General features: G+C 40.5%; 11 protein-coding genes and 1 non-coding gene across 21 annotated transcripts in view; 6 read left to right on the top strand and 6 right to left on the bottom strand.

The window, feature by feature from the left end:
- The first annotated feature begins 1,330 nt into the window (after positions 1–1,330).
- LOC115036173 (uncharacterized) lies at positions 1,331–4,619 on the top strand. Its single transcript, XM_029494311.1, has 10 exons — positions 1,331–1,421; positions 1,511–1,929; positions 2,046–2,188; positions 2,389–2,494; positions 2,696–2,895; positions 3,267–3,355; positions 3,457–3,525; positions 3,748–3,852; positions 3,935–4,009; positions 4,280–4,619. The coding sequence occupies exons 2-10, from the start codon at positions 1,544–1,546 to the stop codon at positions 4,448–4,450; spliced, it is 1,344 nt and encodes a 447-aa protein (XP_029350171.1). The 5' UTR covers positions 1,331–1,421; positions 1,511–1,543; the 3' UTR covers positions 4,451–4,619.
- A 752-nt stretch (positions 4,620–5,371) lies between these two features.
- LOC115036202 (uncharacterized) lies at positions 5,372–13,688 on the top strand. The gene is made up of 16 exons (XM_029494335.1): positions 5,372–5,728; positions 7,219–7,410; positions 7,513–7,596; positions 7,686–7,790; positions 7,876–8,031; positions 8,162–8,305; positions 8,632–8,775; positions 8,885–9,004; positions 9,145–9,264; positions 9,365–9,409; positions 9,516–9,563; positions 9,671–9,697; positions 10,757–10,873; positions 10,975–11,456; positions 12,792–13,182; positions 13,684–13,688. Exons 1-16 carry the CDS (start codon positions 5,719–5,721, stop codon positions 13,686–13,688), a joined length of 2,190 nt encoding a protein of 729 aa, XP_029350195.1. The 5' UTR covers positions 5,372–5,718.
- A 4,025-nt stretch (positions 13,689–17,713) lies between these two features.
- LOC115036330 (proteoglycan 4-like) lies at positions 17,714–36,810 on the top strand. Of its 7 annotated transcripts, XM_029494485.1 has the most exons (22): positions 17,714–17,771; positions 18,025–18,120; positions 18,226–18,321; positions 18,615–18,665; positions 18,979–19,020; positions 19,270–19,338; positions 19,536–19,568; positions 19,660–19,701; positions 19,785–19,853; positions 19,984–20,031; positions 20,232–20,279; positions 20,370–20,408; positions 20,781–20,831; positions 20,962–21,024; positions 21,172–21,216; positions 21,641–21,688; positions 22,586–22,630; positions 22,759–22,800; positions 22,880–22,924; positions 23,006–23,041; positions 23,156–23,266; positions 34,499–36,810. In XM_029494485.1, the coding sequence occupies exons 1-21, from the start codon at positions 17,717–17,719 to the stop codon at positions 23,239–23,241; spliced, it is 1,149 nt and encodes a 382-aa protein (XP_029350345.1). In that variant the 5' UTR covers positions 17,714–17,716; the 3' UTR covers positions 23,242–23,266; positions 34,499–36,810. The 7 variants fall into 7 exon arrangements, with proteins under 7 accessions (XP_029350345.1, XP_029350344.1, XP_029350346.1 ...); XM_029494484.1 differs by lacking the exon at positions 34,499–36,810 and having other exon boundaries at positions 23,156–28,176; XM_029494486.1 differs by lacking the exon at positions 34,499–36,810 and having other exon boundaries at positions 20,974–21,024; positions 23,156–28,176.
- Positions 27,016–28,183, bottom strand: fabp7a (fatty acid binding protein 7, brain, a). The gene is made up of 4 exons (XM_029494492.1): positions 27,997–28,183; positions 27,611–27,783; positions 27,436–27,537; positions 27,016–27,203 (listed from the first exon to the last, which is right to left on the bottom strand). The coding sequence occupies exons 1-4, from the start codon at positions 28,067–28,069 to the stop codon at positions 27,153–27,155; spliced, it is 399 nt and encodes a 132-aa protein (XP_029350352.1). The 5' UTR covers positions 28,070–28,183; the 3' UTR covers positions 27,016–27,152.
- Positions 28,819–40,385, bottom strand: usp40 (ubiquitin specific peptidase 40). Its single transcript, XM_029494483.1, has 31 exons — positions 39,687–40,385; positions 39,519–39,586; positions 39,327–39,440; positions 38,347–38,511; positions 37,973–38,119; positions 37,683–37,826; positions 37,365–37,493; positions 37,085–37,201; positions 36,705–36,812; positions 36,399–36,599; positions 36,135–36,270; positions 35,835–35,916; positions 35,495–35,666; positions 35,317–35,401; positions 35,157–35,227; positions 34,660–35,069; positions 34,440–34,587; positions 34,264–34,324; positions 33,539–33,592; positions 33,212–33,300; positions 32,943–33,029; positions 32,811–32,847; positions 32,618–32,682; positions 32,446–32,520; positions 32,133–32,360; positions 31,729–31,847; positions 31,557–31,622; positions 31,230–31,440; positions 30,990–31,085; positions 30,812–30,906; positions 28,819–30,598 (listed from the first exon to the last, which is right to left on the bottom strand). The coding sequence occupies exons 1-31, from the start codon at positions 39,880–39,882 to the stop codon at positions 30,490–30,492; spliced, it is 3,885 nt and encodes a 1,294-aa protein (XP_029350343.1). The 5' UTR covers positions 39,883–40,385; the 3' UTR covers positions 28,819–30,489.
- Positions 40,386–40,806: 421 nt separating this feature from the next.
- Positions 40,807–48,307, bottom strand: LOC115035848 (thrombospondin-type laminin G domain and EAR repeat-containing protein-like). Its single transcript, XM_029493877.1, has 14 exons — positions 47,946–48,307; positions 46,636–46,859; positions 46,137–46,495; positions 45,615–45,705; positions 45,330–45,486; positions 45,097–45,228; positions 44,946–45,016; positions 44,220–44,381; positions 43,910–44,117; positions 43,581–43,813; positions 42,230–42,408; positions 42,017–42,118; positions 41,599–41,752; positions 40,807–41,398 (listed from the first exon to the last, which is right to left on the bottom strand). The coding sequence occupies exons 1-13, from the start codon at positions 48,028–48,030 to the stop codon at positions 41,599–41,601; spliced, it is 2,157 nt and encodes a 718-aa protein (XP_029349737.1). The 5' UTR covers positions 48,031–48,307; the 3' UTR covers positions 40,807–41,398.
- Positions 48,308–50,025: 1,718 nt separating this feature from the next.
- Positions 50,026–54,201, bottom strand: sumo3a (small ubiquitin like modifier 3a). 2 transcript variants are annotated; one of them, XM_029493443.1, is made up of 4 exons: positions 54,067–54,201; positions 53,187–53,315; positions 52,929–53,000; positions 50,026–52,667 (listed from the first exon to the last, which is right to left on the bottom strand). In XM_029493443.1, the coding sequence occupies exons 1-4, from the start codon at positions 54,085–54,087 to the stop codon at positions 52,605–52,607; spliced, it is 285 nt and encodes a 94-aa protein (XP_029349303.1). In that variant the 5' UTR covers positions 54,088–54,201; the 3' UTR covers positions 50,026–52,604. The 2 variants fall into 2 exon arrangements, with proteins under 2 accessions (XP_029349303.1, XP_029349304.1); XM_029493444.1 differs by lacking the exon at positions 52,929–53,000.
- A 642-nt stretch (positions 54,202–54,843) lies between these two features.
- pttg1ipa (PTTG1 interacting protein a) lies at positions 54,844–59,212 on the bottom strand. The gene is made up of 7 exons (XM_029493934.1): positions 58,947–59,212; positions 58,067–58,119; positions 57,636–57,744; positions 57,262–57,364; positions 56,794–56,859; positions 55,943–55,989; positions 54,844–55,690 (listed from the first exon to the last, which is right to left on the bottom strand). Exons 1-7 carry the CDS (start codon positions 59,032–59,034, stop codon positions 55,653–55,655), a joined length of 504 nt encoding a protein of 167 aa, XP_029349794.1. The 5' UTR covers positions 59,035–59,212; the 3' UTR covers positions 54,844–55,652.
- Positions 59,213–63,031: 3,819 nt separating this feature from the next.
- Positions 63,032–87,817, bottom strand: myo10l1 (myosin X, like 1). Its single transcript, XM_029494336.1, has 44 exons — positions 87,746–87,817; positions 86,771–86,869; positions 79,132–79,290; positions 77,256–77,443; positions 76,067–76,201; positions 75,354–75,478; positions 75,175–75,188; positions 74,970–75,054; positions 74,556–74,662; positions 74,075–74,204; positions 73,872–73,990; positions 73,613–73,759; positions 73,403–73,503; positions 72,792–72,858; positions 72,353–72,445; positions 72,187–72,255; positions 71,975–72,057; positions 71,424–71,526; positions 71,220–71,300; positions 71,012–71,136; positions 70,744–70,861; positions 70,556–70,662; positions 70,155–70,428; positions 69,863–70,066; positions 69,206–69,829; positions 68,894–69,017; positions 68,647–68,785; positions 67,917–68,021; positions 67,727–67,822; positions 67,524–67,617; positions 67,312–67,367; positions 66,929–67,071; positions 66,588–66,782; positions 66,206–66,363; positions 65,997–66,117; positions 65,705–65,853; positions 65,328–65,476; positions 65,039–65,246; positions 64,683–64,819; positions 64,418–64,541; positions 63,850–64,203; positions 63,564–63,740; positions 63,282–63,473; positions 63,032–63,167 (listed from the first exon to the last, which is right to left on the bottom strand). The coding sequence occupies exons 1-44, from the start codon at positions 87,815–87,817 to the stop codon at positions 63,063–63,065; spliced, it is 6,255 nt and encodes a 2,084-aa protein (XP_029350196.1). The 3' UTR covers positions 63,032–63,062.
- Positions 87,818–105,261: 17,444 nt separating this feature from the next.
- Positions 105,262–113,829, top strand: atg9a (ATG9 autophagy related 9 homolog A (S. cerevisiae)). Its single transcript, XM_029494564.1, has 20 exons — positions 105,262–105,426; positions 105,724–105,779; positions 106,610–106,752; positions 106,848–106,891; positions 107,004–107,068; positions 107,195–107,344; positions 107,515–107,656; positions 107,786–107,926; positions 108,048–108,168; positions 108,271–108,446; positions 108,531–108,653; positions 108,927–109,114; positions 109,835–109,988; positions 110,090–110,269; positions 110,372–110,584; positions 110,722–110,954; positions 111,136–111,253; positions 111,342–111,612; positions 111,978–112,123; positions 112,219–113,829. The coding sequence occupies exons 3-20, from the start codon at positions 106,650–106,652 to the stop codon at positions 112,225–112,227; spliced, it is 2,577 nt and encodes an 858-aa protein (XP_029350424.1). The 5' UTR covers positions 105,262–105,426; positions 105,724–105,779; positions 106,610–106,649; the 3' UTR covers positions 112,228–113,829.
- Positions 113,830–114,447: 618 nt separating this feature from the next.
- On the top strand, positions 114,448–114,520 carry trnak-uuu (transfer RNA lysine (anticodon UUU)). Its single transcript has one exon. It is a non-coding gene; the product is annotated as a tRNA-Lys (tRNA).
- Positions 114,521–115,395: 875 nt separating this feature from the next.
- pcnt (pericentrin) overlaps positions 115,396–138,465 on the top strand; it is a 31,779-nt gene continuing 8,709 nt past the window's right edge. Inside the window, exons 1-45 of one of the 3 annotated variants that reach the window (XM_029494552.1) lie at positions 115,396–115,570; positions 116,494–116,523; positions 118,784–118,960; positions 119,427–119,570; positions 120,147–120,296; positions 120,413–121,344; positions 121,490–121,837; positions 122,341–122,725; positions 122,841–123,245; positions 123,357–123,575; positions 123,983–124,078; positions 124,228–124,371; positions 124,797–124,926; positions 125,138–125,217; positions 125,326–125,602; positions 125,752–125,852; positions 126,058–126,169; positions 126,416–126,542; positions 126,739–126,858; positions 126,954–127,029; positions 127,137–127,241; positions 127,380–127,491; positions 127,588–127,628; positions 127,711–127,845; positions 128,010–128,256; positions 128,366–128,516; positions 128,868–129,321; positions 129,843–130,040; positions 130,214–130,285; positions 130,396–130,500; positions 130,827–130,979; positions 131,660–131,806; positions 133,119–133,279; positions 133,890–134,062; positions 134,257–134,438; positions 134,553–134,715; positions 134,914–135,156; positions 135,625–135,857; positions 136,088–136,195; positions 136,710–136,730; positions 137,102–137,338; positions 137,432–137,605; positions 137,747–137,899; positions 138,105–138,275; positions 138,371–138,465. The exon at positions 138,371–138,465 is cut by the window's right edge and continues 931 nt beyond it. In XM_029494552.1, the coding sequence (XP_029350412.1) occupies positions 115,523–115,570; positions 116,494–116,523; positions 118,784–118,960; positions 119,427–119,570; positions 120,147–120,296; positions 120,413–121,344; positions 121,490–121,837; positions 122,341–122,725; positions 122,841–123,245; positions 123,357–123,575; positions 123,983–124,078; positions 124,228–124,371; positions 124,797–124,926; positions 125,138–125,217; positions 125,326–125,602; positions 125,752–125,852; positions 126,058–126,169; positions 126,416–126,542; positions 126,739–126,858; positions 126,954–127,029; positions 127,137–127,241; positions 127,380–127,491; positions 127,588–127,628; positions 127,711–127,845; positions 128,010–128,256; positions 128,366–128,516; positions 128,868–129,321; positions 129,843–130,040; positions 130,214–130,285; positions 130,396–130,500; positions 130,827–130,979; positions 131,660–131,806; positions 133,119–133,279; positions 133,890–134,062; positions 134,257–134,438; positions 134,553–134,715; positions 134,914–135,156; positions 135,625–135,857; positions 136,088–136,195; positions 136,710–136,730; positions 137,102–137,338; positions 137,432–137,605; positions 137,747–137,899; positions 138,105–138,275; positions 138,371–138,465 (8,135 nt within the window). In that variant the 5' untranslated portion in view covers positions 115,396–115,522. The remainder of the gene's footprint in view (positions 115,571–116,493; positions 116,524–118,783; positions 118,961–119,426; positions 119,571–120,146; positions 120,297–120,412; positions 121,345–121,489; positions 121,838–122,340; positions 122,726–122,840; positions 123,246–123,356; positions 123,576–123,982; positions 124,079–124,227; positions 124,372–124,796; positions 124,927–125,137; positions 125,218–125,325; positions 125,603–125,751; positions 125,853–126,057; positions 126,170–126,415; positions 126,543–126,738; positions 126,859–126,953; positions 127,030–127,136; positions 127,242–127,379; positions 127,492–127,587; positions 127,629–127,710; positions 127,846–128,009; positions 128,257–128,365; positions 128,517–128,867; positions 129,322–129,842; positions 130,041–130,213; positions 130,286–130,395; positions 130,501–130,826; positions 130,980–131,659; positions 131,807–133,118; positions 133,280–133,889; positions 134,063–134,256; positions 134,439–134,552; positions 134,716–134,913; positions 135,157–135,624; positions 135,858–136,087; positions 136,196–136,709; positions 136,731–137,101; positions 137,339–137,431; positions 137,606–137,746; positions 137,900–138,104; positions 138,276–138,370) is intronic. The other 2 variants (XM_029494553.1, XM_029494554.1) reach the window with 2 other exon arrangements.

Genomic DNA, 138,465 nt, shown 5'->3' on the forward strand with positions numbered 1-138,465 from the left:
CATGCTTTCTACGCACTAACTTATTGCATCATGGACTCTTCCACCCAAACTTGTATGGCATCTGCACCGATGTTAAGTGCATTCATCGCATTTCAGCTTCTGCCAATGATTTATAGACTGACTTAAAGTAATCTTTTGTTCAGATAATGTATGGGGGGGGCAGACTTCCCCTCCAACTGCGACCATTGTTCGGCTGACTGCTTATTATACTGACAATACTTTAAAATGTATGTTGCATTATTGTATGGCAGCAGGCTGTGTAAGAATTCTGCATTGTCTTTTCGCTTCAGCAGTCAAACAAACAAACAAACTGCCACTTAGACACCACCGGAGTGAAGGATGTGTATCTGTGTTTGTCCCTCCATAATGTGTTCTTGGGAATAACATGTTGTTTATGAGACCAAACATGTTTATTTCATTGTGCCATTTTGCTCAGCATTACGGCCAGACCTTCATGTCTTATGATTACAAGATTTTTGTGATAATGTTTTTGTTTTTGCCAGAGAAATCTGCAGCATCAAATTTCTCTTCCTGGTTGAAAAAGAACCTTCCAGGATGATACGCCATTTCTGTGTGTACTGTTGCTTTTGAAGTCCGCGATAACTAGATTTTGTATCACTTTATTTACTCCAGTTCAGTAGGTATACAGAAATGTTTTTGGTCTCTGCATTATTTATTGTCTCTGTCTGTTACTTGTACACAACTGGTTTTGAAATAAACAATCTTGTCATCATCATCATCCCCTGACTTAGAAACAGTCGACTCTTCCCAGGAACTGGTTTTAATAGCACGGCAGGGTTCAAAATGAGTCTTTCTGGCTTCTCTTCATGCTGAGCTTTAAACGGCAGCATGACTGAACTCAGTAAAAGATATGCAAATAATTGTCAAGGTGTCCACGCAGCAGTTCGAGCCCACTCAGCTTTGTACTACAGACAATTCAACACATGCTGATTTAGTTCTTGTTTTCATTTTGAGTTTTGTTTTTTTACTCCCCCCCCCCCCCCACACACACACTAAAACTGATTTGCAGTTGTCAATATTTTTATGTTCATGTGGCCTTCTTTGGCTTTTTGCTTGAGATTTTACTGCAGCTTTAAAATATTTGGGCTCTTTTTCTTACTACTCCAATAATAATCGCGTAGCTCCGAGTATTAACTTTTAAATCTTATACATTCCAATATACCTAAGGACTGAGCTCAACTTTCCTGACTGGTCTGGCTGAGTGACACATGCGTTGCATTCTTGGCTGGGATTAGCTGTATCTCAAGCGTGGAAAGATTTGCATATAACAGGCTGTAACACACACAAGCCTCTACACCCACAGGAGTGAAAAGAATCCAGCAGAGAAAAAGGAGGTCATTGTTACGCTCTCCATTCACACCAAGTCGTTGTTGCCTGGATGAACGAAAAAGGATCTTTTTGTAAGAATGCATTTCACGAGAATACATGAAAAATGTCTTATTTTAATAATTCTTCCTTTAATGTTTCTTCCTCTTTCTGTCTCTTGTAGGATTAAAGGAGATACTGAAGATGCCTGGCTAAGATGAGGAGATCTGAGGAAGCACCAGAATTAAAAGTCTTTTCCGTTGCGGATAAGTCCAGAAGTCCCCCTCACCTTTTGAACCTTCTTCATGAAAACGACAGACCAAGCTGTTGCATTGACGCACATTATATCTGCCGAAGCAGGCGCAGAGGTGGTCGAGTGAATCATTCTGCTCGTATGGTGGATCGTGCGGAGTGGACGGATCACAGGCAGCCAGAGGACAGAGTAGCCAGTTTTTCCCACGTGAATTTCCCTCATCACTTTCCTGGAGTCCATCACCCACATCCTGCTGAAACCAGGCAGACGGGCGTGAGAGGACAGTGCAGCTACTGGGACTATGGGCCAAACCGGTGTGGGACAGAGCCTGCAATCACAGATACAACTGGGTCAGAAGATTTTTTTTTTCTTCTCCCATTCAAAGAATGGAGTGTAATCTACATGTGTTGAGTTGATAAATAATGATGATATAGCCTATTTGTTTATTAACTTATTTCACAATTAGGGGGGTGTATGGATACCATTCCCAGCTTCAGAGTGATGACGAGGATGAAGAGGAGCTTGAGTTGCCATTGCCGCTGAGATCTGATGATGAGTGGCAGCACAACAGTCCCTTTGTGCCACCTCACCACCATAGTCACAACTGTGGTAAGAGAAAATAAGCTGTTTTGCTTATTTTTCTAATTGTTTCTATGAATAAAACATTAGCAGCTTGTAGGAGAATATTCAATTTTCTATTGTTTTTATATATAGACCACCGACTTAGCTCATTAGCTGTCTGACAGACATGTTTGAAGTGGATCTACAGATCTTCCTCTGGATGTCAGCTATTATTTATCATTCTGCAGAACAAGGGTGGGACGACCTCAGCCCAGTCAACAGGGACCTGCTATGGCCGTGTCACCAATTTTCTCCCTGCCAGCATAGGTGTTCCTGTGATGAGCCTAAAAACGGGTAAAAACCATATACATTAACACTCCCTGACTTTGTAACCTTATCCGGTTGTACGCACATATTGCCTCAGAGGTCATGAGGGGATCTGTTTGGTCTCTATATGTAAAGTGTTGTGATTTGGCGCTGCACCAGTTGAATCAGGAATTGTCAGCATGATTCCACTGAAGAGCCTTTGTTTCTTTGTCTTTCTTGCCGCTTCAGGCTCCAACATCGTGGTGTCAGCGGTTTGACTGACAGCGTGGCCCAGGGAGGCGTGTCAGTTAACATGCCTCAGTTCGCCATCCCCCCGGCGTGTGGCGTGTCTCAGGTCAGTGTGATGAACCTGAGCTCAGTGGGAGCAGAGGCACCAGTCTCAGATCCACATGAGAGAAGAAGAACCATCAGTCTGCCTGACGAGCATCGTGAGTTGTTCTGTTTCCTTATTTCAATCATCTCTGTTGTTTTTGGAGTGTGGCCAGTCTGGCCTGCTCACTTTATTTGTTTAAAAAAAAAAAAAAAAAAAGTAATAGAACAGAAAAGTCCAGCATAACAATACAACACAAAACATCATAGCAACAGAATGCCTGATACTATCCAGACCAGCTCTTTTTATTTTGAGCATATATTTCTTTCAATTGCAAAATACAGCCATTACAGCATTAAATGGTTATATTTATAGCAATTTGGTGTAATTTACTACTTTAAAATGGCACCATCTGTAAAAAAAAAAAACAAAAACAAAAAAAAAAACAAATCAAATGTGAGATTGGTTTTTGATTCCATGACTTTCCAGGAAACATCTTTATAACGTATTCTTCAGACGTGCACTCTGAGATGGCCCCCTTTGTGGACTTCCTTACAAACCAAGGTTTTCAACCAGCTGTAAGCTGCAATCCTCGTCAATCCAGAGTCTGATTTCAAAAATACTAAAAGCATTTTAAGCATTTAATTGTTTACTTAAAGCCCTGACTTAAATTTCACAGATTGACATATTTGACAACACTATTAGACGCATGGACATCATCAAGTGGAAAGACAGTTACCTGAAAGATGTAAGTGACCCACCACCACATTTTTTATTGCTATCATTGACATTGTTTGGTATAAACTGCTTAAGCTAATCTTCATAAAACAAAGTCAAAGGCCATGTGACTTTATAGTTGCTTAATCAATATTTCATATTTCTTGTTTTGTTTTTTTCAAACTTTCGTAATAAACTTGTCTTTTCAGGCAGTGCATGCATCTGAAATGTGTCTGTGTGCGTCTTTCAACAGCCATCGACCCTGATTATAATCGCCATCAGTCCAAAGTACATGGATGACATAGGAGGCTGTGCGGAAGACAGTCACGGCCTACACACTAAATACATTCACTCCATGGTAAGACAGTATTTCTTCTTTATTTGAATGAGACATAATTCACAAATTCAACTACTTAAAAATCTCAGCAAATTTTTCCCAGCTGCAGCATGAATTCATCCAGCAAGGCAGCTTGAATTTCAGATTCATCCCAGTTCTCTTTCTCAATGCACTGCAGGTCAGTGAGCAAAACACCTCAGCTCAGTCACCAAAAATATTTGTCAGATACAAGTTTCACTGAAACTTTAAACTTTCCAGAATCTGCCTTTCTGAAATAAACTTTATTGAGAAAGCGCCTTTTCCAAAAAAAAAAACAAAAAACATGTTGACCAAGTGCTTCACAAATGTAGAAGCACATCTACACAATGCACTTGCAATAAAATCAAAAAATACTGAATAAATTAAAATGAAAACGTGTAGCACTTGAACGTACATGCGCTCCTTGCAGAAGCACGTCCCTAGTTGGCTTCAGAACACGCATGTTTACCGCTGGCCTCAGGACACCGAGGATTTGTTACTGCGGCTGCTGAGGGAGGAGCGGTACGTTCCTCCTCCTGTGCCCGTGGAGCTCACCATCGTCATCAGGCCCGTGGTCCCGAATGGTGCAGCTACAATGTAGAGAACACACAAGTGTGTGTGTCTAACACCAACACAGTGTCTGATGTTTCTGCTTTAGGCTGACTTAATGTGAAGCATCCATATTTTAATAATCCATCAGAACTGTGCCAGCATGAGATCACAACCGTTCCTCTTTTCAGTTACGTTGTATATAATGTACAAATATTTTTTTGTCAGTAGAAATAAAGTGTTTTTCTTTGTGTACTCGTTTATATATATTGACATTTATAATACAGGGAGTGGCAATAATCACATCTCCATTCATGACTAGACTGAAAGAGAACTCAGCCTTTGTACAGATTGTTATTGTTTGTTGTTTTAACTAACATGTTGAAAACAGCTACATGAAACTCGGGAGAGGCAGATTTGTTTTTTCAGACAGGGTGAATTGTAATAACCAGCATTCAGCATGTTACTTCACTGGTAATTTTAAAGGCTTTTTTTTTTTTTTTTTTTTTGACGTTGCCAAGAAAGAAACCAAATAGAAGTTGTGAGCATAAAAAAATCATTTGCAAACATCCCTGAGCACCAGAAGCAGAGGCATGAATCATCGTATGTAAACAGTTCTCATCCCTGCTGTCCATTCCACACCTTGGACTCTTGCTCTGTTCCGGTTCAGAGGGCAGATCATAGTGCCCCACCGGTAGGTTTGCCCAATGCTGCCAACTGATCTTATACTCCCACCCCTCCGACAGCCAAAAAAGGCCTGCCAGAGCGGCTGGCGCACAGAGCTCAGGCTAAGAATAACCCGGCCTGTCCATCTGGAGGATAAAGTTACCTTGAAGCCTCACTGTGCTCTGCAATGACCTATACCCATGTGAGGCACCAATAACACGGGGTGGGATATTTCCTCTGCCCCCCCCCCCCCCCCCCCCCCCCCCCTTCCAGGTCTGTGCTTAGCTTGGCTCTTTCCTCCCCTGCGTTGCTTTCCTTTGCTCCACCATCCCCATATCCCCCTCTGCAATGCTGCCATACTGGCAGCTCCAAATTTTCCAACAACCGTCAACTTAATATTTGGTTTTCCATTTCCATTTTTTCCTTTTTTTTATTTAATTTAAAACAAATTCAGCCTGTGGATTACACGCATCAGGAAACAAGCCAGTGACCACCAAATGAAAATGGAATAATTTATTCGTTTTTATTTTTTTTTCCTCTCTTGACAAGTGGATACTGATTGGATTGGATTGCTGAAACAGTGATTTTTTTCCAATCAGTTCTGCATGAGGAAGCTTTGCTCCCCACTCAAGGATTATACCTGAAATAGTCTCCATGGCTGACGGTAGGACTGATGCACCTGCATTATATCTGAAATGAAGATGGGAAATTAGAGGGAAATCCTTAATAATATGTGGTCTGTAATAAATATATTGAATTGTTTTGATAGGCTGGGTCCTTTCGGGAAAATGTGTTGAGACTTAGTTGCTATAAATACAGGATATCATGTATCCAGTGTATTAGCGCTGGTCTCTTGTGACAGACATGACTGCCGCCGTGGCTGACCTCTGGGCTCTCAGCAAAGTGGAAGAAGGATTTAGTCTTCTAAAGCCACCAACACGACACTGTAAAAATACTTAAATATAAGTTACAGCCAAAATCCTATTTGGGACGTTTTAGAGAAATCATGCTAAAAGTACAGATCCTGGTTCTGCAGATGTCTCATGTGACTGTGTAGCACTATGATAGTATTATTTACGGCATTGTCTTGTTAATTTATAGCTAAGACTTGACTGTTGCCAGTCAAGGCGGTGCCAAACTCATAAACACTCGTCTGGTCTGTTTTTCTTGAGAGGTGTCGTGAGAAAAATGTCAGGAACAATAAGCAATAATTCCCTCTTTAATGTGGTGCAGTAGAAGCGTTATGTATGAAACACTGACACCACCTGTCAATCCTGAATAAGTCAGGCAGTTTTTTTTTATTATTATTCTGTTTTTTTTTTTTTGTGTGTCATTTATTGTGAGGAGGTGAATCAGTTCATTCACGGGTGTCTGGTTTGAGTTGGAAAGTGCAGCTCCTCTGTAACTTAATGAGATGTTAAAATATCAGATGAATTTATATGCAATACTATCAGTTTAGTCTAACTGACCTAATTTGAAAATGAGGCTGTATTTGGTACCTACAGGAATGTTTCCATAAATCATTTTAGAGTACAGAGTTATTGACTTACTGACACTGAAGCTCATAAAGAATATACTAACTTCAAACTGCTTATTTTCAGAATGGTTTTTTTAAAAATGTCCTTTATTTGATTAGTATTAAATTGTGACTAAAATATGCACTTGGGCAGGGGGGTCGTTTTACAAGTGAAAAATAAACTTGTAAATCCACAGTTGATTAATTTTGACGCATATGTTTGACATTTCGATGACACCGGAAACACTGGTCCGGATGTTTTTTTTGTTTTTTTTTTTATTAGCCCAGCCGACTGATTTGATGGTTGGCACTCCAATATTTTCAAAATGTAAAATACATACACATCCTTAAATGCTTTGAAGGATTATAATTCAAAATAATTGAGAAACGAGCTAAAAAATCAGACGGATGCTTCACATTTTGTCATAATTTTCAAAGAGGATCAGCATCCTGCACTTTTTGCACTTTGTTGTTTTATATTTTACTGTACCAGTAAAGAAAAGGCTGAGAACTGGGCTGAATATACTGTAATGTCAAACTTCTCAAACCTGTTAAAGTTAACTGTCTCTGCATTAACATATAAACAAAAGTAAACTAATCTCACAGTGACTTTTTCTTTTCTTTTTTTAAACGCACAGCAAGCAAAGCTGCGGCCTCAGCAGGGGGGCCCGATGGAGCGGCAGCCCCTCAGACTCTCCGGTCTAAAGGTCTGGGGCTGCTCAGGAAGGTGAAAGTGTCTGTGGAGCTGTTGTTGGCACTGGCTGCTCTGCTGTCCTGGGTGGTTGTGGGCGTGGTGATGTTTGACTTCGTGGAGTACAAGGCAGTCCCAGGTAAGGAACAAGTACCTACAAAAGGTTCAGTTTTTCAATGTCAGTGTCAACGTCCAAAGAGCTAGTGGGACTACATGTGCATGTGTTTTTCTGCTCTCACAGACATTCACCAAATCATTACGGACCCTGTGCAAGCAGTAAACGACGCTGTAGATGAAGTGTCCAGTCTGCTTCATAAATTTCAAGGTGCAGGAAAGAAAAAGCACGCATGGCACACCTTTTCAATGTTTAAAGACAATCATTTTAACACGTAATTCTCCTTTCTGACCCCCCAGAGTGTGCACCTGATTTAAGTGACCCCATGTCTGCGGCAACTTACACAGCTGAGGAAATATCAGCCGCAAAAGATGTATTTGTTCGACGTTTTTCAGATGAAGACGGTATGACAACTCGCTCATGCTCGAAAGAAATCACGCCAACATTTCAGTGCAGCCGTGTTTCTCATAAACTCCCTCTAAACCGCAGGAAACTTCTACCTCAGCTACATAGACCCTGTGGTCATAGGTAGACAAGCTTTCCACTCAACTAACGACTTTGTGTGCGCCGTGGTGGGCTCCTTCAGGGACACACTGTGTGCTATTGTGGATACTATATTGGATACTATATCAGATATAAACAAAGGTATGTTTTCCATAATTGAATACTTTAAAACTGAAGACTTTGTTTCGCGCAACCAATAAATAAATTGTGTAATTAAATTAAAGCATGAGTAGATTTACTGTAAATGTATTGTGTCTTTTTGTTTTTTCAGGACTGATTGACCTTAGTTACATTGACCCTGTGGTCATAGGCAGAGGCATCTTCAATTTTACAAATGACAATGTCGGTGGAATAATGAGCTACATCCGGGACGTCTTTTGTGCCATCGTAGACAGTATACTGGATATAATAAAAGGTACCTGCTCCATATTTTAACATTTGTATTGTTAAAATATCTAATTTTCATGTCTCCATTGTTTAGTCAGTATTTGTTGCCTACATGTATTGAAAACTCATTACCAACATAATAACCAAGTAGCTCTTTGCTTGTTTTTAACTGATGTATGAAAGTGTAAATTTGTTGCTTAAATAGACATCTAGAGGGCAACTGCCAGCTAACTGGAATGCTAAATGTTGCTTTGCACTTGAAAAAATGACTGACCAAAAGCATTTCCTTTTTGTTAATCGTCTTTTCTAATGTGGCCCATCAGAGTGCTGGCTAACGTGTGTTATTCTTCCCAGGAACCACTGACATTAGCTTCATTGACCCCGTGGTCATTGGCAGAAATGTCTTCAGTGTTACTAATGACTTTATGAGTGGAGTAGCGGGATATGTCCAGGATGTGCTTTGTGCAATCTTAGATGTAATACTGGACGCATTCAAAGGTACAGTGTTCGTGTTATTTCTCTAATCTGCGTGTGATATTAGAATGTAAACTCTGCCAAAGGCTGCCAACTCCACATGGCTAATTATTTTGACTTTGTCGCAAATCAGCTATCCAGGATGTTGTGGGTTTCAGTCCCATGTCGGTTCTCAAGAGAACAGCAGAAATCACCACAGAACAAATCAACATGCTTGTGAGCTACGTCTCCACAACACTGACTGGTGAACAAGGTCTGTTCAAATATATGATCATGTATTTTTATGTCCATCTCAAAGTGACCAAATTATCCAGAATGAAAAGCCGCAAAGTCATAAATAAGCATGATAACAGATGCAGCTTTTACTGACTGTGTGCTGTGATGAATTTTCAGGCATCATGCCGGACGTGTCCATCGACCCCATGAAACTCATCGAGGATGCCGTGTTGGAGTTCTCAGACAAGAAGGATTTGTTTGTGGCGTACATGTCAAGCATGATCGTTGGTGATCAAGGTATGCTGAGAGGATTCAAATATTCTAAGCATCAGTAAAAGTGATCATTAAAAAAAAAAAAAAATGTACTAACACCTGCATATTTCTTCTTATGTTCAAGGTGAACCTGTTGCCACACCAGTCGTAAATGTAGTAACTGAAAAAGGTATCACTTTTTATTCTGCATGCAAACACATCATCTGCATATAACTGCCATCTCTTATTCGTAATACTAACAATTCTTTGCATCTTTATTTTCTCTCTCTGTCCAGATGAAACTGTGGCTTCTCCAGCCGATATAAATCTGGTGAGAGGAAAAGGTAAGCCCAGTTACAGATTGTGGTACTTTTCCTTCCTATCACATTCAAAATCGTGCCTTCAAGATGAAGCTTACTGTCTTTTATTCCCACATCTCTCTGAATTTCAGATAAATTTCTTCCACCTTTGGAAAAAGGTAAGGAAATGTCTTCATATGTTGCTGCTATAAACTCAAATACAGTTTTGTGAAATAAATGTTGCTTGCATAGTGTGCATAGACTTACTGAGTGCCTCGTATTGTACTGTGGCCTTTTGTGCATGTTCGGGCCAATTTGGTATTTTCATACTACCGTTTCTGACCTGGTTTAAGTGTGCTTTACAGTGTGTATGGTGTAATACAACAATCCTTAAGTATTATGAAACTGTTTGTTTGTTTGAATAAACCTTATTTGCACCTATGTTATGCCTGGAGCCAACGTGTGTCATAATCACAGTTGATTTTATTGTAATAAAAAAAAAACAAAAAACAACAAAGTTCTAATTGTATTTGGAGACTGCACAGTTTGACCATTTGTTGGATGTTTTGCCATGAGGTTGTTTTTGTTCCATTCATCATGTTTTCTGTCCTTCGTTTCAAAAATCTGCAATGTTCCGCGTGACTACTTGTCTTGGGAGTTGCGCTCTTCTGTTGCCCCCTCACCGTCCGAGCATCTTCTCTACAATGTGTATTTCAACCATTTACACCTCTGTGATATACTGTCTGTATGACCCTGTGTGTTCTGGATGATGGGTGATTTTGTGTGGAATCTTCCTTTTTTTTTTTTTTTTTTCTTTTGTCTTTGCACGTAATCACAAAGTTTATACCACATCTCAAAAGTTGGCAATGGCGGTTATAGATGGCGTTAAGGCAATTACGAGACAGAGGAATGTAATAGGCCCTCTGAGCAGCACTAGCAGCACCCTTCCTTACGGACAGACTTGATACTGTTCACTTCAACTTCAGCAGAAGCGAAAAAACTCCTTCAAAACTGCTAACGAAAGAGCTGCTGAAAACAAATTCTTACATGTTTTTATAATCAAATAGGCAAAATCAATGCCAAATGTGGTGTAGACTATATGATGCTATGAATGGTCAGTGTCATTTTCACCATTTCATCACATCAGCTTCCCTCTGTACCTTTGATAAGATTGGATCAAGATTTCTATGTGACATGCCCGCGTCAGATAAGCGAAATGACAGGGATTGATGATGCAGTTGCAGAGATTGCGCAGGCTGTTCCTGCTGCGGTGCTAAGTGAAGACTCAAAGACTGATGAGAAGGAGGCTGAAGCTGCCACTGAAACAGATGTGCCAGAGGCAGAGGAGGATGATGGTATTCACACGGTGTTTCTTCAACAGTCATATTCATTATTCAGATACAAGCTCGGTAACATACCTACACAGGCACTAAATTTGTTGCTATCACATCACTAGCGAGACTTGTCGACCATGAAGAAACTGAACACGAACCACCTCATGATGATGATGACAGCAACAAGGAGGATGACGTAGAGGAAGAGAAAGCAGAAGAGGCAGAGGAGGAAGAGGTGGATATTGAAATAGGTGAGGAGAAGGAGAAGACAGAGGTAAAGGAAGATATTGTTGCTAAGGAGGAGGAGGAATTAAAAACGGAGGAAGAGGAATATGAACAGGGAGAAAGGGACTTTAGGCCAGAGATGGTTGATGAAGACGAGGAGGAGGCCAAGACTGACAATTTGGTGGTAGAGGAGGCCAAAACTGCAGATTTGGAAGAAGATGAGGAGGAGGAGGCCAAAACTGAAGATTTGGAAGATGATGAGGAGGAGGAGGCCAAAACTGCAGATTTGGAAGAAGATGATGATGATGAGGAGGAGGATGAGGAGGCCAAAACTGAGGTTTTGGAGGAAGATGATGATGATGAGGAGGCCAAAACTGAGGTTTTGGAGGAAGATGATGATGATGAGGAGGAGGAAGAGGAAGCCAAAACTGAAGATTTTGAAGAAGATGATGAGGAGGAGGCCAAAACTGAAGATTTGGAAGATGATGATGAGGGGGAGGAGGCCAAAACTGAAGATTTGGAGGAAAATGAGGAGGAGGAGTTAGAGGCCAAAACTGAGGTTTTGGAAGAAGATGATGATGATGATGAGGAGGAGGAGGCCAAAACTGAGGTTTTGGAGGAAGATGATGATGATGAGGAGGAGGAAGAGGAAGCCAAAACTGAAAATTTTGAAGAAGATGATGATGAGGAGGAGGCCAAAACTGAGGTTTTGGAGGAAGATGATGATGAGGAGGAGGAGGAGGAGGAAGCCAAAACTGAAGATTTGGAGGAAGATGAGGAGGAGGAGGAGGAGGAGTTGGAGGTCAAAACTACAGATTTGGAAGAAGATGAGGAGAAGGAGGAGATGGAGGCCAAAACTGAAGTTTTGCAGGAAGATGATGATGATGAGGAGGAGTTGGAGGCCAAAACTACAGATTTGGAAGATGATGATGAGGAGGAGGAGGCCAAAACTGAAGATTTGGAAGATGATGATGAGGAGGAGGAGGAGTTGGAGGCCAAAACTACAGATTTGGAGGAAGATGATGAGGAGGAGGAGGCCAAAACTGAAGATTTGGAAGATGATGAGGAGGAGGAGGCCAAAACTGAAGATTTGGAGGAAAATGAGGAGGAGGAGTTGGAGGCCAAAACTGAGGTTTTGGAGGAAGATGATGATGATGAGGAGGAGGAGGAGGCCAAAACTGAGGTTTTGGAGGAAGATGATGATGATGATGAGGAGGAGGAGGAGGAAGCCAAAACTGAAGATTTGGAGGAAGATGAGGAGGAGGAGGAGATGGAGGCCAAAACTACAGATTTGGAGGAAGATGAGGCGAAGGAGGAGATGGAGGCCAAAACTGAAGATTTGGAGGAAGATGATGATGATGAGGAGGAGGAGGAGGAGGAGGAGGCCAAAACTGAGGTTTTGGAGGAAGAAGAGGAGGAGGAGGAGGAGGAGGAGGAGTTGGAGGTCAAAACTACAGATTTGGAAGAAGATGACGATGAGGAGATGGAGGCCAAAACTGAAGTTTTGGAGGAAGATGATAATGATGATGATGAGGAGGAGGAGGCCAAAACTGAAGATTTGGAAGAAGATGATGATGATGATGAGGAGGAGGAAGAGATGGAGGCCAAAACTGAAGATTTGGTAGATGAAGTGGATGAAAATTTGGAGGAAATGAAAACAGAAGAAGAGACTGAAGATCTCAATGAAGTTTTTAACAGTGATGTCACAGATCAGTTTGACAAAACTGATGAGCATGACCAAGACCAACATGAGGACACTTTACATGACAAACTAGAACCTGAGATTGAGGACGACGAAGCTGGACATGAAGAGCTGTCAGTCCAACATCTTGATCTTGAAATTCTGCCAGCCAAAAAGCTCAACAACGTCAGCGTTGTTCCCAAATCTGACGATGAAGAAGAAACCATACTGCTTCCAGCTGGATCTGACGAAGACGAATACTCAGACACCTTTGAGCTTCGTGATGAAAACAACAACAACAGCGAGCGCGGGAAAACTGAACCCAAACAAAAGAAGAAACTTCACTTTCCGTTTGAGAGGATCAGAAGAGTCGGATCCAGAGCTTCTCACAAAGAGGAAGTACATCACAAGAAAGTGGATAAAGGTACAAAGTTTTTCCATTATCATCACATATTTTTCTCATTTCCTTCATTATCAGGTATGGAAGTTTTCTGAACGCTGTGTTGTGGGATGGCATTGGATGCGTTTTGGTCAATTATGACATGACCAAAATCATAACCGTTACAGATGTGTTTATTCATTGCCATGTCATATTTTCATTCCAGTGCTGTTTTATGTTAACTTTGCGTTTGAATTTGTTTTGTCACTCTATTAATCCTTCAGCGCAGTGTCAATGGTTTAAACCAACAGAATCATTTTCTGGTTATTGTTCGACGTGTTTCATTTATCAACATCGATCTAACCAGAGTCCAGCACCAACAGTCTCAGGATGTGTTAGCTTAGCAGCTAGCCAACGCTAACTGAACACATGGGCTAATTTCAGAGCAATAATGACTCAACCTCGAAAGACCTCAAACTAAGGAGGCAAAACCTGGGTCTTTCCATCTCTGATTGTCGTTTTATAGAAATGTTTGTGTCCTCGTAGAGTAATGGATTGTTGTGCAGTTTGAGTTCAGGCTAGCTGTAACATAAGCAGGGTGTGTAACTATAATAAATCTAAAGCTATACTATAGACAGCCTGAGAGTAATCTTTTTTTATTTCTCACAATGTTAGCAATTTCCTCTCCCTTATTATGCTGCCAGAACAGACATGTTGATTATTGTTGCCAAACGTTGTTATTATCCCAAAAAACAACTATGGCCACAAGCTTCTCTCCTATAAAAGGAAGAATAAAATACAGATACTAACTACAGGCTGTTGACATAACACATTTTATTTAGATCAGAAACTCATTTTGGAAGAGATATGAATAGCTGTAAGGGAAGAAGTATCCATTAATACAAACTCCATCAGCAATTACTGTCTGATGAATCACTACACAGAAATGCATTTCCCAAGGTGATAATTGTGTGCTAAAGTGCTCTTTAAATAACTCACTGGTTTAGGCAGTTGGCTATTAATAGGACATTATGCCACTAGATGGTGCTAAAAGGTTGTTTAAAAAAAAGAAAGATGGATAAGTTTGTCTATGATCTTGCCTGGATCATTTTATACTGATGTTCTGTCCTGTCTGCAGTGAATTATGTATCAATGAATATAATTAGTGAATTAAAGCAAAACTAAACATGACTGTAATTGTTGAAACAATTGTTGGAACAATTACAGTAGCTTGGGGTGTGATTTTGACCATAATGTTTTAGTGCTGTAGTGCTTCTAGTGCTTTTGCAAGCATGATGATGATATTACAGGTTTGATTACTGGTCAGATGGCCACTGCAATATTCGCTGTTGTTTACATGTTGTTCTATGATATACGTATTTCTCCGAGCAGCAAAGGAAAGATATGCATTAAAAGAAGTTAAAGAGGCCATTGTGAAAGGTAATCTGCTTTTAAACATGGTACCCAACACTTCTACTCAATTTTACTTATGAACATGTATTAATGCTTATAGAGCTTAAAGCTGCAGAAGCTAAGAAGGAGAAAGAAGAGAAGGAAGCCAAACATGAGAAAACCATACAAATAAAACTAAAAGAAGAAAAGCCAAAGAAAGAGACCAAACCTGAGGCAAAACCTCGTGAAAAAGAGCCTGAGAGGCCCAAAGGTAAAACACTGAGACTACAACTTACTGTTCAAATATGTTTGTACAAATAATGAAATGTGCAATCAAATTTCTCAATGTACTTCATATGCAGTCCATATTGAAACGCAACACACAACACGTGCTCTACTTTATGTTTGTCAAAGGCAGTCTGTTTACAGTACATGAAAACTTACACTTCTGTGATTGCTTTCAGAAGAAGTGAAAAAGTCTGTGAAAGAGGAGAAAGAAATCAAGAAACCTACCAAAGAAGACATTAAAAAACCACATAAAGAAGAGAAAGAAGTCAAGAAACCATCTAAGAAGGAAAAAGAGGTAACAAAGTCTCCTAAAGAAGAAAAACAAGTCAAGAAAGTACCCAAAGAAGAGAAAGAAATCAAGAAACCATTCAAAAAAGAGAAGGAAGTCAAGAAACCATCCAAAGAAGAGAAAGAAGTCAAGAAACCATCCAAAGAAGAGAAAGAGGTCAAGGAACCATCCAAAAAAGAGAAAGAAGTCAAGAAGCCATCCAAAGAAGTCAAGAAACCACCCAAAGAAGAGAAAGAAGTCAAGAAACCATCCAAAGAAGAGAAAGAAGTCAAGAAACCACGCAAAGAAGAAAAAGAGGTCATGAAACCATCCAAAGAAGAGAAAGAAGTCAAGAAACCATCCAAAGAAGAGAAAGAAATCAAGAAACCATCCAAAGAAGAGAAAGAGGTCAAGAAATCACTTAAAGAAGAGAAAGAAGTCAAGAAACCATCCAAAGAAGAGAAAGAAGTCAAGAAACCATCCAAAGAAGAGAAAGAGGTCAAGAAACCATCCAAAGAAGAGAAAGAAGTCAAGAAACCACTTAAAGAAGAGAAAGAAGTCAAGAAACCACTTAAAGAAGAGAAAGAAGTCAAGAAACCATCCAAAGAAGAGAAAGAAGTGGTGAAACCATCCAAAGAAGAGAAAGAAATCAAGAAACCATCCAAAGAAGAGAAAGAAGCGGTGAAACCATCCAAAGAAGAGAAAGAAGCGGTGAAACCATCCAAAGAAGAGAAAGAAATCAAGAAACCATCCAAAGAAGAGAAAGAAATCAAGAAACCATCCAAAGAAGAGAAAGAAATCAAGAAACCATCCAAAGAAGAGAAAGAAGTCATGAAACCATCCAAAGAAGAGAAAGAAATCAAGAAACCATCCAAAGAAGAGAAAGAAGTCAAGAAACCATCCAAAGAAGAGAAAGAAATCAAGAAACCATCCAAAGAAGAGAAAGAAGTGGTGAAACCATCCAAAGAAGAGAAAGAAGTCATGAAACCATCCAAAGAAGAGAAAGAAGTGGTGAAACCATCCAAAGAAGAGAAAGAAATCAAGAAACCATCCAAAGAAGAGAAAGAGGTCAAGAAACCATCCAAAGAAGAGAAAGAAATCAAGAAACCATCCAAAGAAGAGAAAGAAGTCATGAAACCATCCAAAGAAGAGAAAGGGGTCAAGAAACCATCCAAAGAAGAGAAAGAAATCAAGAAACCACTTAAAGAAGAGAAAGAAGTCAAGAAACCATCCAAAGAAGAGAAAGAAATCAAGAAACCATCCAAAGAAGAGAAAGAGGCCAAGAAACCATCCAAAGAAGAGAAAGAAATCAAGAAACCATCCAAAGAAGAGAAAGAAATCAAGAAACCATCCAAAGAAGAGAAAGAAGTCAAGAAACCACTTAAAGAAGAGAAAGAAGTCAAGAAACCATCCAAAGAAGAGAAAGAAATCAAGAAACCATCCAAAGAAGAGAAAGAGGTCAAGAAACCATCCAAAGAAGAGAAAGAAATCAAGAAACCACTTAAAGAAGAGAAAGAAGTCAAGAAACCATCCAAAGAAGAGAAAGAAATCAAGAAACCATCCAAAGAAGAGAAAGAAATCAAGAAACCATCCAAAGAAGAGAAAGAGGTCAAGAAACCACTTAAAGAAGAGAAAGAGGTCAAGAAACCATCCAAAGAAGAGAAAGAAGTCAAGAAACCATCCAAAGAAGAGAAAGAAATCAAGAAACCATCCAAAGAAGAGAAAGAAATCAAGAAACCATCCAAAGAAGAGAAAGAGGTCAAGAAACCATCCAAAGAAGAGAAAGAAGTCAAGAAACCATCCAAAGAAGAGAAAGAAATCAAGAAACCACTTAAAGAAGAGAAAGAAGTCAAGAAACCATCCAAAGAAGAGAAAGAAATCAAGAAACCATCCAAAGAAGAGAAAGAAGTCATGAAACCATCCAAAGAAGAGAAAGAGGTCAAGAAACCATCCAAAGAAGAGAAAGAAATCAAGAAACCATCCAAAGAAGAGAAAGAAGTGGTTAAACCATCCAAAGAAGAGAAAGAAGTCAAGAAACCATCCAAAGAAGAGAAAGAAATCAAGAAACCATCCAAAGAAGAGAAAGAAATCAATAAACCATCCAAAGAAGAGAAAGAGGTCAAGAAACCACTTAAAGAAGAGAAAGAAGTCAAGAAACCATCCAAAGAAGAGAAAGAAGTCAAGAAACCATCCAAAGAAGAGAAAGAGGTCAAGAAACCATCCAAAGAAGAGAAAGAAGTCAAGAAACCATCCAAAGAAGAGAAAGAAATCAAGAAACCATCCAAAGAAGAGAAAGAGGTCAAGAAACCACTTAAAGAAGAGAAAGAAGTCAAGAAACCATCCAAAGAAGAGAAAGAGGTCAAGAAACCATCCAAAGAAGAGAAAGAAGTCAAGAAACCACCCAAAGAAGAGAAAGAAGTCAAGAAACCACCCAAAGAAGAGAAAGAAGTCAAGAAACCATCCAAAGAAGAGAAAGAAGTCATGAAACCATCCAAAGAAGAGAAAGAAATCAAGAAACCATCCAAAGAAGAGAAAGAAGTCAAGAAACCATCCAAAGAAGAGAAAGAAGTCAAGAAACCATCCAAAGAAGAGAAAGAAGTCAAGAAACCATCCAAAGAAGAGAAAGAAGTCATGAAACCATCCAAAGAAGAGAAAGAAGTTGCCAAGAAGAGAGACACGGAGACAGGTAAATACTGTGTAGGCCAGTTATTTAATGTATTTAGGATTTATGCAAACTGAGATACTGAACAAACTTATTTTGTGACCTGCTAATGAAAAAAATTTGCATTAAAAGCATTTTGGATTTAGCTACTTAAAGAGAAGGCCAACTGTAACCTAAAGTCTTCATTGTTAATCTCTAAATCCAAGAAGTACGTATTTCTTTTTATTTTAAAATTTAAAAATGAAAGTATGAAATTAGATTTGCCTTTTTGTTTCAGAAGCTAGACCCAGAAGGGCAACAAGGAGAATCAGAGTAGTCAAGAAAGAGGTTGCATCTGTCGTGAAGAAGGAGCATCTTAATGTCACAAAAGAAGGTGAGATTTGAAAATCAAATAAAAAAAAAAGTTCTCTTCAGACTAAATGGACGGTGTTTTTCAGTCAGAATACAAATCTCAGAATAAAAATGCTCTTCATTTCAGCCGAAGAACCACAGAAGCCTCCAAAGTTGCTGAAAGCTGCTAAAAAGCAGATAGTTCCAATCCTGAAAAAGGAACATATGAATGTTACAAAAACAAGTACGTGAAAGCTAACTTGTTCTAACAATCAGCTCCAGCTTCAAAGACACCTCAGAATACATTTAGCACGATACAAATACAGGTTCGCTCAAGGTCCTGGCTTGTGTTTTTGAACTGAGAATTAACAAGAAAACACAAATTTAATAGCTTTTTATCATGCTGGAAAAACCTAGAGTGCATTTTCTGTCATTGCACGTTGATAATGCCCTTTTTGATGCAGTGTTGCAATTACAGCAGATGCATTTGGCAAAAATGTTGTCATAGATAGCATTTTTAATTTCCCCTAATAACAGAGGCTGCTGAAGCTCCCACAGTGAAGGCCAAACCAGAACCCACAAAGAAAGGTAAGGTAAAAATAAAAAAACCTCAAATTCTGTCACTTCCGTTTAGATGCTCCACAAGCTCATATTTCCATTTTGTCATCTGACTTGAGATGTTTGTTATATTTAACCATATTCTAGTCAAATATAATACACAATTTCTAATTTGCCGGTTTGGGGGATCACGAAAGGTGATATACTTTTGGTGTCACATGTTTTTGTGTTGCACCTGAATGATTAAAAAGCAGTGTGACCAGCTTACAGGTTTGTAGTAAAGAACTAATGAAGGCAACCGATCGAAATGCAAATGGCTTTAGCTTTGTGTTTTCTGACACAGAAGTTCCAAAGGAAAAGGCCAAAGCAGCTCCTCTCAAGAAAGGTAATAATTCACAATACGTGCTTGCAAACTACAACTTCTTGGTGACATTCTTGTTATGAAAAACCTCGCTTACTAAATATCATCGAAGGAATAAAAAAAAGCTCATTGTAGAAAAGGCCAAACCAGTCACCTTGAAAAAGGGTAAGACCGGTGAACGTCTGATATACGTCAAACACCAAACTACATTCACCTTGTACTGCAATTATCCAAATTCTGTGTGTTTTATTCTCATTGTTTCCCCCCCGACAGAACAGGAAGGCAGCCCCAGAAACGCCTCTCTGTTAAAAGAGAGAGTCAAAGCGGTGCCCATTAAGAAAGGTGACTTTTCTTTCATTTCATGTGTTTTGGATTCTTCTCTGTAATGGGTGACTCAAAGATCCTAAACACTGGCCTGCTGTTTGTTCTGGTTTTAATTTTCAAATATCACACATACACCGATGAGGTTGGGTTTGGTTTTGCGCACACTGCATTGTAAAAAAATATATACGTTGTTTTTTCTGGGGCTTTTTTTGCAGCTGAGAAGGTCAAAGAGGCTTTAACGAAGAGAGGTAAGACTGAGTCGTCCTCGTATTTAACGGTATGGTCTCAAAATCAAGTCAGTTTTGTCCTTGAGTGACAATCCTACAATCTCTTGAACAGAACCTGCTCCTGTCAAGACGAAGCCAGCCCCACCTGTCCAAAGTAAGTTGACACTTATCTGCTTTTACATTCGTAAATAAATATTCAAGAAAGGATTTTTCATTGTCATCTTTTATTTCTTACAGAGACGGAAGCATCAGCCAAAAATGTGTCTCTTACAAAAGAGAGGGTGAAGGTGGTGCCACTGAAGAAACGTACGTCTTTTTGTTCATACAGCAATCATTAATATATGCATTATGCCAAATGTGTTTACGGATCAGTATGAATATATTCATGTCTCTGTAGTTTTCTTTCAGCTGTGTCTTTTTCTTCACAATTTTTTAGTGTCTGTAACTCCTAAAGAGAGAGCCAAACCAGCACCGACGAAAAAAGGTAATTACAATGATTGAATTATCTCGGAGGATGCCTTAGACTTTAAGTGTGTTTACTGTATATTAAATTTCACACATCTACTGTCTTCTCTGCACAGCAGGCCGGTTTGCACACAGTTAACTTAGCAGTGCGTCTATGCGTATGAAGTAACTACATCAATAACGTGTCCTGATATTTTAACAATTGTTTCTTTGCTTTAGCTGAAGTTCTCAAGGAGAAGAAGGCTGAGCCAGTGACTCCCAGAAAAGGTTCAGTTCCTTTCACATTTTCTTTCTTTCACGTTTAACCACACCATGCAAAGGGTTCTTACCAACATGTCTTTTTTTTTTTTTTTGTAGCACCCGTTACCAAAGAGAAACCTGCTGAAAAGAAGAAAGGTATACAGCAGAACTTTTTACATTTCATGAATGTGCATGACATGGATGTTCAAATTAATTTTATAATTAACAGATTTATTTGAACAAGTGAAAGTGAATTAGGTTTTTTTTGTGTGTTTTTGTGACTTCTTTAAAGTAATTTTCTTTAAAGAAAAAAAAGAAACATTTTCACACAACAGAGAAGAAAACCTTATCTAAGATGACGGCTGCATTTAATTACAGATAGTATAATTCTGAATGATTTTTTCCTTCACTAAAATGAGGTTAAGCCAGTTCTTCATAAAAAAAAAGGGTGATGCAGACATAATCACTTATTTGATAAAAACGTAATCTAAATATGTTTTAAAAAAATAATTTTCTTGTCATATACAGAAGTTACAAAAGAGAAGCCTCAAGCAGTTAAAGAAAAGGAGAAAAAGAAAAGTATGTGCAGATCTTTCATGAAAAAAGTAATGGAAAGCTTTTGTGCTAACCTCAGGATTGATTGCTGCTGTTGTTGTTGTTGTTGTTGTTGTTGTTGTTGTTGTTGTTGTTGTTGTTGGATTTGAATCAGCTCCTTCTAAAGCAGAGACTGAGGCAAGACAGGAAAAGGTCAAATCGCTCCTAAAGAAGAAAGGTAGTTGATGACTGCCATGTGGTTTCACTTTACAAACATTACGCTCATCATTTTCTTTTGTATAATTAGATGATGAGTATGCACAACATAACCAAAGATAACAAAGCTTCTTCCTGAGATATTTAAATCACAATCTTATTTACTCAGAGCCCAAAGCAGCAGAAGAGAAGGTCACACCAGCTGCTAAAAAAGGTACAAAAACGTTGTCGTGTTTGTGTAGTTTTGTGTGTCAGCGGGACTTGGCCTTTAATGTGCTGTCATAAAACACCAATATCGATACAGTGATCTGTACAAACAGGATTTTTCTTCCTGGCGGTTCAGCCATGTTAAAGGAAACAATCGAACCGGTCCGTGCTATAAAAGGTACATTCAAATTCACGATCCAATTTTTTTGCAGAAACAAAGGCACAAATCGAAGTGTTGCTCTGATCAACAGCTGTTTTGAGCAGAGGACCAGCTAAAAAGATAACATCTCATGAGTCGTATCTGTTTCATTCTCTGCAAGCCCTTTTAGACTTCTCTTTCTTTTTTGTCGGGGTTGCTGTGTGGTTTTACGTCACAGTGTGCGTCTTTGTCCCAAATGCCCATATATGACCTTTGTCTTCCTCTTTTACAGAAGTGGAGACTCGTAAAGAAAAGCAGAAACCTGTTACAGAGAAGAAAGGTACAGTGGCAATTACTAACCCTTCAACATTTATCCTGTGGAGCATGTTCATTTCTGTGAATTAGCAGGACACTTGTTAAGGTTACTGTGGTTTATCTTCTCGTCTGCTGAATATGAGCCAAATTTTTCCACCAGGAAATTGCCCAAATTAAATGAGCTCTTTTCTCCCTGATTGCGCAGCAGTGTTGAAGGAAAAGGTCAAACCAGGTCGTGTGAAGAAAGGTACATTGGGTTGTGCTTCAGTAGAGACAGCACTTCATATAGCCAGCCGTGGTAATCTGATTACAATATGAAGGCCACTGCTAAAGTAGCATGTGGATAGTAAAGAGTGTCTCATTACATTTCTTGGTTGTGATGCAGATTTTTAGGACCTTGTAATTTTGAGGTGATGTTAAATTTGCTAATTTGTCATTATATCCTGAAACAAAAACACAAATAAATTAGGGACTGCACTGTTTTATCTCAGCAAGTCAACTCTCAAGAATGAAATGAGAAAATAAATGTGGAATGTGAGCTCTTTTCTCCCTGACAATGAACGACAGTAATCCATTTCTGAGAAACTTGCATTTGTTTAATTTCTGCACACAGAGAAAAACCTTTCAATGGCTCGAATCCATTGCAACAAAGAATGTTTCTGTATGCAGTGAGCTTCAGTAAAAGTCTAGTTTTATCAGCAAAATGTACCTAAAGTATCAAAACATAGAGACAAATCTTGGCAATGTCATGCAATGTCATGGAATTGTTTTACTGCTGATACGTACTGAATTACTGAACTGCAGTTTTTTTATTTAGTAAAAAGTAGCTTGAAGTTGAAAATCATAAAAGTTACCGTACATGAAGTATCCATGGGCAAAAAAAAAAAGAAATGTTTCACTTTTATCGTTCTCTTTTTGTTAGAAAAACCAACTGAGAAGAAGGCAGTCAAAGAGGAAAAGGCTAAAGGTAAAACGTGCCATCAGCTATGAACATTAAGATGATCTAAATTTATGAAAACACACACACACACACACACACTGCCAGGAAACTGCTTCAGTGTTGAACAGCTTTTAATCTTGTGTTGCTCTTTTCAGAGGACAGAGTTCTTAAAGAGATACAGCCGCCTGCAAAGAAAGGTAAAATGTTGACATGGTTGAGTTTGAAAATGAAAAGCATCGATGAAGCTTGATTTACTAATTCGAGGGTTTGTTGTAGGAAAATCTGTAGAGAAGAAAGCTGCCACAGAGGAGAAAATTAAAGGTACTGCCTGCATGTGCTGTCGTTTAAAACCGTCTATCAGTGTATTGTTCTGTGGTTAACGTCATACGTTGGTTTTAACAGCAGAGCCGACTGTGTCCGATAGCTTTCTTACGGACGGTAAGTAAAAGTTCCCTTCTCATAACCAACACATCACACAAGTGTCAAATTGCACGCTCAGTTGTGTCTCTGAGGAACACACTGTGCTGACCTGCGCTGTGACTCCCTCCTCAGACGAGCTGCCCTACTTCCAATGTTTCTTTGTGGACGAGGACGAGGCCCAGTTTCCTTTCTACGCCTTCTCGCCTCTGCAGATTTGAAGCTTCAGTCTGACTCCAGTCTGAGGTTTGCAGTTTAGTCAATTTCCTGATAAAGACCTGGTCACATCACACCCCGCGCTGCTGTCTGACGTCTGTCTGCAGGAGAAAGGCCCGGACAGCAGAGGCTAAAGGGTGATGGACCATTATTTTATTTCCAGATTTGGTTGAGCTCTCGTACCAAATACATGCAACCAACGTCATTCCTTTACATTTCTTCTTTTTATCTTTTAATTTTTTGCCTTGTATTTATTTTATTTTATTTTATTTTTGAAGTATAGTTTTTACATGGAACAATATAGCATATTAATTTCTGAGGAACACTCAATTAGATCCTCAAAGCAAGATAGACAAATGCTGTCCATGTCATATTCTGCTCACTTCATCTTTTCTCGTAATGAGTCCTTGAAAAAAAGAACATCTGTACTGCTACACTATGGTGCAGTTTTTAAAGTAGTGACAGTGTTCAAATGTGCTGTAAACAGGGCACAAAAGCCCACATTTACTTGAAAAGTGGTTCATTTTTCTGCTTGTTCATGTGGGTATTTTTTTCTTCACACAGCAGATGGCAAAATCTTTATTTATTACCGTCCTTTGGAGGCTCTTTGCCAGTTGGGCTTTTATGATATCACTGCATAATTCCATAATACATTTCCTGTTTTCTTTCCCTACTGGGATCATAAAGGGAATCAAAAGAACATTAAAAAGAAATTGATCTTCTTTGCATCTTTAAAGAAACAGCACCAGTTTTTTTTCTTTTGTTTTGTACTTGTTAATTGTGAAAAGGAATGACTATGCACTGTATAAGAGAGCTCCCAATCTTACTGAACACTACCTGACATGTTGACATTCAAAGTCTTATTAAACATTGTCATCTAGACATATGTACCAGTTCCTCATTTTGACATGCAGTGTTGCATTGCCTGAAAACTCAGAATGAGGCTTGGGGTTATTTTTACATTTTAATTGTTTGTACCATCCGATTGTTTCTATCATTCTGTAATTACATTGATAGACCAAAAACACACTGTGACTGACTTTGGTGATTGTCCGTGGTCACAGCGTAGAAACCTGACACGGAAACAATTTGAACGGGTTCAAGAAGGTGGCAGACAAGTCGAAGAAAATGTGTCCAGTTTATGCCGAAATTAATATTTCATAACATAATGAATGTTTCGCTTATTACAACATGAAATGTGTTAAACGTGTCATAATATAAACAGGATTTATATTATATGGATATCCTGTACTTTAGATGTACAGGCAGGACAACAAGATGTCAGCTTGATTTCAAAAACTGACTACTGAAAAGACAAGTCTTTGAAAAAGAAGCTATATCGACAGCATTAATGTTGGCGTTAAAGTGGTTATGTTTAACGTTGTAACATCTTTGATTATGGCTGCCGATCATGTGATCATGCCACATGTTTGGGCAGATGATCTCAGATGTACACGGCACATGAAGTCTCAGTCAGCTTGTACCAGCTGTTGTTTACATATGGCTCTATGCATTGTGCTCCAAACGCTTCATAGACGACAGTTTTAACAGCTTGAGGCACTAATCTGAGTCCACATGAATCTAAATCCACTTATCTTGAGAACTGAAATGAGGGGAACACACACTTCATAGGTCTGGAGATGGCTTCTGAAGTTGTGGGTAAATACACCTTCCTGTTTTTGAATAATTATTGACGTTATTGGCTTTTAGTAAAGAAGGGTGAGGAACTTTTGAATTCATGGTGAAAACTGATCAATATTTATCAGTCGTGCTGACTGAACTGTCTCACTTTTACCAATGAAAATGTGCAATACATAAATATTTGATTGCCTCGGTGATGGAAGCGCTATCTTTTTGTCTGATAGTGCTGTAATCAAATGTGCATGATGTGTGTGTGCGTTTATTTATGCTCTCAAATGTTTATATATATATATATATAAATTTTTTTTTTTTTTTTCCCCAACTGAAAATGGCGACACTATATACTTGAACTCATGAATCCAATAAAAGATATTTGGTTCTGTGTAGTGATGCTAAGAAAATGTTACCACAATTACATAAGTGTAATTAAAGAAACCTTGTTGTATATAGATTATTAATAATATAATTAACAGAAAATTACACCAGAGATTTCCTGAAAATGTTGTTTTGAACCATCACTACTGAAACTGTCTGCCTTCAAATCACATTATGTATCATTTGTCAGTTACTCCCTCATTATGCCTGTGAATAGTTGCAGTTTAACATTAAAACATAGCATTGCAATGCAAAATCATAACCCTCATCTTTGCTTTAACATGACTGGCCGTGTTATTTCTAACAGAAAGTGCGTTTGGTGACTCTTTCTTCTCTACAGGCAAATTAGCTTCGGTCTCCGTTCATTCCACTTTTTCTTTTTATCGTTGTAATTTTATGTGAGGTCAAGGACACACAGGATTATAGTAATGCTGAGATTCCTCCAAAGAAACACAGAAGAGTGTTTGTATGTTAATTTTTCACTTTAATCATTTACATCTGGATTACAGCTCCCTCTCTGCAGTGGAAGTTAGCTTTGAACAACAGTAAATAGTTTAAACTTGAATTGTCAGAAAATGTTTGTATTATGAGCCTTAGAAATTATCGGTTTTAGAATGAGTGGTAGCCACAGCACTAATGAATAATGTGTATAAATGGGAACTATTCATGGATCCATGGTCAGACCTTCACACTGTATTTCCCTAACGAGGCCAGAGAGGGGTTACTACAGGTCGGCTTACGCCACTGACACAGATTCCTCACAAAGAGGAAACTCCTGCTGCTCTGCTGGGAGGCCGCTCTGAATCACTGTCTCTCACTGTTTCATGGAATGTGATAAGCTCCTATGATTTCTTTCTGTTATTGTTGCCTCTGTGAAAATCATGACATTAACTCGCCTGAACCTGCCCTCCAACTGCTTTCAACCTAAATACTTATGCAAATAATTCGAGCGGAGGCCTTCTTGGTCCATTATAAGTGGCGCATTAAGACAGCTTTTGATTTAAATCAATTCAGCGAGCAACGGCTAAATGAGTTCCACTCCAGTTACCACAGTTTCTTTGTGTCTCGGGCTATTCAGAGGTGTTCAGAAACCTGGCAGCCTGTGTCAAGATGAGAAGAAAGGCCACTTGTGGGAGACTTTTAACTTTCTCCTTAAAATGTAGGATAGATGGCGGGCCGATGAGGAAACTTTAACTTGGACATGATCTTTTAAGTCTTCTTGTTCATATCAAAGCAGTAAAGGCAACCAGTTGCACAGAGGTTTATTGAGCTACTAGCTGCTGAATATCAGATCGGGTCAAACTGTCCTCAGCCTGCAAGGCGTCCTCTCCTTGCCTGTCCTGCCAGCAGTAACGTTCATTCACTGTTGGCCCACATCATCGAATGATGCTTCTACGTAATGACACCACAACTTTAACCGGATTACCCCGAGGCGAGTGACATCATTAGCCACGCCCCCCTCCCCCCTCCTAGCCTGCCGTCTCTGACCATCTGGGGGTTACTACAGGACACTCAGACTCGCGGGTTCAATGGTCAGACTCTGGCCTGCAGCTGTCACCTGGGACGGACCCGTCACAGGGACCGCACTGTTCCCACTATTTAGCATTCAAAGCTGCATCAAAGAAAGGCATCCTACGTCAACTCAAATGAGACACTAAAATGATTTAGCCAAGTTTATTTGTTCCCTTTTTCACGTGTGACACACCCGTCAGTGTAATTTGGTTCTTAAAAAAAAAAAAAATCTTCTAAAAATGATCCCAAAATAGTTATCTCAATGAACAAATTAAGCTGAGATCTCAGCATGCAATAAAAACATCATTTGTTTTGTCTTTATATATATAAAAACAGAAGAAGACCTTGTTAATTGTTCGCAGTACTGGGATGATTTGCTCTTTCAAGTTTAGGCTTTCTCATACGTGCGGACTGCCTGAACTCCTTCGTAGATTAAAGTCTGTGAAGCAGAGATAAGAGAAAAAAAAAACAAAACAAAACAAGAAAGCTCATAAGATATGATGTGAAATAACAGTAATAATAAATAAATAACAATCATTGCAAAGCAGAGGGGAGGCTGAGAATTCATCTCTAAGCACTGAAACTTTATTTGTGGTGGAAATGGCTCCATAAACTAAGAAATATAACCACAATGGCAGCTCGGAAAAGATCTCTGTTTAGTCAAAGCTCACCATCACCATCTTTCCATCCTTGATTTCTCTGACGAATTTGGTCTCTTTCCCATCCCATTTCTGCACTTGCACCAGTTTGTCTCCCTGCATGGTGAAGGTGGACTGCAAACACAAACAGTGAATTGAAAGACCATCACGCCTCACAGGGTGCCCGTGCGCTGCAGGCTCCACTCACTTTGACGTGTCGGTCGTCAGGTGTGGTCTCATCAAACTCCTCTCCCAGTTTAGACGAGATCTCTGTGTTTCTGAAGGTGCTCAGAGTTTTCACCACTATTTTCTCACCGTCTTGGCTGATCACTACTGTTGGTTTGGTGACATTTCCCACTTGTCTTGTTGCAAAACCAACACCTGTCCCCCAAAAATAATAATTAGAATTATCATTCAATAAAAGAAAAATAAATGCCAGCTCTTACACTAATGCATCAGAAATTATATTTTATCTACTTTAAATTAGGATATTTAGGTAAGAGTAAGCAGCTACCATCTCACTGAGTGACAAAAATGTAAATGTAGAAATAAGCAGCAGCAGCTCACAATACAAATCAGCTCAAACTTGCTCACCAAGAGCCTTCATGTAGTCATCGAAGTTGTGGCTGTCGACCAGTTTCCACGTAGCGCAGAAAGCATCCACCATGTTTGCAGCTGAAGTTGGTCCAGCAGGATCCGGATCAGGGTCAGACCGTCACACAGCGCCACATTAATACTGCCACACCGGGACAGCTGATTGGTCGATGCTGAGTGGGCTGTCGTCACAGTTTTTTTTTTTTTTTTTTTTTTTAATACTGCGGTCCATGCGACTTAACTTTAGGTGAGTATTAGCATGTTAACGTTAATAGGATAACATGAACAGTGAGTAAAGGATTACATTAACATGTGGCTGTCTTCATCTGCGCTCACAAACTCAAATATCAGCTTTCACCTTTCTAAGAATACGCATACGATATAAACTGGTAATGTCTCGTTTTTTGTTTTTTGTTTTTTTTTTTTAAGTCATTAAGATTTGACAATATTTGAGTGCTTAATTTAAGCTGTAAAGAGTTCTGTTTAAACCCTTATATTTATTACTGTAGGTGGTTTGGCTGAATAATTATTAAAATTTCATATTTTTTGTTTAAAAAAAATCTCCATATTTAATTGAATTTCGAGACAACAGTTGATGGGAAATGAATGAATGAATGAATAATTAAATAAATAAATAAATAAATCAACATAGAGCACTGGAGGTGGTCCTCCACCATCCATGGTTGTTGAGATCTTTCATTGTTGGTAGGTGTTACAACAACTGATTAACATCCACGAAGCCATGCAGCTACCAGGGTAAAAATTATTCAACCCACAAATTCTGAGCTAATACTAACATGACACGAGAGGAAGTTTCTACCGTTTGCCTTTATTGTCGATAAAATACTTTCTCCCCAGGTACACCAGTACAATCTGTACTGGTGTCAGTACAATCTGACACCAGTACAAACAGATCTCCACTGTCGTAATTCAGCAGATCAGTTCTTCACAACAGATGGAATCAATAATGCTAGTAAATGATACATGATACAAAATTTTTGTTCACTATTGCTGAGTATATTGTATGCATCTGTATGCATTTGTGTCAAGCAAATGCATAAAAAAAAAAGAAAAAGAAAAAAATAATAATTTTTACCTGCAAAGTCTTGGCACTGATCTTGGCAGTGATCGAGGCTAGATTAATACATGAAGCAGCACAGAAAATATATTTTAACAAAATTAATTAATTCCTCCAAAAAAAAAAAAAAATAACAAAAACACACAAATCACAATTTATACAGCAACACAACTATTTTCTCAGTTTATTCAAATACATTTTTAAAGAATTAACCTTCCCTGAAATTCACGTATTGTGCATGCAAATGAAATATAAAATGTTTCTCAAATACAACTGATGTGGTGAATCAGGGAGCTTTAATATAAATGAGGAAAGAAGTTAATTGAGTATCATGAATTATTTCTAAGAATGTTTTTGCTCCACACAGTAATACTTATGAGGGTAAAGAGATGAAATGAGATGAAAGTGAGACTTTGCCAACGAAGGACAATGAAGTCATTTTCTCATTTACAGAATGTGAATAAAGGCAGATTCCACATTCAAATAGTAAAATGCACTGAGCTAAAAAAAATTAAGCCATGTCTGTTTGTCTAAATATTTTAACTGTAGTTTACTGTAAACGAGTGAGCAGGGCAACAACTGAGGGTTACACCAAAAACAAAGACAGGGCTGCCGAGGTAGCGTGAGAGAGTCAGAGAGTGAGGTAGGGAGGACAGAGCAGCACTAAGGCTTCTCCATGTTAAGGCCCGTCTCTCCTCTCCCTTGTCAACCTAAAATAAGCCCATCGATAGAGCCTATGATCCAGAGAAAAAGTATTTTATTCACGGCGCACAGTGACAGATTTGTTGTAAAAATGATAGTCACTTGTTCGACCAATTACCTTACAAAGAACATCGGGACTTAGCCACAGTGGATTTCCTACTGCAGTGACCCGTTCCACTGGAAAATTGGTTAAAAGGAAGGCAAAACTTAAAAGCCCCTGTTTGGTGGCAACCACTATAAATGTGTCACCCTGATGGTTACAGTTTTATCCACAGCAGTGTTTGAGCAAAGAATCATTATTTCACTGTTTACAGTATAAAGGTTACAAATTAGCTATTGATAGATGCAGCAACAATTTGTTGTCCTGGAGGTCACACTGTCTTTAAATCCGTCTCAGAAAAGATAAAATTACATAACCAATAATTAAATAAAAGGTTTCATTTAGAGCCTCTGGAGGCAGGATGACCCATGTATGAGTTAGCCCATAAAAAAAAACCAAACAAAAAAAAAAAACCCAGTAATGCTGCATGATATAATGCAAATTACAGTCAGTTATTACAAAACAGCAAATCAGTCAAATTGCGTCGATTTAAAAGATTTGTGAGCAAAAAATATGACACATTGACTTACGTCAAGTAGATTGTCCTAATTGCAGCATGGCATCAGTGCGAATCTGGGAGTGTGTGTGTAGCTTTATATGTAGTCCTATAGTGCTACCTGAATTCCCCAACACTGATTGATAATCCCACCTCTGGCTTCCTGGGTTTGGTTGACCCAGGCTTCTTCTGCAGTCCAGGACCTTCACTGCCTGCAGCCTCCTCGCTAAAAACAAGAGGTTACATAAAAATAAGATTAACATAGTTTTTTGTGTTTTCACAGTTGCAGCAATGAGGCGATAAAGAAGAAATAAATCCCATGGATGAGCTTGAGTTAATTTTTGCAGCAGTCACAGATGTAACTACATCAATAACACAAATATTTGACCAGTTAAAAAATGTCCCCACTGCAGCATATGACAAAATTTATGTGCCGCACCTTTTCCTGTCTTTTTCTGCTTGCTCTCTCAGTCTCTGTTGGCCCTGCTCATCCTCCAAGGTGAAGAAGTCCCTGTTGTTGTCAATCAAAAGATTCTGAAAAGAAAAATCTGAATTAGATTGATAATATCTCACAGCAAAACAAAAATCTTTAAAGACAAGACAGGATTTAACAATACCTTGATGCCAATTGTGTCACCATCTTTGAGGTGGAATGGTGCTCCCAGTAGTGATTCTGTTCTCCTCTTCTTTTTCTTTTTGGAAACGTGCTGGCTCTGACAGAACAAGACAAAAGGGCATATTTTTCACTGATAATGTGAGCAGAAATGAGCAAAACATGCAAGAATACAATTTATTTTCTTCTGTAAATAAATAAATAAATAAATAAATAAATCCACAGTTGGATATTTCCAACTTACCCAGTTGGATATTTCTTCCCACATGTGTTTGTCTGGCTGGTGCTTGGCTAAAAGCAGAGAGTCAGGAGAGAGGCCATAATATGCAGCCAGACAAGTACGTAGAGAGCGAGGGGAAGAATCTCGGGTTGCATCCCAAACCATCTCCTCTGGAGGGTAGTAGCATCTCTCCCCCGGTATTCCCATCTTAACATTCAGCAACACCTCCTTCGGCCTTGGGAAGAGAAAAGACAAACACAAGTCAAAGAAACAATTTCAGTTCAATTGTGAAGTAGTCCTCTCAGGATACTACTTAAGGTTTTATTCTATAAGTTACATTGTAAGTGTTACCCAAGATCTTCATCTTTAAACAGTTGTTGCACACAAAGCTCTGTACCGCTGGTAAGCTTCAATTTCCTGATCACAAGAAAACAGAGGAGAATTTTCTGTGCTCATGCCGATGAAAATAATCTTTTGGGCATTCAATTATAAAATAAAAAAAGTAAATGACAAGTGGTCATACCTGAGTGTTTGTTGCTGTCCTCTGAGGATTCGTGCCAGCTTCTTTCCCTCCATCTGCCAAACACGCATGAAGGCTGTGGTGGGGATGCATACATTCTGAAGAGCGGGCAGTGTCAATACCTGATACAGAGGCAGATAATAAAGCAAAAAGAACATCTTCAAACATTTGGTAGAGAAACAGCAAAAATCACATTCATCTTTGTTGCACCTGTTCTCAAGCAAAAGAGCAATATTACCGAAACTACTGATGCACGGGAGCAGAAAAATCTGAATAAGAAATCTTCTTGGGCTGCAGCACATAATAGATGTGGTGAGCTAACAATTACATTTAGGAAGAAACACAGATATTACAAGTTATTGAAGAAATCTATTGGTTTGGCCTCCAAATATCTAATCAAAATCTACCTGAGTCTTGAGATCCTCCAACGTAGCCTCATCTGAGATCTCCACCGGTCCAATACTTCTCAGGTCCACCATGCTTCTGTCACAAAGAGGAGGAGAGTAACTATGTTTTTTAACTGCAGTCAAAACCTCTGGCATCTGCTCCTCAGTGTGTCCATTGTTAGTGTGGTTAAAATCTGTTTCCGTGTGTTTGGGATCCAGATGTAGCCACATGGATAACTTAAGAAAACCCTGAAGGAAAGAGAGACAACAGAGGCTAAAGTGAGAGATGAGTTATACCAAGTTGTGAATCTCTGGCCACAAAACATTGAAATACCTTTGGAGGGACTTGTCCTTCTGTGACTACTAATGTCTCTCCACTGCTTATCTTCAGCTCTGACAGAGAAGCATCCTGAGAATAAAAGGTTATCATTAACATGTAAAAAAAACAAGGAAGGAATTTGTCCCATTTGTGTTGCCTATTATTCACACAACAGTAAGCCACTCACTTCATCCATTAATGGCTCTCCAACATCTTCACACCAATCCAGCCTCCTCAAGTGCCAACAGGAACCTGTAAACATACATTTAAATGGCATCAATGGCCAGATCTTTGAGTAAAGCGCCGCAGTAATAAATCTGTTTGACTACATTCTCTCAAGAGCAGTGATGAGGGGGAGAAAAAAAAAAAATTACTTTTACCCTCAAGTCCAGCAGCATCCAGCATTGCCTTTAAACACTGCAAAAACCGGTTCAGTAACATTTTAATGAAATGAAAAACACACAGTATTGAAAGACATTCTGAATATAGAAAAAAATCCATTTTTTCCTGACCTCTTTGACAGTGCAAGTTTCCTCCACAATTATGTCAGTCTCCAAGCCAGCAGAAGGTGCTGTGCCCACAGAGAAATGCAAGAAAAGCTGCGACACAGAAGAGAAAAAAAAAATTGCCAAACTTCAGTGAAGCATTTAAACTCATTAACTGGATTCATTTTCAAAATGTGGTCCAGGATACTTCACTCACACTTAAAGCTTCTGTAAGTTTCACCTGTGCAGCTGCAAAAACGAAGCTTTGATTGAAGACTTCAAATAAAAAGACGCACCTGTGATGCCTTGGGGGCATTTCCCAGACAGAGTGAGAGTGTGGTCATGAGTCGCACCCCTGCATCCCGAAGACTCAACTCCTCACACACTGTGGGGTAAACCAGAGTAACACGGCACAAATGCACCTCAGAGAATGCTTGTTGGCAACTTCAAAGACAGACGATAAGAAGCAAAATTACAGGCAGGGGTAGTACCTTTTAAAATTTAACGAGGGGACAGTGTAAAGGAATGTGCATGTTAATATTTTGTTAAAATGAGGGGGATTTCCAGCTTTTAAACTTTTGCACCATTTAAATTAGCCCTGTAGTAAAAAAATGACTGAGTACCTGGAGGAAGGAGTTTCCCTGTGCAGTCCACCTGCCTCAGACAGTACTGTGCACCTGGTCAGTGAGAAAGAAATGGTGTAAACATGAAAATATTAAATTGCAAGCACAGCGCAGCTCCATTTATTCATTCTTTCAAATGCACTTTTCATACAACTGTTAGTTCAACATTCATGCCTCTAATTATAATTATTTTTTTGGTGAAAATAGTAAAAAGGTCATGTTTAATGGTGGTGTTGCAGATTTTCTAATATTTTGGGGAGCAAAATATAAATAGAGGGAAAAAACACGTTTTTATATAATTTAGATCAATGCAGGACTACCTTTAATTATATTCTCAGTTAGAAACACTTCAGGTAATGGGCAAGGTCAATAAAAAATTAGCAGTGATTTTCAAGACAGCTTTGAAGCTGAGCTCTTGTGCAGAGTACCCAATTAAGTGGCCACTAAAGGACAGCTCATCAGGGTTGTTATTTTACATTACTTCATTATTCATATTCATTCATGTGTTAATTGCAACAGCATACACAAATTTAGAAACAACCATGTCCATGAAGAATAACCGAGAAGTTCTTTTTAAGACTTTGACATATTTGTGTATGAGTGTTTATTGTTTCTGCTACATTATGTAAACAAATACCACAAGAGACTGGGATATAATTAACAACTAGCCCTGACTAATAATGGAGAGGTGGTGACATAGTTGTATGTTACGCAGAGCCTCTTGCCTGGGGGGCACTTCTGTAGCTGCAGCTCCTCAATGGCCCTCTGTTTCACTTCACACAGCAGCTGTAGCAGAGACACAACAAACAGGACTAAATCACTTTTACAAAGAACACAGTGGAGGGGAGAAAAAAAAAAGGGAAGAGACAACAGAGGCAAAAATAAGCAAAAAATTACTGACCATACTTCCTGTGGCTGGAACCTTAATTTTCCTCCTCCCTTCTTCTTCCTCCCCATCAGGTCGTTGATCCGGTCGAAACTCCACCTGGAGCCAGCGGCAGTCAGATGGAGTAGTCACAGTGACAACGTCCCCATTCAACGTGAACACACTAAACAAAAAGAGAGCCGTAAAACACACATATGAAGAAAGACACACAGACACACACTGCCAAGGATTTTACCTGCTGTCGAACGACTGAGGCTCCAACACCAACAGTGCGTCTCCATCTTTCAGCGACAGCTCCTTTAGTGTGCGCTGCATGTCATCGGGTGGGAATACCCTCCATCCACTTGCACCTCCTCCCTCTCCGGCCCCCTGACCCCCTCTCTTTACTCCCTTGTGCTCCTGGCACAGCAGACTCTCTTGAGGTTCCCCCAGTGCCTCCTTCACCTCCCCAAGTGTCACGCCGCCCGCAAACCCTCTCGCCTCCTTTTTAAGTCCTAGCCCCCCATCGTGAAAATCACCGCTGCCCTGCTCACAGTCCACCCCATCCCCCATGCCCTTCTCCACATCTTCACCCAAAAAGGGACGGACTACAGTAAGGAGCACAGGCTCCCACTCAGCTCCAGTCAGGATAGCAGAACCACACACCTGAGGGAATAAAAACTGGCATTATAAATGGGTCAATCTGGATCCTAACATTCAAAGAGGCTTGTGATGGATTATGCTTTTCTCTACCTCTCTGCCATTCCACACAAATAAGCCTGAGTTTGTGCAAATCCCTGCACTGTACAGGGAGACACTGTCATCTGAAAAGAGAAACAAAACCAGAACATTACACAGATGTACAAAATATTAGCTTTTACTGCACTGTGTAGTATTTAGTTATATGTCTCACCTGTAAGAGTATTATAAAGGTGAAGGCCTGCCGGAAGACTCCTGGCTACAGTCAAAGCCATATCCCCTTCCCAAAATTCCTGCATCTGAATATACAAATCCACAGATGAAAACACAAACACATGGCTTATTTTCAGAATTTGAACAAGAACACGGGGCGATACTGGGAATGGAGCTACCTGGTAAATAGCTAACCGCAGGTCTCCTACAGTCTTTCTGCGATCAAAAGTGAGGGTGGTGCTCTCGCTGTGCTCTTTGTTCGATGATTGCAGGGCTCCATTTTCCAGCTTGTAACAGGGTGCCAGATGAAGATGCAGCTCCACTGTGTTACTGGTGGCTTCAAACTTCTCACTTTCCCAGAAAAATAGATTCATATCAATGGTCTTTTCACTATACTTTTCTATTACAAATTAAACGTACCACTAATCTGTCGACAGATTGTTAGTAAGATCTCAGTTAGAACCAATTAAGCTAAAGTACAATTCGATAATAGTATAATACGGAAATGTGATTCTGTACCGAATCTGTTGCAGTTTAATGTTCTCCTCCAGAGCCATCTGGATAAGGTGAGAAGGAACTTTATATTGTGCATTGTTCAGGGCTAAAAAAATGGCAAAAAGAAAACAACACACATTGTGAATATACACATACAAGTTATCCTAATGCTTGATCTTGTATTTTCTCAATAGAAGCCAATCTCTCTCATGAGCTATTAGGCTGAAAGCAACAATAATAGACCCTTTTTTCAACATAAACCCAGTCAACTCAACTGGGCAGATAGAAAGTTTCCATTACAAATGAAAACATGGTGTTGATTACCCTCATTGGGCCTGTGCAGCTGTGTTTTTCTGTAGAACAGCATGTATGCACTCTCTTTGCCCTGGAACTGCTTCTCTATGTCAGACTCCTGGATGGATGTCACTGTGGAGTCATTAAGGTCAAACCAATGGTTGCCCTGCTGACAGACAGGAAGACACACCGTGAGAAACTGCCATCGGAGCAAACACAGAATGCCAGAGACAAAACTAGATGAAGAATATATGCATTTTAAAAAAACTCAATTGCTGATGAAGTTTGACTTGCCTCTGTTTCAGGCTCTGTTCTCTGGGCTGGTCTTTGCTTTTGTTCGGCAGCTCCTTGGTCTGAAGCAGTTGGTGGATCTGAGTATGTGATCTGCTCTGCTGGGCCAGGGGGCTCGGTCACTGGACTTGGCAGGTTTGTCTTGAGTCCAACCCTGGTACCATTGGACACCAACATGAACACATCATTGTGGGACTGCAGGAACTTCGTTGGAAGAGAAAAAAGCAACAGAAGTTTATTTGCTGAAGAATAAAGATAGTTGTGAAACAAAAGCCGATTTAAGAAAATTAAATCACTGAGCAGCAATACCTTTCCTATGGGTCCATAATGTTTTCTAAATTTTTTGTTCCAGGATGAACCAATCTTATCCATGAGTTTCTGGCCAAGCTGGTCCATCAGGACACTTTTTGATGGATCCTAGTAGATGAGAAAAAAAAAGTACACCATTAATTAAATTTTCCTCCATCACTGATTTAATAAAAAAGAATCTGTTTACTACCTCATGAAGTTTCTAAAGTTGCTCTGCCATTAAATTGTGTCCAAACTAGCCCACTTTATGTTTTAATTTACCCCTTGCAGACAGATGAACAACCGAAAAACATAATGCTTCCACCCCCAGAGGCATAAAGGCATAAAGGCATGTATGAGTGAAGAGATCAAATTTGGCTAAATAATTGCTTTTGCAGTACCTGGGAAATTATAGCGGTTAGGACAGACAATGGGTCGTCTTCTTGCAGTTTTGGCTCACACACTTCCTTGACCTCCTCCTTGACCTTCCTCTGAGTTTTAGGTTTGCAATCCTCCTCCTGACAATAAAAAAAAAAAAAAAAAAAAAAAAAAAAACACACAAGACAGATGTTCCTATTGTTGCTGATGCACGCATTCGTAAGCTTCTACATATGGTAACATGCCCTACTAATGACTGCTCATTTGTGTTTTGAGCCTCTCGTTTTTTCTCAATTTACTCACCGGTGGCTCCCACTGGCCAAGGTGGTCAATGTCCCTGATATAAACATGGTAATGGCCACCATAGCAGCCGCCCTTGTGGATAATCACAGAAAACAGGTCGTAAGTGTATTCACAGTCGTCTCCATCAGCCTGTAAGGGAGGGACACATAATAGTTAACTTCTCAAGACATCTAATCGTGCCAAAGTCTTCCAACACAAGGTTACACCTTAGATTGAAAACCAAACGATCGAACAGAAGTTGAGAAAATCATTCAGTTAAATGAACAGAATGAGGCTCTCACCAAAAATTAGGTTGGAATGTTAAAATCTGTCAGGTACCTGTTCACAAAATGGCCGTAGGTTGATGGTAAGTGGAAAAGTGTAGCGTCCTGTTTCCTTGTATCGCTCAAATTTGGCGTAGTCAAAGCTGAATCTCAGCAGAGACATGGTCATGAATGGAGGAAGCTTCTTCAACTTAGCAGACTAAATGAGAGCAAAATGAGGAAGAAAAAGCAAAAACTATGGATATTTTTCACATTCATAAAAAATGTTTAATACAAGTTGTTTAGAACAAACACATAAAAACTTTATTATTATTATATTAATACAATCTGATAGCTGGCACTGACCTTGGCAGCTGTGACGAGCCTGTCACATTGTGCACAGCGGTACAAGTTGTTGCCCTCAAACAACTCCTCCTCCACAAACATAGTCCACAGAGCCTCCTCCAGGCTAGACATGCCACAAACGCACACAGTCAGGTCCAGGAAGTCCTCCTAAGGAAGGCACAAACAAACATTGATACCAGATCTGAGTTCACAATTTTTGTACCAAAATTTGTTGTTGAGGTTTTTCTAAAGGAATATGTGCAGTAATGTTAAGAATAAATTTCACTAACTATATATGGCCAAACACATACAAACACTGTTTTTAATTGACTAAATATAGCTTCATTAAAAAAAAAAAAAAAGGCCAGACAGATAGGCAGAGAGGACTGACCCACCTGTCTCTGGCTGACATTTCCACACTCCTTGCAGTCGATGCTGTTGACTATGGTACCATGGTACAGCCGGTGAATAAATGTACTACCAGTCGTTCCCACAAGAGAGTGCTCCAACGCACTGAACAAAATTCTGTTCAGCTCCTGTACATCATGCTGATTTGTGCCCTGGAAGAGGAGAACAAGGGAAAGGCGGACAGAAAAACATGAGCTGCTTTCTTCTTTAGGAGAATGTACAAACACTAGACATTGTGTACTGTACACCACTTTACATGTTAGAATTTTTCTTTTTACATTATACATAGAATAAATCAAGGCACTTTATAAGTAACAGGAAATCATGCAAGACTGAAGATAATTACTTAAATTTACTGAGTTTTTGTTTAATTTTAAAAACAGGCTGTTTTTTGTTTTTATTTTTTTACAGAAAAGCAGCCATCTTTATTTCTTTTGAGCAATCCCATGTGGAACACCAGTGCCCATCAGTGGACCATTTCAAATATGTGTGGATTTGGATTGCAAATTGACTTCATTGTATAGACATTAATTCAGGGACGCCAGACACAGCATGTTAATCTTTAATCTGAAGCCATTGTTAACACACAGCAGCTTTAAAATGGATTATGTGCGCAGTCACCCTCACCTCCCTCAGATACAGTTTGAGTTACACGTTCCATTTCAATCGTTTTAGAGCTCAGGTTCAAGTTTGCAAAGTAATTCTTGTCCATTTCTTTCCTCCTCTTCATCCCCTCCTTTTTCATGTACTGTAATCTCTCCACATATTTTGCATGAACGCCTCCAGACAAAACTGAGTTCCAACCAGGTTGCTGGCCTGACCTCTAATTAGTAAGTCTGAAATACAATTCTGTGAATCTCAAAATGCATTTCCTGAGAGCGCTGAAGGGAAAACGAATCAAGGAAAAGAGAGGTGTAATGTGAGTCCTAAATCCTGCTTCTCACTGACGAAGATACCGGGAACGCACCTCGCTGCTGTTCCAGCCAAAGCTGTCAGTGAGGTCAGCAGTGGAGGCACTCTGCTGGTCCACCAACAACAGACGGGCAAACAGCCTCTGGAGCTCCAGTGGGATCACTCTGACCTGGGGACAAGAAGGCAACACTTCTGTTTAAGACACACAGATACCTTACGTCTGTTGTGGGCCCATTGTAGCTCTTACTTTGGCCCCTGGTTTGTCTTTGTCTTCCAACCATCCCAACTCCTCCGGCCCCAAACTGAACAGCTCCTCTGCAGAGACATGATAAATAAATCAAATGAATGAACCGTAACGCCTTCAGCTGCTGGGGACCGGTGTCTTCCTCCCAAAGACCCAGTAATCCGTCCAAACCTCTGAACTCCGGTGTGAAGAGCAGAGTCTGGAGCAGCGAGTTCAGGTAGCACGTCCCTCCCTGGTTCTTGATGCCGCACAGATTGCTTCTCCCTCGGACTGGGGGTGGCTCTTCACCCCCCTTTGACAGTCTCCCCTCGGAGGGGGTGGAAGAGAAGCCTTCCTCCCCGTCCTCTTCGAAAAGATTCCCAAACATGCCGTGTGAGTGTTATTTGCGTGTTTTAACTGCGTTTCCTCTCCGTTATGCCGCCGTAAGCCGCGTGTTAGCACAAAGATGTGCCCTCTTGCTATCTCATCTTGGTCTTGCCGAGCTCTCTGTTGACAATGGCCGGGCTCACCCTGAAATAAGAGGACTTCACGGGGCTGAACATATCGGCTGCTACCGGATATATATGCGTCGACCTCGCAATCGTGCCGTCCACTTCGCCTTCGACGCTAACAAATCGATAACACCGGAATCGGACGAGCGACTTGACAGCTCAGCGAATATGTTAAAAAAAAAAAAAATCAAGTCTGTCGGCAACGCTTGATCGCTAACGGACCAACCGCCGGAAAAATGGCGTCCACGGGAAGGACTAATTTAAATGAACTCTTACTCCAAATTGCCTCCGACACGGACTCTCTCTTCCTCCGTCGGCCTTGAAAGTGATAATAAACGAAACGTAAATACAGACACCGTCGGTGAACAGTAGGCAGCCATGTTTCTTCCCAGCGGAGAATGCGGTGGTGCATTGTGGTACTTGTAGTGTTACACTTGGTCACCGCACTTCGACAAAGTGAATGTAAATGAAGACATTTTCCGAAAAATGAATACGAAAATATTCATTTTTTTAGATTTCGCAATTTACTGTCAAATCATTGCACAGCGATGTTGGCAAAAACTTAATGGTAGCTCATTTAGGTGTAGCTATAAAACTATATTTCCCATTACTCTATTCGTTGCCATTACAAAAGGCTCATGGGACTTGTAGTCTTACAGAACCAAAACACGCCTCACAAAGATCATATCAGGTACCTGATTGATCATTAAAATGTGTGTGTGCCGCTCGAATATATAATAGCTGACAGTTAATGCAAAAAAAAAAAAAAAAAAAAAAAAAACAACAACAACGACAACAACTCCTGTTTGGCACATAAATCTGCTTTATTGTTCATTCAATAATTTACTTTCACTTTTACATATGTATGTTAGTCAGAGGCAGGATATAGAACACATAGAACACAATATAGAACACAATTCAGTCGATAAACAAAATGTTAAATATAATTCCAATATAAAATGCATTTATGGAAAGATATGAATCTTACAGAGGGCATCCATTCATTTCTGTAAAGAAAAATGCAAACCATTTGACATATGATCATGGAAACCTTGTGAAGATTATTTTCTTTTTAAAATTTGGGAACATTAGTTGTCAATATTACTGCAAACAGTTAATATTGCAAAGTAACCACATGAAGGATTGTTTTACCAGATTATCTCAGAAAAATACCTAAATTATATTTTCTTGAAATTTTCATGGTGGTCTAAATGAAATCTCTGCTGACATGCAAATTAAAGCTTTTATTATATTTCAATTTCACTTAATGTTTCTTTCCTAAAACAGCAAAGGAAGGGTTAGGGTTAGGGTCTTCAAACTCTGTGGGTAATTTTTCGTGTAGATGTTGAATGCAGTCTCCTCCTCAGGTTGTTAAAGCCTACAAGTTAACCCCTGAAAAGGACAGAACTAAATGATTGCTCCTAGACTGATAGAAAGTGTAGCATAGATTCATAAAGACACACACACATTTAAAACATAATTGTACTGCAGACTCAAAAGGACAATGTACACTTCACATTAACACACACACACACACACACAAAACAGTAGAGAGACAGTTCACAAAGCCATGTGCAAACTCCCTTTTATACCTAATAGGTTTTCAGCTTGAACACTTTAGAGAGAGGTGCTTTGGCACTAGAGTAGATCAGGTATGAGTCTCCATTAAAGCTGAAAAACTCCCAGTCACTGCACCCGATGGTTGGGAGCCAATGAACAGGAACAAAGCCTTCATATCCCTGCCATCTAAAAACAAACAAAGAGGAATCAAATCAAAGGTTTATTTGCATCTGTTTAAAAATAGCTCTAGAGAAAAATCTAGCCACAGATAATTTCCTAGTTACTAGTGAATCTTCACACTGGTCAAAACTACTGATATGTTTACACTTGCCAGGCTCACAGGAGGAAAATAAATCTACATTATACTAGCATTGATGTGTGTCTCTTAGATTATGTCAGCACTAAGTTAAGACGGCACACTGGGAGGGGTGTCATTGACAAGTTGACTACCTGTAGAGAATGCTGTTGAGAGAGTAGGATTCTCCGTTAAAGGAGTTAGCGACAACCAGAAAATGTTCCTCCCCGAGGCTAAAGAACTCCCAGTCCACGGCGCTGTAGAGACAGAAAGGTATGCAGTGATTACAGGAGAGCGAAATTCCAGCGAATGCGTGGAAGTGTTCCTGATGTCCATTTGTGTCCATTTTTTATATAATGCTTTAATACCTGTAGGTGACAATGTCCTGGAAGCGGACAAATAGCTGTCCACCCATGTCCAGTTCATAGATAGTGGAATTGATGGCATATCGACTTGGTCCATTACCATGGAGCCTGTGGCCGTTGGCAACAACCAAGAAAACTCTTCTGCCAATCTGAAACATTTCCCAGTCTGTGGCGCAAAATGTCTACAATGACCAAGGAAAACATAATGATAGAAATACACCGTCACTGAGGTGGAATTCGAAGCAGTGTTGAGATGTAAAAGGAGACATGAGAGCAACAAAAACAGTTGATATCTTTACTATCTTCACCGTCTTTCACCATTTCTGCTTGGCACTGGAAATAAACGTGGGAATTTCATGTGTGTGTTAGACAGAATTTCCACCTGAATGGCATCAAGTCAGAAGATCACCAAAGTTGTCAAAATTCATCTTGATGAGAATTTTAATCCGTATCAAATCAATATCATGAGACATTTGACTCAAAAAGTGCAAATGGTCAAATTCTGCTGGCAATAGAGGAAAAGCAAGAAACGCACCAACTATCGATGCGTACGTGTACTTTTCTGACAATCTATAGAGTAGAGGGAGAAATTTCACCAGATAAGTGAAAATTTTGTCCTGGTGGCGGCACAAGAGGATAAGCGGGAGGATCATAGAGATTATTACAACGCAAACTGTGCGGCTGGACCAATGTCCCAGACTAACCAACTGACAGACTAACATCTCATCAATGCAGATTCACTGTTAACACGGGCTAAACGGTGTCAAAATGATGTTGTCTTTCTCAGTTAATTATTTTGGATGATTCATTTCCCCTTGCTTCAGGGTGTTTTTGTGAGCCTTTCTATCCCACTGTGGAGTTTCCCCTAAATCACACGTACGGTTTTTCATCTATCTAACTATCAATGTGTCAACGTTCACCTCTCAAATGTGGCTAGATTAAAATATACGATTCACTATCAGTTACATGTCACAGCTTTGCTATTGCTCAAGCAAATCATGGCAAACCACAATATCTATTTTGGGCTCTGTCTAAAATGCTTAGACACGCCCGTCTCATCTCTCTTTTCATTACCCATTTATCTCTCCCCGTTCATATTCCCTTCCCCCTGTGTGTACTGACAAGATAGATGGTTTTTCATACTCATCTCGGAGATACTGATCTCAACAGAGGAAATCAAAGCCATTGCTGGGTTAGAAAATGAATGGTATGGAAATAATACAGCAAAATGATACATTAAAGTGCAAATGTACACCCATATTCAAACACTGTACAAATTTAGCCTGTATTTTCATTCGGTGCCACACTGTTAGCAAATTAAAGTCTCCGGCCTTACTTACTGCTCATCACATACCTTAATTGTCTGGAACACCTGGAAGCTTCCATTGACCCAAACATAAATGACGGAGTCCACAGATGTGGTCACTCCATCGAAAGCATTTGCAACCACCAAGAAATGGTAAGGTCCCACGGTGAAGAACTCCCAGTCATAGGCCCCTGAGGTCCGCAGCATTTGGTGAACCTCGAAAGATTTTGTCAGCTCGTTCCACTTGTATATCACACTGTCTATAGTGTGATTATTATTACCTGAAAGACAAATCAGAAAAAAAATATTTTATGCAGATTTAATACAGCAAATCTGGAGGCCAACGCATTGTTATTTGATGGATATTTGGTTCCTACCTTTTCTATGATTGGCCACAGCAAGATAGGTTTGGTGGTCGATACTAAAGGCCTCCCAGTCTCTGGCACAGAAGGTCTGCAGTGACTGGAACCGCACAAACTTTTTTATTTTCTTGCTCCACTTGTAGATCACCGATGAGTCAGTCTCTGAGTCTTTGTTAAAGCGAGTGTCTGGCCCTCTACCAGAGTTCGACACCACCAGAAATATCTTGATCAAAAACAAGGAAAACAGAAGGAATATGGGCTGAAACTATGTGTTGTGACAAAAATGTGATATCTCCCATGCTTCTTAACTTCCTTATCGTCATACTTTCTTTCCCATTTTGAAGTGTCTCCAAACCAGGGCTTCATGGGTGGTGATATTCTGGTAGGGTTTGAATCCTGACTGGGTCCACAGATACACAGCAGAGCCAGAAGCTTTGGAGCGGTGAGCCATAGCAGCCATCAGACCCAGACCAGGTACCTGGAAAACCTGAGGATTGGATTTAATTTAAAAATAAATAAAACAACAACTGAATATGAAATATTCAACTTCACATACACAGCCACCTGTCACAGAAGAACAAAACATGCAGTGGTGAAAATTGCCATAATATTTTAAGTAAAAATGATATCAACCAACAGTGGGGCTGTGACAGGGACCAGCAGCAGTCGCAGCCAACCAAGGCTGCCTGGTGAATGTCATGAATGTGCACATTCAGTTGTCTGGCAGTTTTGCCTGTGCCAGTACTGTGTGCTGAGATGCTAATATTGCATTGAAACAAACGAGAAAGATGCATGTGATCTAAGGGAGACGAAGTCTGAAAAGTGACCATAACTTCATGTGCATAAATTAGCTCATTTTTAATTTGTATTTTTCATTGTGGTGGTGATCTCTTGGACCATTAGGGCCATGTCACGACCTTTTTAGGGTCCCTATTTTTGACAACATTGGTCTTGGAAATGTAGACACCTCAAAAAAAGGGTATGTATATTCTAGGGATAGTATCAACAGAATAGAGAAATAAAAATCTTCCTTTTTTTCAGTGACACATACCTCCACATCATGCGTCTCTGAGCTGGTGGTTAGGATCTGATGTTCCATTAGGTAGTCCAGCCTTTTATGATCTAAGCAGATGAAGAGCTGAATTAAATCAATGCTCTACCGAGGCAGAAATTTCTCATGAGGGTTGATGAACAATTCTCACCTTCAAGCACAGTGACCCACATGTTACCGTCGCAGAGGTAGAGGCCTTTCCTGAGTGGATTGAACCACAGCTTGCCTTTTTGCAGCTTTGAGCAAGAACGCGCCAACCCCACGGACACCGGTTCCTCCGTTCCTGACGGTGTGTGATCAAAGCACAAAGGCAAGCAGATAATTAAAGAGGCAGATGAGAAGAGAGATCATGTAGTATCAAGTGCCTTTTAAAATGCAGGTTACCATAAGAAGTCAGATGGCTGTTGCTCTCCCTCCCCACGGCAGGAAGGTCTAGGAGAAGAGGCGGTACCGACAGAGCTGCCAGTTGGGGGTTAGAAGAGGGGCAGATCTGATCGGTGGCATCCGAACCGGGCACCAAGACCAGCTGTCGTAGCAGGCCCTGCACATGGGCAGAAGGAAAGGCTCTGACTGGTTGAGCATAAACGGGCTAACTGAGTTATTTTACAATGTTTTAGTAGCACATTATTCGTGTCATTATAGGTTGTTATGATAAGATATATGTCTTACTGAAAACAAGCCTTTCCACCCTCCCCGACTGCCAATGTGGAATCTGGATCCCCGTATACTGAGGTCTGGAGGGAAAGGCTTGGGGGGAATGCTGTTTGCCACACAAAAAAAACAAAAACAAAAAAACAATAATTTCCAATAGCTGAAGTAAATAGTTTCTCTTCTGTAAATGAAACGAAGGTTATAATTAAAGTAGTTTCTCACATTCTTCTGTCGTTGTCTGAGACAGAACAGTATGAGACATGAATTGTATCGTATAGGTACTGTATGGTGCTGATATTCCTCCCTTCCCTGAGCCAGAGGGAGTTTCCACTGGAAACCATCTATCACATACTGTCAGGCCACTGTGATATGGCTTGAGGGGTTTGAGCAGATTTGGAGCACTGCCATTGTATTGTGGTGAAGGATCTACTACTCCTCAGGGGGATTCAGAGGAAGAGAAGGTGGTGGAAGGCAGACAGTCAACAGAAAACAGACAGAAGCGCCCAGGAGGAATAAAAAGGGGAGAAACAGTGAACTTACATTTCCACTGGTGAGTTGCAGTCCACTGTTAGTTTTACGTGATTACCGACGGTTAGAACCAGAGTGTGCCACTGGTTATCAGCCAGTTGGGTACCTCGAAAGAGACAGTGCTCTACGACCTCTCCGTGACCTTTAAAAAGGAAGTGCAAACATTTTCTCGAAAACTTCAGTCCCAGAATGATCCGTCCACGTTCCTCATCAAGTTTTACTTTCTTCTGCTCTCCTTTTTGTTCTTCTCCACTGATACCCATCTTTTCGTTGCTTTCCAAATTGTCTCCATTATAATTCCGGTCGCTCTTTTCCTCTGCTCTTTTCTCCACTGATTTTGGCACCATCAAAGAAAAGATGTACTCATTTCTCTGCGAGGCAAATGGGACAAACATTCAGGCACATCGAATTGGATGGGACTGCCAACATATTCACTAAATACCATTTAAAGAATTTTAACTTGGCGGTGCAATGGCGGGTCAACTGATTGATCGCTCCACCAGATGCTCACCATGGTTGCAGAGTGAGTGACTTTCAGAGTCACAATAATGGAGAATTCTTTTGGGAAGACGTCACAATTTGGCAGCAGCTGGGAGGAGGGAAAGCTCATGGAGGTATGAGGGCGAGAAAAATGCACACCCTTCACCCTTCCAGCTACCCTCATGTGCACCCCAGGCACAAGTTTGGAGGTGTCCCTCTCGAGGACAAAAGAGAGGAGATCCAGAGGGAGCAAATCTGCAGACAAGAGGAAAATAAAAAGGTCAAAAAGTCAGTTTGCAATTAATTATGTGGAAATGTATGTACTTTAAAACGGTAGCTCCTGACCTGAGGGTGGGGGTCACAAAATGACCATGAAGATGATTAATAGTACCTTTTATACCACTACACTTATTTGATGGGTTCAATTATTCATTAGATGAATGACTAAATTAAATGCAAAAATACCAAACAATTAAAAGTTCCTTCTTTTCTAAAGTGACAGTTTGCTGCTTTTCCTTAAAAATCCTTTTCTTTTTTAGTAATTGTGAGATTTGGTTTATAGGTTGGATGCAGCAAGAATTGCTACTGCTTCAGTTTCCCCCCCTCCTCCTCCTTTTTTTAAACTGTTTACAATTTTCTGCATCTTCCTGACAACGCATACATGCCACTAACTGGGTACCACTTCATCGCTACTGGATTAACATTCACGAGCTGCTTTATTTTACGGTGTCGTTAAGAGTAAAGAAGTAAAGTAACTCTTCTTCCAACACAACTACACAACAACATACCAAACTAATGGGTCTCAAATAAACACAAAGAAGCTTTGTCTTAAGGGGACAAGAGTTTAAAAGGTTGAGAAGTGCTATAAACTAATAAATCAATTAATGACACATCATACTGGAGTCCCCGAGGCTTCCTGATGTGTGAGAAACAGCCCTGGGTGCTGGTGGATCTATAGGGGTTGTTATTAAGTCATTGACAAATACAATTGTTGAGGCGTCATATAAACATGCACAGTGTTAGTATTAATGTTTGATGTGTATAAAATAGTTGTGGAATCCCAAGCACATCCACTGTCTGTGCATGTTTTTGGTAGTTAAATTAAGTTAATATTGCTCTCAGAGCTGCACACAAAAGCGCTCCCACAGTAAAGCAGATGCAGACAGTTGGAATTATCCAGAAGAATTTTAGCCGGAGGGGTTTCCCAGGTTTTAAGATGAAACCATAAATCCATCTTTGGAATTACCATTAGCTGAACATCATACATGTTGAACTGAGCTGGCGTGATACAAAGTAAAGCTGAGGTTAGAGCGGATAAAATAGGATAAAATGGTACAATACCTGTACAGTGTCTCCATGAGTCTGTGGTGGTGTTGATGAACTTTAACCCCAGGAGAAGGAGCTGCACAAATATCAGCGATGACATTACAAAAACCCTGTCTGCTTCAGTTGCTGATTGATACGAAAGTCTCCATTCTGAAGGTATCTCTCCCTGTTTTGCTCCCTTTGTCTCTATCTTAAGTGACAATACACATCAGATGATGGTGTATTCTTCGTGTTGACCAAAATGGACATTTTCAGATCTTTCAACCCTCAAAGAAAGTTTTCTGGTCACGAAATTCAGTTGAAAATAGTCAAAGCTAGTCTGGATACCTGTCTTCACGTGTACTTCAATAGTGAGAGAAGAGGATCTGTGCTTGGAAAGAAATCCATTCATCTGTATGGAGAATCCTGCACCTGCAGCTCCTTTTAAACACAGGAGCCATGCAAATCACCAAGCAGCCCGTCACTCATCCTCCCACACTCGCCTCTGATGACACAGACCTGCCAGAGGGGCGAGCTGTTCCTGTGTGTGTGTTGGTGTGTATGTGAGCTAACTTATGACAGACAAGCAGTCGGACAAAATACTTTAATGGAATAATGCTGAAAACATCAGTCTAAAGACAAATATATCCAGACATGCAGCTCACAAAAGGGGCCTTTGCATTATTATTATTTTTTTATTATTAAAAAGGCAATCTAAAACAATAACAGAACATCTGTTTGGTCCACTAATGCATAGATGAATATGAGCTCAGCTATTGTCATATTAGCTGTTATCCTGTCGTTTATTACCTGACAAACCGAGGTATGTGCATGAACTCAGCTGAAATATGAAAGTCTCCAACTGTGCTGTTTTCCTAACAAACATCAGTTATTGGAAATATAATGAAGTGCCTTGAAAGTTAACTCAAATTGTACATGGACTCAGTTACATATTTGAAATTAGGAAAGCAACTTAAATTATATAAACACTATATAAACAAGGTACTAAAAAAAGACCTTGTCCAAACAGTGTTTTTTTATGTATTTAATTTCACTTGATCCACCTTGTTATAGTTTCTGTAGAGTTATTGTCCATGGTCACCCAACAATTTAATCATCCTGACAACTCCAATCTTTTGGCGTTCGTTTGTTGGTTACTAGGCAATTGTTAAATAATCAGTGTTTACAGAGACAGCGGCATCTCATTCTGTAACTGATCTCTCAGAATCTTCTCATCCACCGACCGGCACATTTACTAGGCAAATGCACTCATCCTTCTCTCACCCATATTAATATAGACTTCACGTGCACCAGGATAGGAGATAGCAGCTGTGCCCTGACCATCTTTCCCTCTATCCTGCCATTAATCTTTCTTCCTTCCAGGCACCACAGGTAGTGGGTGCTAAACTCTGCTGTGCGGTTTGAGATGGGGCTGTTTAGATAAAGAGAAGTTGATGTAGATTGGCACACGACTTTCCTTCCTGGTTTGACTTATCAGCCGCTGTTAATATCTTATCGTTGCTGTACTGAATGTAACTATTCAGTCACTTTGTCTGATCAGATGGAAGGTTAACACAGGACACCTTGCATGTTTATTTGATGTAAAAATCAAAAATAGTTTTTGTGTTTTTCTACCAGTCAGTTTCCTGTTGGACTGAACCTGTTTATTTTTGAAGCAGTGTATTTTTATTCAAGTGTGTATGTATTTTTCATGATGGAACAAAAGTCAATACGATATCATCAAATCAATATTAAATTATGACTTAATGGCGCCACCTTGCAGACTTGATATTATTCAGGGTGTGATGTTTCCATCCAAAGCAAACTGGAACCCCATCAATGATGGCCATGACACAATGTCTACTGTATTTATCACACATGAATAAAACAAGCATTAACCTGACTCACAAATAAATTCATAAGAAAGAACACTGTTAATTATATGGCAGGAGATTCTGTTGCATTGTCCGATGTAAAAATGAATGAAACAAAACTGCTAAGCACTTGCATTACTTTTTACTCTATGCACATCCTAAAACATCCAGCGATAATTGTAAAACATTAAACATACAAATGTGACACATTTTCAACATAAAAATAAAACAAAGACAGCAAATCTGAGTACCAAACTATATTTATTGTATACAGTAGTAAAAGACCACAAATAATGTACAGATCAGTAGAGAAACAAATAACATGACAAGACTTGGGCCCCATTCTACGAACATTACAAACTTTAGCTCACGTTAGCCAGCTCAAAAGATGGTTGTTTGTCTTGATAACTGTGCTTTTATTTTCTGAGAGGGAAGCTGAATCCATGGTCATTACTTCTGAGTGGCTTGTGGAGAAGCTTCTCTACAAGAGCAATCACACAGTTTGAGCAGGTTTGACAAATGAAGAGACTGCAGTAAATACAACAATCAGCAGTAAAGAGGCATCTATTTCCCACTTTCAGATATTCATTAAAAATGTCTGGGTACTGGCATTGACTAATGTTTTAACTATACAGAAAGAAATACAAAAATACAGATGTAAAACATAATTGCACTACACTTTGATTACTTCTCTAAAAATTACAGCACCCATTTAGCGAGGATTAACTACAAACTACATTAGTTAGGATATGGGAACATATCTGAACGATTAAAATGTGAAATTCACAAGGCCAGTTCTAATTTCTCAAATACTGCTGCCTCAAGAAGAATTTTAAGTGTATTGCAAATATTTGCATAAGAACAAATCACAATATATTAAACATATAACGGTCCTTCTTTATCCTAAATTGCACTGCTTTTACATTGTTGTTCTTTTAGTATGTGACTGTTTAACTTAAACTCTTCAGCTGTAGCAACATTGAACGACAGGTGGCTCTGAAGAATGATGCAACCGTATGTTAAAGTAAAATTGGTGAATTTAAAAGGATCATCAACGAATTAGGAGCTCGCACTTTTGCAGGTTTTGAGCTCAAGGACTAACTCCTTTTAATCCTGACTGAACTGAAAAAAAAAAAAAAAAAAAAAAAACCGAGCTCATGTCAGACCATCGACAATCAAACCAAGCTAACTTAGTTATCTGTGTACGAAGAATGGGGCCCTGTGGGTAAAGAACACTTATCTCCCAAACGCCATCAGTTGACCTCCCTGCCCTCTCAGTATGCAAACAGTATGCATCCTAACAGCTTAATATCTGAGACATTCATCTCGACTTGATAGCTGCAGTTTTCAAAATTGCAGTTAAAGGTGTTAAAATCAAATGGCCTGGAAATTCTGCAGTGTGCACATCGGAAAACATCTCAACAGCTGACAAAGCAGAGAAAAGTGTCTTCACAATGCATGACCAACGCATACTGACTTTGCAATATCCTCATTCAAAGTGGAGGCTGCTCCTCTTCAAAGCACGAGCCATCAGTTGTACCATCAGCCTCCATTCACTAGGACAATACAGAAGTGTGATGGCGGATCCCAAAACAGCACAGAGGAACAAACTCAAGGTCACTCCCCCCCCCACAGGCCACCCAGAAAACCCACAAGCAGAGCAGTTTGTAAGAATACCATAAAGGCCGATCACTGGCCCACTTCTTCAGGAAATGGGGAGAGAAAACAAAAGTTAGATGCCCCACGTCAACAGATTATCCTTACACAGCGGGAACCCACCCAAGTCTGAATAAGGATGGACCTCAGTGGTTTCAATAGAATTTCCCATCCCCTTAACAGGCAATGACTGAGTGTTGGTCTGAATGGCAGAAATCTCCAAAGAATACTTCTCAATTAGTAGCAGTCAAAGAAGAAGCAAATAACATCTATGAAATACAAACTCCCTTAAAATTGGACATTTGACCTTATAGTTTGTGTTTGGAGAAGAGTAGAGCAAATATGAAACAGAAGCTCAGTCTTTGGAAATTTGGTCCAAGCCCCAGAACACTTATCTAACATCCACCCTGATACTTCTGTACAGAAACAGAAAAATAAAAGAAACCAACAAACCCAAGCCTCTTGGGTGTTAATTCTTAAAAGAAAAAAAAAAAAAAATTACAAAAACATTGCGGAACTCTTTAGCAAAAGCACCTAAAAAGGCAAAGAGAATTAAAATCAATTTCTGACACAAGACCAGGAGTCACTAATCAGCAAAAAGAAAAAAAATAATAAACAAAAACAAAAGAATACACACACACAAACGAGAGAGCAAATTGAAATGGAAGGCAGGTGTGTATTAAGTTCAGCTAGTACTCCCACTTCCAAAATATTTTCATGCCCACTGACTAGTGACCCCTGGGTCACATTTGACCCCGCTGGATGAAAACCATGACAAACTACTGGATACTAAGCTTTCACTGGAGAGTGAGCGAGAAGCACTGACAAACCAGGAGCAGCTGTGGCGTGATGTTGGTCCAATCACAGCTCGCGGTGCCAGAAGGAAATAGTTATCCTGATTGGCCAGCAAAGAGACTGTTGACACGCACAAAAGTTCAGCCCCGGTTGAGACAGTACATAAACAGCTGAGGAACCCCCTCCCCCCCTCCCCACACACCTGACGAAAATCCATGACAGACATCTTTAAACTGAAGGAATAATAATAATAATAATAATAATAATAACAATAACAACAATAGGCTGAGAGGGGCAATGATGAAAGGAGGGACAGTGAAGGTGGCTGAGGACATGGTCTGAGGGTGGCTGTCAAGGAGATGGGCTGGAATTAGCAGTGCCCGCCCGTCTGCTGCTGGAAAACATCTATGGTGTCTTCATCTTCCATCTCCAGCTGAAGAGAGTCAGAAGTTCCAGTTAACAGAAATAAACAACTGAACACATACATTGATCACAGAGCTAAAATATTAAATCCAACAATTCAAGGCTATTCAATCCCGCTAAATGCATGATGTGTGCTATCGATGTTAAATAAACTGGGTATCTCATCGGTAACTTCTCTCCATTAACACATTTAAATGTTACAATTGTATTATCTGATCATTTTGATGATGTTCAAAGAGAAAATAACAGTGAATAGATCAGCGTCCTGTACCTGTGCAGGTGTATCCGTCTCATTGATAGGCTGGCCATCAAACCTGAACCTGATCTGCCTTATTGAGAGACCCTGAAGGGATGAGACAGACATGAAAAGAATGAGCGATGGGGGGGTTTCTGCAGAGGGACAGCAGAGTGAATGAAGTGCACAGCTCACAGGCAGGCCAAACGGGGCATTACAGCAACTCCACAATCCTCACAGGCTGCAGGAGAGGAGGGAGCTTAACAGCAGCCACCTTCACGTCTCTCAGCTCACCTGTCGTTCACAGTACGCCTTCATTAGTTTGCTGAGTGGCGTGTGTCTTTTGATTTTGAACTGGACCACCGACCCATCTTGCCCCGCAACCTTGAGGTTGATGTGATCATTCTCAGTCTTTACTCCCTCCTGCACAGAAAAAAAACATCAGGTAAATACAACAAGGCACTACAGCCACTTTGCACTCAAGTCAGCCTGCTACTTTTCAACTAGTTTTACGAGCAAGGCAAACGAGGCCTCAATGTGTTGGGGAAAGAATTAATGCAGGAGACTTTCTGGAGCCATAATGAAGCAGGCTGGTCTCAGTGCTAATGCTAGCATGGTTAGCTCCGGGCTCAGCGTTGAGCGCAGCAGCCCTCCAATTGCGCCGCTAACTGTAGCTAGCGGCTAACGCTGCTAGCAGTTTTGTTGTGTTGTGGTCAAACAAACACCGACAGCACAAAAAAAACCCCGACAAATTAACACAAAGACTCCGGTTTCAGGTCAGTGCGTCAGCTCGGTTAGCGCCGTTTGGTTGCTGCTGCAGTTGCGGCATTTGCTGCGTTGCGGACATAACGTGGTCCCGTTTCGACAAAGAAAAAAAAAAAACCCGCAAACAACAATCACACAGTTGTTGTCATTTGAGCACACAATCCTTCGGGCTGCTGTTGGCGGGACAGTGTGTGTGTCCTTCCCGCCCCCGGCCCGATCTGCGGGGCTTTCTTTGGGGGAATATCGAGGTGCGGGTTCTCATTCATTTGCGAAACAAACACTGCGCCGATTCGGAGAAACGTGCAAACCAGGGCCATTTTAGACAGCACATATGAGAAGCGGTGCGGCAGGAGGCGGCCTGACGCTCGGCTGTAAGCTGCCGGAGCCTCCCGGAGCCTCCCGGGCTCACCTTTGGCTTCTCCTCTGACATGTCGGCCGGGTTTCGGTTCGGGTTTTAGCGATAATCGGTTAATTGCGGGCTCGTCGGGTCTTCCTGCAGCCTTCCGTCCTCTCGTCTCCTCCACTCGCGGGCGCGCGCTTTGGACAGCCGTTGCTCGTAAGGGATTGGACGTGACAGGGCCACGTGACTTCTGAACCCGCGGGAGCGCGGATACGGGGGCGCGCGCCGATGTGAAATCCTCGATCACGCGAACGATAATCTGCCAAACCTCCATTAATTTGTAGGCTTAAATCCATTAAATTAATTCAATGTGTCATACATACATTTAATATCTGCGGTTATTTGAGAAGGTTGTTTAAACCAAATACTCCAACGATCTGAGTTGTAATGAAGCAGTGTCCTACAAAACATAAAACTTCCATTAGAAATTAACTGCATTGGAAGTTGTCCAGTTTACTATGATCTACTTAATTGTTGGCATAAAAAATGTACATATGATTAGTTTTCTCGTTTTATGTTTTATTAATAGTTTTAGAATTATAAATTATCCGCAGCTGTAAAACATGCTCTTGCTAAATATTTTATGAATGTGTTATTGATCGGTAACTTTTTTGCACCTACATTGGGGAAAATGAAAATGACCTTTAATTCACACAGGTGAATTAAAGGTCACCTCAGCCTTTGGTTGGTAGCAAAGGCAGTTTCCCTTTTTACAGAGCCATCGACGACATTTTTTTATGTGTAAATTTTTAAAACTCAGGGGAAAAAAAGGCAAAAGACAAAATATGAATATGGAACCTTTCATTTTTATGAGAGCATGAGTAGGAAATACACAAATACAACAAATGTATTGTTGTATTCATTGTTATAATTCATTATAATTTGAAAGTCTTTTATTGAGCTTTTTTGTCATTCAACAACAGGATAAAAGGTAACATTAGATTAGATTTAAGAATCAACATTTCACTTAAATTTATTTATTACATTTTTGTTAATTCAGAGTGCAAGAAGGGAGATTTCAATTAGATGTCATAGAATTGACCTATTTCCTTAATCTAAAATGTTCCAAAAATAACTAAATAAAAAAAACAAAACAAAACACTATAACTGAAACGTATAGTAATACTACAATGATTTTGGCCTTCAACATGTGTATTTTACAACAGGACTGGGTCACACCGAAAAGAAAATTATACCAAGTACAAAAATAGTTTTTTCTTTTCTTAGCTTAACTCTAGGGTGACTTCTGAAGAGCAACACATGCAAAGTACTTTTTTTAAGCAAAAGAAAATACCGATAATGATTTTTGTCTATACTGTACAATCACACTCACCCTAATAAATAACACAATTAGTCTTTGTGGGTCTATTTTATCCGACGGTTACAGCCTCATGGGTCATTATATAGAACATGATATCCCCGTTGTATGACAATAGAAGCTATCCATATTAAGTTCTTGTCACTTATTAAACATTTTCTCTAAAGTTTGTATTCATGTTTAGTTAATCCACGCGGTCTGCTGCTGCTGTTCTATAAATCACACTTCCAGAAAAATCTGAAGATTTATGGTGCAAAATGTCAGCTCACTGGTGATCTCATGCAAACCTGGAGTACTGGTTTTGTCCACTAAGACCTAGAGCAGCATAAAACAACGAGTGATGATAATGATAACAGCAATAATAACAACAACAACAAAATAATAATAATAATAATAATAATAACAACACCAATAATAAGAAGAATTCCATGTCATGTTGTTTAATGAATTCTTCCAGAAAAATCGGTAGAAAATTTTCTTTTTTTTTTTTTAAGAAACCAATACCTCGTTATGCACATGTGAAAAAGAGAAATTAAGAAAAAAGTTTAAGCAAATGTCAGCACTCACCATATTTCTTCCTGATTTCATCGTGTCTCTGTTTCATTTCTGCCCTCCTGTGAAACAGAAACATTTGCTTATGAGACTTGTGAGTCAAAGAATATTTGCACAATCCTAAAAGTCACAACGTCACCACCATATCTGGGCTGATAACAGCGTGACGCGTGCATTTTTCACCTAATTGGTCTTGGCTTTTGTTATGAAGGAAACTGACATGGATAAGGACCAACAATGCAACAGAAGCAGCTGGTACATTTGTGCACTGTGGACCATAATCCATTAAACAAACAAATATTGAGACTATTTAGAAGCAACTAGAAAGCCGTAACAGCGGAGCGTTAAATGCACTCTGAGACGGCGTTAAACCAATTTATTTATTTATTTATTTTTTTTTACAAACTCATTTACGAAAAAGGGAAGTCAGTGATTACAGTTTAGAGCTGGAACAAGTAGCAGTTTACAGTGCAATGGGGAAACGTTTCAAGCAGGCAGAAATGCTTGAAACTGAAATATAGCTTCAGGGAAAAACAGCTTGGGTTGGGAAGTCTGTTTTTTGAGGCTGTCCCTGTGATGTGATGTCCCATTGTAGAAAAACCTGTAGTGCCTTTGACATGGGTTAGATCAGACAAGGTGGTGATAAGGGTAAAAGGTCAAAACGCTCTGTTTTGCTCAAAATCCAGAGATCTACAACAAGGCAAGTTCAGATTGAGACACAATGCAAATCCAAGTCCATCTTGGGCATTTTGTTTACAATTGATGTATGTATATGACATCTACTGTAGATGTGTCGAACACACTAACCAGAAACACAGCCAACAGTGTTGCACAGTCGAAAACACATGACTGGTTGTGAAACTCACCTTTCTTCCTGCTTGGTTTTCAGTTTATCGGTCTGTCTTTGCATCTTGGCTTCAAACCGTTTGGATCTGACACACAGACATGAGATTAAAGTCCGGTTATGGTGCGTTAGATCATGGGAAAGCACACGCCGTCTATGTTTGTGTGTGTGCGCAAGTTCAAACACTCAAAGCCGACAGAAATGTTCAGCTATGACCCAAAAAGCCCTGATCATAATCATATTGCTTTACCAAGGTCAAATAGGGGGGAAGAAAGGTCACGTGAACTTGAGTCAAATCCTCACTTCATACTAAAACCTTCTGCAGGTGTAACATGAAGTCTAAAAGCAGGTTTGAGAGTTGAATCTATCACTGATCAGGATGGCTCTATAGATCTGGTCAATTACACCTTTCATCATCGTCACCATTTTGTAAATATTCAATAAATAGAGATGGCATAAAGGTGAAGCTCAGAGCTCAACACACACTTACCCAAAGTTCTCACACTTGCAGCAGCAGAACAAACAGACCAGGAAGGCGATGATGATGACTCCACCGAGCACTGCCAAAGTGATTATCAGTGTCTGGAAGTTCACTACAGAAGGAGGCAGAGATGCTAAGTTATGAAGTGAGCCCGCCATCACAACACAATATTTTTCAAAGGGACCTATTTGTCTTGTATAGCCAAGATTAGTTTTAACTGCTGACATAACTGTATTTACGGTACAAGTTGTTATAAAGTGCCCTCTGTTAAAAAGGATTACTGAGAACTCATCTGAATGCCTTATGTGAACAGCAATATCTATCGTGCAGATAAAAAAAAAAATTCAAATAGCCTGTGTGTGTGTGTGTGTTCACTCTCTTACTCCAGCAAAGCCCCCAGCGTGCATCATTCAGTGGGCAGAGTGCGTGGGGTGGAAGGATGGTCCTCACTGGATAAGTCAGGCACATCTTGGTTTTGATACACCACAGGCACTGCGAGGAAAAAAACCAAAATAAACAAGAAAAAAAACAAACACAACAATGGTTTACTCAAACAAATGAAGACCCCGAGGTATTCAGGAAAACACTGTGGGGCATGAATTCACACAAAGAGGCTGAAAATAAAGAGGAGGGTGAGAATGGACGGCAGATCAGTTACTCCTCAAACCAGTTCAACAGGCGGGGAGGAGGAGGAGGAGGAACCCTTCAGGGTACTTCCTCCACCTGGGACACTTTTCCATTACACACAAACAAACAATCCAAAGCCACAATTACATCAACTCAGCAGGAACAAAAGGCCTCTCACAGAACTTACCGTCACATTTTTCAGACATTCCTCACAGTTTGTCCCGTTCTTTGCTTCACAGGCTGTTGGATAAAAAAAAAAAAAGAAGAAGAATGTTAGTTCATTGAAGACACCCAAATGAAACCACAAAGAGGCGAACACACAGGGCATTCAGTACAAGTGACTTCATCACAAGTGAGACTGGCAGAAAGGTCTCCGCCGAGCAGATTAAATGAGGCCTGCAGGTTTGTGCTCATTGTGGTTTTCGTAACGACTGCTAATCCCTCTGGCACATTTTCCACGGAGACAGAGCCGAGTAAACACACGGGCTTCGGACAAGTCATATTACTGTCAGCAGACTGCACGGGACAAGAGCTGGGACTGTCTCCATATATCCATGTACCAGTAACATGGAGGTGAAAACAAGCTAGGTCTCATTCTTCTGGGGTCGGTTTGTTTACTGATGCTGGAGTGAGTTCCTGGGGGAGGTCGAAAGAGAACTGAAAAGAGGCCTTCAGTTCCCGCTGAGAGTTCAACAAAACACAGTGATGTGAAACTGAGATCACTTTCATTACAGCTGAGCTTCATTTCAAGTTTAGCTGTTAAAACTAAACCAGGATTTATTCATTTGTCTACATTCTCCTGTGATACTTGATCTGAGGCCAGAGAATACACACAGTGGAAGTCAACAACTAAAAATAAGTTTTTTTTGGTCCTTTCAAATTCATGTTCTGACCCAATTAAATAAGAAGAAGTTTAAACTAGAAGAGAGTTAACGCAATGTTCTTAATACTGAGGAGAAATTATTTAGCATGGACTCGGAAAAAAAAAGCCCTGAGTAATTCTTAACATACCAAGTAATACTTTTAATGCCACTAATTCTTTCGCTGTCACCCATTTCCACTCCTACCTTCTCCAGGTGCGGAAGTCTGAGCGAAAACTGTCGCCAAACCGACGATAAGCAGCAGAGAGGGCAGTAAAATCCGCAAATCCATCATCCGACCGATTTGGACGAAGATTACTCCACAAATTCTTTATCAAATCTTAAATCCGGAGGACTTGGAGAAAATCCTGGGTCTTAAAACAAAGAGAAAAGGGAGGGAATTGGTCGGCCGGAGTGGTTGACGCTGACAGCGGAGGAGTGAACCTGCCGAGAAGGAGCAGAGCAGGACGCAGCAGCCTGACGCACGCGTTACGCACCAAAGAGGGGAAGGAGCGCGAGAGAGGTGGAGAAAACAACCAGGCCTTTTATTCACTCTGACTCCAAAACATCTCAGACCGAGAGGCCTACATGGTGCTAGTTTTACCTACCTGACTTTATTTTACACAGAAAACGCTCGGATTCATTTCTAGTCTGCATGATGAAACACTATAGAGACATTAAAGGCGTCAGTTCTGACTCATCAGACTTTATTTTTATTATATTGATCCTTAACATGCAATCAGTGCGAAGGAAAGAAGCTGGGACCCTCAAATCAACAGCCCAATTCCCTATAAAGTACAAAAATGCTTATCATAAATACAGTTTTGTTTGTTTGTTTGTTTGATTTATTTATTTAGCTGTGTGTGATTCTTAGTTCTGTTACATACCATTTTACTTTTGGGGACTTTTCTCTAAAGTAAAGCTGCTGCTTGATACTGTATGTGTGCCATAACAACTCCACACAAAAATCATTAAATAGAGGACAATTTCCAATAATTTATTAAAGCATAATTTTGTAAAGCCAGTTACAAAAAAAAAAAAAAAAAAGAACAACACACATATCTCTCTCTTTCTCTTTTTTTAAACAAGCACAATGTTTTACTATGTAATAATATGTAGCTGAACATAAGAAGGGGCCCCACTCTGGCCGCCTGCGGCTGATAACAGGACCCTTTGTGATGAAGTTGCCCTTGAGGGCAGATTTGTGATCAGATACCTCAAAATGTAACTTCAGTTTTTTGTTCTCTTTGTCAAACACACTGATCACGCTCCACCAATCTTCGGGCAACTTCTCCCTACTCCTAGTGTAATATCAGTGACAGACAGAACCATAGACGTAGAATAACTAGAACAGGCAGCTCCAGGTTCCCATTAATTATGGCTTATAAACTTGACTTGCTCTGAGTTTTGGACTCAAATTAACCAAAACTACAATAACTAAAAGTTGAAAATGGAACCTCGGAGTGCGTTCTTCTCATTCTAACTCCATGGGCAGGATCCCAGTGGATTGTGTGGATGAAGTCAGGGCCATAGCCACATTTAAAATACCTGAGGTCATGTCTTCAACAAAAAAGGAAGTTAACATTATAGAATTGAAAAACTTACACCTGGTGGATACTTTCTTTTCTAACTTTCAGGTTAAAGAAGTAGATCATTTCAGCATTTGTGCACCTTTATTGGAACCATTGGACATTAGTGACCTATGGATTTACAAAGCTGACCATGAACCAGCTCTTATGGCCAACAACCTACAAATCTGTGAAAGAAAAGCATTTATTCAGATGGGAAAATGCTTCACATCAGCTGTTGAATGGAGAGCAAATAAAAATCTATCGACAGTGAAACTGAACATTAAATGAATAGTGAAATATCCAAACACAGCATCCAGTCTGGAGAGACTGGAGAATCATGATGTCAGTATTTGTTTTTTAAATCTGGCTAGGACCCTGAATGTAGCACTCCAGATAGACAACAGACAATTTCAACAGAAAGAGTTTAACTTGACTTAATTATCAGGCATGAGAAGCAGCAAAAGCTCTTTGGAGAAAGAACTGAAGTTCTTATTGATAAAGAAATTTTAAAAGCATTAGCTTGACCAAACTGGGTTATTAATTGGCCAGTGTTATAACATTTACACTCTGCCATGTTACTGAAGTATTTCCCCTGGACCTTTGTTGTGGGGAAACACTGTTTCTGCCCTCTGAGGGTGTTATTAATGAGGGATTCTGTGATCTACCTGCAGTGCTGTATAGTTCAGTGATGTTGACAGAGGAGTGACTTCATTTTCAGTCTGAAAACACACACATACACACAAAGCAGTGATTAGTGTTGGCATCCCTAGTGCACAATTAAACCATTCAGTGCCTATTTCATCACAGTATCATATCCTTTCCCTTTTCACCAAGACTGAAACAATCTGTTATATTTCTAATATGTCAACCTCCCGGACACAACTTGCAATACATACAGTACGGTAAGTAATAAATAAACCCTTTACCCTCCCTTGACATCCCACTCTTTTCCCTTTAAAGCACAATCACAACACCATTCTTAGTCATGTAAGTACATCTTATTTCCAAGGAATACACTCTGTAAAATTATTTCTCTTTTCTCAGTTCCCCTTTCTTTTCCAACCATTTGGATTACATATATAATGCATACACATATTGCACACACACACATACATACACGCATACACACAGCAGCATTCCCAACACAGCACTTCAGGGCGGTTAAGATAGCAGGGGCATACAGTAATATGAGTATTATCAGTAATAAAAGTCACACTATCATAAGAAGGGTGGAAACACAGACAAACTGGAGTCGTTTTTTTGGGTTATTATTTAAATCGCTGATCTCCTGGATAAAGAAAAGGTGAGGTTAGCATGAGCAGACACAATATTTTATATGAGCAATACAATATTTTATGGCTCCGGTTGATGCTCTTCAGTGTGAGTCCCACATACGACAACAATGATAAAATTCATGAAAACACCGTTTCTGCTAATTTGTACTTCTGTGTCTGTGAGTCACATTAATGGCACAGCCAGTGAATGACGTACAGTATTGGCATCGCATTCAGACATAAAGTGGTCCTTATCAACACCGTTCACTGTCATGTATTTTACACAAGAGGTGTCACATTTCATTTAGTATGGCATCTATATACTGTACAGTGCAGTGGCCACCGAAAAATTCAATAATAACTCTTATATTGTGTGATATACAGTACAAAACGATACAAGTCCGTTGAGTTTGTGTTAACATGTATGTGAATATACAGTAGATTTATGCAGTGTGTGTTATATGTAGATAGACATAGATATGGAAATGTCTTGTCTAATACTATTCTGGTTGATATTGTTCTCTTTACAGAGCCACACATGGCTGCTGATCATGAAAGGACTCTCTGTATCAAGCTAAACATGACCAGAGAGCCTCAGAAGCAAAAGCCCTATTCTTCCTTCTCAGGAGTATCTATTTGATATTGTTCAGAAATAGTTAAAGCCACTTCCTTTGGCTGCGTTATCTTCTTGTGGCCACATAGTGGCACTGACGAGCAAGTAAGTGAACACTGTCGGGCGCTGAGCTTATTTTGCCTTAAGTAGCCCTGAAGAAGAGTCATCATCACCATCGAGTCCTTTTTCTCAGTCACAAACAAATGTAAATCTAGCTGATGTTTCAGGTAAAAGACAGAGAAACAGAGAGAAAGCAAGCAAGTACAAGGATTCAGCAATGAACTGTAATACCAACAGCAAATAAAGATGCAACAGGAGTGAGGACAAATGAAGAGAAAGAGAGAGACTCTGAACTCGGAGGAGTGAGGAAGAAACTGAACTGAGAAAGTGTGGCTTTTTTTTGTCTGGCAGTGCACGGGGAGTGGGGGAGGGGGAGGGGGAGGGAGCCACCTGGGACAGACTGGGCGGCTGAGTTGTGCTTGTAAAATACTGAGCTTTTGTTTGTCCGGAAAAGAAAGCAGAAAATATTTGTGTAGTTGTGCTTGAACATCTACATGCAGGACTAAAACTGGGGGGGTATGCATCTGAAAGGACCGTCCCAAAATACAGGTTGTTTTCTTTGTCATGCTCATTTCTAAATAGATCCCTTATCCCAAGTGAAACCCAGGCCAGAAGAGTGTGCGTTTGGCCTCTATGTCCACTCTTCCCCATTTTGCTTTTGATGCTCATCAGCCACCCTTTATTCAGCCTTGAAGATTAGCTGGTTGGTGCGACTGCCTCCAACAAAACCAACCAACCGATGTAGTGGGGCCGAGGCACCTGCTTGCCACTGGATGAATCGAGGGCTCTGATTGGTTGGTGGCAATCACCTCACCAAGGAACTGGCGACACTGGTCACTGACATGATGCTGCAACGTTTCTTCACCATCATGTTAATGTAGGCCCTCATGATCTTGGTGATCTCTCCAACCTAAAGAAAAGAAAGAAAAACACTTTTCAGTTTTCACATCTGCATTCATGAGTGACTAAGACCCAAAATACGGAAGTTGGGAAGCCAACTTCATGATTATTCATGAGCTCTCACCAATGGAGTCTCGAAGAACATCTCCCGCTCATCCACAATGATCTTATAGGTGCAAGGCTGCGAAGCTCCAAAGAAGGTGATGTGTTCGTACTGGAAGGTCTCCAGAGGTTTGGGTTCCCCTCGTTTATACACAGATACGTTGTCAGCACTCACACTGAGCCACAGGTCATGAGGGAAACCACCCTCTTTACACTGCAGAGAGAGCAGAGTGGGGAAAGAGAAAGGTTAAAAGAAAACTTTTGACATTTGCATGCAGCATTGTTCCTTTAATTCTTCCCTCACCTCCACATCAAACAGAGTCGATCCATATCCGGGCCACTCCTTAATGATGCTCATATATTTAAGCATGGCCTGGTGTTGGGGCATCCCCTGCAGCCGGGTCCACTTCTCCAGCACGCTGGTCCGTGTTGCTGACGTCTCCTCTTTCACCCACATCTCCAGCATCTGCTCCTCCTCCACCTGAAAGGACACAAGTCAGCTAGTAAATAAAGAATATTGTGTCAAACTGTCAATCAGACTTATTCCTCAGCACTTGTCATAAATTTAATTGTAGAAAATGGGCTCAAACCTTCTGTTTTTTCAGTGAGCCAGTCTTGAAGCTCCGCCTCAGGGTACCATCCAGGAAGCTTGGGGTCTTTCGTTTCTCTGTCCCGGGGCCTAAACCTCCTTGCCCTCCAATCAAGCCCTTACCATCTCCCACTCCTCCTCCCCCACCTACTCCAGCACCACCTGCAGCCCCAACGCCCGGCTTGGTGGAGTGGAGGATGCGATTGCGGAGACGTCCAATTGGATAAACGCTTCCTAGGCTCCACCCAGCCCGACCTGCCCCGTCACCATGGAGATATTGCAGACGTAAAGCAGCCAGGTGCTGCAGAGTCTCCTCCGAGGCCGGGAAGTGACCACTTATCAAAGACTCATGAGCCTGAGAGAGAAAGAGAGGACAAAACACATGACACGTGATTAAATCACATTACCTTTCCCAAGAAAAAAGAGACTTATTGCTGTATAGTTTGGTTTGACTTTCAGACAGTAGTAGTACAAGTACTGGTGCAGAGGGAAATAAGGGATCTAATTATTAGTTGGCAGGAATGATTTCCTGCTGTGAATATTTGTCTTGGCTGTGGAGGAAATCCCACCTGTTCAAACATGAAAGCAAACTCCACTCCCTCTTTGGGCATGCTCTCCACATCCAAGAAACAGTAGAGTTTGAAGTAGAGCTTCCATTCTCCTTCCTCCTCCTCTTCTTCACTACCTGCCAATCTAGGAAGCAAACGCATGCAACCAAAACAACCATTAACAGCAAAACTAGCCAGTTTTCATCTCTAAATCAGCATGATACTTCCAAACATTCTCTGTCAGGAAACTTCATATAGTTCAAAAGCTTATTGGAAAATTAGATACCGTTCAAATTTGGCCAGAACATCTGCCACAATAACTCTGCTTTCCAAAGCTCTGTCTGTAAAAGTGTTGTGTTCAAACAGAGAAAACAGGTTCTTGCTGTCTTCCATGGCCAGGCCTCTGATCAGCTTCTCCACAACCTGCGGCAGCAACATACCGATTAGTTCTCACTCTTTCGTGTATTAAATTGACATTTAAAAAATACTATGTCTTCTCACGTTATGCATAAAAAAAGGAGACATCCTAAAATGAGGACAAAATACCATGGAGGGATGAGTAGAACAAATGCCAACTATCTACTATCTTGTGTCCTTAAAATTGTTGGTGTGATATCCATACGTGTGTTTTTTGGTGCCCACCTCTCCAGCTGTGGTGTGTGAATTGATGGAGATCTTGCAGGAGCCTCCTCCATGGCAGTAAACGGTGGTGCTCATCTCCTGTCTCACCAACAGGGCAGCGATCTCCTCCTGAGACGGAACAAACTCACGAGTCTTGGTCTTCTTCAGGGATTCTCCAATGAAAGCAGCATAACGCTCAATCTCTGTGCCGGGATAGCGCTCACGCACCCTAAAGCAGATCCACATACACATTTATCACACTGCTGAGTCACATATCGAATAGGTACAATCCACACTGACACACGCTGACCTCTTGAGGTGGAAGCGGAGGTATCGGAGGATGGCCCGACTGGGCAGGAATGTGCAGCTCATGCAGGTGAGCAGGTGCCAGTGTGCCCGATTGGCTGGGCTGTTAGGCTGAGGCACATGATTGGTCTGCTTAATCACCTGACAATAAACCTGAAAAACAGAAAATGGCTCAAGAAAACTGAAAAATAACAATGCCATATCACTCCAGAAACACTACAAAATATCCTCTAACGATTTCTTGTAGCACTCAAAATATCATTAGTACATTGTCAGTTTGAATTTATTTACTAATTTCATCTGGTTTAACTCTATTTGTAACACTTTAAAGAACCTTTTCTGCTGAAACTAGAGAAAAGTTTTACTTGACAAGTGAAGTACCTCATCCCTGAGAGGGCGCAGGTCCTGGCAGGTCTGCAGGATGCCCTGAATGATGGGCACCGTGTCTGCCAGAGTCTCCATTTCCTGCAGAGAGTTGAACACTCGCACCGCCTCATCCTGCAGGCTGGCGTAACCCTGCTGCCTTTGTACTGCATGGAGGTAAAAAGAAGAAAGGGTGGACAAAGAAAGACAAACGTTCAGTGGAATGCAGGAATGCGATAATGGTGCCAATCTGAAGCAGAAGAAAACAAAGAAGTTGTTCTGAGGGTGTGCGTTGAAAAAGTTTACTCACAGCTGGTGACCTCTCCGTAAGGGAGCGGCAGTAGAGGGGAGTGCAGGGGATGCTGAGTGTATCTGAGGATGGGGTTCCTCCTGTACATCTGCTCCACTATGTCAGGGTTGACACTGTTCTCCTGAGGCAACACCAAAATCAACGTCAAAAGGCATTTTGTGTTGAGGAATTGTAAATGTTGTGTTTGTGTGTGCAGTTGTGTGTTTTACTTTGATATCTCTGATGAGCTGCAGAGTTGGAGTTTCTATGGGGGTCTTGCTGTCTATGACTCCCTGTATAGCTGCTGTCCATCTCATGGCCTCGTTCAGCATCTTGGTGTAGAGGCGGTATGAATGTTTCCTCCCGTACACTATGATGTTCCAGTAACCTGTAAAAGTTGAGCTCAATCAGCCTTTGTTACTTCATTATGAAATAAAAATACTTAAACGAAATGGAGCTTTTATATCAGGATTATATTCTCTGTAATTTAGTCAAATGAAACTGAGGAAATCTTAATGCGGATAATTACGCATGTAGTCCCCTCTTCTCCTATGTCTAATCCCAGATTAACGTGACCGTTCTGTCTCTTTCGTCTTTTCTCTCCATCCTCACCTGTCTCCCTGTGCACTCGTTCATCTGGCTGAATGACAGAGCAGAGGGAATTAAGGACCAGAGTTCCCATTTTGGAAGAGTTTCGCTCTGAGCTCTTGTAGTAATCCAGGGAGTTGTGGGTCAAAACAAACCAACGCTTCTTCAGCTTCAGGGAGGTGCTCTTAGCATTTGTCTTCATCTCCTTTTGGAGCCAACCTGAACGATGGTGAGAGAAGAGAAAGAGAAGTGGTTTTTGTAGTTTCCTCAGTTTTGTAGTGACAAAATTCCCATTATGGGTATCTAAAACTAAGGAAAGTGTACACAAAAGCTTATTAATAACCAAAAATGTAGTCGGTCCTCACCTCTGACAAGGAACTCCTGCCCATCGATCCTGGCATCTCCTTTGGGTTTCTGCAGCAGACTGATCCAGTGATGCATCTCCTCTGGGGTGTCACTGTTGCAGTGGATCACACGGTTGGCAGTAATGATGACAAAGGAGTTGGGCCTGCAACGACCAAGCAACAGAAAAAAAATGCACCGTCAGATTTTCAAGGGTCTCCAGCAGTGTCGTTAGTTAATTCATTGACTAATTAGAGAAGGGTCACAGTTAATCAAGATTTTTAAATGTGTCATTTTGCAATAATATAGAATGTCATTTTCATGATCAATTTCAGTAAATGTGAAAAAGTTGCACATAGTTAATCAATCGATCCCTTTTTTTTTTTTTTGACAATCATTAATTTACCGATCAGGGTTGTCGGATGCACAGACAGAGTCAATCAGTCCAACGTCAAGCGTTCCCTGAAGGCAGAGTGGAGAATGATTTGACAACAGTGATTAAATATAACTCATCATCTCTTCTCTAGTCACATTTTAGAAATTAAAAAATAACCTGACCAATAGCTGGTTATAGAGATGACAAAAGGGTAAAAAGAAAAACATAAAATTAGGACTCACCACAGCGTTCTTTGGATTGGCCTGTTCGTGGGACATCTCCAGCAGCTGCTCCGGAGTGCACACGCGCACCTTACTGAGGACATTAAACCAGCCACTGGACAGAGACACAGGGGTGTTGTCATGATTTATAATACACCAGTCCACTCAAATATAAACAGCAGCATGCTGCGGTTTATTACATAAAAAGTTCATCTTGACCACACCTCGCATCCTCTGGTGACTCAGCAAACACCTGATAAGTCCTTTCATCTGTCACAATGTTCAGAGCGTTCTCCTTTTCATGATTATCCATGATCTCCCTACACACACACACACACACACACAGTACATACATAGTAATGCATATGACAATATGCGTGTGTGTTCTGGGGCCACAATCATTTTCAGTCTTACTTGGCCGCTCGGATGTCAATGGTTCCTTTGAGTTTCTCCTCGCTGTCGTTCTCATAATACATCAGTTTGCTGTCCCTCAGAACAAACCAACGCATCTTCCAGTTTCTGTGGATACACAATGATACACAATGAAAATAACTGCCAAGATAACACACTGTGGAGTTAGGAAGGTTGACTTGGGCTCAATTTCTGTTTGCAATACAAAGTGAATCTGACACACTAAGGCTGTATCCCGGGGATATGGACATACCTATTCACTGATGGAAAATATGTCATTTTTTAATAATAATTGTAATAATGAAGCAACCACGCAGAGTGCTGAATCCTTAATAAGTAACTCACCAAACCTTTATTTATGCATTTTAAATGAACTAACTTTAATTAACTATCATGAAGTGGAGCATCAGTAAAGTCACAGTACATCAGTGTGAACTTGACACTGTAGTTTTCCAGTTCTGCAGAGGGTTTAAAACTTAAAGTTAGACACTGGGATACATTTCACAACTCAGCTGGTCATTGAGGTACACTAACACTGAGAAAGTCAAATAATCAAACTAACATGAAACATTTGTTTCTTATTTCATTTCATGCAGCGCTGACTGCAACAATCACTAAGAGCTATACATTTTTGAAGGTTTTCACAACATCATTGCAGTGGAGTGCACTTTCAGCAGAGATGTTGTTTCATATAGTTAGCATGCAGGCTTCACTCAGTAACAACTACAACAACCTCCGGGAGAGAGTTGACAGGCCTCCTCCCTTCTTGTAGAGCCAGCCGGACTTCAGAGACTCTTGTTTGGAGCGGAACCACATGAAGGTTTCATCTTTCAAGACACACCAGCGCCTTCTCCACGGGATCATCAGCCCGGCTGAGGGAACAGAGCAGAATGTTTAAGGAAAACAAAAAAATAAAATAAAATAAAATAAAAATAAAAAAGTAGTAAAGGAAGTGGCAAGATAGGGTAAAATCTATTCACCCTTCATGTAGAGGTAGCCATGGAAATATGGCGGCCCATTTCCATTGAGCAAAGTTACTCTGCCGTTTGTCACTTCTTCATCAGTGTCCATCATCCCATCATGCTCATCATCACTGTCTGCATACTGGAGCAGCAAAAAAAAAAACCCAACCCATTTATTAATTTGTGTTGTGTATCCTCAAACATGAAACAGTGCATTAGATTTTCAGTTTATACAAAGCAAAGTTTAAAAGGAATTAATTGTAGCTGCAGAGCTGCTCATACATATCTGCGTGCACGCGTGTGAGGATGCGTGTAAGTGTGTGTCCTCACAGAGTCAGAGCTGCCTCTGTAGGACTCGATGCTGGCATTAGTGCAGGTCGACTTCCTTGGATGCTCTTCATCAGTCACGGCGGTGCTGCCACGGTTGCTCCCAGACACGGAGCTGTCATCTCCCGCATTGACGGAGCCTTCTTCCTCCTCCTGGTCGTAATCCGACTCTGTATCCGCCGGCATGCTGTAGATGGGTTCCTCCCCATCCACCAGGCTCTCCACCATGCTCACTTTCCTCTCCGGCTCCACCTTGGCTCCCTCTTCTGGGGGAGGTAGTAGTGGTGGAGGAGGAGGTGGGGATAGTGGTGGAGGGGCAATAGGTACATCTCCAGGTGGAGGAAGAGGTGGAGGGGGAGGAATTCCAGCTGCAGGTACACCATCTGTGGGCAAAGGGGGTGGAGGAGGTGGTGCAGGAGGCACTGTCCCCTCTGCAAAGGCAGGTGGGGGAGGAGGGAGTTGAGCAAACATGTCCTGATCCATGGGAGCATCTGTCTCAGCAGGAGGCGGGAAGTCAGGGAGAGGGATGCACTCCTCCTCAGCATGGAAACCTTCATCCACCTCCTCCTCTTTGGATGCCACTCTGTTGGCACTTTGTCTTTTCGGAGCTTTCACCTCGGCAGCTGGCTTCACTCCCATCGCTCCCAGTGAGGGATCAACGCCGCCGAAGTTCAGGAGGTCGATGAGCTCTGTGGCCTTGCGAGACGCCTCCTTCTTCATCCGTTTGAGCTCAGCATCCCGACGCAGCTGCAGCTCCTGTTTGGAGGACTCGCACAGCTGCGACACCTCGTCCTCTCTCTTCTTCTGCAAACGCTCAATCTCTCGTTCCAACTGCAGGATCTCCTCCATTTGCCGGGCCTCATCCTGAAGAGGAAATAACATTTACATTCACGTAAAAACCAAGGAAAGCAGAATGAGCCCCAAAATCCCTGTTGGAAATGAAAACGCGTGCCTCTGATGATTTAGTTTTCTTAACTGCTCCTTCTTCCTGCTCCCCTTCAGCAGATGTTTTCTTCTCAGTTTCGTCTGTTTTCCTCTGCTCATCCTCCCTCTTCTTCTTCTCCTCTCTGAGCTTTCGAACACGAGCTCGTGCCACCTGACCTCTCATGTGCTTCTGCAGCACCAGAGCTGCCTTGCGTCGCTTCACATATCGCCTGCATTGGATATATTTTCTGAAGTGCTTCTGGAGCGTGACAACACTGGCGCGGACACATTTGAAATACTTCCTGTGGACGACAGACATTTATTAGAACAAATGTCTTTTTATTAAAATAGTTCTACCAAGCTAAGTGTTTCTCTAAATTGTCAAATGGCTCAAATTGGGTCAAATTTCACTTTCAATTCAGGCCTTACTTGGCAGAGAAAGTGAGAAGATGAGCCCGAATTATCATCGCAGCCTGGCGTCGGACTTCATCCCTGTCTTTTTCTAAACGCTGCTCTAGAGACTCTTTCAAGAACACCTACAGAACAGAAGGTAAGTAGTTAAGGAGAATAGACAGGAGTGAACCATTTGGGTAATGGTATCTGTTGTTAAATGTCACCTTGGTCTTGCCTAACTGCCACTCCTTCTTCGTTTTGTCGTATTTCACAAGAAGATCCGTACTTCTCTTCTTATCGTCTCCAGCTGTCGTCATTTTTTCTTTCAGAATGATTTTATACCTGATATGCAGAAAAGTGAGAGTGTGAGAGAGTAAAAATAACAAAACAAAAAAATTAAAACAGATCACGGAAAAATCCTCAAAAGGATTTTATTCAAAGATGCTTACCCCAAAAACTAATCAGAAAAAAAAGATAAATTCAGACGTTTACCGGGAAAAAAAATCTTTGAAAGTCCTTCGGACGGGGAACCCAGCGCGGCGGATCTTCACAGTCTCCAACATCCCAGAATACCTCAGCTGGTTCAAGACGACCTCTGGGTCAAACACATTTGGATTCTACAAGTAAAATTAAAAAAGAAGATTAAATTGACACCATCTGAGATGTCATCTGTCATCCTGTGAGACAGAGACAGGCTGACCTTTTCCATGTTGGGTTTAATGCAGCGAATGAAAAACGGGTTGGACACACTCAGAGTGGCCATGAGAGCATGAAGGGAGTCCTAAGGGGTCAGAGAAAGACAAGAACTGTTACTGTAGCTCTTCACGTCGTTGTGCATTTGTAAATCCTTGTACATCAGGTAGCATCAATGTGTGTCACGATGATGTGCGTATTGATCACTCACCCTGAACTGGGAGCTCACAGTTGGTTTGCGCCTGGCTGTTCCCATCTTCTCTTCATTGTTCCTGCTGCCAACCTTCTCAAACAAATCATAAATGAAGTCCAGTCTGTGGAGCCACAGAAACACACACCTCAGTACAAATGACACACATAGGAAGATTTTTTTCAATGGAAATGACAACGATCAGAACAATCTTTTCTAAAAGAGTTTCAGAATGAAGAGGGACCACAGTCCTATTGTCAGCTTTAAGACAAATACAAACTGTACTGCATAAAGAACAATGTATTGCTAGCAGTTGATAATGTGACGTCTCGTTTTTACAATTTCATAAAATAGATAGTGCTCAGATATTTAATAGTTCTGGATGTGGGTGAATCTATGGTTTGAAAAGTGTAGAATAAATCTAGATCAGAGAATCATATAAAAAAAGAACTCACGGTGCATTTACCAATGTATTTCCTCTTTCAATGACTTTATGGACCTAAAACTTAATAGCATCTCTGTCTTACCACGGTCCCAATTTACAATTTGTTTTATGTGTCTGATTTTCTCACCTGCTGTCCTTGAGCATGTTTAGGATGTCATCTCTAAAGGTGTCTCTATTTTTCTCCAGGATTCCTCTAACATCATACAAGACCTGCCGGAAACACAAGTTCATCAGAAATATCCATCCATCCATTCTCTCCATCTCTACACTGGGGTCACTGGGGGGCTGGAGACAATCTTCATAAGCCAAAGTCATGAATTTACAGTAAGGATTACTCACCTCCCCCGCATAGTGTTTGATACCAAACTGATGATCAGCAAGTCTGGGCTTGACATAGTAAGGATTTGTCTGCAGAAAAAGAGGGGAAAAAATGTTGAACACACACAGCAGCTCAGCATTTTTGTGAAATATGCATGAAACTTGAACAAATGGGTAAATATCGCACAGAGTGTCTGCTGTGCAACTTCTCCAGCAGAGTGAAGTCTGTTCCTTTGGGGAATCGACTCTCTTCATTCACTAGTGCCAACAAGCCCAGTTTCTGAGAGGGAGAAGGGAAAAACATCATGTTATTATATCTGCTTTATCAAATCAGGACCACTCTCTAAGCATCAGTCTAATATCATTAAATCAGTTTCCAGAAAGTGACTGAGGCAGACGTGTAACATAGCTCTTATCTGGCAGGGAAGAAGCTTATATTTTAACCCTTTTCAGTCTGAATCTGATTAGGCAAAGACTGAAGTTTGGCACTGTAACATCACTATGCTAAAGTGGGCCAATATTTTAACTTCCCTGGCCACATGCCCAGACAGTTTTGAGAAAAGATTGTGCACTAAGTCTCATTATTTAAACTGTAAACACTGTTTATGTCACAAGTATTTTATTACCTTCTCTATGAGGTCGAGACACTCTGCGTTGTCCATCCAGTCTATGGCCTCCCACTGAACACCCTCCCTGTGGAGAGTAAACAATCGTGTGGTGTGCAGTTTTTATTTCACTGCACATCACTGCACAATCCATGCATGCTCAAAAAAATATTGGGCAAACTTCAGCTATGCTAGGCTGGGTACACGAGGCAGACGCTGCCCACAAAGCTGAAAACAATGTTCACACTAATGCATAACCTGGGTCGCTCTTAGAAAGACTTTATGGCTGCACCGATAGCTGAGGATCCACCTCCTGAGCCCATTTGAAACTTTATATGAGATTTATCAATATATTCTCAAATTCAGACTAAAATGCTAATATTTGACCCTAATTGAAACTGCATTTGTTATGTAAGTGTCAATTTACAGTTTCATTGGGTCTTCCTGAATAGATAAAGAATATCTAATCAACTCCATTATCTTAATTGTCATCTTTTTATGCATAGACACGATTGTTATGAAAATTACCTTGCTTGATCCACATTATATTCATGTGGTGACAAGACTTCATTGTGTAAGGCATATTCCTTGAACCATTCTTTCCTTGGAGTCGCTTTGTACTTATACTGCACCTGTTGTACTCCAGCTGCTCCAAGGAGAAGATGTGCTTATTGAAATACTCCTGAAGTTTCTCATTGGCGTAGTTGATGTTAAACTGTTCAAACCGATTCACCTGGATTGAGAGATGAAGCACATCTTATATCCAAATCTGCATCTGGAGTCACATTTATAGTTAAGTGTTATGTTGGAAGAGTCTTAAATTAAATCGGTATAATTCTGACCTTGAAGTTCTCAAAGCCAAAGATGTCGAGGATGCCAATAGATTTAAAGTTTTCCTTCCCTTTGATTTTCTGATTGATCTTGAGGATGATCCAGGAAAAACACTGGGAATATAAAGCCATGGCAACCGAGTCCCGAGAATCCACAGCCTGCAATGCAGAGAAAGACACCCAAGTGATGGCCATGATGGGTGTGGGTGGTTAGAGACACAGATCAGTCTGCACGGGGGGGTTAAATGTGTGCACACATGTGAACATATACCTGCTCTATAGTGAGGGGGGAGCAGATTTCCTCTCCTCTCAGTATTATGGATCGCTGAGTCAGGACCTCAGATAGCTGGAAGACATCCAGGCCCAGCAGTTCACTGGCATTTGTGACCACTGAAAACACGGACAAAGATGTATTACATTTCTCACTTCATGAGTTTTATTTTCCTCTTCTCTTTATGTGACATGCTCGCTGACCTTGTTTCGTGGTGATCTGGGCTCCTCCTGCAGTCATGAACTCAATGTTTCCCAGCTGTAAGACTCCTGACAGCAGCTTAAACATGTCTCTGATCTCCTCTTCTGTGAACTCTAACACCTTCAGTGCCTCCTGCACACAGGAAAGAACAAGAAAGGAGATTAGGTTCTACCAGAGGACGATGTGACTGTATTGTAAAGACTTTTTACAGTCTTTATTTTAATCTTTCTATGTGAAAGGGAGGTTTGAGACAATCTATCCACAGATTTAAAATCACTCCACTTAGGTGCAGACTTTTGATAAATGCAGATAGAAGAGTCAGCTTTAAACACGTCATAATTTAGAATAAAGGTCAATACTGCAAATATGTTGCTATCATATTAGCATCTAACTTACACAGAAAAATGTGGCAGAATGGTGACAAATGTTTTTTCAATACTGGAATACTGGATGGAGTGACTTAATGAATGTACATAAACTGACCATAACGCTATTAAACACTTCTTTGTCATTTAGGCTCCTGTCCTTCAGACATCCTGACTGGCTGAGGTAGTGGAAAGATTCAGCAGGGTCCTCCAGGAAGTAGAGGCCTGAGAGACGAGATTTATCATTTATAATTATGCTGTCAGTGTGACAGTGGGAGAGAAGCACATTAAGATAAATAACTGGCCTTTATATTAAGGTTGAGTAAAATCATACAAGATCAGCCTCTTATCAACCAGAGATCAAGTGTGTTTTATGAAAATTCATTTCAATTAAAATTAATTGTAAATCAGGTGTAAATCATAGCTCTAGTGTAACAATGTGATGCCAAAGGTATAAGGATTTCAATGGGGAAAGAATTGCATATATAAAGGTCAACGTTGTTATTTGGCGATGTTGAAGAGCATTTCTTACTTTTATGCTCTTTGTTAGCTCCTGCCAGCAGAGCATAGAAGATGTGGTAGTTTCGTTCTCCAGGGTTTTGTCGTACTACGCGGTTCTACAGCGAAAACATTGCAGCAAAACCACTATTAACAATTCATGATGATTCATTATACAAGATAGATAATTCTGAAGTATAAACTTGACATGAGCAGCCTGCAGCCGCACACATTGTTACCTTTTCCAGTAAATCTAAAAGGTAGAGAATCAAGGAAACAGCAATCACACCTTATCACTGGTTTTCACACATTGTGCCTTAAAACCTCTTTTTTTAATTTAATTTAAATATTACACAGTGCATAAACACAAGAAAATACTGATAGAAATCTGTTTATTTTCTGTAAATAATAAGGATACAGTCGATGATGCAGCCTCCCTGGATATTGCCGCCCTCAGAGAAGTGAAGCTGGATGAACTTCCCAAAGCGACTAGAGTTGTTGTTGTAAACGGTCTTTGCATTCCCAAATGCTTCCATGATTGGACTGCGTGGAAAACATAAACCTAAGCTCAGTGTGCTTTGTATCACCCGTGTTTATCTCTGCATGAAATTCAGACTATCCTGCACCAACCATGCACTGCAGAACACGTTCACTCAACAATTCTGTTAAACTGTTGCACGCATTCCTAAGTGACCGGTGCCAACCTGACTCTAACCATCTGGGCTTGCTCAGGGGCACTTCCGCAGTAATCTGCACTGCAAACTTTCTCAGGTTGATAATTATTACACAAGATATCGAATGGGCATAAAAATTTTAATATTAACCGCTCAAATTGCATGTCATTATACGGGTGCATTAGAACTGCAGCGAATACTCCATTAGTCTGATGGACGATTCAAACAATGAATTAATTATTTTGTTTGTACATCATCAGCTTATGGACCAAATGATAAAGCATTTACTGAAAATTAATAGCAGAAAACTAAATAGAAAAGAAATGTCCTTCTAGCCACATGAATTTTTCCAAGACATCTGCTTAATGAAGCTAAGATTGGATCTGGTCTTGTGCCAGGATGCAGTAAAAATCAGAGGAAAGAGGAGGTGTGTCTGCTTCACTTCATCAGTATGTACCTGCTCTGTACGATGGCCTGCTCCACTCGTGTAGTTTTCTCTGATTGAGGAGTCCCAGATGATTTCTGGCTCATCACCGACAGGAACTGCAAAAGTAGTTTAGTGCTCTCTGTCTTCCCTGCACCTGATTCACCGCTACACAACCCAAACACACACACACACACACAATCCATTTAATTTAATACAGTGACCTTCTCTGACATTCCCATATCTCAGACTGGTGTGGTAGTTTGATTGATATTGAGGTCTGATATCTTCTGCAATATTGCATTAGCTTCTAGTCTCTCTCAACGAGAACACCAAAAGAGACAAAGACAGGGCGTTATTGAAATCATGATGCGATATCTGACTCTACAGTCTCTACAGACTCTACAGCCAGCAGCGATTCACCAATCTAACCTGGTTGGCTTTCTTGGAAGGGTGCTGTTCATTGATATTGTCTAACAAGCCAGACACATTCATGATCAGTAGACCATATCTTCTTTAACTGAAGAACTAAAGTTCATTATTTAGAATTACTTCAATAAACCATTGAAATCAGTGTCTGAAACTCAGCTTATTATGTGTGTTAGCTGTAACTGCCTGTCTTCCTCTGCATGAACTCCAAAGTTGAAAAAGACATTTAGAAGACATTTGACAATTGTGTTGTGACACAACACATTAGTGGTATAATCAAATCTATGTAAACCTTAAAAATAAAGTACTGTAGTGCTGTATCTCATACATATTGATCTTTTAGCAAATGTAAACAGGAAATGGATCCAAGACTGGAATTTTTATTAGCTGGATGCATATTTGGTATCAGATTGAACTATTAGTTGCAAATAGGGTGATAGATGGCTGCCTGTGCAGTAAATGAATTGACAAACATAAACAGTATCTTACTTATCATCGCATCTCTGTAAGAAAATGAAAAAACATATGTCCCATAATGTCAAATCCTTTTCTTAAATATACAATCAGACCTTATGCAACGACTCTGAGTATGCTGCACAGAACGAATAGTTGGAAAGGTCCAAATATGGAACTACCCTCTCCGCAGGGCTGCAATCCCATGTGAGGCCTAACAGTACAACCATTTACTGCATACTTTTCTTAACCACTGACTGACCTTTCTTCCATTAGGCCATGAAGTACTGCAGTTAAAATAGCTATCGCTCACACAGTGTGTGTGGATGCTTAAACCCACCTGATGAGAACACACTGGCTGTCGTGGCGTTTCCAGATGCAGCGATAGCATTCATTGGCCACGGCAAAAATGTGCGGAGGCAGCTCCCCTAGCTGGTGCTTGGAGTAACGGTCCACCCTCTCTGGGTCATACAGACCTGAGATCTGCTTGTAGGGGTTGACAGCTGCCAGGATGCTGCCGATATTTGTCTAAAAAGAGTCCAGATATTTCATCTTTGCATTATTTTTGAACCTTTAGTATCTTTTCCTTTTGTATATTGGTTTCTTTCCTTTTTGATTGTTTTCTTTGTTGTCATTTCAAATATTATAGACATGAACAGACACGAATTCAGTTAAAAGCAGTAGCATACCCCCCCCCCAAAAAAAAAAATAATAAAATAAACCCCACAGGGATGCATACAGTAAATACAGTATATGTCAAATATTAAAGTAGACTTGTGTTGATATTAATCTGTATTGGAGGATAAAGGAAACCAGCTGTGAGGAAATATGTATGGCAGAGTGATTGTTATTAGAAAGCTGAGGTCAAACGGGTAAGATGGTGGAGGAGGGAAGTCAGATTTTCATTTTCAACTATTTCTCGTGTCACAGTCACCTTGTTTTCCATCCTTCTAGTTTAGAAAAAAAAAAAGAAAACAGTGGAGGTCAGCATCCCCTCCATTGTGTCATATTACCCTGTCTGTGCATTTTCTGTGCTACCCATATATCAAACTGTGCTAAAGGACAAACACACACAAATGAATGAACAGACAATGGCACAGAAAGATGACCCACAAAGGGTAAATGCTTATGATCAGCTTAAGGAAAATCCATGTATGGACAATATTTCATCATCTAGATTAGGTCACATCCAGGCTAACTGTTATTGTCTGTTTCTGGTAATCCGCAAGTTTCCAAGCATTCAAAATGCCTGACTTTCAATTTATCACAACCAGGATCAAAATATCCATCAAAAGTTTTATGTATTTGTTCTAAGCTTTGATCATAATTCATTGATCACAATATCAACTGGAAATTTGCAAAGATAGATTGCCTTTTTAAATCATCCATGGATATAGCTGAGGAGAATTATGTTCATCAGCTAATGCATTCATTCATTACAGACAGCAGTAATGAAATATCTATTGAGCTAAGCTAGGGAGCATTGGTGACATAGCCTGATCTTGTACTTCACCTGCGTTTGTCTGGATTCATCTCTTTTGATCTAGCAGCAGCAGAACCACCGTGCTGTCTTTATAATTTCTGTTGGCTTGTCTAAAGGATCTTCTAAGGGATTTGATGGGATGTTTTGGACAAACACAAACAGTTGATGGTGGCCCTTGTGAGCCTGGCAATGCTCATTCAAAAAGGCAATACAACACTATGTGAGTATTTGATTATCTATTGTTCAGAAAATTATCAACTGTAATTTCATTAAAAATTCTGCCAATAGGTAAAATGAATCCAGCTGTGACCATTGCAGGAGGTGGAATACTTTTCTGCACAAATTTAATGTAATTTAGTGTAAACAATTAAACTAAAGCAACTGCATTCATACATTTAGTTTTAGTGAGTTAACTGCAAATTGGCTCTCATGACAAATGGTAGCAATAAATTTCAAAGGAGTGCAGTACAGTTTTTATAGTTTAACAATAAATTGCTGCTCAACTGTGATAGTCTGGCTTCATAAGACCCTCCTCCCTATTTTTTCTCTCTTGCTCTCATCACCTGCCACACTGAGTAGTAGATGGGTTTGAGCAGATGATTTGTGTTTCCCTCTAAAAGCTTCATGCATGCAAAGCTTATAGGAAAAGGAAAGTGTGGGGGGGTGGGGGGCACACAATAAGGCATACACATAATGTACACACACCATGTGGCTCGACATTGATTTCACTCACATAGATGCTATCCTTCTGGTAGCGCTGGTAGAGGTTGTGCATGATGGCAGCCTCATGCAGCTCAGCCAGCGCTGACATGTCTTCCACTCCATCAATGCTTGACTGGTGCATAGCATACACCCGCTCCCTGGTAACCTCGGCCTGCTGCAAGTACAACACCTGGGACACAACAAGGAAAAGAGACTTATCATCTGTCATGGCTTCATGATGTTTCATTCCTTAAACTACCTCATGAGAGAAAACACTCCACAATGTGGATCTCACAACAACATAACACAAGCAGGAAATGTGCTTCTGATGGTTGGCAATCAATATCCAAGAGAAAAGGAATGATGTCTAACAAAGTTAGGTAATGTGGTCTGTTAAAGTACAAAATTAAACAGTTTTTAAACATTATTAGCAGCCACTGAATATGAGCGCTCCGTGGTGTTGGTGTGTTGGTGTTTTTTGAGGGAAAGTACTGGTAAAGACGATTTTCCCTTTAATAAATCACACAAGGTATGTCAGAGTAACCAGTGTGTTGCAATATCATGAAAACCCACATGATGAGAATAAAGAGCTATCTGGCTTCTTCTCCCCCAGACCTCCTCTCATCTATGTCATATTGCCATGGCAACCAGAGAGTCTGGGACAAGACAAGGCGGAGAGCCTGGCTGTGTGATGGTAAGGAGAAAAAGAAGAAGAGGAAAGAAAGAAAAAAGAGAAGAAGAGAGTAGGGACAACAGGAGAAAAGAGTGTAGCAGATCTGACATGGCCGGACCTGACATGTGAAGGCAGCTCAGTGTGCACTCAGGTCAGGCACACACACGCTCCTGCAATGATATCGTCTTTTTCTACCTGTATTCAGTCTGAACCAGAGCCAGAGCAGCAGATAACTGTGATTGTAGTTCAGCATAAAGGTCATTAATTCACTCCAGCAACATCTAGTTGTCCAAGAATAGAAAAAACGGCCTTTACAATGCTGGGCTGTTGATATGTCAGTCCATCTTCGCTGCCGGCTTCAACCCCATGTGCGTGTTCGCTGTTGTAACAGATGCGCTGGAAGTCTGCTGAGAGTGGCAAAGGGGATACGCTGCAGGCACTCAGCCATCCTGTTCTTAAATAAATCTATTTCAGTCCAGTAACACGTCTTCCACTGCACAGAGCTGCTGCGTGCAGATATCTCCCAGGGTGATCAAACTTAAGCGCTATCATTGTCATCACCAACTGTCTGCAAGGAAAAAGTTGTGTGTGTGGAGTGCAAATAAAAAACCTGTGAGCTAGATACTACAATACTACAATGCAAACACAATGTTTCCAGCTGGAGCTGCAACATGCTGCAGGTTCTTTCCTTTTCTTTTCTCTCAACAAGTACAGACATCTTGTTCATACTATGTGGGTAAGCTCATCATGTCTGTAACCTTTCCTCACTCACTCAGCTGTGATGAAATGACCCAGTCGCCCCTCGGCATCCATGAGAGAGAACATAACATTTAAAGGGTTCACTGACTAATGGCTCAACATCTTCACCAAGCCCCCATCCTATTTTTCTCAAATATAAATAGGTGTTTCAACTAAAAATAGCCATAATTAACCTTCTCTTTCTCCTGGGGGTTGGTTCTCTCTAAAGACAGAATTATTAACTAAGAGTATATTCCAATGAATCCGCAAGAATCAATTTCTTCATAGTAAAAATGGATGAAAGGGCTGACAGATATTTATCACTGCCAACTCTGAGATCATGATTTTGCATCTTTCAGCCCATGTTTCATTTTTGTGGCATAGCCAACTTTTCAGGATCTACTTCTTCATCTTCACTAATCTCATCGTTTCATTTTTGGCCTCAGGCAGCTGTTCTTGGTGAATGATCTCTAAAAGCCCACTGTACACCACCTGTACACAACCAAACCACAGAGAGGCCAACTTTACAAATAGCTGCTGCATTTAGTGGCGCATTTAGCAGAAAAACAGCCATAGACCAAAAGACCTTTCCCTCCAAGAGGGAATGTTGAACTTCCACCACCTCTAATGAAACACAGTCTTCATCACAATCTTTCTGGCTTCCACATATACCTAAGTGTGTTCACACGTGTATTACTGTATTAAATGCTGTCAGTGTCTGATGTGCATGGATGGCATGCTTATTTCAGTGATGATGTTTGTTAGTCGTAGCTTGGACAGCTGAATGCTCACAGAGACACTTTCATAGAAACTGTACAACAACTGGGTTTTTTCCTGTCTCTGGCAGAGAAAGATAGAAAGTCTCTCAAATTATATCTATATCCATTGCCCCCATCTCTTCATATTCTCACCCTATTAAATCCCCTTCTTACCCAATTAGATACCTCTCCTACTTCCATTCAGTCTGAATTTCTCTCATCTCTCTTTCCCTTTGTATAGCACTCCTCTTTCATCCCTTCCCCCTTGGCTGCTCTTCTAACCATCTTCCATCCTACTGTTCATTAATGTCCCCCTCCCCTCTTCCTGCCCTACGCTGTAGTCTCACATTGCAACCTCATTCCACTTTCTTTGTCCTTGTCAACCTTTCTTATTTTTATTCTGTATTACTGGTTACTCCATACTGTATTTTTGATATATCCCATTAGCCTATATTATATTTTTTCCCTATGTAACTCCATGTGCTCATGGCTCACTCAATGAATAAATCACTTAATCTGAGCTGTAATTGAAGGCTTACTCTGAGCAATTTCAGAAAACCAAGCATGTCTTTGCAATCCTGGCAAAATCATAGTGGAACAGAAGATAAGACTTGACACACACATGCATCAGCACATGTAATTAGAAGAAGAGGACACTGTTGTAACTAAAATGGACGCCCAAGTCTCAGCTGTTAAAATGAATTCCCTTTGTTTACAATATACTGTATTTAATGTAATGCCTGGTATATTGATGTGTAAATCTCTGGAGTGACCTATTAAATAATGGTCTGAGCTCTGGTGATGTTCTGCTGTGAAGGAGGTCTGAACATTTTCACTGTGAGATTAAACGCACATAAACGTTTCAGCTACTGTTCAGGCATTTACAATTGCTTCCAATACCAAATCTGCTTTCACATATAAAGGCCTTAGACAGCAGATAAAGCCCAGAAAAGAAAAACCATTCACAAAGCATTCAGAGATGAGAGAAGATGCTGTGAACAGCGAAAGTATGTCAGTGGCTGGGGAGAAAAACCAGAGGAAGTAAAAGAGAAGAAAACTGAAAACATCTCAGTCTTTCCCTCCATCAGGCTCTGGTGGATTTTAACACACATTTTGTTCAGTGTTTCTTAGTCTACATCAACATACATGCACAAAAAGACAGAAAGAAAAAAATTAGTGTACTGCACACACACACACACACACACACACACACACACACACACACACACACACACACACACAGGTTTCTCTGTGAAGAGAGTCTAAAATGGGATAGTTCATGTTTAATAATTCATCATAGAAAGCGGGAAAGAGGAAAGATCCAGAATTAGAGAGAGAAAACAGAGGGAGACAAATATGCAGTGGACTGACAGAGAGGGTGAGACAGAATGAGAGTAATGTAGAATTAGAGCATGGTTAGCAGACTCTGATTTGTCCTCAGTAGTATAATCGTTCAAGGACCTGAAGTGCGAGAGAGAACTGTTCTTAAGAGAAAAAGTCAGTGGGACCTTTAGACACACTTCATCTCTTCCATTTAATCATTTTTGGGTGCTTTCCTGGCTCCACCAGCATAAATGCATTCTTAAATTGCTTGGCTTATTCACATGCACATACAATGGCAAGCCTCTTCATGTGGCTTCTCATATTAGCTGCAGTCCAAGTGAAGAGAGTCAGGAAGGAATAAGATGAAGGGGAGAGTGAGAGAGATGTGGGCAAAGTGACCTATATATTCTGCAGACCTCCACTCCTCAGTGCAACATACAGATACCGTACACACCTGCAGCTCTCCTCCCTGACCTTGGATCAAATCCAGAAGACCTACTTGAGTCAGATTAGGATTGGGTATCTCTGAGGGGGGATTTATTTATTTATTTTCAGAGTATATTAGAGGCAAAACGAGCAGCTGCTGCTGCCAGCGGCACTGGGATAAAACATCCACTGCTTCAATGCATGTAGGGAAAATAAACTCTGTTGGAACAGTTACAGGACCCAAGTTATTCATTTTCTTAGGTGCAATTATCCAGAAGGAGCCGGGATAACATACAAATCTGAAATAAATCCTTGAAATTGTGACTTTAGTTTGAGGAGTTTATTGTGCCAAGTTTAATATTATTAAATGGCCTGAGGGCCATCTGAGATAGCCTCTTTTTGAAAAAAAAATATCAGTTGTACTCTTTTTCTTGGAAATTAGAATTAATGTTGAATGCCTTACTCAACTACTGCCTTTGTTTTGCTGTTTCTGGGGTTAACAACAAGCTTTAGCTCCATTTAAACTGTCTCTGCCCCACAGCATCCATCCAGCACTGAAGGGAATAATACATTTTATATTCCATCACCCTGTCAGATTTGGCAGCCCACACTCGTCCCACCCCAAAGGCAATCACTGCCTCCGTTCTCCACTGATAAGGGACACAGCAAAGAGACACATAGGGAGCTGTTTAGGCGTGTCTGTGTGTGTTTTAAATTAACTTAATGAGTTAAATTAATCTCATTATATGATACTAAGCGAGGAAGTAGCTACAGTGTCCTCAGAGGGTTAGAAAATATGAAACTGTAAAGAGTTATGTGGGTCAGGAGATCACAAAGCAGCATTGGCTTGTTTCTTTGCCAAATCAGACAAAACAAGTCATTCCTGCACTTTTCATGTTAGACAGAGCTGACAGAGTGTGTTGGTTCTTCTGTATATGTGTGTGTGTGTGTACGTCAGAGTACGTAGTCACTTTGTGTGTGCAAAAGGGGTAAAGGCTTCCCTGCAGCATGTTCTGTTCTCGCGTGAGCTCTCACTGCAGCTTTTACGCTTGCCACTGAAATCCAGGTCACATAACACACATTGTCCACAAGTCATCCCTAACGTAACGTGCGTGTGTGTGTATGTTTGTGTGTCTACTTCTTTAAGGGTAGTCCTCAGTCTGCGTCTGTATGCTGTTTTGTCCCATGTGCAGTTCATCCTTTTGAGGGTATAAATGTGACCAGTTCAGGTATACATTAGGACAGTTATGTCGCTATGCAGAACAAAGCCCGATTGTACCTTTGTGACCGTATCCATGGAGACAAGTCCATGAAGATATGTGCAAAAAGGGCCTTTATCAAAATAGTCTAGTCTTTAACTGAATGGGCTGAGATGGAAGGAGGAACAGATGGATGATGGATGGAGGGGCAGATAGATGGAATGATGGGATGAAGGATAGTGGAATGAGTGGATAGTGTGAAAACAATGTACAAGTTCGGTTCGGTTCGGTTCGATCTACAGCCAGTTCTTTGTTGACCCAGTTCCACCACAGGTTCATTAAAGTGCCATCTAATCTGATCTAATCTAATCCTGTTTTCTACACAGTAAATTCCACAGATTCAGAGAGATATTTGTGCATGGTCTAGGGTTTTACAGAGCCAAAGCAATTGGTTTAGCTCTCAATTTACCAGACAACTTGTATTACAACACTTATGATCACATTTATGGTCATGAGCTTTAGGTAACTGAAAAAAAAGTGATGCCATAAGTACAATAAAGATTAAATGAGGTTTTTCCTGTGTTCCTCTGGGATCCTGGCTTCTGGACAGATACATATGAATGGAAGAAAAGGAATGACTAGACGACTCTAAACCAGAGGGACCATAATATTTGACCTGTCCTGCCATCCCACTGAATAAGCAACACCTGTGACTTTACTCAAATGACTATGGTTGTACAAAACCATACAAATAATGAAACTGCTGTGGATTGAAAAGCCGTCTATAACATGATGGAGTCGGCATGAAGACAGAAATTACTTCCAAGAGAGAACAGGAATAAATCTCACACTCAAGCCGCCACTGGCGTCTGTAAAACCTTTGTGAATAGTTCTGTATCGGTATGATGTGACTCAAGTGAGCACCAAGCTTGAAGTTTGGTGACCGCTCAGTGGAGGAAAGCAGGCGAAGATGGAGTATGAATGATGAAGGGTTTTTTATACCCCTGTTAGTTGTGTACTGTGCTGATTTAACATAATGTGTAGTAGTTCGGCAGCCTCATCCTTTGTAACCCCAGAGCTAGTCATGTGTGGAACTGGTCTATACAAGCAGAGTGACGAATGAGAAAAATGTGGGTGGTGGGAAAAAAGGACTAGCACGAAGAAAAACTTTAAAATTTTGCTTTTTCCAGTGCCTCTGGCTTCCACACTGAGGTCATCTTTAGTTTTTATGTTTTTCAGTATTTAAAGTGCTTCTGGTATTCACCATCCTTGGGGGTTACTGAAACAAAAATGCATTTATGACCGAGACCAGGGAGGGATGGAGTTCCCAGGACTGTTTGCTGGGTCAGATCCTGTTGTAACAGGGTAAAAGCAGGGTAAACCCTCCTTCCAGCTGATTCTCTATCAAATATTCACCAACCTCCTGCAGAGCTAACATTTAAACACCAACAGCTAGCAGGGAGGGGAGGGCGAAGGGAGGTAGGGAGATCTGGATGGGGGCTGGGGAGGTTGAAGACATTCATAATCCAGAGCAAAGAGAATGCCTGTTCCCATAACCAGTCATCTATTTTGGGAAGCTCCTGTCGGTCGTTCCTGTGTCCTTGAACAGGCTACTGCTACATCAAAAGATGACGCTTTTAGAGTAGCACTTGGCAATTTTGTGTCTTCAGGGCAGTAAAACATGACTTCATTGTATATCTGAGCAAGAGAGGGCAGATGTGGATGCTGTTTGGGGTTAAATGTCGTATAGAAACTCCTGAATTCAGGCCAAAAAGCCAAGTCTATTATTAGCTCCATCCAAATGCTGCCAACTGGAGCGCATACATGTGTGTGCGAAACACATCAGCCATCAAAAAAACATCAAATCTAAAGACCAATGTGGGCCCTAGCTCTCATACAGATTAGATGAGCACAGATAATAATCATAATGAGATTTAAACATCCAATTCCATTATTTTGGCTGGGGCAGTGTTAGAGCATTGGGGTTGGGGCAGGCGACGTCAGGCAACTACACGATGACATCCTAAAACAAGTGTGTGCATTTGTTCGTCCATAAGACTCTCCATCTTCTGGCTCTTCTCCTGCAGCTGAATGTGTGTCACGAATAAATTTTGAATATGTATGAGGAGGAAGAGGAGGAGGGGGAGGAGGAAGGACTAGAAGGGCAGGAAAGTGGAACATGACCAAGAGTTTCTATTGATCCACACAGGAGAGGATGAACCTGCACAACTGCTTCAGCTTCACTGTGACCTTTACATGCATACTAATGAACAAGCAGATGACCTGTGCTGATGACAACATCTCCAGTTAATTCTCTCCCTGTTATTTCTCTAATGTCAACTCTTCAATAAAAGTATTTCCCTCAACACAACCAAAAACATTTAGATAGAAAGTGAAATTTCCAAGCCAACAGAAAAATGCTTGCCTTAAAGTAAAATCACAGTGTTTGTATAAAATATGAAAATGATGATATCTCTGTGTACAGGTTACAGCGCAGTAACTGGGTGGTCCAAAAAAACAGCGTTAGTGTGTATGTATGTGTACATTCCTTACCTCGCCATAGTCGGTTGTGAGCACAAGGGTTCCATCTCCACAGGAGTTCACAGTGGCAGGAACGAGCTGCTCCTTCTCCCTGACCCAGACACGGGCCCCCTGGATCACACAAACAAACACACAGTCAGGCAGTAATGAAGTAGTGATGTAAAGTTATGAAACCTCAAGAGGTCTTCAGCACTTTGCCAACACCATCTAAAGCTGGCAGCTGGGTTTAGACCTTTTATCACGAAAAAAATAACGTGTAAATATGAGTCTGTGGTGATTAACAGTGCACCACAGGGTGTTCAGTTAGTGTAGAGCAGACCTGCTAAGAAGAAGACAAAGAAAAATACCATGTGGTTTATTGCGCTGCAATAATTAGACTAATAAAATAGTGGATGTGGATCAACAGAAGAGTCATCTGTAACTATTTTACTAACTAAAGTGAATTGCTTGATTGTAACGCTGGTGTTCATGTTAATATGTTACAGTAATTTCTCAGTGAACTATGGTATAGTCCCTGTAGTGCTTGTCTGTGCAAGGAGTATGGATGAGTGCACAGACAGATGTTACAGATGTGTTTAATGGAAGAAAAAGACTTTAACATCTGGATTTTCTATGAAGATGAAGCAACAGTGTTTGAAAATCTGTGTGTGTGTGTACATGTATATGTTGTCCCAGGATCAGAGGAAGTGTGCGCTTCCTGGACCTTTCCACTCAGACAAAACTCTCTTTCACACAGTCGCTGACCTCTGACCTCTGACCCCTTAAAAGGGAGCGAGGAAGAGACAGAGTAGGAAACACAAGTGAATGGGACTACTGTAAAGCTAATTTTATGTGTTGCACTATTATTAGACAGTTTGTAAATACATTTTTTCAACTTCTATCTTTACCCACATCTGGATCGCGGAGGGTGCTGGAGCAAATCCCAGCTCACAGGTCACCAGTCAATCACACAGAGACAGACAGAGACGAACAACCAGTCACACCTACCGGCAATTTAGAGTCGTCAATCCATTTTAACGTGTATGTCTTTGGACGGTGGGAGGAAACCCACACAGGCATGGGGAGCACATGTAAACCCTGCACAGTAAGGCAACAGGCCAGGGAACCAAACCTGCGACCTTCTTGTTGTGGGACGACAGTGCTATAAACTATGCCGCCATGCTGCCTTAGTTTGTAAATTTAACAAGAAAATATAATAGGACAACAGACGGTCCCACACAGCCTGAAGCATCCTCCCAACAACCTTTAACTCTCTAATTTTCCAATCCCTCACCCTCCTTTCACCCTTTTTCTGTCTTTCTCTCGTGAACTCAGTCTGACACAAACACACATGCACTGATAATAATAGAAAACCAGTGCTGCCCTGGGCTATGGAGTTAACCAGGCAGAAATCAGTCACACACACAGTACACCATATATACACACTGCATGGTAGCTTCAGGTGAAGCTTTGGGGAGAGAACATTTGAAAGCTTTTGGTTACAGACTTTACTGCTTCTGGCTGTTTCGAAACTAAACTTGTGTCATTTGCATCAGTGGTGCAGACTTCCTCAAGAGGACCTTTCATTGATGGAATCCCTCCCATCCCACATGCCCAAACGTGACCGAATCTTTGCACTGAACCTAAATCACACAGCAAGGCCACACGTGGTATTTAGAGGATAATAGTGTGCATACTAGCTTAAGTCAGTTCCTTTCAACACTTCCTCACTTTCATTAATGTCATCACCAGATAAATTGGTATATGCAAATGATTCTTAATAATATATTTTTACAGAATATTTTGATTGTGTTATTTTAATTTTTATTTTTGATGTTGCTTTTTGATGCCTAAAATAATTTCAACAAAGACATAAAAGCGTATTTGAGTCTGATTCACTGCAATTCACTGCATGTTACATTTAGTGCTAATTCACTCTAATCTTGGCGTGAACAAGCCTCGTACATCTAGAATCACTCTGGCAACTGAAAAATTCAAGAGCCTTCTCTTTCTTTCTGTTGTTCTCTCCTCAGCAACCCTCTATATTTAGTCCTCTCTTTTTCACTCCGTCTCATTCATAACATCAGCTCGTCTGCCTGTCAGATTCCAGCACACACACTGGTTATCATGGTCGTGATGCCATAACTTGACCTGACGACCTCCCTGGCCTAAGGCTCACCAGTACTTCACAACATCCTGTTTAAACTGGCAAAAAGACCCCTGAGCCCACTTAAACCTCTCACACTGCTCCTTTATCGTGGATCCTGAATAGACACACATATGTACTTTCCTTTCTCTCTCCTGTTCTTTCCTGTTTTCCCTCTGTATATGTCTCCTCTTTAAGTAAATGGGTATCTAGTCACAGATCAATGTACTTTGTCTGAGCCATGTGCAATCTCTGGGGTAAATACGGCAAAGGGGAGACAGAAGGTTATTAATGACCAGCCAACATTACAACCTACACCTACCAACTCCCTCCTTCTCTTTGTGTCCTCCTCCCCTCCCCCCTCATCTATTGCTGGCCATAATGGACAGTAATGGCCAAGCATGACAACCAACCCGGGGTCTTTCTCTGGGTAACACATTTATGTATTTCATGGTTTTCCTGGTCTGTGAAATCCAAACCAGACCACAGTCAAAAACCCCAGCCACCAGTTTCATGTATCATTTTTTTGTTAAGCTCCATTAAACCTAAATTGTTGCTTAACCCTCAAACATGACCTCTGACCTCCCATCTCAGACCTTGCTCTCTGAACTATATGGCTTCGTAGAAAAACAAAACACACATCTCAAGAGATACTATTTACTGAATTTCTGTTGTTTGTATATGTATTTCAATTAAGATTCAAGGGATGTTGAATGGAAGTTTTCTGATTTTCTTGTTTTTCTTTTATTTCTTCTTCCTCCTCCATTTAACTGGTTAAATGAATTATATTCTGGATGAAATATGAGGCAGAAAAAATTTATTGCCATTCTTCATATGATGAAGACTTTTTTTAAATGGCTGTTTCTGATCATTTATGTGCAGCTGTGTCTTGATGTCTCACCATCAAACTTGGGAAAGATGTTTCCATGCTACAGCACACACATACGTGCAAAGTAATGCTGACCGCATCTTATACACTCTCAACTACAATAAGAGATTATAATGTGAGCGTTCAACGGAGACATGATGCCATGGTTACTTGGCATCGGAAAGTGCACTAAATGTAAACCTATTAACTGTTATTCAATTTATTACAAACCACAACAATTGTACAAGCCAATGGGATTCATCCTCTAGCGATGATAAATGTCTGTACAAAATTTCATGACAGTCCAACAGCTAGTTTATTTGAATTTGAATATTTGAATATTCAACAGCGGAAATGAGTGAATGAAAGAAGTGACGCATAGGAACAGTGGCATATTTGACAACTTGGCTGTCATCGACCTAGCTAACCCAAATCCACAGTAGAGCAGACAGACAGGACAGAGAAAAGGCTGGTGGGGATAATATACATGATTATAGGAAATGCTGAAAAAAAAAAACTGAAAATGTACTAATGAGGAGGCTGAAGAAGACACGTGAGACACAGATGAATAAATGATGACAAACAGCTGAACAGTCACCCACTAATGGAAGATAACTAATGGCCAGTATGGAGTCACAGTGGGATCTTTGGAGACCAAAGGTCAGAGGTGCATTAGAGGTTGACTGTGAATGTGTTTGTCTGGATCTGGCTGTGAGCTTCAGAAAACACATCTATAACAGTTACTTCAACAACACAGTTAAAGCTGAACTTGATACACAATCAAGATGAACACAGGTCCAGATGCCGGTCTCACTCAACATTGATGTTTTCGCAACTAAAGACTGAGGAAAAATCAGTTTGTGCTGAACCACACGGGCCAAATCAAATCCAGCCTGTCCCTGTGATGGATGTTGAATGGTGTAGGGGTTGTGGTTGTGGTTTGAAGTGTTTATTTGAATTAATTGGGTGCGAAGAGCAGAGAAAATATGGTCCTGGTCCATCTTTGGTGAAGGGCCTGTTCTGTAATTGATGTCATATGGTGCCTTCAAGTGGAGTAATGTTCTATTGTGGAAATATTTTAAATATCTTCCATATGTTGCATTAAACTATAATTAACATTAATATTTTCAGAAATGTTGGCTCATCCATACATATTAAATCGTCATCAACATCAGCACCAGCTGAATGTTAGCCATTCTGGGTTCTTAACTTCAGATAAACAATTGAACCTTGATTTAAAGGTATCTTTTTTCACTCTTCATGTGAATTGTATCAGTGTGCAATGCAGCTTAGGAGAAACTGTGTGAACCATTAACCCATATCTAACCATTATCACATCTCACCAATTTAAATGATGCCAGACTCTTCACTAAACTTTCAGTTTCGTTTTCAAGTCACATAACTTCCCACAGAAAAGGGTTCCCTTCCCTTGTATATCTTCGCCTTTAATGTAGTTTCAGCCGAACCTGATTTTGTATGAGTTCATGACTGTGACACAACTATCAGACCTCTCTCATACACTGTAGTCCAGCCTGTGCCAGGGACCAAAACTGTGTCAGTAACATTTCATTAAAGGTGATAATACAATCACCTTTAATGGAATATCAAAAGCTTTCAGCAGATTGTCCACCACAAAGAGAAAAACAATATGCTTCGTGTGTGTGTGTGTGTGTGTGTGTGTGTGTGTGTGTGTGTGTGTGTGTGTGTGTGTGTGTGTGTGTTGGGGGTCCCCTATTTTACATGAGTCACATTTGTTTGAGATTATCGTTCAAATTCAACACTAAGGAAGAAACACGAGGAAACGTGCCAAAAGTCAGACGTAAATAAAAACTGTGGACTTGAGCCACAAACATACAGTATCATTAAATATTTTTCACTTTAAGGAGCCTCACTATTACTTTCCCTGGAACGCCTTTTGATATCAGATAATTTACTTGATTTTAATTTACTTGAAACACCTTCTCATTCAAATGAATAGGAAAGTGTGTCCAAACTTTTGGCCTGTACTGTAGGTGAAGATAGTAGTAGCATAAATACTGTGCTACTTTAGCAAAATATTCCCTCGCTCTCTTTTCAGTGGACTCCTAACTAAAAACATTTCAGACAGGCAAAAACTTGAACAACCTGAGACCTGAACACTTAAGCCTGACAGTTGAAATTTACAATAACAGACAACCATGTAAGATACATTTTTGTATGTATAGCAGCAACATTTGTTATTTGAAATCTGACTATTTGTAGGAAAATAAAATGGTACCACCAATAATAACTGAATAATCGTTTTAGAAGGTTTATAAGTAACAATCATTTTCCTGGGTTCAATTCTATGGAGGAGAATTTGATGCTTTTCTATTTCATTCATGATGATAAACTGAACATCTTTGGGTTTTCACATTTTGGTAGGACTAATCTGGAAAATGAATCTGGAATTTTAAACCTTATGATTCCATTACATAAAATAACAATCACCACCAAAAAGGTTTTGTTTCGCAGCCTTTCCAGACCAACAAAATATGTCTTCTTTCTATTCACAAAAGTCATCAGGTCAAAGGTCACAGTTAGTCTTAGGTGAAAAGGCACAAACACGTTCCCTGTTTGGCTGCATTACTGTTATTCTGGAATATCTAAAGCTTTTGATGGATAACCTTTTAACCTGTCCTGAATCCCAAAAACAAACACATGAATGATTTATCCAAAGTAAACCAGATCAGGGTCTGCTGCAAAATTACAAGCAGGGATAAAGACAGCAGATAGAAGCAGCTGTTAATCTTATTTTGTGTGTGTGTGTGTGCATGCGTGTTTGCAAATCCTCTTTGAAAGGCAAGTTTTGAACAGTCTGCTAATTATCACATTCTCTCTGATCTTGGATCAAAACTACAGTCACAAACCCCCATCCCCACCCTTGGCACCCTGGCAACAAGATTCCACGGCAACAGTGTAGAAACAGGGCACCATGGAAACAGCCTCTACCCTCTTAAGTATTGGTGGATGCTGGGAGATGGTGTTCAGGTACAGCGGATTATGGGATGTGCTGTCATATATTTTACTAGATTTATGTATTGCAGTTCTTTGGTATGTATACTGATGTCTTTTGTGTTGTTTTTCGCTTTTTGTTTATTGTTCAGACTTTTTTGGAAATTCAAAATAATATACTTACTTAACTATACTAAAATAATATATTATAAAATTGCAAGATATTAAATAGCATGTAATAGTCTTAACTTACTGTTACAGAAATATTTATGATATTTGGATCATATTTTCTCGCCTCATCTTAACCAATTCAAAAGAAATATAAGGATTCTAGGAGATGACGTTTCCTTCAGTGTTGGCTTCAATCCAGTTTGACTGAGGCAGAGCTGTAGTCTCACACCTACACATTCTAAACAAGCAAGAGAGTGGAACAAGAGGAAAAGGATGAGCTGGGAAGGAGTGGAGAGACAAGAGTTGGAAAAATGCCAACGAGGAGGAGGAGAGAGGCAGCGCTGAAAGGGATCGGTTGAACGAAATGAAGAAGAGAAGCACCAAGAGAGTGGCTGCAGGGAGAGAGGGAGCATCAGAGGGAATGGAGAAGAGAGGAAGAGAGAGAGAGAAGCAAAGCTGATGCAGCTCCTGAGCAGAACAAATGTGTTTGGTGCTGAATATAGGTCACACATCTCCAGTGACTGCTACCTTCCCTCTACTGAACCAGCTTCCTGCAGTAAGCATCTCACATGAAATCCTGCATACTTTGGACCACAATACATGGACACTCTGCTACGATTGCCCCTTAACTTTGTATGTTAAATGTATTTCATAGAAGAAATAACAGAATGTTTTCGTTCCAATTAGAAGACACCTAATGTTGCTCAAACTGGAAAAAATATAAATCAATAAATAAAATAAATCACAAACATGGACGCTAATTCAATATTGCCATGTTTTGCATGCATGTTTTACTTCTTATATGCAGGCACCCATACAGAATGAATCTAGATGATTAATATTTTACTGAAGAACAAGTCCACTTTGCATGAGAAATCAACTTCAGTGTGAGAGAGCTTTCACTGCTCAATAACTATTCTCAGCATATATGGTGGCCACGAAAAAAAATTGTGAATGTGTAAATCATATTTTACAGCCTGAAGAGGAGCAACAGAGTGAAGAAGAGAGGCAGCGATGGAGAGAAGGGTTCTGGCTGGGAGTAAAGACAGGACCAAATGTTGTACAGCAGACATGGGGGTGTGATCTACAGCAGTAACAGTAGGTCTGACAAAAAGTGTCACTGCACCCTCACCCTCGCCAAAGCTGTTGTCCCCACAGTCACGCCTGTCTCTCTCCTAGTTATCAGTTCATGGTGGCTGTGCACCTGCAGTCCAGATCAAATCTTTACACACACCAACACAAACACAAAATGTCAGAGCCCAGAGCCCAGTGTCATCTACCTCCCTGTCTTACACAAACACAGAGATTCTGGTGTTTCGCGTGCAAGGAATCTCAATGCAAAGATATTACACTAGTAGAGTGATGACGCTACTGTCATCCAAACACAGCGTTCAAGAGAGTGTTTAGTTTCCAGCAGCTTCTCTTATCAGGATGCATCCCAGATTTAGGTTCTCCTATATTTCATCTACCTATACCTACTCTATACTGCACATGTAAACTGCACTCCATATAGAAATAATAATAACCTAATATATTAAAAGAGCAAGAAATAGGAATGGAAGTGAAAAGAAATCTCTGCGTTGTTGCTAATATTTGTCTTACATTCCTCCCTAATATTTTCCTATTTTAGGCATTTTCAAACAATATTCAAAGTTTTGGGCTCAGTTCTCCTACAAACTGTAGAAAACCCTTTGACTGCAAGGTCTAATAAGTGGCTGTTGTAGTTTTAGTCATACAGTCATATCACACAATCTAGACCAGTGGACAGTTTTCACATTTGTCATAGTAGATGTTCCGTCATTGATCAACATTAGCTGGTTGCTAACGTCTGTTAGCAATGTAACTTCTTCTACTGCTTTTTCATAAGACATGCTTCAATCCCTGATGGTTTAACTTAGTCAATGTAATGTATATTTTTGCACACCAAGTTCTTGTGTAACTTGCAACAAGTTTGTTGCACACTACACAGTGGGTTTGACAGTTCAGGCAATGCTAAATAAACTGATTCACCACATTCAGGATAAGTGGTCCCAGGGTCAAAAATAGCATTAGATTAGGCTGAAATATAATTATTTATATTTTAGGATTGAAGGATAAAAATGACCTGACACAAGCTAACTGAAGCAGATGACAAGATAATGTTGCAAATGGATATTATTTAGAGCAAATTCTGTCACTACAACTACCGGCCAACTGGGTTTGAAAATGAGGGGATTATACAATATTCTAAAACCACCTGACATTTCATGCTTGACTAGCTGGCCAGCTATCATGTTTTCTGCTTGGGCTGAGAGAGAGGTCAGCTGTTTACTCTTTCTGGTTGAAAAAGATAGATTGACAAAGGGAGGAATGCAGCAGGGATATAAGAATGAGTGATGGAGCAGTGAGAAGAGCAGAGGAACGAAAAGAAGTGGATGTTGGACAGACACCTCCCAGGAGGACTGATTACTCAGAAACCCACTGCATGAAGTCATATTTATGGATATCAGAACTGTGACCCTGAAGATATAACTCATTTAGTAACTATTTTGAGGACTCTCATACACTTTCAGAGTCTGTGCTGTATTGGGGGTGCAGGGCAGGTTGTATGTTGGTGGTCTCTGAATCAATGGTACGATCAATAAATTACCGCCATGCTGGTGGGATATGGAGCAGGGGAGATTATTGCAACATTTCACTTTTGCTGTGTGATCTTCCTAAGAGTTTTCAGCAATATGGTGTTTTTTTATTTATCTTTTTTTTAATTGTAAATATGGAAAATTATTGCCAGGATCGAATGTTGTATTCCCCAGTAACAGCTAGGAAAAAAAAAAAAAAAAAAGTATCATCAGTGATCACCGGGGTCCTCACAAATACCCACACTATTATGAACACGCACAAATGGCCTGACATCACTGCCAATGTGAGAGGCATTTAAAGCCATATCAGATTAACTTAAGAGGGAAGAGGATAAGTAGCTTGGACAGGATGGATGTTGCCATCAAAGGCGCTGAACAATACTGTTTCACCAGATTGCATGTATCTGTGTGTGTATAAGCACATGTGTCACTGAATTCAAAACACACATGAAAAGGAGGAGAGGTAAAAGTAAGGGCCGGCCTTTATCTCCTGCTGGGTGAATATGAAGTCTATGAGTAAAGGGGAAACTTGGACACCACTCTGTATCTGAATGGAGGAAACATCTGTCTTGGTTTTATAACAGCATCAGTGGTTTGTCAAATAAATCCCAGGATATTGGGATACTCAGGCAATGGGAGAATATAAAGCAGAGTGAATTAATTACCACTTGTTTAATATTCAATTAGGGTGCCAGTTGATGACCATTTATCTCCCTCCTGGCTCACCTATTCCATCCACACACGCAAAAAATAAATAAATAAATAAATCCCTTATCCTGCTCCTCCTTCTCTGCAACCCCTCCTCAATTCCCGCAGCCATGGACTGGCCCATACCCACCCATGGATCCATCCCATTCCCAGCAATCAGGAGTAACAGAAATTGTGTCTTCACAGCAGCATGGTGTGGGGAGGGCGGTTGCTGAGGGCCAACACGGTGTAGCCTCTGTTAACAGATTGGTTTTAATCCGAGAGCCAGCTTTATGGATGCGCGTGAGCCCTCGTTTGGCCAATTTATCTGCGGCTTGAATTAAAACACCAAACGGCCATCCAGGCCTCGATGCTCTGCAGTGATAGTAAAATAACAGGGGTTTCATTTATTTCCAATCGATATTTGCATGAACATGCAAGCAGACGTGTCTGTTCCTTGTGTTTTTTTTTGGGGGGGGGGTGGCTCCAGTCGATGAAGCAAAGCAACACTTTGCCTTGACCAGACTCGATGTGATTCATAAAGGTGTTGGGGTTGGGGGGGGGAGAGGTGGGGGGACCCTGAAAGCATCTTGCAGCATATGGTACGCATGCATCGGTGCAAATACGGACAACATCTCACTCAATCTGGCATTAACGTTGAGCTCAATAAGACTGACACATATTGTGCACAGCTTACCTCTGCAAAAAACGCGTCCATCCTGCCTACTCCTCCCAGTCGACGCGCACCCGGCCCCGCAGAGCGCAGACACCGGCTCCGGCTTCGTGTGCGCAAATGTGGCGGACGGAGGGATGAGCGTGCCTGTGAGGATGGGGGAGAGGTCGCGTCTCCTCCGGGGTGCTGTCTCCCATTCACCGAGCGGTTCTCTGCATCCCCCAAATATGCTCAGCGGCTCAAACACACCTCAGCAGCGCTGGGGCTCAATGCGCAAAAATAAAGGTAAAAAAAAAAACAAACACACACACACGGGAAAAATCCAGTTGGAGGATGTGATGAAAAATGAGAAATGTCCACACCCGGGAGCCGTCGGAGGAGCTTTAAATGAAGTGGCCCGGTTTTCCAGGTCTGCCTCCGTACGGCGTCAAAGTGTGTGCGTGTGTGCGTGCGTGTGTGTGATTGGTGGTGGTGGGGGGGGACACCAGTCTGGGGGCAGAATGAGCTCGACGTTGTTCACTGCACACACCGGCGGGGCGGTGCAGCCTCAGCCTCTCCTTCACCATGAAATGTGCACAATCAAGTCACACACATGAACACAGGCAGATGTAGGGCAGCATGTTTGGGGGGAAAAGGAAGTTGCATCGGTTTAGTCACCCCCAGAAGTGATGAAAGAGCCTCTGCCCCACTTGGCCCAATTACAAGTGTTGATCATGAAATGAACCAGACAATCCAGCAGCAACAGCCGCTTGTCAGCTTTCAGACAACAAAACATACGGCTGTAAGAGGAAATAACTAGAGTGAGACAGCCACCTCTCCATTCACATTCAGAGAGAAAACAGAGCTGCTTTTCACAAGAAAGATTAAGAGTCCTATCGTCAGTCTATCTTCTGTTCTCATATCTTTATAGCACAACGACTCAAAAATTCAAAGCTGATGTAACGTAACTTTTTGGGAGTACAACCTTGTGAAAAGTCATAGTTGATTTTCTAATGCCTTTTGCATCACTTCTTGGTGCACAATTTGCCTTTTAGCTGCTCCAGTGCATCAGCTGACCTCTGACCCTTTGGGTGAGAACATCTGGATAAAATATTAACATTTACAACTGCATGCTTGAAGTGTGTTTAATGATTTATTGATCTGGATGTGTAGATCACATGGATTAAGTTGTGAATGTTTACAACTGATCTGTCAAGTATCAGTGAAAAATTTACTAACTCATAATTACAGCATGAATGGAAACTTATAAAGGTGACTAATGAGAAAGTGATACATTTGAACTGAAAGATTAAATGAGTTTTGATATGCTGGCTTGAGTGGATAAGAGTATCAATGCCAAGGAAGAAATCCTCATTATAATATTCATTGATTTGATGTCTAAATTGGCTATGAAGCAAGAGCTTTCAGCAACACTCACTGGAATGCTTCTCCAAAAACAAACCAGCCCACTAACCCAGACAAAGTGTGTGTGTTTGGGGGGAAAGATCGTTTCTGTATGATCTTTTTAACCCCCCCCCCACCGACATAAGTGGAGAAGGTGAAGACTTGATCACAGGGTTATTCAAAGGCTCTGTAGGATGAAAAATGATAGCTCTCACACATATACAAAGAACCAGAACAGCAAAATCAAGGAGGATTACACACAGTGTTCTTGGTAAAACCAGTTTGCATGAATGAGATGGAAATGGATAGACAGCTGGCTTATAGGATGTGGCCTGTGTGTGGTTTTATTCCCTTCTTCAGAATACCAGACGGCAGGGGCCAGGTGCAGTTATCAGCAGCCCAGCAGGCTGAGGCCTCTCTGGGGTAAAGTATTATAAAGCTCAGCCTGTTCCCTCTGGAGCCCTGGAGGTGTAGAGGGGGCCTCCTGTATGCATGCGTGGAAGTATTATTTCGCTGTGCCCTTCATCTTCATCAGGGAGACAGTTCAAAAGCCAAACCCAACAACGGGACCCCCTTTTTTTGTAAAAACTGTGTGTGTCTGTGTGTGTGGGGGGGGAGGTACAGGCACACACATGTGATTGTACAACCACTCAAGAAATGAAAACTCAGCTTTAGAATTTTTAATATGAACGTCCCTTAAGGCAAAAGATAACTTGACCCTGCACAATTGCCATTACACTCACTCACTATAAACAAGACTTTTGTCTGGACTAAGGGGACTGAAGGGGGCTGCCTGCCTGTTATATAAAGACCACCTATAGGACATTTTCAGTTACTTAATCATTCTATATCTTTCAAATTATATTAGTTTATATCATATAAATTCCTTAATGTGTAAATATGCTGAAGTCCAAGCCACATTAAATGATTCTGATATTTTAATGTATGATAAAAGATCCCTAAAAGTCACCATAAATTTTGTGACACCCTCAAAGATCCACCTTAATTACATATTATGAAAATGTTGGTATTCCAACCTTCCTGGGGTATTTATTGACATAGGACTAACAGAGGAGGAAGTTCTCTCAGCTTGAAGAGTTGCCCATAGCAGTGCTTACAAATCATAATGGACCTCAATTGTTGCCTAAGAAGTGTTGCTTTTAAATTTTAATGAAGCTTTACTCTGAAGGACACTGACATCATTTGCTATTCTGTGAGAAAAGTGATGAAACTGAATAGAATTTTGAATGACACTGCATTTTATTTTCTATTCAAGATGTACTTCCAGAGCCAGTAAGGTGTAAGTTGGTAGCTGATCAATTAATTAGTCAATAAACAGAAAATAATTTCCAGGTTAATAATTGATAATTGTCTTTACCAGGCAAAATTCTTTCGCTGCACACTCTCATATATGTGGACTTCCTTTCCTTTTCTCAGTTTTATATCATTGTTAACTAAATATATTCAGACTTCAGACTTAATCTAAACAATCAATAAGAAAATCTTATCTGTAGACTGAATATCATGTGCACCAACTAACCTTCCAATTATCATTCACACTGTTTTCACTCAACCTCTCCTAACTGGTAATCCAGGGTGCATAAAACAAATGCTCTGAATATATTTTTGATGTGGATTTGCATGATAGTCAATAATGTTGTCACTACAGATTTCCATTGAGTTCCAGTTAGTCAAATAGCAGTTGGAGAGGTTGCTGCTGTTAACAGTTACCCAGCTAAAGGCCATTGATCTAGCATGCACATGTGTACGTAAACACGTGCGTGGAAAGCAACACAGAGATTTAAATACATAGACAGGAGAAAATCTGGGATATTAAATTCTGATTACCATGACAACACCAGGACTGAGTGACCCAAAGTGGTGAAGTGTGGGATATATCTTGTTCCCTGCTGCAAGTCAGGCGAAGAACTCTGCTCACTCATCTGAACGTGGCTGTGTCCTTCCATTTCTCCTTGATGTGACCCTCTCCACTTACTGATGTCTGCAGTAAGAGGCTATATATATATATATATATATATATATATATATATATAAAACTCAGTAGTGAGTGCATTCATTTTAACTCACTAGTGAGTGAGTGTATGTATGTCCACACATCATATGTGGCATGCACGATAGGTGTCACTCTGAGTGTCACAGCAAATCAGTTTAACAACCTGAGGATCCATAAATCTCTCCTCATTTATTACCCCCTCTCTCTCTCTTTGGGCCACTGTTCTCTTGTGACCTGACTCCCTCAGTCTAGACACATCTGTTTATGGCTGAGGATACGCTGAATCAAAGAGGTGCAGATAAACTCACCGTGAAACTTCATGATTGATCATCAACCTTACTTTGTAATGTTCTGCTGGTAAAATGTGGTCGGCAGAATAAGGCCTGAGGGTCAAACTTGATACTCAACTATGCCTTGTAAGGGGTTCCAGTGAGACAAAGATGTTTAGTTCCTTTTGCTACAATGTTTTTAGTGAAATCTATTTTTAAAAAGTAGTAAAAGTAATCCAGCCACATTAAGACACCACCTTGAAGTTTCTTTAAGAGTCATGTCCTTGTTCCATGCTTAAAATAATCACCACTTATGTCTAATATCCTTCATCAGTGTTATACAAAATATAATATCATTACACATTCGGCTATAAATCTACAAAGTCACTCATTTGAGGTGACAAAAAGAGGCCATTATTACAGAAGGTTTATTAAACCATCATTTTCATTAATCTACATTATAGTATGGCATGCAATCAGACATCCACACATACACAAACACACTCTTGAGGAAATGCAATATTGAGCAGTTGAGGTTACTTAGCTGCTCTAATTTGATTCACTTTGAATTACTCCTCACTATTAAAGGTCAGGCATAGTGGAGGGCAAACACTCCTGTCCACAGCAGTAACATTTTAACATTAGTCACTCAGATATACTGACAATCAAATTCAAAATAAACCACTGAACACAGAGAAGTAGGCTCAGATTTTTGTTTGTTTTCATATCACCTCCTTCGATAACCTCTCCAACAGTCCAACATGGATATCCTACAAACTGAATACTTCAGACAAGTAGAGTTAAATTCAATTGTAAGGTCAAAGCAATACTACTCGCAATCAGAGTTGAGATAAGGGAAACAGAGAAGAGACTATTCCTGTGCAAAAACAAAACCTAAAAGACGGATTATTTGTTAAAATGACAAACATTATTGTAAAATGAAAACACGCGTCCATGTTACAAAGCGTTAAGTGGGACATTTAAATTTAAAGGAATTAGAGCCACTGTTGTGCATGTGTGGGGATGATTCATACAACCTGCTCACTCCCAGGTGACCATCGCACTGATTCATGAGTTCATTTCTAATGCATACAGAACACACACTCTCAGATGGCGGTATATATGATATCACGCGATCTGTATGACTCATGCAACACATACACACACACACACACACACACACACACACACACACACACACACACACACACACGCACACAGACACACACAGTGTTAGGGTCCGACTCAGAATGAAATCCCATTTCTGAGAAGGAAGACGAATCAAAGGTGACTGTAGAAGATTACTAATCATTGCTGCTATGCAGCACCACAGCTGAGGACTGTTTTAGAAAACCTATTAGGCTAACAGTGCTATGTCAGCCAATTATGAATGACTATTTGACCTCCCCTCCTCTTCACCTGTGATGGCTCTATGACAGGGCTGTGCTTTAATATAAGCGTTTACCACCATGTGGTGGAAAGATTGTTTTGTTCCTCAGGTGTGATTCATCTTTTTATCTTTATACTTTCTACTACATGGGAAGATGGAGGTAGAAATATATATATTAAACACAGACAGGAAATTGATCTCAGCCATTTACTTTGTGCCTTTGTCTGTTATTGAACACAATAGCAATAATGTGCTGTATTTAGGACTTTTTCACATCTTCACCTGTTTGCAGTATCATTTTACACCAAAATCAACGCACATATTAAGTCCTAAAAAGGATTTAAGGTGGAGTCCGCTAAAAATAGTTTGTCTTTGGGTGTTTTTTGCTTGTTTGTTTTTTTTAGGGTGTCTCAGAGGAAAGAAACCAAAACTTCGACAGAAAAAGAGGAGATTAAATGTAGGCGATTAGCGGGTGTTAGTGGGTTTTTGACCGACGGAAAAGGATTTAAACACAAGCTTTTAGCTGGGAAACCAGGTTTTTATACAAGCCAGATATTGTTCTTTCTAAAGCCCCTGGAGTTTTTGTTCTGTAAAGCATCACATAAAACAGTAATATGACTTGAAGTGAATCCAAAATAACGTTTTAAAACATCCATGTTAGCCGTGAGCTCATGTAAATAAACATGCTAACGCTGGCGTAGCTAGCGTCTCGGAGTTACCATGGAAACCACTAGCCGACACAAACACGTTAGCATGCTATCACACTTAAGCTAGCGTTAGCGTTAAGCTAACCTGTTGCCACCCACCGGCCCGGTGTTTCGAAAATAACCAGCACAGAAAAGCTATCTGCGCCACAGAAGTGGCACTGGACACTCACCACTCCGCTGGCTGTAACGATGCTGTCCGAGACCCGCAGTTAGCTTTTTTCCAAAACACTCGGCAAGACTTACGATGACACTTTCCAGAGTTGAAATTCGGCCTCCATACACAAACATCTGCAGTTATTGCACCGTAAATTTCAGCCGAATGATGCAGTCAACTAATGTGATTTAGTACACACATGAAGACAAAAGAACAACGAATGACCATAAAAACAGAATCTGGGTTTACGGTGTAGAGAAGGTGCTGAAGCAGGATTATTTAATTTTTTTTTAAAGATCTAATCAAATATCTTACTGAATTATGAAAAAGAGCAAATTAAATTGACAATATGTAAAGCTATCCATCAATAACAATGATAGCAACGGAGGCAGCTATTAAATTTCCCCCCTGGCCTGCAGTAAAAGAAGAGGGGCAGTTGTGGCTGTGGGAAAACTGCCCAGGGGGAGCCAGCAGGGAGAGGAAGAGGAGGCTTGGCAGTGTGATGTGAGGGGCCTCATGTGTGTCCATTTCATACCTGCTGTGTTGGCTTTATGTGGGTGCACACAGGAGGGGACATCTAATTAAGTTGTTCCTGAGACATGACTTCATCCTGTTTCCCTGGTCCCCCCCCCCCCACCCAGACCACTGAGCAGAGCAACCCCACCTGCCACGCCCCACTCCACCCCAGCTAACCCAGCACCACCCAGCACCACCCAGCACCACCCATGGGTTGTATGGCAGCATGACAGCATGTCTTTGGAGCAAATTAGCTGTCAATGCAACCCCCTAATTCCCGAGAGACAGTGGAGTAATTTAATCAGCCAGCTACAGCCTGCAGCAGGGCACACATGCTTATAGATAAGCACATACACACACACACACACGTTACATCTTACAATTCTGCAATTTGTAGTTCACTACCTTAGTGAATGAGCTACCTCATCTTCATTTATCTTTATGGCAGTGATACATGTAAGGACCTCCTCTCTAAACTTAAAAAATAATCAATACGAGACATTGCTTTCACCCATTGTATCAACAAAAGATGTTTTGATCATGTGCAATATCTGCAATTTTAGCCCTAACCTAAAACTACATTAAACGCAACACTTGGAATATTCTTGATCAATAGGTGTAGGTTTGTGGTAAGAAACCGTCACATTATCCAGTACATTATTTCAAAATTCCACTTAGTGTTTGGTGTTTATCAGTGAGCTTCGTTGTGACAGATTTTTTTCTACTGGATTAAATTGAATGATGCTTAATCCTAATCAGAACAGATTAAATTACCCAGATCACTATAATAACTAGATTACACAGACTCCCCCTTGACTCAAGGCACTCCTGCCCTTTTTTTTAAAGCTCTGATCAACACATACACAGACACACACAAACAGATACACGTAGCCGGGGAAAAACACCAAAGGACTGTCAAATTGTGAATTGTAATGACATTCAGTGTTATTTGTGAGCATCTGCGTGCATGTGCTTCTGTGGTGTCTCAGTGTTCCTGATTACACCCGTGCATGTGTGTGAAATTATGTATTAATTCCCATTAATGCACTTCTCTTGATGAAATCATCATCACAAAATTCACCAGTGAACACACACTTTTACACACACGCTGACAGACACAACTTAATTATTGTCAACAGTGTAACTAATGTAGCGACACAGTTGACAAAAGCCCAGCTGTCACTCCAGGGGCTTAACAATCATATATGAATATTCATCACAGCAGAGAGCAACAGAAGGTGTGCTTATTTTTGCAAAGCATCATATTGTACAGTAGAGTCAGCTCCCATGCTTTTTCTACTGTATGTTCATCAAAATCCAATTGACAGAAACACCTAAACAAAGTTTGTGACTGTATAAAAAAATACACATATAGAGGGAGTGTGATATCGTTTCTCTGTTCTGGGCACATTTGCTCCCCCACATCTTTGTTTAAAAAATAGTTGTTGGCCTCTTACAATCTAATTTACAGAATTTTGAATAGAGACTGTAATGCATTTTTTTTATTGCTGGTGAAATGTATTACCTAGTGAAATTAAAAGTTCCCATTGTTCAGGGAGACATGGAGAGCAGGCTATATACTGGGATGACACTCAGTCAGTGTACTATATGATACATAAGAAGATCCTTCACTGAGAAGGTCCATTCAAAAGAATTTGCGAAGTAAAAGCTGTGCAACAACATGGAATATATAAGTAAACTCCATATGTAGCAGCATCTGACAGGCTTTTATTACTAGCAAAAACGGCCAGGCGGTGGTAGTAGATGCCCATTTCATTTAACAAACCAAAGTAAATGGTAAGTCCATCATGGAGGGTCATACAGGGCGTGTTACTGACGAAACGAGTCATAAGGACCGCCTCCTGATGATTCTGATTGGCTGTCGACCTTACAGTCGGGAATCTCGCCTTCTGATTGGGTGGCGTTCTTGTCACTCAGCCAAGGTTCAAACCACACTGCTAGCTGTTTCGAAAATGAAACTGGTTTGTGCTTAAAAAAAACAAAAAACAAAAAACAAAAAAAAAAAAACCAAAAACAAAAACGAAACGATTATCGGATGGAAACATCCAAAATCTCACAGTTGAAATCTGACACGCGGAGCCAGAGGAACCCAACACAAGGTAACAACATTTTTGAGCCAGCGTTTTTTTCTTAAAGGGAGAGAAAGAGGGGCAGGCCTGTGCTGTCAGACAGCGACAACAACAACACCTGAATCAGTTGTTTCACTGCTGGTTAGCAACATAACCACCAGAAGTCAGTCATTTCTGACATTTTGGGCGAATTTAGCCTTTAGCTGCGCTGCACGTTGGCAGAGAAACAGCAGCCTGCAGTCTGTTGTCGTCTGTAAACGACAGATTTAAAGGAGATCTGCCTTCTTCCTTTTTAGTCTTGTGTTGTTGTTGTTTTTTCCCCCACAGCTCGTAATGTTGAGTAACAACCAGAGCTGGACAAGACGTACTGCACTGCAATGGAGGTAAGGATCTCTCTTTAGCTGCCATCAGTCAGATCATAATCTTACTTTGACATAGTTAGAAGAGCTCAGTCTGACCTTTGGTTTCTGTCAACTAAATGCTAAAATTGAGAATTGTGTAAAAACTTCTAAGCACAGTAAATAATGTGTGTTCTTGAGAAATATCCTGCCTGTAATTTTCTTCATACATCACTTCTTCTTAGTGCTTTTGTATTGTTGATGGTAGTGGGTATCTCAATGAAATAAGCATTGAATCCTTGCAGCCTCTGCTGGACTTCCTGTTAGTACTAATGTCTACATATCTGAGTGAAGAACTGCAATATCCTGTCAGGAAGAAATATAGTTTAGAATAAATATACATGCTATAGTAAACAGTTTTAATTATGTAGACAGAACTATAAACCTCCCAGTGTCCCATTTGGTTTATGCTCATAAGTTTCATATTCTCACTACATAGCATCTAAATTTACCTTTTTGCATACGTTTTCCCAGTTATGTGTTATGTATACCTTTTTCAGCAAGCATCCATCTGTTGGCACTGATCCTGACCTCTGCTGTCCCAGAAGGATCAAACAAAGTAGTCAATATGACAAGAAGAAATAATATACCAAGATCAGAACAGGAGCTCAAATCTCCTTCCATCACACAGTCCCATGCTTAGGCAAAAATTGCCCTAATGTGTGTCTTTACATGCTAGCCTTGTGATAAACTGGCAACCTCTCCAGCATGTACCCGCCTTTTCCTGAGATGCCAGCTTCGATAATTGGATGAAAATGAAATGATCTGCATTCTTATTTTCCCCTCACCAAACCCTGCTTTTCCCTGCTCTCTAGTCTGTAGCAATAGGTTTTGCTAGTTGGTGAAACAGAAGCTATGGCACACTTTGATACAGAGTACCAGCGTCTGGAGGTGTCCTACAGCGACTCTCCACCTGGAGAGGAGAACCTGCTTATGCATGTAGCTGAAGGAGCCAAATGTATGACACAAACAAACACACACACATACACAGATGATAAATATATACACATTAATGCCTAACAACACCATTTATTTACAATGCATCTCTCGCAGCTCAATGGCACCACATAGAAAACCTGGACCTGTTTTTTCAAAGAATATCCTTCTAAATGGTTTTTGCATATATTCCTTGTCTTTCAAAGTTAGGGAAAGAAAGATACCTAAGTGCATAGAATAATTATATTTATAGTAGTCCTTAACATTTCTTACGTCTATAATCTTCATCAGAAGAATGGATTCACATGTATGCTGCTGGGAGAGATCTTTGAGCTAGTGTATGTATCCTCCACATCATAAATTATGCTTTTCAGGCAGATTTATATCTAGTTTAAGATGCCTTATATGTGTATTTTCTTCCTATCTTCCCTCTTTCTGTCTTTCTTGTTACTTTTTCTGTGCAGTCAATTGCTGTTTGTTGTCGGATTCACGGTCTTCCTAGCTAACTGTGTAGATTACGACATCCTCTTTGCCAACAAGCTTGTAAATCACACTGATTCATCTAAAGTCACCTTACCTGATGCCTTCCTCCCAGTGAATGTCTGCAGTGCTTGGTGGGTATGACATTGTTTATAATAATTATTCAAACATCGTCTGATGTTAGAATCTTTTTTTTTTTCTGTGTACTACTGTATTTGCTGATAAAGCTATTACTTATATGCCCAAACTGACCTCAGGAGTTTTGAATATGTTGAATGATAAAATTTTACATTTTTTCTTCTAGTATTCAAGACAATGCATTTGTGATCTTTGTGCTGATGATTTCTGGAGTGTTTTGGCTGCACCGGCTGGTGAAGTTCATCTACAATGTCTGCTGTTACTGGGAAATCAGGTCCTTCTATATCAACGCCCTCAAGATGACCATGGTAAGACAGACAGTGTTTCATGATTTGTTCTCAAGACACTGTATACAAAAAGTATCGAGTAACATTAATTGCAGTCTCAGATGACAACACGCTGGACCCTCTAACCTTCACTGTGCTCTTTCCTTTCAGTCAGAGCTGCCCTATGCAACATGGCAGGAGGTTCAGGCCAGGATAGTGGAGATCCAGAAAGAACACCAGATCTGCATCCACAAAAAGGAACTAACAGAGCTTGACATTTATCATCGCATCCTCCGGTTTAAAAACTACATGGTGTGATCATATGTGATCAAATGTTAATAACACTGTTTGGTGCATAACAATGCATGTCTAAGACAGCTACTTGCAAACATAATGACCCAGAAACCAAAGCTTTCTTCCTCTACCTTTTGAGGTTGCCATGGTGAACAAATCACTTCTTCCTGTGCGATTTCGACTTCCTGTTCTTGGGGAGTGTGTGTTCTACACTCGGGGTCTCAAGTACAACTTTGAACTCATCTTCTTTTGGGGGCCAGGTGTGTGAATATTCACACTGAATAATTTTTATTGTGTCCTGTTTTGGTCAACTTGTGTCTTATTTTCATATCCCTTGTTTTGTATGTTTTGTTTCTCTGTAGGCTCTCTGTTTGAGAATGAGTGGAGTCTAAAGCCCGAATATAAGAGAGGAGGTAACAGGCTTGAGCTGGCCGACAGGCTAGCATCCCGTATCCTGTGGATTGGCATTGCCAATCTGCTGTTATGTCCAGTCATTTTGGTGTGGCAGATCCTCTATGCTTTCTTCAGTTATACTGAGGTAATTGCTTCAGAGAGGCAGATACAAATTCTTTCATTAAGTGCTCTAGATAATAGCTTGTATGTGTGTTTGTCTGGTATCTAGGTGATCAAACGAGAGCCTGGCTCGCTGGGAGCGAGATGCTGGTCTCTCTATGGTCGCTGTTACTTGCGTCACTTCAATGAGCTGGACCATGAGCTCATGTCACGCCTCAGCAAAGGCTACAAAGTTAGTACAAGCAGGGTTCATGCTTGCAAGTTGTTTATTATCAATGTGTAAGACTGCAAAATTTTATTGCACGGCATTCTTTTCTTTAAACAAATCTGAAGAATGTGTCCATATATCTACAGGGTAGAACGTGTTATAGCACTTGAATAATTTTGTTTACATATCATGCTCTTCATTATTTTGGTGCTTCTTGTCATTTATGGCATTGATAGTAAACACTGATTTCTCTTTTTTCTCCTCCTTTCCCTTTATTCTTCTTCTCATTTCATTCAGGCTGCATCCAAGTATATGAACTGTTTCCTGTCACCACTGCTGACAGTGGTTGCCAAAAATGTGGCATTTTTTGCTGGATCTCTTCTGGCCGTTCTTATTGCTCTGACTATCTATGATGAAGATGTTCTTGCGGTGGAACACGTACTCTCATCAATCACACTGCTGGGAGTGTGTATCACAGTCTGCAGGTAAGGTTTAGTGTTACCCAGCTAATCTGTCAGTTGTATTTATCTCAATGTGTGCAACTAATTAAATGATTTTATTTAAACAAAGGTTTTTCTCAACTTGCTGAGGAATCATTTAAGTCAGGAATAACACAACATTACCCAAAGGCTTATTGCTATTATGATCCAATAGAGTGGGGAAGGAAGGCAGGAGGAAGAATTACAGCCTCTCACAGCTAATAAGTCTATCTGTGTAATTAACTAAAATGTATCACTAGTTCTATAGTTCTGTCTGAAATGGATAATCTTCATCATTTTGACATCGATAGTAAATTGCAAAAACGCAGGTTAATAAAACCCACAAATCTTCAACTAGAAAATAAAAGTATTTCCGTCTAGCACTTTTAAAGATACCCAGAGGTATAATCTCTTTAATGCTCTTGGGCAGCTTACTCTGCGGTATAATTGAGGAATATAAGAGGATTTCCTAAGTAGCTGCTGATAACTTGAAATCTGCATTAACCACAAAATGTAAAATATTGCGAAACACTACAATATCTACTTTCTACACCACAAGTTTTACTTGTTTAATTTTGTTTTGTATTTTTCACCATTTGAGACAGTCAAACATTTGTCTAGAATTAGACACTAAAATATCTTATCTAGGACTCTTTTTGGTGAGGACAGTGACATCCTAATGTTAATATCTTTCACTTGAAAACATCACAATTTCTCCTTCCACAGGTCATTTATTCCTGATAAGCACATGGTGTTTTGTCCTGAGCAGCTGCTGCGGGTTATTCTGGCTCATATCCACTACATGCCCGACCATTGGCAGGGCAATGCACATAGATATGAGACCCGTGACCAGTTCTCACAGCTCTTCCAGTACAAAGCAGTGAGTATAAACACTGAACTGGACTGGGAAATGGAAAATAACTTCAACCCTTGCCTGTTATCTGACTATATTTTATTTTTTTTCCCCACAATTGTGTGCAGGTGTTTATTTTAGAGGAGCTGCTTAGTCCAGTGGTAACTCCAATCATCCTCATCTTCTGCCTGAGGAGAAAGTCTCTGGAGATCATTGATTTTTTCAGGAACTTCACAGTTGAGGTTGTTGGAGTTGGAGACACCTGCTCCTTTGCCCAGATGGATATCAGGCAGCATGGACATCCTGCAGTGGGTGACCCTCATGTGTTGGCATTGAAATAGGGTCATGTGTGTCTTATGAAGCGAGTGTTACGTGCCTCTGATTTGACTTTGTTCTCTCTCTCTCTTTAGTGGATGTCGGAGGGGAAGACAGAGGCCTCAATCTACCAACAGGCAGAGGATGGAAAGACGGAGCTGTCTCTAATGCACTTTGCCATTACCAACCCTCAATGGCAGCCTCCACAGGAGACAACACATTTCATCCACCAGTTGAAAGAGAGGGTTCACAGAGAGGCCACAGGGGTTCCTTCAGACACTCATCCACTCTCACTGTCAGAGTCTGAGGTACAGAGACAAGCCATCAGTGGTGCTCAGCTGCACAGTGGTCCAAAGTTTAAATTCCATAGATTTGCAGAAGTAAAATTGGATTTTCTCTTCTTTCCTACGCTTTCTCTTCCGCTCTTAATCGCTTTCTCTCACAGCCAAGAAGCCTCATTGCAAACCTCTTAGCAGGTCCATCTACACTGGGCTCTGTCCATTTTGGCAGGGACAGCTCTTTCACCAATAATGCAGCGGCTGGCATAACTGATGGGGCATCTGCCTTCCGCTCACTTTCCCCAATCAGCAGCAGTCTGCACTTGAGAGGTAGTTTCAGTGCAGCTCACAGGACTGTTGGCCACACTTCAGCCATGAGCAAGGCAATGGCAGGCTCTGGGTGAGGAAATACTCCTGAAATATGCCTAAACTCAGTTCCTTTTCTGGCCGCATCTTCCTGGCTAACACTGACTATTCACTAAGTTACAAACATTCACGACCATTCTTATTTTTTATATTTAATTTTTGTATCTCCGGACCTTCCTACATTTCCCCACATTGATGGCTGTGTCCTCCTGCAGGACTGATGCCCGAACTGTGAGCTCAGGAAGCAGTGCATGGGAGGGTCAACTCACCAGTTTGGTCCTTTCAGAGTATGCCTCCACTGAGATGAGCATCCATGCACTTTACATGCATGAGGTAAGTGTATATGTGAGAGGTGGCCTTGTTGTAATAAAAACATTACAAATCTTCTCATGCAAAATGTCCTCATGTCGTTGTTTTGTAGCTTCATAAGCAGCAGTCGCGTGGTGATGTATCACGTCACACCTGGCACAGACAGGAGAGTGATGAGAGCAGTGATAGCATTCCCGATGAAGTGAGAAGCCATCCCAATCTTCATTCTAGAAATTTCCCTCGGTCACATACTTTCCCCACCACAGTTCCCAGTCCCAGTGCCATTCCTACTTCAGCATCAGCCACCTGCAATCCCACTGTCAGCCACGAGGGGGCATCGTCACAAGGCAGTGGCCGTCACCATCAAAGTGGACCCACCACAGGTATGGTAAACTCCATGTTTCACAAGGTTATTTAATTATGCTTTGTACAGCGTGACCGTCACTTTCTTTTTATATATTGCATATCATAATTTGGTATTATCTCTTTTTAAATTTCTTTACTTTTCTTTTATTGTCAAAAAGATTGTGGACAAAATGCAGCACTATTATTTCATATGAATGAGAATACAATGAGAAAACATTCTCAAGTGTTGTGTAAAAGTGAGGAACTGAGTTTCTGAAATCTCTCATATCTACCTAGGTACAGGGCTTTCAGTGTTTCATATATTTGTAGTTCCACCAGGAGGACACCGAAGCAGGTGCGTGTTAATTGCTGACACTTTTCAACCACACTGTCTGCTTTTCAGACTCTTTTGGTGCAGGGTGGAAGGTATTACGTTCAGCCCGTGTGCCCATGGGTGGATGGGCAGAGGAGGATCAAGCAGCACCACGACAGCATGACCCGTTACCAGAAGAGGGCTCAGAGGATGAAATGCCTCCTCACATCCACAAGGTGAATTCAGCTTTTCTCTGACAGGGGTGGCGTTCACTTGCCTGCGTCCACTGCAATTAAACTGACATTTTTGTTGTCTTATTCTCCCATTCTAGGTTACATAATCAAGTAATCTGAATAGGTGTCAGCATCCTACATCACCTTCTATAGACAAATATCACGAATACACATCATCAGCCTTGACCCAACCCTTCTACAAGATCATCAGATGAAGATGGAAGTGTGATAGCTGTACCATGATCCACAAATATTCAAGTAGTAAAACCATCTGGACAAAGTTAGATGAGCTTGCCATTGGACATTAAGACACAGTGAGTTTATGACATACACAACATAGCAAATGACCTCTTATGTGTCTAAACAAGCAAATGGGATAAATCTCTATATCTGCATATCAGAAGAGGATCAACAGGATCCATTTCTGTCCAATAGCCATTAATAATAGCCATCAATAATAAATGTCAGTTTACACTTCTCTTTTTTATGTCTAAAGATTACTAAATGAAAGTGCATGTGTTTCTGTGATGTAAAATAAATTGTGAGCACTTAGCACGGCTGCGACAGAAAAGTTGCAAACAATTTGACCAAAGTATGATCACAATAATTCAAACTGTGCTCCTTTTACAATCTGATTGTGTTGGAAGTGAAATTTGAGAATGTATTTTGTCTCTATAACAATGATGGCATTTGCCAAAGTTTGCTCAGAAAGTTGTTAGGAAGACAGACTTTCATTGTGTCTGTCTATTCGTGTGCCAGTAGAAGGCAGGGATGCATCCCGCTCTGTGCTCCGTGCTCTGTGTTTAAGCTTGCATTCTACCACTTGGAAAAAACCATGTTCTTCAACAGTACAAAATTTACCTGACATTTTTCAGTTGCATATTTTACTCATTGGCGTTTTGTTTTTTTTTTTTTCTTTTCCCTTGACCTGATTCAAGTTAAAATGCAATTGAATTTTATAAAATGTTGGATAGACGTTAATTTTAAAGACAGATTGTATAAAGAAGCCCAGTGTTGCATGCATATATGCACTTTGCAAATCGATGTTATCAGGTCAGTCAAACAGAATACAAAATACATCACTTTAACACAGTTTAAGGTCAGTCTGTTATGTATAACCAGGGTATGCAAAGGCATTTTAATCTGATTTCATCCAGATTTTTATCGTGACTTTATTATTTTTTAACAGACTGACAAACAAGGCCGTTAAGCATGTAATATTGACTTTTCGTGCCATACAAGGAGCCCCTAAACGTAAGTGCATGAATGCCATCCCTTCATCTAAAGAGTAGTAATTAGATCACCCCACAGCAAAATTATTGACCATTCTCCACTTCTGGCTTCATCGCAGCATGACTTCACTGTTCCCCCGTCAATAAGCCTCAGTTCTTTAAAATAAGAATTATGCACTTTAAAATTTGCTAATGCAGAGGTTGACATTTAACACTGATTATTTGTATGTTTCATATATAAATATATTTTCTAATTGTTTTATTTATCAAAAGATATGTGCCATGATTGACAGTTGGGAATTAAGGGTATGTATCTGGGTAGGGATGTCTCACTGCTGGACTGATAATCTGGCCATGGATTCAGTGATCCGGTGGAGTAAATTTAGATAGTTGCTGTGTTTGTTTGTTTTATAGATCCTGTAAAATACCATTTTGTACAGGTGTAATTTCATCCATTAAAGACAAATGATAAATGGACTACAGTTATTGCTTTTATTTACACCGGTGATTTGTGAAGAAATACCCCCTCAGTGATGGTGGGGTTTTTCTATGGTTCTTTGGTTACTGCTGTAACCAATGTAAATGAACGAAAGGCCTGAAATTATCTCTATCGTGAACGAATCACTCATTTCTACAGCCTGCGCAGCAGCCATGAGTGAATCAGAGACTCAGGACCCGAAGACCCGCACATTTGAGTCGTGAACGAATCAGTCGCGCCTACACTGAGAATACACAGCGGTCATGTGACAAGTGGACGAGAGACTCAGATCCGAAGACCTTATTTTATGAGTCGCGAGCGAATCAGCCATTCCTACACAGAGAATATTTAATACAAAGTCAAATTTTTAGTTCTAGCTGAAGCTCATGGCCGTGTTGGTTGTGATTGCTGGCAGAATCTATGACGTTGATGTTTTTTTCTTTTTTACAAAAGGGGTTAAAAGTCTATTTCTAAAGTAATAATTGCCGTAAAAAGGCATTACAGTAGCCAAACCTTCCAGACAACATGCTGTGGCGAGACTGCCATTAAAAAACACACTATGACCACTTGATTTCTCTTTTTGTGTTAAAATATGTTGCATGGACTTTGCCGTCAGAGCCCGGATAGCTCAGTCGGTAGAGCATCAGACTTTTAATCTGAGGGTCCAGGGTTCAAGTCCCTGTTCGGGCGGTTAACTTTTCCTCCTTCGTATTAAAGTGTGCGTCTTTGATTTGAGCAGCTAAAGCCGCATGCCAACTGTTACACCAACTGTAAGGAGATATCTAAGTTAGCGTGCTGTTTTGGTTGAGTCATTGTATATTTGTTGCACAGATTCTCATTCATAATGGAGCATGAACTCATGAGCTCCTGTGGGAACGGACGCAGTGAGAAGAGAAAATGGTAATAAGGAAGACATTGGATAAATGAAAAGAGCTCTCAAGAGTTTCCTGTTTTTCCTCCTGTATTAATTTTTCATTGTCTTCATCTCTCTAGGTAAGGAAGGAGCAATATATAAATAAATAAAGATTTCTTGTCCTGCTCTGACTCATATGTAAAAAGAACTTCATCAATAATATGTTTTTAGGTGCTAATACGTTTATTATTATTATTATTATTATTGCTAATTATTGTTACTTTGAAAAGCAGGGAGCATGTAAAATAAAACTGTTGTAAGAGGGGAAATATGGCTGTGTGTTTTTCCTGTTCTCTGCTCGTTGTTCATAATAAGCTTGATAAATGGACTCGTTCAGTATTTAGTATTCGTGCACACGATCCCACTTTTAGACGGAGCTCTGTTACCATGGAAACCTCTCAGCAAGTGGTGGACGGCGTGAATTCGCTTTAAAACTGAAGTGAACGGGGCTTGTTTTGTGTTTTCCAAACCCGATTGGCCAAAGCAGTCGTCAATCCGATCCCGGGTGGCCCGAATCGACGGAGGAACAGCTATAACTGAGACAAACGTCATTGGTTAAAGACGCGGACCGGGTCGGTGTGATTCGTCCTTTCGCTCAGGAAAACACGATAAGGGCGGAGTTGAAACGTCTTGGCGGCCATATTGAATATTATCTATTGACAGTTGTTTCTAAGATAGCTCGAAGATTTAGTTTGAGCAAACTTATTGTAGAAGTTGTGTTCGTCAGTTGAACCGGCACCTCTGCCCTAAACCTCGAATGCCTTTTTCTAAACCAAGACATGGACGACGATGAACGTCGGAGGAAACTAGAAGCAGGCAGAGCTAAGGTCTGTTGCTCCCATACAACGCTAATACGGAATGCTACCAGTTAGCCAACTCTTTTGTCGTAGCTTTGCGTTTGTCCACCGCCAGTTACACCCACCTTCACATTTCTCCGTGCCTGATTTATTTTTCGCAGTTGCTTGGATGCTAAGTAGCCGCCACATGGCGGACACGCACAGCTCAGTTCAATTTTGCCGCGCACATGTGGCGGGTTGAACATTAGCTGAGGTTGCACAGAAGCTAACGATAACAATAACATTCACCCCGATCAGTCCAGCTGGGAAAGAAGCATGCATCTGTTTAAAATGCTCCCCGCTTTCTGGCTCAGAGCAGGTGCAGCCCATGGTATATCTGTTGGGAGTACTTTTTTAATAGAATAATGGCACATGTTTCCACCTCTCTGCCTGCACCCCTCTCTGGTATTTAGTTTCAGAACAGACAGCCCCTAACTTTCACTAACACATAAATGTTTTATAGGTAATGGCAAAAGAGATCTACAAGTTCAACGGGATTATGGCTTTGTCAGATCATTGAAACGATAGTTATACTCCTTTTAGTTATACATTTGAAGGAACGCATAATGTACTGATACATCACAGTAAAATTTTAAAGAACTGATTTCTGTAAAACCACAAGACGGTCATCAATAATCAAGAATTATCCTAAATGGGTCACCATGCCTCATTGTCTAAAAGCAAGGTTGAAAAGTAGGTCACCATCAAAAGACAAGAGAGCTTCTCGTGACTGACTCATAACAGCCATGAGCCTGTCAACATGTTTGTGTTGATCAATACTACTTGAGTACTCAGTAGATATTGCTTTACTGTTACATGAATATTTGGCGTATAAAAAGATGTATTATTATGATTTACGATGGCAAAAAAAATTATAAATACCTCAACTGAAGCAGTAATGTTCCTTGTAACAGAAATCCTCCAACATGCCACAAAACCAGTCGGTAAGTATATTTTTATAAACTGGTGGTTGGCAGTGATATTAGACTTTGACATGAGACACTGGTTTGCCAACACTGTCATTTCACCCTGTCGGCACTCTTATTTCTATTGCATGGTCACTCTGGCCCATTTCTCCTTCTCTGCAATATTATATAATTGCTTTCAAGCTTGTAAGGCCACGCTCTTTATAGAAGGATACTGGATGCAGGACACAAATTTTCACTTGTCTGAACCGCAAAGTAAATCTGCATTGACATTTTTACTTGAAAGTCTAATATACAGTTGCTGCACACCTTCCATACACTGTTATGCTGATTTGCGACCATCAGGTGGTGCAGTGAGCCCAGGAGATTTGGTCAGGTTAGCTGTGGTGCGCTTGGAAGTTGCATGAATGGTGTTGCCATGGTAATAAAGGATTGTCAGTTGCCTTCACTGTGTTTGGTGCATCAAAAAGCTCTGGTTTCTCTGTAATAATGGAAACGTGACATGTCTGGATCAAACTTGCATAAAGACAAGCACAAATGTAAGCAAAAAAATCTTCTCCCAGAAGACACAGCTGAATGACTACTGTGGTGCCTCCTTAGTGGTAACATTGTTCAGAACACAATGGCAGGATTCAGTCCAGTGGCATCTGATTTGGCCACAGTTATATCTAGTGTGCTGCTTAGTCAGACCATCATTGCTGTGGAAAAAGCCTTGAGCTATACACACATCATCTGGCTGATGTCTTTTGAAGATGTGACGTGTGTCGTGGCAGGCGGAGGTGGTGTATAGGGTGATGGAAGGACGCAAAGGATGGGGGTTTTAGTTGAGTAAGAAAGCAGATGATTAGTGTGAATTGGGAAAAGACTTAATTATGGTGGAGCTGAGGGAATGAGTGTTTAAAAAGAAAAAACTTTAACCTGGTTTCAGGAGTCAAATGAGGAAGGTGTTAGAATGGATGTATTGCACAGCACTAAGTGGGAGGACAAAGTAAAACCAATGTATTCAATTCAATGTGGGTTTTCTGACCAGCTATGTAACATGTAGCATGAGCAAATACACACGCACACCCATTGTCATGCAATGTATGTGAATCATCACACAAAGCAACAAGTAGCAGTCCTGAGGACATGTAATCTCAAATGGGATTGAGCGTGCACACTCTCATGCTGCTTGCTACACACAGAGCTTTGTCTCCTCCTCTCCATGAGAGTACATCTCCTAGTCTCCACCCTCTTTCCTTTGCCTAGACGCATGCCATCCACTCTCCAGAGTTTGTGGAGCCCTCTGCTCTGCATGTTTGCTGTGGCACTGGGCTTCAGGATGAAAGGCTGGGTCAAATGTGCTGTTGCCTACAGACTGTAAGATCTTCAACTGGATACTAGAGCAGCTGACCTGATGAGGAAGAATTGACAGGTCTGAGCATCAGCAAGAAAGGCAGTTGCTGACTGACTGTCATTAATTGATGGAGGCTTGATGTGGGTCTCTGTCACAATGTGAACTGCTGTAATCTGATTTAAGCTGCTTAAAGAAGAGGGAGACAGACTGAGAGAGAGAGACAGCGATAAAAAGAGGAGGAGTGTGTTACAAAGAGAAACGGCCTGAGGTGGATTTGTACCATATCGGTGTCTCTGGAATTCAAGCTCAATATCCTGTCTTGATTGGGGATGTTTTTCACTCTGAATGAACTTCTCAGACTTAGATTTTTGGCCTTTTATGATTTCAGAGAGCCAGACAATCAGTCTGCTTTGCTCTGATTTTGATTTTCCTAGAAGCAGAGTGACTGAGATGGATTTCTTAATTTCTTTAACCTTGCTCTCTTTCTGGTCTGCTGAGAGGTTGCCCAATATGTGTCTCTAAAATCTGTATTTCTCATGGGCTCGGAATTACTATCTGGAGATTTGAGCTTATCTAGTGTCACACCTCATTCTGAACTTGGCAGGTTATGGTCTACACTATTTTGGGTGTGAGTTTGGGATTTCTTCTTTCTTCATCGGCCACTCTTTTTTCCTGCACGACTCTGACTCATCAAAATAAGGACTTTAAATTTTTGTTGTTTCTACACTGGGGACTATCATTAACATAAATGCTGATTTTTATATTTTGCTTAATGATTTTAGATTGATGATTTGATTATTCCTTTTTTCAAATGAAGATATAAATCTGGACTTAAGTTCTCTTCCAACTTTGACCCCTGAACTCCACCATGCTGATAGTGTGGTGGTGTTCAGTGGTCCTGACCTATGTATCCATCTACCTTTCACTGTCCTTCCTGCGCAGCTTGCTAGCTACAGACAGAAACGGGAGAAAAACGTCAGTGCGGGGGCGAAGAAAAAGACGCAGAAGAGGAAGGGCCAGAATGTCACGCAGAATGACAGCTCGACGCAAGATTGCCACGTAGAACCAGCACCTCCATCAACCAATGACACGAAGCTGAACAGCAAGACCAACAATGAGGTACATCATTGATTGCACAGAGATTATAAGTTAAAATCAAAAATAGTGTTGCTGGAGGCAAACTGAAGAAATCTGGCTTTTGAGGAACATAAACTTGAGATTTAGTTTAGCTTTGTCACACACTATTGCTTTGCACATGACTCCTCATGGATCACATCACCTGACCCCCACAATTTGCCTAATTTTGTTAGCCCACTGTATGTGTTAACATGCAGTCCATGCCCCCTGTTTGTTAAACATACATTAGAGAAATGGGTCACTAAACATCATGTTGCCTGTCGGGCAGGTTGTCATGGCAACCTGGCCAGGATTAACTGTGGCACTGTTGTACTGCATTTTTCAAGGGAAAGTTCATTCACAATACTAGCTGAACACTATGCATATTTGTTATGTGTGGACTATTCTGACATTTTTACATTAGTCAAATGATTTAAAATCACATTAATCAAAATATTTAAATCTTTAGGATATCCAAAAGCCAGAGAAATCAAAGGTTCAGCAGAACCAGCGACAGAAGGATCAGCCCCCCACCCTGGAGCAAATCCCATCCCCAGTGAAAGAGTTGGAAGATGAGGAGTTGGTTGCACTAACTGGAAAAGAACAACTCAAGGTATATAAAGTCACATATTTAACATTTACATTGGGTATTACATTTTTGCATTTAGGGATATAATGTACATTTCTGATTAAAGCACTATTTTTATGATGGCGAAAAACTAATAATCGTAGTTACAAGAGGTGCTGTTAAAGCCTCCACTGAGTTTATGTATGACTAAATAAAACTAGCAAAACTAAACATTTGTGTCTATATTTACACAGTGGGGGCCAAGTCCTTAAACTCCTCTTATAAATCCATGTTCCTGTTTACATACCATGTTGAAAAGTATTTGGGTGTGTTTTGTCATAATCTAGGATTGAGTATTGTCACATTGAATTCAGCTTTAGAAGCACAGTATTTTGTTTTGTTTTTTGTTTTTTTTTTTTGTTGTTGTTGTTTTTGTTTTAAACACAAAAAGTTGGTCTTATTTTCTATTCATATTGGTATTGCTTTTGTTTGCTATAATTTATTTCCATTACAGCAAATGGGTTTGAATTGCTTTGCATACTCAATGTGCACTGAAGTTCAGGTTCAGGAAGTGTGCATGCCCTTATTCATGTTAAATTGACCCATCATTTCTACTTGCAGCAGTTACAACAGGCTGTGGAGAAGCGTAATGAGATAATTGCCAAGCTCAGCTCCAACTTGCAAGAAGCCCTGACCAGCAGAGACCAGGTGCAAATGGAAGCCCAGTCACTTGCTAGACAGATTCAGGCATTACAGAGGCAGCTCCAACAGGTTAGTGCCAGTCAAAGCTAAAACTGGTGGAATGTCAGACTTATTGGTGCCTACACATCACAGTGTATATGTAAAGCAACTAAAGCTTGATGTTCTCTGGATTGTCTTTCACACAGACTAGTGCAGAGTTTCTGCGCATCAAAAGTCAGTCTGGGCTTGAAGTCCTTAACACTTACCAACCGAAGGTCCATCATGGCCACTGCTGCCAAGAAGCAGACCTCAGTCATAAGGGGACACCATCAGAGGAATCAGGAAGTAGAATATCTGCCTCTCGTTCAAGTGCTGAAGTCTTTGGGTGTGACAGTGACTCTGACACTGACAGTATTCTCCACAAACTGAGAGCTGAGTTGGAAGAAGAAAGGGAGAACAGCCAACGCATATGTGCTGAGCTTGTGGAGGAGATGGAGAAACACCAACATGTGCTTTCTTTACTGGAGGAAGAGAAGAAAAGCTGGGAAGAGGAACGAAAACAAAGGGAAACCCAGCTGCAAGAGCTTCAGAACCAGCTATGCCAAGTCCAGTCCCAGTGCCTAGAGATGCAGCAGTACAAAGAGGAGAAGGAGAAACTGAACAGGGAAGTTGTTGAGCTGAGGAAAAAACTTCAGGAGGAAGAAGATGCAGAAAGGAGATTTAGTGAAGAGATGGCCACCTCTGCCCTTCATCTCCAGAGCCTTGAGGACGAAAGACGGATGCAGGAAGAGGAGATAAAGCGGCTTAAAGAGGAGCATAGGAATGAGGTTGAGAGAGTCAAACAGGTGTTGGAGGAAAGAGAAAAAGAACTGAAGTTTAGAGAGGAAGAAGTTATGGGACTCAAAGCTTCCAAGGATTTACAGAACAAAACAAAAGCTGGCTTTAGTTGTGATCAAAGTACTTGCATAGAAGAGGCCAATCTGGAAAGTGGGCCTGATCTGGACATGAATGTATCAATACCTGGGGACATTATGATGGAAAGATACTTGTCCTCAGCTCCCCTTGCACAGTCTCAGTGTTCACTGGTAAATGAAAGCCTTGAACACAGCAGTCAGCTGGATATTTCTGCAGACCACAGGTTAGAGGATTATAGGCTCTAATTGGTCCATATGTGTGCTACAGATTTTGCTTTCATCCTGCATGTCTCTTATTTCAGTATGATTCATAATTTGTTGACCCTAACCCGAAACCCCAATTTTTTTTCTGTCTCTCTCTCTCATTAGTTTTGAGCTGAACAGTGAAGTGCTGGGAGATGAGCCCTTGTTGTCAATTTCAAACCGCCACTTTGACGAAAACGACAACCTCCATAATGGCTCCAGCCCACAGTTCTACATTCCCGGGGCTGATGATTCCAATCTTCTATCTCAATGGCATCCAAACTCATCTTCTAGAGATCTGGAGATGAGTAAACTGTCAGAGCAGCAGTTTGAAGAGACAGACCTGGAAAAAGAACTGCTGAATCAGCAATGTGGAGAGCTCCGTGAAGAACTGGCCCTGAAGGACAGGGACTTGAATGTGTTAAGAGAGGAAGTCACCAGAAGTGCAGAAGAACTAGAAGAGGCCAGAAGCAGGTAAGAAATTTGATTAAGGCGTGATTATTTGATTAACTGTCTATTTTATTATTGTATTCTACAGTTATTATATCCCGTTCTTGCTCATACCTTTGCCAACTGAAATTCTGAGTTCAAATTTTTGATTCCAACATTTTTCCTTACTTTTCCCATCTCGCAATAAATCACATTGCCACTTTTTGAAAATACATTGAAACTGCTCTTTACGTGGTTTGGATTACCTGTGGAGCTAACCCTAACCCTAACCCTAACCCTTTATATTTAATGCATGCAAACATAACTGTCCCTGTTGCTGATAGTTATAGTTATTTGTTTAAAAAAAAAAGTTATTGAAATGACAAACTAATGTTGGGAATGCATTACATATACAATAACAAAGTGAACATTTGCGGGGACAAAATTTTTTTTGACAGGGCTAAGTAATAAATGTATTTATTTTATACAAAATTATATACTTGTCCTTTTTTGATCAGCTTTGCATTTCAAACCTTTTGCGTTTTCAGGTGGGCTCAAGTTACAGAGGAGCTCAGACAAGCTCTCTGGGAACTTGAAAAGGAGAAGAGGAGGCATGTTGAGGAGGAGATAAACTTGAAAACCCATGAACAAGACAACCGGATGAACAAGCTCAGTGCCTTTATGGAAGACAGAGAAAAAGAGATGGGAGAGGAAGTCGCTGAAACGCTGCTGCTTGTCCCTAATAGCTTTCAATCAGAGGAAGATAAACTTGCAGGGGAGCTCATGAAGGAGCAGGAGAAGGAGGCGGCACTCCAGTCTCATCAAATACTGCAGGAGCCTTTGGTATTGTCTCTGCAGGAGATAAAGCAGAGTACAGATTCTGCCAGACAGGCCCCAGAACACCGAGATGACAACCAGCTACAAACACTACAGGTATAACAATACAAAAAATATGTTTCTGTTATCAACAATAATTTTTTCTTTAAAACAAGTTGATATGGATGGCTGGAAATATAAGGACATATTTTGTCTTTCTTTCTCTCCCAAGGCCCACTGTGACATTCTCATGTCACAGTTAGAGGAGACAAAACAAAAGCTTAACGCTGCCTTGTTAAGAACTATTGAGTTGGATGAAACGTTAGTGGAGCTTGAAGCAACACGAACACAAGTTGTGAATGTCCAAACAGAGTCTGACCAACTGCAGAAAGAGTTGAAACAAACCTACAAAGGTCTGCATAGTGTTGAAACTGAAAAGATTGAACTAGAATCTCAGATCCTGTGCTTGAAACAAAATGTGGCGAACCTTGAGGAGGCCCAAGTCCAAGCAGCGCATGAGAGGGAGAAGTATAAGAGAAAAGAGGATGAGATGGACGAGCATATTAAAAAGATGGAACAAGTTTTAGAGGATGAGCTTGAACATATTGAGAACCTGCTAAAGGCCAAGGATGAGGAGGTGAGATGGAATGATGTGTAGCCAATTTGAACTTTTGTTCAAATTCATCAAAGCAAATGTGTTTGAATTACTTTTGTCTTGATGATAATATTACATACAAAATTTTTACAGTTTGCTGAACAGAGGGAGAAATGGGAAGAGGAGCAGCAAGAAAAGGATAAAGAGCTCCTCAATGTGAGACATCTTATGGAGGAGCAGAGGAGGGAGAGGGAAGAGGAGCTTAAAGCTCTCATGGCGAAGCAGGTGCTGGCTGAGGAGGAGCTGAGAGAGAGCCTCAAGACATCTCAACAACAGGAGATAAAAAACCTAATGGAGAAATATCAACAAGAGGTGGGATTTAAAAACTGCAAACAAATGATCAGTTTTAGCATGTCTATGAAAATATTCTAATGTTTTGGTTTTTTTTTTTGTTGTTTTTTTTTAATCCCTGGAACCATATTTTTTTCTATGAGACTGACTCACATTTTCTACATAATTGTTTGTTTTTATATATGATATATTATGCATCACCTACACATATTTAGGTATTTAATAAACAAATTCTGTCAGTGGTCAGTTTTTATCTTTTCTTTTTTATTTATTTCTTTACTATAAGTTGCGGCACTGACCTCTAGTATTTTTCAGCAACATCAACAAATAGTTATTTTACAGCTTTGCAGTTGAGTTAATTTCTTTATGTTTGATATGTTTTGTGGGCCTTGTTTTGATATGTTTCTTTTGATATCTTTGTTGCGTAGATTTCTGACTTGAACAGACGCCTTGAGACAGAGCTTCAAAAGCAGCAGACCAGTTTAGAGGAGGAGCAAAAGAGACAGATCAGCTTAATCAAACAGGTATTAGACTGGAGTTTTCATTTTATTATCTTTAAAAAATGTATTTAGACTTCATTATTAGTTACCTAGATTTTATGCACATTATATTTTCTCTATTTTTCCTCTCTGCCCGGCCTCTCATGTCTCTTATTCTACTTCATCTCCCCCAGGTGACTGAACGTGAACATGACAGGGTGGTGTCAGAGTTGACTGTCCAACACAGCAAGGAGCTTAGTCAACTGAAGACACAGTTGTCCCTGGAGCTCAGAGAGAGCATGGAGACTGCCCACCAGGCTGAACTGGAGCAGGCACAGGTGTGTGTGTGTGTGTATGTGCACGTGTATATGTATACATGCACGCGCGCATACACGTGGTAGCACAATGATGTATCTATTCTAACAATTCTGTCTCCTTACATTTTTTTCCCCCCTTTCTTACATAACCATTTTATAGTCAATGAATTTTTATAGTTTTTGGAGGCATTATTACTTGTGTATTTTGGCAAATTTGCTTTTATTGTCCTCCAGTTATTTACAAGTGAGGTAGTAAAGTCAATTTTGTTTATGGACGCAAGGCACCTTCTGACTAGAGCAGGTCTAGATCAGCACAATGAAATTATTTATAGAGACCAACAATTCCTAAATGCTCAAAGTATATAACACACATCTCACCTTTCTACACAACATACATTCACTGTTAGACTGACACAAACTATGCCCTATGCTTTCCTTTATTTCAGGCCCAAAAATCCCTTGAGCTTGAAGCCTTGCGTGTAAGTCTGACCAGCACTCACATGTCTCAGCTGGAGCCCTCCCAGGTAAACCAGGGGCAGCTGGAGAGATTGCATCAGCAGCACCAAGAAAACATTGGTGAGTTCTGACTAGAGTGCTTTTGAGTTGTTCAGCTGATGTTCTTTTTCATGTTTGCCTTTGGGTGCACTCAATGTGCGCATCATGGGTGAGTCACCCTTATTCATTCCGAGCTTCCTTTTTGTGGAAGGAAGAGCACATTCACAGACATTACCTTCAATTCTTGGACAAAAGTGAACTCATTATTGTGTCCATCTGCATCCACATTCAGCTGAGTTGAAGAGGAACTATGAGACTTGTTTTGCTCAGGAGAGAGCCACCATGGAGGAAATGCGGGCCAAAGAAATGCAGGTAATATTGAAAATTCTACTTTTACAATTTTATGAGTTTTATTACATATTTTCAAGTCTTTCAGCTCTATTCAGATGCTCTTTATTCCCCTCTCCATTTCTCTTTTAGGCTCTAAAGTCACAGTGGGAGAAGGAGGCTGAGACTGCCCAGTCAAATCTCCACACATCTCTCATGGAAAAACAGAACTGCCTTGTTGCCACACAGACAGAACTCGCCAGTACCAAAGCCTCCCTTGCCAAAATTAACAAAACTTTATATGAAGCCCAGTCAGAGCTTAAGGAGTCACGAGCCAGGCTGGAGGAACTCCAGATCTCCAGTGAGGAGGAGAACCAAAAACTAGAGGAGCAGCTGAAACAAGCCTGGACTGACAGAAATGCTGCTGCTTGTGAGTTGCATCCTTCCATTAAGGCTATGGAATCCTCTAAACTTTAGTAATGGGGAACAAAGTTGTTTACTTGAGAATATTTATGCATCACTGTTCTGAATCATAAAAATGATCAATGCTGTGCTGCTGGTCTTGTGAATACCTAACAGGCTCACTTGAAGAGTTGGTTTCTAGTCATAAGACAGTGCTGCAGGAGAAAGAACATCAAATACTACACCTAGAGGAGAAGGAAAAGCAACTGCAGAAAGAGGCAAGTTCACTAGTACACATTACACATTTTGTGAAGTCATTTATTTCTCAGTTTGCTTTACAGACCTTTGTGTTAACGAATGGATCTTTGTTACTTTTTGTTCCACTCGTTTTGTTAGTACGTCTATAAAACAATAGAAATATAAATCTCCATCTCTAAATCCAATACAGTTTTGTTTCTTAACTATTTCCTTTGTGTCAAATAGGTTTTGTGCCTGCAGGAGGAGAAGACTTTGCTAAAAAAGAGCTCAGAACAGGAAGCAGGTCAGCTGTGGACCCAAATTGAAAGCATGAGGGCAAGTCGCCAAGAGTTGGGAGGTGAGGTTAATGAATTTTTCTTAATAATTTTGTTTTTATCTAATGAAGTAAATTAAATACACTAAATATATTTAAAGCTTCCATGGATATGGTATTGAAAACATGGTACTTAACCATGGGTGTTGAATTTGATGTATCAATGCACAGAGAAAAGGAAAACCTGAACAACTTTACTCTTAAATATCAGGTGCATTTGTGTATGACTATCTATTGTGTGCTTTTGTCTTTGTCTACATTATCTAACAGAGCTAAAGGAACAGCTGTTAGCTCGCTCATCTCGCGTTGATGACATTGAACGCTTAAAGACAGAATTCAAGGAACAAAAACAAGCAATCAAAGAGCAGAATGAGGCTGAGCTGGAAAGCCTGAGGAGGTATGTGTGCACACAAACTCTTTATGCATTTTTCTTCTAACTGAAGTCTTTAGCCTACATTGGCTTCTGCTTGAAATAAAAACAGATTCAGCTCTTCATTAAAGATGTGGCCACAGTTTACAAGATTGTCAGTTATCAATCTTCCTCTCACTGACCCCAGTCAATTTTCACAAGTTTAACCTTCATCTTTCTGTAGGTACTTTGAGCAGCGATTGCAAGTGACAGAAGAGAGCCACAGAGAAGAAATTGCTCTACTCCAGTTAAGGCTAGTAGAACGTGCTTTGGAGGAATCTGTGCTTAAAACCACAAATGACCGGTATTCCAGCAAGTCAGCATCACAACCAGATGTATGTAATTGTACAATATTGCATAAAATGTGAATGACACTAATACTTTTGGTCCCTATATCAGTTCCATTTCTCAAGATGAAGCTGGAGAAGAAAAATATGTTCTTCCTGACACCAGCGTTAAACTTGAGAAAGACCAGGTAAAGTGCCATGTACTGCTATATGCTGCTATTACTAGACCAATCACCGTTACTTCTGTGATCTTCATCACACTGCATCTTAATGTTGTATTTTGTGTCTCATCCAGGAGTTGCTTGATAGTTTGCGCCTTCAACTGGAAGTGAAGCACTCAGAGGATCTTGCTAGTTTAGAATCTTCCTTGGCTCTTTCCTTTAAGGAAGAAGTGCAGCAGGTCAGACTCAAACTCAGTATTTCAATCATAAATATATTTTCTTTGTTCCAGTGCAAAAGTATAATAAGCTAATATGAGAGGGCCTTAGAACATGGTAGCTTCGCTTTCTCATTTGCTTGTTTTTTGCTTTCATGTTAGGTTCGCTCAGATCTTACAGACCATTACTATGAAGAGCTGCAGGAGATGAAGACTCGTCATGCCCTAGAATTAGAGCAACTTAAAGCCAAACTTTCTGAGAGTCACTTACGAGGTACACATAACATCTATGAAATACAGACACATGCAGTTTTGTTGGGACATGACGTGTCATCGCGTGTCTTTTTTTTTTTTTTAAACATCTTTGTAGAGCTTACCAAAGTCCAATTAGAGGCTGCACGGCAGGTTGAGGTAAGAAAAGACAATCATATAATCTATGTAACTAACTCCACTGAGTTTACAGATCATATAAACCTTTTGGGATTTTATTTAGATTGAGCTTGAACAGAGGCTATGGTGTCATGCTGAGGAGCTGCAGACAAGGGTGACCATCATCCACACCCTGGAAAACAGACTAGCTGCCATGAATGAACAGCACAATGCAGAAATGCAGGAGACCACACGGAAGGTACATACGCTTACAAGTCTTAGTTCTAAAAAGGCATCTTGGCCAGTATTTAAATGGATTGGATTAACATAATGGTTATATGAAAACAGATTTATTTAAATTTTTTATTCAACATGTCCAAATCTCATATTATGCTACTGGGTGTGTTCTATTTACTCCAACAGTTGAAACAGGAGCTTGCTGGGGAACTCAGTTGCCTTGAAAAAGCTTTAAAACATGAGCGACACCAAGTGCAGGTGGAAATGAAGAGGTTGAGGGAAGAATGCCAGGAGAAGCATGAAGCCGAAATATCGGCTCTTAGGTCAGATCTTGACAGGGAGTTTACAAAAGAGAGGACACGCCTTGAGAAAGCACTTCAAGAGGAGAATGAAAAGTTAAAGTCTCTACAAGCTGCACTGGACAATGATGACAGTAAGATCATTTTTGAAGAAATAATTTTCATAATGCCGATGAATTATAGTCTCCAGGCAGATCAGTACTGGCTCTCCATGAGTTGATAACATTTTACATTGAACATTAGGTCCACAATTCCTAATTGTGAGGCAGAGACTGGAGTCCCAATATGACGCTGAGCTGCAAAGGGCAAAGAGCTGCATAGCAACAGAAATCAAGGAAGCCACGGCTCTCCTCCAGGAGCAGAGTAAAGAGCAGTTACTTCAAGCCCAAGAGAGGTGAGACCTGTCTGAGATAAAGAATATAGCTGTTATTGCAGCTGGAGGTCAAGGGGTCTGTCAGTGGTTAGACTCTAAAACCCTGAGTTGTGTCTTTAAGGTGTTATGAAAAAAGGTTCCTTGTGGTTTTATAGATGGTCTATGTGGTTGTAGAACAAAAATGAAAAATTCTTATATTAGAGACAAGAAACTGATTAAAACTGATGAATTTTCTATAAATTGAGTAATTGTTCAGAAGTGTATATAATAAAAAAACAAAAGAAAATGGATTGTCACCTTTCAGCTGCAATAAAAAAGTGTCCAATTTCTCCTTTAATCCACTGTTTTAATTACCTTTTTATCTGTGTTCAGGTTTCAGGAGGAAAAAGCTGTTTTGAAGCAGCAAATCGCCCAGAACTATGATATTTCTCTGGCAGAGCTGAAGAGCAAACATCAAACTGAGTTGGATCGCGAGAGAGAAATGCTACTCAACAAACACTCACAAGAGATGGACACACTCCATGCCAAATACAAAGCACAGCTAGATTCGCTCAGTGCCAGTCACAGAGATCAGCTTGCAGCTATGTCTACCGAGCTTGAATCCAAACACAACGCTGAGATTGTTGCCCTGGAGGCGGCTCTCGATTCCAAACAAAAGTCAGAGGTTGAAAGTCTGAAGGTCGTGTTTCAGGAGACCAATCAGGTGCAGCTGGAGGCCCTAGAAGCTGAGTTAAGTCGCAAACACCAGGAAGAGAGGGATGAATTAGAAAAGAGGATGCTGGGTAATATGGACACTTTGGAGGCCACATACCTGAAGGAAGTGCAAGTAAGAAAATGCTCATTTAGAGTGAAATGCCTTAAATGGGGTTTATGACCATAAAAACAACCAAATTAAATTTGTTCAGTATGCAGAATGAATGAAGGAATTTATGGTGGTTCCAAAATTATTTTTGTAACTGATTACCAGATGGAAGATCTTAAGAACTTAAATTGATTATATTAAAAAAAAAAATTATTCATATCTTCATCATATCAATCTTCATACATTTTGCCATTAATCCAATACAGATTGTGCTAATTTAAGTTATGTATGAGTAAGAAGTATTTTATTTTCTTGGGAATGACTGAGAAAATGTGACGTAACAATGAATAATATAAGTTCATATTATTTCTGCTGGGATGCCATTGTACATCCATACTATGTTGTAATCTAATGTGTAAATATATATTTTAAAAGATGTCTTTAAATTCCTATATTTAAACTTAAATCCTTACTAAACTTTGTTTGGACTTCTCTGTTTAAGAGTCAACTAAATACTAACAAGGTTATTGTCTTGCCGAACTCAGACATTGCGTGATGAAATGGTGCAGCTTGAAGAGCAGTACAGTCAAGACTTGACTCGCCAGAAGTCTGAGCATAGGCAGATAATGGAGCGCCATACTGCAGAACAGCTAACCTTCAGGGAGGACCTGAGGAAAGAACTGGCTCAGATGCACATGGAGAAGTTTAGTGCCATGGCAGCAGAGCTCAGTCACATTCACAAGGTAAGAACCCAATTTCTTACCTTGAATTACTGAATTACATTTAATCTATTAAAATGTTATACACCCAATGAACAAAAAATAAGGGTAATTGTCAATTGGTCTATTACTTCTACTTAAACTAATTTTTTTATTTTTTTTTTTATTTTTTTTTTCCCCTTGATTTGTTCTTGCAGAGTGAGCTGGCTGCTCAGAAAGAGGCCTTAGATACTGAACACTGTAAAGCCTTGGAGACCCTCAAGAAGCAGGTAGTGTTTTGGAGATGCCCAGAGAGAAAACCTTCAACTCTTGAGTTTTTGACTTCTTCGGCCTAAGTTATGTTTTAATGTATTTGTGTGTACACCCTGTGTGCTTTCAGGTTTTGGAGCTTGAGCAACAACACAGCACTGCTCTCCAGGAATTATCACTTGCCTACAGTGCTGAGAAGGAGCAGCTCACTGAACAGCACCAGCTCCAGCTAGAGGTGTGTATAATTGATCATTGTTTTACATCGTGTGTTTGCATGAGGAAAGAAGGGAATGTGTGACTTCTACAGGCTGAATGAAGATCCCATGCTCTGCCTTGCTAGTTGTTTCTAATCGTTGTCACTGGAGTTTTTGTCTCTCTTGCTCTCACAGCCCATTAGAGGAAGGATTACACAGAGTCATTGTCCATCCTCTATAATAGTGTATTAATGTGTGGGAGCACCGAGTATTTATTTAGATTTTTTTATTTTTTTTCTCAGAAGCTTTAAATGTAAGGATTCATCCAACTGCCTGTTTGGTATTAATGACACATGTCCTACTGTAGGAACTGAGAGGTATCTCTGCGCGGGAATTGGAGGCCTGTCGCAGGGAGCTTGAAGAGGGGTCGTCAAGGCAACGTCAGCATTTCCTAGAGGAGGTGGAGCTACTCAAAATCCAATCAGAGGAGCGACATCAGGATAGGATTAATCAACTGAAGGTAAAAAAGCAGATGCTTTGAAGGGCAACATGACAGGGTGGTTAGTTCTGTGGGACTGGTGTTGAAATTTTATATCGATTAGGCCATACATAAATAATTTCTATTTAAGGAAACACCAGAAAGGCCTTTCTAAAACTTATTTAATTCTACATTGCATGTTTATTTGACTCTGAATGAATGACCGAAACATTATGTAATACCACTGGATTATTGTGAGCTTTTGTGTGTGTGTGTTATGACACTGCCCCCTCTAAGCTTACAGCTGCACCAGTTCACTCCTAGGGATAGTTCTTTCTCTTGGGCTCAGTCCCACTGGAGCTTTATTCAAACCCAGTTTCCACATAATCCCACCATCATATATGCAGAAGAGCTCCTGTCTGTCTTTTTGCTCTCTGAATCTGTATGCTGCTGATTCAGGCGTGTATTTATGCTGGTGCCATCTGAACAGTGGCTAAATGGGACGAATCTAAGCTTTTTATCCTCTGATGCAGAAGGTTTTAGGGCTGAAGGTACTTTTTTTCCCAGATATTTAGCATTTGACCATCTGAATAGTGAGCCCAGTAGTCAGCTATAAACCACTGAGACATTTTTGTCGGAGAATTAAAAAGACAAACAAACAAAAAACTCGCGCTAAACTGCATCTTTTAACTCATGAACCAACACCACCACTTTATTTGAAGTTGGAGTTTGAAGAGCGTAAGGAGGCGGAGCTTGAGAACCTGAGGCGGAGCTTCACTTCCGAACAAGAGACGAAGGAGCAGAGCTACACAAGCAAAATGAGTCAACTTACTGCCCAGCTGCAGCAGCTTGATGCTGTAGTGGCTCAGGTACTGGATACACTCATACATGAATTAACTGCACAATCTCCTGTTTTTGTTTTACTTAATACAAGAGAAGCTTAAGGGCAAGACCAGATAAGCCATAGAAAATGTGTATTATTCATATTAAAGCTCGAAGAACAATCTTAGAGGTGAATGGGAAATAAAAATGAGGCCATTATTATTATATTGACACCGCCATGGATTTGTCTTCCTTTACACTATATCTTAAAGACATATCAATGAATCACTGTACTGATCTTGTCGTTTGTCTTTTACATTCACTCTCCTGTGGATTGAAACAGTAAAGCTGAAATGATTAACTGATAAATTAAACAACAGATTTTTTACTTTCAGAAAAAATGGTGGGAATAGTTTGAGCTTCTCTGGGGAAAGAGAAGCATCTTGGTTATTGCTTCAATGCTCTGTAATTCTTAGGTTTTGTTTTTAAAACGTTTTTGACTCACTTCACGAGTGATTTCTGTAGTTATTTGGATCTCTATTAATTGTGCAAATTGATCAAGTGTTGTTTGAACAAGCAGAAAAAAAAAATAATTTGTATACTTGTTGCCATGGCACCTGATCGGCTTGGCTTTTTTATGTGCGATATTACCACACACACACACACACCCCATGAGGCCAGCAAGGAGAAGCTTTGAGAGTTTGGGAGGGCTCTGTTGTCGGGGCAACACAATTGTATTGTTGAGGCAGGTCGCTGCATAAGTGTGTTTGATGGGAAGGGGAGAGAGAGGGAAAAATAGAGGGAAGAAATGGTGATAGCACAAGGAACAAATAGACTGCCTGGGGAAGGAAAGGTAAGAAAAAGATCTGGAAGAAAACTCCACAGAGAGAAAGTACAGCAGTGCATCCAGAAGTTGGCGTTCATCACTTCTCCACTGACTTGGAGTTTAAGCAGAGTAATCTGCAATGCTTGCCTGATCATCTTAATGTGTGTGCGTATGAATTAGACTGTATTGTGTCTTTCTGCAGGTATGTTATTGATGTATCTGAATGTTAACATTTGGTTTTGACTGCCTCTTGTTTTCTTTTGTATGTCGAACACTTCCACTGCTTTTGTCATGTCTGTTCTGCTGGGACGTTGTTGACCAGCTGGCTTTGTTCATACTGCTTTAACAAAGAGTTTTAATGTTGTCATTTGATTCATTTACCCTTGAATCTCCTGCCATGCCAGGAATCACGCTGTAAATTGTCGTCTTTTTGACAGCCATTTCGTTTTTAAACCTATAGCACTAGTGGGAGAGCGGAGGTCCACGGGCTAGTGCGAGTGGGATTGACAAGCTTTCTGTGTTAATTTTCCCAGCTGCAAGCGGAGGTTGGTTGTCTGCAGGGAGAGTTGGAAGGGAAGCGTGCAGAGATGGAGACCCTGGACACCCTACTTCAAAGAAGGGAACGCGAAAGTCAAGAGGGAGGCAACCTCCTAAAAATGCTCACTGATGACTTGCGGATTGCCAAAGAGGAAAGGTACATGATGCTCATTTTTGACCTGTTCAGACCTGATTTTTCATAAATCTGTCAAAGGCACCCATATTTACTCTGCCCCTCCATGTCACACTCGCTCGCATTCATTCTGACAATGGTCCCTTTTGTTAGATTATTTAAATGCTTATATTTTTATTTGAATTTAAAGTAAAGCAGAAGTGAAATCCAGTGACATCTATTTTGATGTATCTGGAGTTGTATTCATTTGCCAAGTGTGAAATGATCACGTGTCCACTTGCAATTGGATCACCCAAGGCACATCTTAATGTAAGGTCTGTCTACTAAATGGTGTGTGCATAGTTTTAATATAGCAGTTACAGGTAGATGAGATTTATGCATGTTATACAGTATGTCAGTGCTCAAGTAATGAAAATGTTATTTACCATTCAATTTTACTGAAAATAAGCTAGGATTTAACATCTTCAGTCTACTGGCAAAACACACTTGGGTGGTTGGTATGTTTTGTTTTGTTGTTTTTTTTTTTTCCCTTTTACCTGTAATAAAAAAAGGGTGCAAAACAAATAATCCCCCGACATGGTCATGCACTTGGCTTGGTCTATGTGTGTCTGACATGTTACTTTGGTTCTTCCAGGCGTGAATTGCAAAAGGCCAATGAAAAGCTGGGTAAGGTGCTGATTGAGATGTTCCGCAGCACTGTGACAACAGAGGAGCTTATTGGACAGAAGATTAGTGCCAGAACCAAAGTATCTCAGCAGGTGACTCATCAGAAGAGTTCAGCAGGAATCAAAGATACACATGAGTCAGGTATGTCTGGGTTACTCTGAAGCTACATTATGTCTTACTTTGATCTCACTGGAAACTAGATCTTTTGGCTTAAGCTGATGCACAGAAATTTGTTGGAAGTACATGTAATTTAAATTGTAAGATTCAGTTCTTCAGAGACCAAGAAGCCAATATTTGTATCAATACAACAAATAATTTTGACTCTTTTTAAATAGGTATTTTGGTTGCAGACTTGTCATCAGACGACCTGGAGCTGACCCAGCAGCTTTGTGAGAGTCTGCTAATTTCAGATACTCAGATCAATCCTGGGGGAGAAGAAGCAGCTCTAAATGCCTGCAGCAGCCTGCGACACACAGTAGACACACTACTGGAGCTACTTAACCAGGCCAACACACAGGTAAAAGATGCATAGATCCACTGATTCTTCCAAACGCATTTCTCACAATGCACATAAAAACAAAGATAAATCATTACCTGTTTAATAACTGTGGGGTTCTTTACTTTTCTCTAGCTGGAGCAGACTCATGATGTCCATGTTTCTCTGGAGGAAAGGTTTTCTCAGGGCAGAGAAGACTCCGCCCAGCTCCTTATACAGCACAAACTCTTATTGGAACAGCTTGATAATGAGGTGAAGCTGAAGAGTCAACTCCAGCTGGAACTCCACAAGGCAGAGGGTGAGTGCTCTGTCCTCGTTGGCGTTGCTTTGCTTGAATTATACTATGCTGCTGAGTAACAGGAGTTAATCCACTGAATGTTGTCACGCTTTCTCCTCTGCCTATGTTCCAATTACACTATTTGTACTGGCATTTAAACATATTCAGCAGTTTGTAGTGCCGTGCACAATGATCTGAAGTTTTGCTTCATCTCTTTAGGGCTGATAGAGGGCTATGTGGCTGAGAAAGTGGTCCTAGAGGAGACTCTGCTACAAAAGGAAGCACAAGAGGAGAGGTTAGTGGAGGAGTTGGAGGACCTGAAGGTGAAGTTACACCAGATGCAGAGCCTCACTAGAGAGCTGGATACCCTCAGACTGAAGCATCAGGAGCTCAGTGAAGAACACACAATTCTCTTACGTCAGAAGGAGCATCTCTCTGCTGGTCTAGGAGAGAGGGAAAAAGGTGAGTGGACAGGGCGTAAACCAATGAATTCTAGAGATTGTCTGTGTAAAGTGTTACAACACCTCTTTAGTGGACTTGACCTTCACTTATGTAATGTCTGCGCTCAGATGTGTCTTCTCTCCCTAGGCCATTGGCTCAGTTTAGATCCTGACGCAGGTTTGTGGGTCAGAGTGGAGTATTTGTGTGATTGTGGAAGGGGTGGGAAATGACTATGCAGTGTATTTGCAGTGCTGTGTGAGGTTGATGGTTGAAACTCTGCCATTGCTCGTAGCTTTTGGCAATGGCCATTGGAGTGTTGTGTTATCCATGGTTGTTTTTCCTATTAAATTATATTTTAGATCTGACGTTAAATTGAGTGCATTCAGTAACTTTTTTTTTTTTTTTTTAGGACAAAATGTCCAGCATGTTTGTGTGCTACTACATTTTTAAGGAAACAATGTGGGTAACCATCATCTCTCATTCTTTAAGCTCTGCTAGCAGAGACAGAGCGATTGACTCAGGATAGGCTGGACTTGCAGCGGCAGGCAGAGAAGGATCACGGCTCTCTGTCTCAGCGCCTCAGGGCCTTGGAGAGAGAATTGGAAGACCAAGAAACAAAGGGCCTGGAGACAGAGCTGCACCATAAGACCCACACTGAAGACCTCACCCAGCGTGTCCAAGCACTTGAGAAACAACTGAAACATGACCGGCAGTTTATAGAGGTGAAGTGTTAATTACTACGTCTCTGATTTGTACATTTAAAATGAAAGTCCCAATACATCTGCCCTTTCTGTTTATTTGAGTGTTACAGTTGGATTAACACTACATACTTGTCGCTGTCGTAGTTTTTTTTTTTTTGTTTTTTTTTTTTTTGAAGCACGCCACAGATGATTACTTTTGTTATTGCTTAATGTAGGGGACACTGTCTTGCTCTTCTTCCCTATATGCACAGGAGCAAGCAGTAGAGCGTGAACATGAGAGAGACGAGTTCCAACAGGAGATCCGAAGGCTGGAAGCCCAACTCAGACAGACAACCACTGTAGATAACAAAGGCCACAAGGTGAGATCTATAGCTGACTATAAACAGTGAACAATCATGTCATTCATTTTTCCCATTGTTGACCTCAATTTAGTGACTTTTCTGCCACATAGTACTCCCTATGCAAAACTAAGAATCTAAGGAGTAAGAGCCACAGAATAACGAACTTTTTGGCAGGATCATAGCCATTCCCACACTCTGCTCTTCTCTTCCTCTTCACTGGAATTGTACTGCTGTACAAGGGCAGCTGTGGATAGCATAGATTCAGATGTTGGTTTTGAGTCATGGAGTAATGTATTGAGTCTACTCAGGTCACAAAGGGGGCAGTCAGTTTATTTTAGTATGGACATTTTAAAGCATAATAACAGTATTGCAAAATGTATTGATATTTTTAGACAGTAGAAGTTACTATAACTGTGTAGCATTTGATTTTGACTTGTTTAATGTGTGACTGACGTGGTTGACGTGATGAATGTTTTGTTTTTTTGCCTGATTTTGCCATGTGTTTATCCCTGTGCTGATCGGATTGCTGTAGTTTGAGGACTTGGTTCTGCAGGTATGAAATCTAACTGTAGTGTACTCTTAGTTCCTCTGACTCTTGTGCATGCTGTGTATTGTATGTCCTTGTTTCAATGGAATACATAGATACATTTTTGTACTTCATATGCTTGCTCTACATTTTTTTCATTCATTACCTTTTCATCATCCATTGCTAATATTCATTTGGTTCTGCTTTGCTGATCTCGTGTATTTCACCTCCATTTCACTGCTCTCTGGAATGGCTTGATTTTGCTGTTTGATGCCAGTGGGTGCTGGTCTGGAATGGCTTATTAAATTACAAGCTGTACAGTTTTCCCATTAGCCCCCCTCCTTCATTAAAAATATTAGACTCTTGTCCTAAATGTTCCTACTACTATGCCTCTGCAGGTGGAAAGTCTACAAGCTATCATCAAAGACAAGACAGAGGACCATGCTTCCTTGCTCACAGCCAATCAGCAGGCACAGCGTGATCTAGCAGAACGCAACGAGGAGATAGACAAGCTAGCTGGGAGAATCAGAGAACTACAACAAGCATTGCTCAATAGCACTGAAAGCAATGGCTTTATCAGTCAACTTGAACAAGAGCTCCATAGAGCAAAGCTGAGGGAACAGGAACTCACACAAGTAAGATCAAATGCATACTTTCAACTTTGGATATTGTGTAGTGATGCACCTTCACTTTACTCAGAATTATACTCACCCTTTTTCGCACCTCAGGATAAACAAGCATTGGAGCAGCAGCAGTTGTCTAACAGGCTTCAGATTTCTGCTCTGCAGTCCAAACTGGATGAGACAAGACACTGTTACCATGACAACACGCATGACCCCACTCAGGAGCTTAGGGATGCCCTGGACACTGCTCAGAAGAGCCTACAGAGCAAAGAGCAAGAGGTCTGTAAGCTTATTGTGCAAAGCTGGTATAATGTAACCAGGTTCATTGTAGCTGATAATTGGTGGCTTTTGATTTACATTTGGTTGCAAAAATAGATTGAAAAAGAATACAAGTCTTTTTATAATAAAAATGTCTTTCAGGCTGAGTTGCTGCTGGGTCAACTGGAGAATGTGCAGAGAGACCTGAGCGTCAAAGAGGTGGAACTAAAACACCTGACTCTACAGTTTGAGCTAGTGACCAATCAGAATGCAGCTCATGTTAATGAGCTCCAAGAACAAATTGCTGCACTAAAGGTTCGAGTTACTGTCTCCGTACAAAACAGTCGTTGGGGGGGTGGCAGCATTTTGGGTTGATCTTTGGTTGATGTAGGAGAATCTGACTCTTGCGTTTGATGTCAGACTTGCACTACTTTACATCCCTGTAATTGTATTATTATTATTTTTATTTATTTATTTTTTTTAATTACAATTTTATTGCCATTTACAACTCTGTGTACAGGAGACTGTGTCAACACTCACTATAATTAAGGAGGAGAAAGCAGAACAAAGCAAGCTGGAGGAAGAGACCCTTCCCTCAGCACTGCTCCAGGAGAAAAACCAGGAAATCGACCACCTCAACAATGAGATCCAAAAGCTTGAACAGGCATTGGAGAATACCAAGGACAACAAGGTTGACATAAAAGAAATAGAATATTTAGATACAGTGTGGGAATACAGAGTTGACGATGATGTGTCTTCTCTTCATCTTTCTCTTTCTGATAAAAGGCTTTAGAGGTAGAGCTTGAGGATCTGCAATCACAGGTGGAACATCTTCAGTCTGAAATCACTAGAGTGCGTCAGGACAAAGAGGAGGAAGAGGA

Source organism: Echeneis naucrates, chromosome 22, assembly GCF_900963305.1.
Source record: "Echeneis naucrates chromosome 22, fEcheNa1.1, whole genome shotgun sequence".
Classification (NCBI taxonomy): Eukaryota; Metazoa; Chordata; class Actinopteri; order Carangiformes; family Echeneidae; genus Echeneis; species Echeneis naucrates.

Bases quoted from the DNA above. Each gene is read 5' to 3' on its own strand.
- LOC115036173 (XM_029494311.1), top strand. From the start codon at position 1,544: ATGAGGAGATCTGAGGAAGCACCAGAATTAAAAGTCTTTTCCGTTGCG. The intron at 2,495-2,695 runs GTAAAAACCATA...TTGCCGCTTCAG, and splicing joins TGTGATGAGCCTAAAAACGG to GCTCCAACATCGTGGTGTCA. The intron at 2,896-3,266 runs GTGAGTTGTTCT...ATGACTTTCCAG, and splicing joins CAGTCTGCCTGACGAGCATC to GAAACATCTTTATAACGTAT.
- LOC115036202 (XM_029494335.1), top strand. The intron at 7,411-7,512 runs GTAAGGAACAAG...CTGCTCTCACAG, and splicing joins GGAGTACAAGGCAGTCCCAG to ACATTCACCAAATCATTACG. The intron at 9,410-9,515 runs GTATCACTTTTT...CTCTCTGTCCAG, and splicing joins AAATGTAGTAACTGAAAAAG to ATGAAACTGTGGCTTCTCCA.
- LOC115036330 (XM_029494485.1), top strand. From the start codon at position 17,717: ATGAAACCATCCAAAGAAGAGAAAGAAGTTGCCAAGAAGAGAGACACG. The intron at 18,322-18,614 runs GTACGTGAAAGC...CCCTAATAACAG, and splicing joins TATGAATGTTACAAAAACAA to AGGCTGCTGAAGCTCCCACA. The intron at 20,032-20,231 runs GTAATTACAATG...TCTTTGCTTTAG, and splicing joins ACCAGCACCGACGAAAAAAG to CTGAAGTTCTCAAGGAGAAG.
- fabp7a (XM_029494492.1), bottom strand. From the start codon at position 28,069: ATGGTGGATGCTTTCTGCGCTACGTGGAAACTGGTCGACAGCCACAAC. The intron at 27,784-27,996 runs GTGAGCAAGTTT...TTTGGGGGACAG, and splicing joins TGACTACATGAAGGCTCTTG to GTGTTGGTTTTGCAACAAGA. The intron at 27,538-27,610 runs GTGAGTGGAGCC...TTGTGTTTGCAG, and splicing joins CTGACGACCGACACGTCAAA to TCCACCTTCACCATGCAGGG.
- usp40 (XM_029494483.1), bottom strand. From the start codon at position 39,882: ATGTTTGGGAATCTTTTCGAAGAGGACGGGGAGGAAGGCTTCTCTTCC. The intron at 35,917-36,134 runs GTAATCAACACC...CCATTTTTTTAG, and splicing joins GCTGCACAGGCCCAATGAGG to CCCTGAACAATGCACAATAT. The intron at 35,667-35,834 runs GTACAGAATCAC...TTTCTGGGAAAG, and splicing joins ATTAAACTGCAACAGATTCG to TGAGAAGTTTGAAGCCACCA.
- LOC115035848 (XM_029493877.1), bottom strand. From the start codon at position 48,030: ATGTCATCGCTGATATTTGTGCAGCTCCTTCTCCTGGGGTTAAAGTTC. The intron at 45,487-45,614 runs GTAAGACATATA...GCCCATGTGCAG, and splicing joins GGTGGAAAGGCTTGTTTTCA to GGCCTGCTACGACAGCTGGT. The intron at 42,119-42,229 runs GTATTAAAGCAT...CTGTCTCTACAG, and splicing joins CAGGACATTGTCACCTACAG to CGCCGTGGACTGGGAGTTCT.
- sumo3a (XM_029493443.1), bottom strand. From the start codon at position 54,087: ATGTCAGAGGAGAAGCCAAAG. The intron at 53,001-53,186 runs GTGAGCTGAGAG...TCATCCCTTCAG, and splicing joins AGGCGTACTGTGAACGACAG to GGTCTCTCAATAAGGCAGAT. The intron at 52,668-52,928 runs GTACAGGACGCT...GACTCTCTTCAG, and splicing joins AGACGGATACACCTGCACAG to CTGGAGATGGAAGATGAAGA.
- pttg1ipa (XM_029493934.1), bottom strand. From the start codon at position 59,034: ATGATGGATTTGCGGATTTTACTGCCCTCTCTGCTGCTTATCGTCGGT. The intron at 56,860-57,261 runs GTAAGTGTGTGT...TCTGTGTGTCAG, and splicing joins TGCAAGTGTGAGAACTTTGG to ATCCAAACGGTTTGAAGCCA. The intron at 55,990-56,793 runs GTGAGTTTCACA...TCTGTTTCACAG, and splicing joins AAAACCAAGCAGGAAGAAAG to GAGGGCAGAAATGAAACAGA.
- myo10l1 (XM_029494336.1), bottom strand. From the start codon at position 87,817: ATGCCTGTGTGGGTTTCCTCCCACCGTCCAAAGACATACACGTTAAAA. The intron at 72,859-73,402 runs GTGCAGTATAAG...TACTCTCCACAG, and splicing joins GAGCAGCTGGAGTACAACAG to GGAGGGTGTTCAGTGGGAGG. The intron at 67,823-67,916 runs GTAAGACTGAAA...GTGTGTGTGTAG, and splicing joins ATTGACATCCGAGCGGCCAA to GGAGATCATGGATAATCATG.
- atg9a (XM_029494564.1), top strand. From the start codon at position 106,650: ATGGCACACTTTGATACAGAGTACCAGCGTCTGGAGGTGTCCTACAGC. The intron at 109,115-109,834 runs GTAAGGTTTAGT...CTCCTTCCACAG, and splicing joins GTGTGTATCACAGTCTGCAG to GTCATTTATTCCTGATAAGC. The intron at 111,254-111,341 runs GTAAGTGTATAT...GTTGTTTTGTAG, and splicing joins ATGCACTTTACATGCATGAG to CTTCATAAGCAGCAGTCGCG.